This window comes from Pinus tabuliformis, chromosome 8, assembly GCF_031772625.1.
Source record: "Pinus tabuliformis cultivar Carrire ecotype Pingquan chromosome 8, CPIR1, whole genome shotgun sequence".
NCBI classification, from domain to species: domain Eukaryota; kingdom Viridiplantae; phylum Streptophyta; class Pinopsida; order Pinales; family Pinaceae; genus Pinus; species Pinus tabuliformis.
The window spans coordinates 1,333,245,652-1,333,389,830 of record NC_142294.1 but is presented as its reverse complement, the minus strand read 5'-3'; positions in this window follow the sequence as shown (position 1 = coordinate 1,333,389,830).

The window sequence follows — 144,179 nt, the reverse complement described above, 5'->3', positions numbered from 1 at the left end:
TGATGCGCGATTAGTGCTAAGCGCTAATCGCGCATCAGAAATGGCCTCCATTTCCCGATCCAAGCTTCCCAACTGCCAGTTTTGCCTCCTGCGTGGTCTCCATGGGCCTCGGTCAGCGCGCTTTAACCGAGGTCCTCATCGTTCCTTGCTAGCTGCAAACTGCCACTGTCCAGAGGTCTTCCTGATTGCTCTGTGTTCATAAATTTCTGAGGTCTATCCTGATTTGATACAGTCATGGCACTTTGATAATTTGTCATGGATCCAATTGATGAGCCCCAAAAATGGATAATTATATGGGCTCATTCAGCCTCCTAATTCGACTTAATCCACCATTCTCATTAGTTTATTGCATGTTTTTGATTATATTAATGCTAACAGTGTGAATTGGGTTAGCCATTATGCCAACAAGTCTAATGGGTGCTTTATGTAGTTTTTTTGGTCAATTTTGAGACAAAATCAAAGGTTTTAATGAGCACTTGGCAGCCAAATTCGTGGGAGAACAAGGGAGAGGATTTGTAGGAAGGTGTCCCCTTAATTTATGGGCCTTTACCTCGAATTCTCCACCATTAGCTCAGAGTTAAAGGGCCACCAAACCAATTACCACAAGGGCAGCCGAGAAAGTGCTAGTAAAAGTGCTATTAACTACAAGTTTTGGCAGTCGAGTTCCTAAAGTTTAGGAGGGTTGTTGGGGTCCTCAATTTGTATAAATAAGAGGGCTTAGGGCCTCATTTTAGTTAGTCACTTTGTAGGCAGAAGTTAGCTAGTTTGTAGTTCTATTTTAGTCATTCTTTTAGTCATTTTTTAGGTAGTAAGTTAGCTCTGCATTTCAGCACATTTTCAAGTTTTCCTTGTGGACAGTTTTTGAAATGAAACTATTCTTTTGATCAATAAATATGAATCCAGCTTTGTACTAGCTCTAAATCTCTCTCACGAGGCTATAGCTCTTGGGGTTGGGCCCATCTCAAGTGCCCAGTACCTCCTTTGTTTATCTTTATGTGTTTTTGCTGCATTCTTAGAATAAAATCTGCTATTTAGATTTAAATCTTGCTTTGTTATTTAGATTGCTTTTGATGATTAAAAAGGATTTTTATGTTCAGATTGAGTTGATAGGTTATTAACAGGGAAGAGCTTCATAAAAAGGCCATCAAGCACCTCTGATTTCACCTCTCCCTCAGTGGGATAAGGAGCTGGGATCAAGGTGACCTTGCTGCCAACAAAAACACAGTCTTTGCTTCGCCATGGAATCATTAGTGTTCGATTTTTAATTGCAGAAGTTGGTTACATGTTCAGATTATTGATTGCTATGTTTCATAAGTTATTTCACATGGTTTCATTGCAAATAAACTTTTGTTCATTCTCTTTAATGTTATCTAGGTTAGAATAGACTAACATAAGTAGGTCTTTGATTTTCCAAGAGCACCTATTATCCTTCTTTATCTATGCATTCTCCATCAATCCCACCTACTTCATCCTCTACTTAGAATCCTTGCCTTACATTTTTCATTTTCTCACTTTGCCCTAAATTCCCATATTGTTGTGCAACATTGCTCTACCTCTCCTTGAACAAATCCAACCATCCTCGCCACTTCTCAGCTCCATTCCCCAAGTCCTGGACCTCCTCACACCCTTATCTCACCTCCATACCCATTCCTTCATCCTTATTCCTCCATCCATCCTCCAAAATCCCATTTCTGAACATCCTAAGAAAAATTACAGACATCCTGTAGAAATTCTAGAACATCTTGTAGAACCCCTGCAGACTTCCTGTAGAAGCTCACGAATGAGGTTTCTTGATAGCCAAACTCTGTGAAACTCTCTAGAAGGGTGTTAGGGACCCCTTAGGCACTCTCTGAACCTTCCCGACCTCCTCCAAGCATTTCCTCTCGCCAATCCACCTCTGCACAGTCAAAACCAGTTAAAAGCACATGCATGATAATTCTAACAACTTATTCAAAAATACAAAAAGATGTTTTTTTAGATGTTACTATAGAAATAGCTTGGACACATGTATTTTACCTTCCTATAAGTCAATGGCATCTCTTTTAGTGGCTTTCATCCTCTTTCTTGCATCAATAGGGCTAGCAGGTAAAATTAGGGTTTGTTAGGGTTTACATTTCCTTTCAGCTTTCCAATTTCTTTCTGCAAGTAGATCAACGTTCTTTGAGTTAGATTTCATTTATCAGTTAAAAATATTCTTCTCAAAGCTCATAGAAGTTGGCTTAAGCTCTTAGTGGACTTGTGCCAGCTGACCAAGTGACAGTTGCGGCAAGAGCTAGTACTTGTGCATATAGCACCGTCGCTTCCAAGTTTGTTACGAACTACCGGGTTGATAAAAGTAAAGAAGGGAGTTCTAGGAGTTGCAGCATTATTGTTGCAATACTGGGGCTCACCACCAATTTGGATCAGCAGGGTCAAAAGAGAGTTACAGAGTTTAAAGAAGTCAGATGAAATATCAAAATGAAGAATACAACCTGCGTAGAGGATACAAACAACAAATCAACATAAGGGGAAAAATATCAAACAAAAAAGCCAACACAACCTAAATAAAGGGGACAGAAAGAAGCAATTCAAACAACTACCCCTATCTTCTTTCCATGAAGATCTTTCTTTTCCTAAAAATCTTAATCAGTTCTAGCGATATTTTTCTAGTTTCATTATCTTATAAATAACTCTCTTCTTGAGTTGTAAATGGTTCGAAGTTCATGGTTTATTGCTCACTACTTGTTAAGTCGTGACTGTTCATTCCATTTTGAACCTAATTGCACCTTTGAAGGAAGCTTTTGTAGACACTTGATGTATTCAGTCTTTCTGGGGCCTTAATACAAAATAGAGGATTCTGAATCTGGTTTTATACAGTTTTGTGTTATCCTGTAAGTTTTTCTAGTTTTCAATCATTATGTTTTTCTTCATATGCTTATGACTTATAGAGATATCTAAGTAGGAACAATTAGAGTTTCAATTGATTCCTATAAACTCCTGAACTGATCATATATTAAGAGACTGGATTATTGCAATTGTCTGTGTAGCTAATCCCCTCTAATCAATAACTCATCAGCGTCTTGTGTAAGCATTAAGTATATTGCTTGGAACCTTTGGAACATAATTTAGAAGGCTTTCCAACTTATGATTGTTCTGTTTTACAGTCTGGGAACTGTGATAATCATATTTTTTGTTGTCTTCTACTCACCACTATTTTTGATCTATATCACTGTTTAATGCTTTATAGCAGCCCTTTATTGAAGTATTAATATAACCCAAAGGATTAATTACTTCAATTCTACATTTGTCTTCATTCATTGGTCTTCCAAAATTAAAACCAAAAACCCCCAAAACAATTATTTTAGATGCTCTGGCATTTGTAGCCTGACCTACTACTATCTCAGAGGTACAACAGGAGGTAGAGCCAAAAATTGCAGTGTTAGGAGTGATTGAAGGTATGGAAATTGTACCTCCTCCTTGTACTGATAAAGGAGTTTGTACACTAGTAGCACTCATGGTCGAAACCATGCTCCCAACAATGGCCATCGAAGGAAAATAACGATATAGACCGGGGCTCGAAGGCCTGTGGGTCGGAGTCCCGACATATAATAAAACGTCCAGATAATTGGGAGGAAGAGGAAAAGAAGGATTCAAAGGAGACTCAAGGAGTTCTTCAAACTCTATAATGTCTTCCGATTGGAAGAGGACTCTAGAAAGGACATGAGTGTTCCTCTCCAAACCTTGATTTACACCAGGTCTATTCTTTGAATCAATATCTTGAACTGAAGGATCAATATCCATTGTGTCTACTTCCACTGATTGGAAATCACCGACAGAATTGCTTCTACACCTTTTAGAAGAAGGCTCAACACTCGTAGGTGATAGCCCACGAAGCCTCCTAGACCGACAAACTGGTCGATCAACCACTTTTAATTATTTTAAGAGAACTAATTAAAGACTCAAAAAAAATTATAACGCTAGGTCAACTAGGAGCAAAGAGAACTCTCTAGCAAAGTCCCTAAAAGATACAATCAATCAAGAAAATTCCAAGTTTTTCTGCTCCAGGTAATGAGGACCAGACACCAAAATACAAGAAAGTAAAATCAAGGACCTTTTAAAGATAGACTGGGATAATGATGGCCCAGTTCTACCAGCGAAGGTAACATAAATATTTATGCTGACCTCCAGACAAAAGCCTTTGTCGGTTCAAGCACCCAAGCTTCACAAGGGTACCCTCCAGAAGTATTAATGAATATGATGCAACATCTGCCTCAGGTGTTGCGGGATTCCCCTCTGCAGGCACCTATGTGATCCCTAGGAATAACAACTATGACCACCAGTTTGTATCAAAATTTGGGCGGAACAGTCTCTGGACGGGATCCAACAAGTATGAGAGGGGGTATCTCTCTTCCTTGTCTTTACTCTCCCTCGTGCTTGACTCCTAGTCATGGAGATTTCTCGGTCTTTCTAACGACACTGGATTTCACTCATTATTCAACATCTATGTTTAATAGTTTGAGTGGCCTTGGAGAGTTAACTCTCCACTCACCTATTCCAAGGCCCTAAAGAGCTAGACTTGTTGGTGTAATTAATGACAAATTAAAAATGTCCTAGTTATTTTTAATTAAGTGCTTGATTTTAAAAGGTTGTTCTTTAGGTCATGGGTACAATGAGAGTGAAACTTATGGTGTTTTGATGCAAAATAAATCAATATAAACTTAGCTATATGCAAATGCAGCTATTTTCTTCGATGAAAAGAGATTTCTACTTGGTTCTACGAAAAACTTATATAAGAAAAATATTTCTTTTTCTTTTTCAGAAACATGCTCCACACACTCAAAGTCTAACAAAAAGACTAAAAATCCTTACAGTTCAAACTAACCTAATGCAAACTATAATGATGATGCAAGATCCTATGAATGCTCATATAAGCATAAAATGAGTTTCTTTACAAGATCAATAGGCCAACTTGACTACAAATAGGGCATACATTCAATGAAAAGCTTCCCTTGAAACCAAGCAAAACCAACCGAAAAAAGTTCACAATTTCTCAAAAACAACGAAGAAACCAAAAAGAGGCCAAAGAAATTTTTGAGACCACAAAAGACTACTAAACTTCAAAGACCAAAAACAAGCATAAAGAGTCCCAAAATTCACAAGCTATGCACATCACCAATGTAATGAAACTTGAAACGATAAAGGACAACAAACTTCCATAGATTCATCTGAACAACAGTACAAAAAACTTCAACAAACCAAAAGAATGTCAAGAAAGACTTTCAAGATTGCCAAAGAGGCACTCAAAAACCATGAAAAACAAAATACGTCAACCAAAAAGGGAAATCAAAGTAAAGAAATTTGAAAATTGGGTTATAAACAAAACTACAATTAGTTTCTTGTTCCGTAAAGTCAAAACAACCAAGAGCTTCCACAAGAAGCCTTGAACCCAAAGCTCAAACTGAAACCTTACTAAAAAATAAAACCCTAGGCTAACTAGGTTTTTCAACAAGAGAAAGATTAGAAATTGAAAACTTGCAAGAAAGCAAAGCTTCATTGACACCGAATGATAAGAAAATAGCAAATAATACCAGGCAACAATCTTAAATGGGCCAAATATTTTGAAAAATTAATTCAAAATAAGGTATATGTGACTGTGTAAAAACATAAAAGCGTGTATACGCGACTAAAACAGAGGAAACTCGTGTATACGCGAGTCTATTTAAAGAAACTAGCATGTATATGCTAGTGTATCCTCTGATAAAAGCGTATATAAAGATCAATCAAGAAAAATAAAAAATCCAGGCCTAATCCAAAAGATCAAACTTGATTCCCAGGAAGCAAAAAGGTCACATACACTGTAAAAACAAGAAACCAATCAAACAGGCCCTGATCAAGGAGAAACAACCCAATCTAGGAAAAACAAGAATGTTTTCCCCAATGGAGTCACCAATTATGTTACAGGTAAATTCACCCTAGGGTTTTGGGTTAAGAACCCCAACAGAGCGGAGGGCTTACAACATAAAGAAGCATGCAAATAGGTAGTCTTAATACTTAAACTACTGAAGTAGGAAGAAGAGGTATTACCCAGAGGTCCTATGTTTGAGGTCGTTCCCATAGGGTCCAAACCCTCTGCTTCTTCCAATGCTTTAGAACCTACAAATCATTCAAGCAAAGCATATACAACAACAGTAATAAAAAGCATGTTCATGATATAGGTGTTAGGTCATATAAGCATGTAAGAAAATAAGCATTAACATAATATTTCATAAGCAAATCATAACATAGATTAATGCATTAAGACCTTAAATATCAGGAACAAAACAACACCTCTTTATTGATGTAAACTAAAGAAAGTACGGAAGAACTACAACCTGAGTCATACGTCAGCTCCAAGCGAAACCATCCTTTGGATCCATCCTGCCCGGGCCTCAACAATCCTCCTCCATAGGTATACATAAGGATGTCATAAAGGGATGAAGGACATCTCAAGAAGCAAACATAGGTTTCCTATGACTTGGGAGTGCATAAGGTACAGAGATTTCTTCAGAATTGATCAGGGATGTAATCAACTATAATATCAATATCTAATCTTTTCTCCTCCTTTAGGCCTTCCCATGGAGGTCTATTTATACTTCTCCAAATTAGTTTTTCAGTTGGGAAATAGTTGGGCCACGGGCTACAGTAGGTGAGTAACAGGTAAAACCTGTAAACTCCACCCGAATTTAAGGAGATTATATATATTTTTTTTAATTTTTTAACACATATACGTAGGTTAAGTATAGACTGACCCATGTGTACACGCTTTTTATACAGGGCAAAACAACGTATGGGATTTAAAGAAATGTTTTTTAGAATTTGGACCAAGTCTGGAAGGGAAGGGTTTCCTAGGCCATAACATAGAGCATCAAATCTACCAAGGGTGGTAAATGGTGCTATAACACTTCCGAAAGGTACACTAGAGCAAGTTGACACATTCAAAGGGTGTACTTTGGAAAAATACACCAAATCTTCCTTTCACGACAAAGATAGTCGAGCACATGCGATTGTGGATCGAGCCCAATCAGATGTGTGTGGACCATTCTTAAGAACATCCACGACCAAGCATAGGTATTATGTTATATTTTTTGATGAATTTTCTCATAAATGTTGGATCTTCTTCATGCAGAAGAAATATCAGACGTTTGCAAAGTTTTGTGAATTCAAAGCATTGGTTAAGAAATATACTAGCAGGAAGGTTAAAGCTCTCAGGAGTGATAACGATGGATAGTATGTGTCGAATGATTTTAAAAGCTTTTGTGCAGAAGAAGGCATTCGATGAGAGTTGACAACACCTCATAACCCACAACAGAATGGTGTAGCTTAAAGGAAGAATAGAAGCATAATAGTGGTAGCACGGGCGATGTTGCATGATCAGGCCCTACCACTACACTTGTGGGTGGAGGCATGCAACATAGATGTTTATTTCCAAAACAAAATCCCTCATAAAATTCTTGGGATGAGTACACTGGAAGAGGCTTTTTTAGGCAAGAGACCAGGTGCAGGTCACTTCAGTATTTTTGGTTCATCAATCTAATTCCATGTAATCTAAGATGTGCGGAAGAAGCTTGAGCCAACAATAGAGTTGGGAATATTTTTGGGATACACTGATGCACCTCACAACTATCGAGTCTACCTGCCAACCAACAGGATTGCTTCGCATGGACGTAAAATTCAATGAAGAGGAGGCCATGAGATGTTCCCTTGAGATGGATCTTCAACTACATGTGGTTGAGGATATTTTAGCTCCTAAGGAGGACCCTCAGATTGATGTGGAGCAACCACATGCAAAGGATCAGGGATAGCAGACACCCACTCTTGCAGAGTCTTCCAGAGATGGGAAAAAGTGAACCAAAGAGGTTGATAGGTTATCGCACGATGTGAGAGAGAATGTGGGAGCACCCACATCATAATGCAGGTAGAGGAGGTCACCAGAGAGGTATACTGGATACATGGCTCTTATGAGTGGATGTGTAGAGACCAAGTTTGCGTTGATTCCATGGTTGAGGATGACTCCATTGTCAAGAACAGTGTTTGGGATGTGGTCCCAAGACCAACAGAAAAGTCAGTGGTGAGTTCTAGATGGATTTACAAGGTAAAGCAAGTAGCGGATGGTAGTGTGGAGAAACATAAGGCTAGGTTTGTAGCCCGAGGATTTTCTCAGGTGGAAGGGATTAATTATGATGAGACTTTTTCTCTTGTTGCAAGGCACTCATCCATCAGATCCATTTTGGCATTGTCAGCGCAAATGGGATGGAAGATACATCAAATGGATGTAAAGACAACGTTCCTTAGTGGCATGATTGAGGAAGAGGTGTATATTGAGAAGCCTTAAGGTTTTGAGACCTTCAACTGAGAGTCGCATGTGTACACCAGGATCGATAGCTACTTCGCCAGGTTGGACTTCACCAAAGTTGAAGAGAATGTGAACCTTTACCGTATTGTGGTTGAAGGTAAATTGTTGATTATTGTTTTATATGTTGACGATTTGATTCTAACATATGATGATAAGTTTATCAAGCCTTGCAAAGAGTACCTTGCAAGAGATTTTGAAATGAAGGACTTGGGGCTCATGCACTACTTTCTAGGCATGGAAGTATGGAAAGGTGATGAGGAAATTTTTTTCTCTTAGGGAAAGTATGCCAACGAGATACTGAAAAGGTTCCACATGGAGAGTGATAAATGCATGGAGACTCCTCTAGCAAGTAACTGGAGGAAGGAGGATGCTACTTCTAGTGAAGTAGTGGAAGCTACTATTTATAGGCAGCTTGTGGCTTCACTCATGTATTTGGTGAACACATGACCGGACATGTGCTATGCATTTAACCAGCTTAGTCAAGTGATGGTTAAGCTCACCAAGTTGCATTTGGAAGGAAACCAAGCATGTGTTGGGATACCATAGAGACACTACTCAATATAGTTTATGGTACAGATGGATAGAGGGAGTGAAGCTTAAAGGCTTCACCGATGCAGATTGGGCAGGGGTTCCATCCGACGGGAAGAGCACATCAGGAGGGATCTTCAGTATTGGGTCAACAACTATTTCTTGGTACAATAGGAAACAGGGATTAGTTGCACTCTGTTCAGTAGAGGGAGAGTACATGGTTGCTTGCCAAGAAACTTGTGAGGCTATCTACATGAGGAAGATTCTGGTTGGTTTATTTGGTCAGCAGATGGATCCAACTATGATTTACTATGACAATCATAGTTGTATCAAACTCTCCGAAAATCTAGTTTTTCATGATCAGTCCAAGCATATTGATATCTGGTATCATCATCTTTGAGATTGTGTTCAGAGGAGAATTATGTTGTTGGAGTACATTCCCACAAAGAAGAAAGATGCAAATATTTTGACAAAGGCATTGTCAAGATGCAAATTCGAGTTTCACAAAGACATAATTAGGGTAGCTAATAATCCCTTTCTTGTAGTGATGGAGTGTTAAAAATAGCAACAAGAAATTCTAATTTAATTTTTTCTTGAATTAAATTGCGAATTAAATCGAAATTCTATTCTCGTAGCAACTTGTAATAGTTAATTAAGTTAAATTGACTTAATTGACTTAGGAAATTCAAGCTGGAAGTCTATCTAGAGTCATGTAGAGTGATCCCTAAATGTTAGCGGCCCAGGTTGAGTTCTTTGGAGTTGTAATTAGATAACTCAATCCAATTGAGTTATAGTCAGTTAAACTAGTTCTAACTATCGGAGGAACTAGTAGAAGTCTAGTAGTGGAGTACTGCACTAGTACATCACAAGTACCTCATCTGAAATGGAGCAGATTAGTAATGTTGTGATAATTCCCCATTCAGAATAAAACCCAAGATGCTTATCATTTTCTTATCAAGTGCTTAAGGATTCACCATTTTTTCTTAATTAGCTGATTCCCATGAGAGTTTCTTATGTAAATGTTATAAAAAAATTAACATAAAACATATGATGAAAAACAACAAAATAATAGCAAAGAACATCAAAATACAATACACAACACAAATATTTGGTGAGGAGTTCACCCCTCCTTGGTTACGTATCCTTGGTCCAACTTCCAATGCTTGGGCCTCTCTATTATGCTCCAAATTACAACAAAAGTGTGTTTACAATACTCAAATGCCTTTGAAACATGTCTCAATGAGTTCATAATAGCCAAAACTGCTAGAAGTGACTCTTTTTTGTAACCCATTTGGATAAGAACTGAAGAAGTTATGACCTCTCCCAATTCTCCTACTATTCGTACCACAAATTGCTACAAACCGACAGGAACCCATATTTTCGCTCCAAAATCCACTAACCGAGCAAAAATTTTTCCGCGTGGCGAGCCATAAACTATCGGCCAATATTATCGCAAATCGCAATCGGCACACGCTGCGAGCTTATGGTTTGTGAATAAAACATGTGATTTTCGATTGTGATATCGGTGGACCCGACGACACTATAAAATGGAAATGATAAATATATTCCATATGGGAACTTATCGCAATCGACGGAGAACTGACAGGTAGTCATAAAATGAGACTCTTTTTTTTGCGAAGTGCGATTGCGATCTGTGACCCATCGCATCGCAACCCGGGTACGGTGGGGGCCAATTTCCATAGTACTTCCCTTCATCGATTTGTGATTTGTGACTTATCGCATCGCAACCCTTCTCTGCTCGAGGCCCGGTTCTGTAACACCTTTTTGCATGTGACTGCGACTTGTGATATGTGGGGGCTAATGGAAGCTTGCCACTTGGCGCCTCCTCATTAGCTGAAGACCTTGCCACATCATCCAATCCTTCCATGTAGACAATTCAAACTTGAACTTTGACTTCCTCTGACTTCTGCATATGAGCTTGGATTTGAGTGTCGTTCGCACCATTGGATTCAGAATGACAAGCTCTTTGATTTAAATCTAAGTTTTACAAAATTATGACACTTTGATTTTTTAGCATAATTTTGAGCACCTGATCACTCTTCTCCACTAGAAGCTTTTGGACCCCAAAAGGATCACTTTCAATTGTTCAGCAGGAGAGGGTACAGTTCCCTCACCTTCCCCTCTTCAATCCATTTGGCCTTGATGGATTTGTACCTTTGGGACCCACTCGAAGGTAATCAACATTTCCCCTCTTTGATGACCTTGTTCTTCTGTTAAGTATGGTGTCTTGCTGAAGCTCATCAAGAAATTATGGAGAAAAATCTTCAATTGACGGAATCTGTACACTTTCTCCTTGATCTTCAATCAAAGGAGTCTCATACAATCTCAAATTTTCAATATTAACAACGGAATAAATTTGCATATATGAAGGCAAATCAAGCTTGAAATCATTATTACCAATCTTTTCCAGAATTTTAAATGGACCATAACAGATTGGTTTCACCTTTTTACCCTCACCTTGAAGCCTTTCCTTGCTAATGTAAAGCCAAACTTCATCACCTACTTGAAACTGATGACCCACACAATTCTTATCATTCCTTGCCTTATACTTGCCTTGACTCTTTTCTAGTAGTTCTTGAACTGTTTGGTGAATCCACTGAATTTGCTCAACGAATTTCTTTGCTCTGTCTATGTCGCTATATCCATCTACAACTACATCTTTCTCAAAGATGAAATCCAAATGTGATTTAGGAAAATAACCAATACATGTCTCAAAAGGCGAAGTTAGAGTAGAAGTGTGTTTTGCTCAGTTGAAAGCATGTTGAATATAATGCAACTGTTCATTCCACAACTAAGGATGTTTGATGCAATATCCTCTAAGAAAATGAATAATTGTCCTATTAACCACTTCAATTTAACCATTTGTTTTCAAATGGAAGGATGTACTTTTTGTCAACTTGGTGTCCATCAAGTTCCATAAATTTGACCAAAAATTCGCAACAAATTGGGAATCACGATCACTTACAATAGAAGTAGGTAATCCAAAATGAACACATGCATTTTGAAAGAAAAGTTGAGTTGTTTGTTGTTTCCAGGAAAACTAGTGTCTATTCAGATCTGCTAGTCCCACTAAGATGGGTAGCTATCTTAGAAACAAACAATTCAAAGTAACTTGTGTTTTCCTTTATGGGAGATAGATGAGAGAGAAGCAGAGAGCACCAACCTTAGTCTTTCGCTTGGCTCCTTGCTTGTTTCCTATCTCCTTTGATAGATCTTCACCACTCCTTTCTCACTTGTCCCGCTTCAAAGAACACCTATAGAGGCAAAGCAGCAAAATACCATCAAAGCATAGAGATCTACGATACCATAAACAATGTAGAATCAGATGTACATTAACCATACAAATGCATACACAAATACAAGATTCAGAAATAAGCAAGTATATGGAGGAAAACTCAAATAACTTTATTGATAGAAGTAGAAGAGAGGATTACAACCCAGCTGTCTGATCCAGCACCATCCTCCTAGAATGAAAGCCCTCTTCACCTCATGAAAAGCTATATCACCCAACAATACAATGTTTCACTGAGAAACCAACAACACTTCCTTACAAAATACAAAATTCCAGCCTCTGGATCTCTAGGATGAGGGATCCATATATAGATATTTGCAGGGGGTGAGTCAGCTTCTAGGTTTTTGATTAGTGTCATTTCACTGATAGTTCTTGGTTCCACTTAGAGATTTCATGATCTCTTACTCATCCCTGGGCGAATTCAGAGAGGCAAGTGTCATATGAGCAGTTTCTAGAAGATTCTCTGAGTTTCCACCTAGCAAACTGCCTCTGCCATTTGTCTGCTCTCACTCATCGCACCCTACAGAAGGGATTTTCAGTATGCATTGCACCCCTTGTGTGTAACAAGTGAGATGCATCGCACCCTCAACATGGAGCAGTCTGTATGGTCCAGTTTTGACCAGTTCTGAGTAGTTTTTCAGGGAGAACTTCTAGGAAATGATGTAATTAGTTGACCTTGATCCTTTAGGGTTTGAAACAACACTTTTAGGGGTTTGAGAGCCCTTGGTTTATCGACATATGTGATTGGGGTTGCAGTGCCCAAATATATCTATAACAGTTGCCCCTAAAGCATGAGGTCGTAAATCTTCTGATGTCGGGTGAAATGCTTTATCATGAGGATCCGAGGTTTTTCGAAATGGAAGGTGACCTGTATAAAATACAATACAATACATTATCTTCATATTACTTTCATGATCTAGCTGAGGCGGGAATTCGCATGCTCAACTTTATAAACTCATTTTCATGTACATAGGACAGACAACCATCTACTGTTGCAAACCGGTGATTCTGGTAGAGCCATCATCCCTAGCTTGGATGATCATCTGTGCAGCTATGGAGTACATTTGATGTCTTTATTTTCCTGACTATATCACAACCCGGATGGATGAAACTAGATCCAGGGTCTTCAAACTCGTTCAATCTTCGCCTGATGGACAATTTGATCCATGTGAAGAGATGTTCTGAAGTCGAACATGGAAAGACATCGCCTGATTACCAGCTAATGATGTAAGCTATTAACAGGCATGAGAGGAATCACCGATAATGATAATGACCCTCAAGGTACTGCAGTACAATTCATATGGTGTGAATACATGAGTCGATGTTGAACACCACACAAAATCTTTCGGTCGAAGGCCATTGATGTAAACTTGTCGCTGGAAGTGAGAAACTTGCCATTGAGGCATGCAAGCTTCAAAGTACTGAAAGGGTTGTTCCTAAGTCAACTTCTTGGATAATGAGATGATGTCAACAAGAAGTGACCCGTCGTAGGAGGGCCTTAATGAATCCCACATCTACGACACGAAATGGAGAAAATTATTTTGTGGAGGTGAAAACGATCTGATGATACAAGGTTTAGGGTGGCGGTCATGAAAAATGGAGCGTGAAGGTATTGCAGTGGATGAGGCGTTAGCTGGGTTGGTGAATTCTCTGAGCGACTTCTCTTGAACATATCGGCGACATTGAAATGGACTGGTAGTGTTAACCCCAAAAATGGATGGTATGGAGGACCAATGGTGATATGACTGGTGAATGGAATAACCCAACCCGACTCAATCATGGCAATGGAGTGAAAGTGTCATGTTCAAGAGCGACCTGCTACCAATGAAGTTCTTCAAGTTTTATTCCCTTTTTCCCCAGTCATTGCTGACCAGTACCTCTTTATTTTTGTCAAGCTTGAGGAGGATAACATATGCTTGTTCTATAATTTTCCCTTCGGGCAAACTTTTTGCTATGTTTTAGCAAGCCTAGTGACAGTGAAACTCGCTCTTGCCCGAATGGACAAGTTTGTCGCTATTGTTTTAACGAGTTTAATGACAAAGATATCTTGGTCCTTTTCATATTTAGAGAGTCTGAAAGGAGACGGAAAGGAAACTCCAGTAGTCCTTTTTCATGGTATAATCCCTTAAGTCTGAAAAAGTATAAAATAATACGAAAGGGATCACTTTTCGATAGTTTTAGTGAGACGAACAAGACAAGCGCTAGATATTTTTGTGTAATGATCCCTCAGATCCAAAAAGATTAAAATATAGAGGAGGGATGGCACTTCCCTTTACTTTAACGATATGGAAAGGCCAGTAGCTCGACGATTTTTTCATATTTTACGAGTCTAAAAAGAGCTTAAAAGAGACTCATTTTTTAGGAACAAGTGATGTTTTTAGGTAGCAACTGGTTCCAGGTAAGTTTGGAACTTCTCAAGCACGGCAGTGTAAAGAGGGTGGCTAACAAAATCACTCGTCACAGTTGTTCCTCAAAAGGGTAAACAATCAAGTGGAGGCGTATGATCGGCTAAAAGAGTGGAGGTGATGGTAAGAACATGACCAAGGCTCAAAAGGCTAACAGTAATGCAATCACAAAGGTTATTTACTGAAAGGCGGGTTTATTTTTTAATGAGCTTGAACCTTGTGCCAACATGTGCTCAGTGCTAGGTTTATTTTTTTAACGAGCTTGAACTTTGTAGAAACATTTCTCGTTCCAGTCGTCTTTAAGGATGTCTCTCATTAGTAGGTTCATTTTTTAATGAGCTTGCCCCATGCGAAACCTTGCTTAGGCGCCTTTTGTATGCAGGCTAGAAACGACCAACTACAAAACTAAGAGTTAATGAACTGCTGAGGTTAGGTAGGATAGTTTAGAAAAAACATTTCCTTTGCTTTACCGGTGCCGTCGATAAAGGTGAATGGTGGATCAGACCAATCACCTAACCTAAGCAGTTGAAGTTAGTAAAAACTACAGGGTTAGAGTTACGTTGGTCGCTTTTCACTTGCGTAAAAAGGTTTGCATGCCCCCAGGTATGAAGAAAAGTAGAGTTTCCAGGTCACCATATGGAAGTTCTTGCATTAAAGCAAGATTGTTTCATCTGCGGAGCAGACAAAACACTTCCTCAGCTCTGTCCATCGAAATAGACAAAGGTGAATGGTGTGAGCTTCCAATCACATAACCTTCGAGGAGAACCTATTTCCAACTGATCCCATATCCTACACGAATGGGTGTGTCAGACCAATCATATAACCTACGACGAGGAAATATTTTTCCAGACTAATCCCATATCCTAAATGGACGGGTGTGTCAGACTGGTCATATATCCTACGAGGAAATCTATCTTTTTATCTGGGTTCTCCTGCCGAAGCAGACCAGGGTGCATGCCCCCTGGGTTTCGTCACATTCACCAAATCACTCACAGTCATTAGGTGGATGGACTGGAGGTTGATGAGACATTCCTTGTGCAAAGAGACCATTCAGGGATGGCATTTGACTAGTAGTCGTGTTTAAACCAGGGAATGAAAGCTGGTCAACAAGTTGTACCATTCTGCCTTCATACGGGAAACACATCACCCGAAAGAGTGAGGAAACAATAGCTCCCATGCTGTAAATGTAGTCACGCACAGGGAGTAGATTGTAATCTAGTGGCCCTTGGACTACCATCACGTTCAAATGAACGGTTTTCCTTCTCAAAGTTATAAGCAAATTTGGAAGGATCCCTAATGGTCAACTGGTTCCTTTATTAAAGCCTGACAAATTTTGAATCTCAGGTAGAAGCAATGGCGAACCAAGCGCTTTCCAAGCAGTTGAGGAAAGGATACTCACAGAAGCCCCTTCATCTATGATAGTGCCAACCATGATCATTCTGTAAGCTTGTACTATGATTCGACATGGTACATTAGATGGAAGGCGAGGTCCTGCTAGTAGATTCCAATCAAAGGAAATGACTAGATTGCTTAGAGGAGGGACCGAATAAACGGTCAGATGAATCTCTTGAAATGGGTAACTTCCCTCCTGTGGTAGAGGAACGGGTAGATTGCCCCCATGTTCATCGGACTCTGTGGGAATCACGATCACTTACAATAGAAGTAGGTAATCCAAAATGAACACATACATTTTGAAAGAAAAGTTGAGTTGTTTGTTGTTTCCGGGAAAACTAGTGTCTATTCAAATCTGCTAGTCCCACTAAGATGGGTAGCTATCTTAGAAACAAACAATTCAAAGTAACTTGTGTTTTCCTTTATGGGAGATAGATGAGAGAGAAGTAGAGAGCACCAACCTTAGTCTTTCGCTTGGCTCCTTGCTTATTTCCTCTCTCCTTTGATAGAGCTTCGCCACTCCTTTCTCACTTGTCCTGCTTCAAAGAACACTTGTAGAGGCAAAGCAGCAAAATACCATCAAAGCATAGAGATCTACGATACCATAAACAATGTAGAATCAAATGTACATTAACCATACAAATGCATACACAAATACAAGATTCAAAAATAAGAAAGTATATGGAGGAAAACTCAAATAACTTTATTGATAGAAGTAGAAGAGAGGATTACAACCTAGCTGTCTAATCCAGCGCCATCCTCCCAGCATGAAAGCCCTCTTCACCTCATGAAAAGCTAGATCACCCAACAATACAATGTTTCACTAAGAAACCAACAACACTTCCTTACAAAATACAAAATTCGAGCCTCTGGATCTCTAGGATGAGGGATCCATATATAGATATTTGCAGGGGAGTGAGTCAGCTTCTGGGTTTTTGATTAATTCATTTCACTGATAGTTATTGGTTCCACTTCGAGATTTCATGATCTCTTACTCATCCCTGGGCGAATTCAGAGAGGCAAGTGTCATATGAGCAGTTTCTAGAAGATTCTCTGAGTTTCCACCTAGCAAACTGCCTCTGCCATTTGTCTGCTCTCACTCATCACACCCTACATAATGGATTTTCAGTATGCATCGCACTCCTTGTGTGTAACAGGTGAGATGCATCACACCCTTAGCATGGGGCAGTCTGTATGGTCCAGTTTTGACTAGTTCTGAGTAGTTTTTCAGGGAGAACTTATGGGAAATGATGTAATTAGTTGACCTTGATCCTTTAGGGTTTTAAACAACACTTTTAGGGGTTTGAGAGCCCTTGGTTTATTGACATATGTGATTGGGGTTGTAGTGCCCAAATATGTCTATAACATTTGTTCAACTATAATTTGTTTTTTACAACGCATTAATATGCACATATTTCTGAACCCATCCACAACTACGTACAAATAATAATGACCTTTTTTATAAAGGCATACCTCCTACAAAATCCATAGAAACACTCTCCCATGGACGTTGTTATCATTATGTGATTTCAAAGATTGGCAAGACAAAAGTCACAAAAGATACATCAAACCACTTATGAGTCTAGGACCTAGCCTTCTTGGACTCAGAGAGGGCTCTCTCTATGTAATTATGATTTAACTTTGTTTTTAGTGCTATAATGTTTTAGGCTAGACATTAAGAGTAAGATATTTTTTGTTTGTTTTTTCATTTGGTTGGAGAAAGATCATTTTTTAATATTTTCCATTGGGCTATGGAATCACAAGCCAGGTGGAAGCATCAACCTTACAGAGCATTTACAGGGAAAGCTAATTGTTCCTACTAGATCTTTAAAGCAGAGTGATAAATGGAATGACAGAAAAATGATATCAGTCAGGATTAAAAAGCATTTAAGTATTTTTTAATCATACTTCAGAGGAAAACATATAGATTGTAAACACAGATAGCTGTAAGGTGCTCCAACAGCATATCTTAAACTATAATTTCTACTTTACAATAAGAATTAAAGATGCATGAATGGATAAACATAAATACATTAAACATAGAAAGAAAAACATCACCAATTCAAAACAGATCAAGTATTGTTTGGTCAATTTAGTGTCCTAAATTGCTCTACATAAATTATCAATACGAGTATCGTAAACTGATGAAGTGTAGTGCACTATATGTGCTAGATGGCCCTTCCTACTTCAATGTTTTTGAGTTTTAAGTTGTTTTGTGGTTTTTAATCCTTTAATCCCTAATGATGCACAATGTATTTACTTCTACTAAAGAAATGAAATGAAGACTAAGAGTGCTTAAAGTCAGATTTGGAAGTAAAGCTTTTAATCAAGAAAAGAAAAACAGAGTTTCTATTCTTGCTATTTATTATTGATTCCAAATCATGAACTAAAAGGACTCAAGAGTGAAATTGCAACTACCAATTAGAAAACCAAAGCTTAAATGAGATATTAAAACTGAAAATGAGATTGCAGCTATCTATGATGAACCAAAAATGAAATACTGAAAATGGAATTACAACTACTGTCTAGTCTATTGTAGAATCAAAACTTAATGAAAAATTGAAAATGAAATTGCAACAGAACTAAATGAAAAACTATGACTGAAAGTGAAATTGCAACTAGTCTATTATAACAACTAAATGAAGTGCTTTGTCACTCTGCTACACAATTTTGGGAGAACAACCTCCTTGTGATAACATTTTGAGGAATTCAATACTTCATTGTTCTAAGAGAAACTAAAACTAGACTGAAAATGAAATTGCAACTAGTCTACTATAAAGAAACTAAATGAAGTGCTTTGTCACTCTACTACACAATTTTGGGAGAACAACCTCCTTGTGATAACATTTTTAGGAATTCAATACCTCATTGTTCTAAGAGAAACTAAAACTAAGACTGAAAATGAAATTGCAACTAGTCTACTATAAAGAAACTAAATGAAGTGCTTTGTCACTCTGCTACACAATTTTGGGAGAACAACCTCCTTGTGATAACATTTTGAGGGATTCCATACTTCATTGTTCTAAGAAAAAGTAAACATAAAAATGTAGAGAAAGACTCATTCATAAATGAAATATTTCACCACTTAGTTTTAAGATGAACCATCAACTGAAAGGGGTTTTAGAAACATTCACTTACAACATGAGTTACTAAACTAACAATAAAATGGCATTGATCAGTTTAATTCAAAATCTAAAGACTAATGAACAACAAATGAAATGAATTACTCTATGCTACTGAACTCAACTTTAAGCTACTGAGAAGAGACTAGAAATTAGTGAAACAAAAGAACTATTCTGAGTTAGTAAGAAGATGACAAAAATTGCATTATGAACAAAGTTAGAAAATGGTTATAAACATCATGGAAAAACACAGTGAATTTACAGTTTAACTATGAAAGTCAAAACAAAAATAAAATGTAACCTTAACCAGTGCAGGGGCCCTCTACAAAGGTCTCGGGTTATATGCACTTAATCAACACTCCAACAATGCTTTTAGGTATCCATGAAACACAGTCTTTATATTAAAAACAGAGAGTGAGTTATTCAAACTACAGAGTGGAAATCTGAACTTAGCACATGAGCAAAAATTGAACTTGTTTTGTGTTCTTCACGCAGGTATTTATAGAGAAATTATACAATTGTTTTAAGGAGAAAAATAAGCTACATCAAAACACGTAGGCAGGCAAGTATGCAAAATTCTTGTCCTTGGTTGCTTGGAAACATAAATCTATGGTAATGGCTGTTGGATTCAGTTTGCGTAGGTGGCAGATGAAGTCTGTGGCCTCAGGAAACTACTTCGGATCCCATCACTGAGAAACGTGTACAGAACAGAGTCCTGTTTGCCTTAGGTTTCTATGTTTTACTTCCCTTTGACTGGAGTCTTCCTTGTCGATCTAGGCCAAATGAATAGGATACAATCCATGCCCTGATGTTTTCCAAGCTACCCATGTAGTCCTTTTCCCCTCTTGACACTTGGAACCTGCAAAAGCGTGGAAGTAGCTGCGGAACAACCGATTAGTTGTAGAATGTGGCTGCGTTCCGTAGCTAAAAGACAAAAAACTTATTCAAATAGAAAACATAATAGTATAACATGTAAATCACTGAAATATACTCCTTGAGGCAATGTATAATGGTTTTTGATGATAAGGATGCATTTTTCATGGAAAAACAAAGAAGGAAGGATGAGAAAAGTTGCTAAGGGAAAGGCAGTTTTGGAGCTCAACAAGTATCCTATAAAATGTCCTTTTATTGATGCTCCAGCTCAAAAGTACAATGCTCCAAATAGACAATCATTCCAATGACTACGGTCCAACCCACAACCATACACTCTTATTTCAGTGTAGCTTTGATACAAGTACCAATCACCAGTTCTAGCTTGATCAGACAGTTGCATAATTCTTTTTATATCTTCGTTTATCCTTGGTTCTGCAGTCCCATTGAGGAGGCTCCTTGCTGGGTGGACAAACATTTCCACAAACATCTTGTAACTGAAGTCTTTTTGATCTTTTATTACCAATGTTGTCCAAAATATCACTGATTGAGGTTCACCTTCCTCATTCATTTTGCTTAATGAAAACTGGAACCTGTCTGCTTGAAAATACAAAAACATGTAAACCAACACTGAGGAGTAATGAAAAACTTCATCTGTGAAAAATTTGACAAGTTGTTCATGGATTGCATATGCTAGAAACTAGCTGAAGTTGAAAAGGATAGAAGGCTTAGATTCAATTGAGAGGATAGATGGGAAAGCTATAATAGCTTCATCAACCCATTGGTCAGAATAATAGCCAAGCAAATAGGAAAGAATTGTGGCAATATGTCTGGTTCTGTCAGGGAAAACAGAGGAGGAATAAGGAGGGTTTTTTCTTGGCAGAGGTGTGTTCTAAGCCATGAAAAGTTCTAATGTTTTAGATCTCTTGGAAAAATCAATATTTTGGTACATTTCAATCATAACTTCATGTGAAAAAGGAACAACTCCTTCAATAGCCAGGTCCTGCATCATCTGCATGATGGATTGAGCATCAATTGTGAATAAAATATGTCATGTTGAGGCTATCACTGCCTTTTGTTGTGGGTTGTAACATGAATGACATTTCCTAATCAATTATGGGAAACTATGTGTTTTAGGAAAAATATAAAAAGGCAGGTTGGTGTCCCAAAGGCCTATGTCATCCATTTCCTCCAAGAATTTGTCCTCCCACCAACAATATACATTAAACAGATCAAATTCAAAGAGAGTTTCATGGATCTTGAAATCCCTGTCGGCCAATGGTAAATGATCTAAATCCAGTGGTGGGTGAACCATTGGGTTGAATACTTCTGCTTCTTTCTTCTTTGGTGCCATTTCTTTTTCTCTAAAAATTGTCTTGTGCTAAATCTGTAACAGAAAGGGATAAAATAATTGGAATTTCAGTGAGGGAGAAAGAATAGGGATTTAAACAGAAATGGGATTCAAGAGTGGGAAATAATGATTGTTGTAAGAAAATGAGTAATCCTACACTGTATTACTATACTTTGGCTTCACTGTGCGTTCTTGATAATGGTGGAATGGAGTGGAAAGACGCTTGCAAGTGAACAATAATAGTTAAAATTTGAAATCAGCATGAATTGGTGGTTTTATGATTTGTAATTGTGTCATTGGATTGGCCTTATTTGGCGCGGGTCCGTTGGCTAACAGTCCAACCCATTTATTGTCCAATGGCAAGAATGGAAGTGATTGGGTGGATGGGATGGTTTGGCATAGTGAGGTGGCAGATGTCCAACGGTTGAATGGGTGAGTGGTTTGTGGCATCGAATATAGATTTTAGGGGGGCCTGGGGAGAGGTAGGTAGTATGAGAGGGGGGGAGGGGGTGGGGTGTGAACTCACAAGGGTGTGACACGTATGGGAGTGGAAACCGCCGGCTTCGGAACCCCCCCCCAGGGATTAACTTTCAGAGGGTGAGGGGGTCTGAAAAAGGAGGTGGGCCGTTAGATCGGGTGGAGTGAGCGAGGATGGAGTGATAGCTGGTGGGTGGATTAAACACGATACAACAAGTGAGTGCGTGGTGGGGTCAGGTGATAAATGAGGGACAGACTATAGGTACAAGGGAGTAAATATTTAAAGTTTAGGGGAATAATGATATCAAAGTAATATAATGGCTCTTCCTTGGTTTTTTTAATTTTTCTCTCCAACCTTAGGACAACATTAGCATATGTCCTTCTATTCTCAATCTACCTACCCTTGTTCTATAGCCTAACATTTTTTTTCTTTTCCATTTGCAGGGTGCACTTGGACTTGCAGACCCTTTCCTCTCTTTTTTTATCTCTTTTTCTTTGAAAACCTAACCTACTCTATCACTTATTTCTCCCCTTGGTCTAGATTAAACAGTTGAACCAATTTTATTTTCTGCCTAGCTACTGATTTGCCAAGATTAAATTGTTTGGCAAATCTTTATTTTCTAACCTATCAACATAAATTGAGATTTTTTCAATCATGCTTAGACTGTATGATTTGAACAAACTTTTGGGTTTTTCTTTTCTTTTTTTTTCTTTTGTTCTTTTTCATATACCCTCTTTTCATTTCTTTTATTTTATTTTCTTTTTGTGAAATCAATTGAATATTGAAATCTATGAACAATTTGAAACCTGCAAACTGTGAAATGCTTAATCACCTTGAGATCCTATAAATTATAGGACCCTAACAGTGGCTCCAGCTGGGGATGGCACTTCTCAGCTTGAAGTGTCAAGAACACATGACCAGTAGCCTTGAGTCCTTCAAATATGTTTTGTCTTCAGTCTGATTTCTTCTTGTTAAATGAACTAACCAACTAAAAATCTGAAAACTGTGATATTTACAATGGAGTGGAGAAATCTATGTGCTTATGAAAAATAATGTTTTCAGCATCCTACCATTTACAGGACCTCCTAACAATTCTGTTCCATCCAATTCTTTGAGAAAAAATGCATTATTCCCTCTAAAAGATGAAATGATATATGGGCCCTTCCAAAGATTCTCAAATTTGCCATGTTTTCCTTTGTCTTCTCTTCTTGAGTCCCACTTTAACACTTTGTCCCCCATTTTGAAATCATTAGCCTTGGTTCTTTTGTCAAAAAATGTCTTTATATTTTCTTGGACAACTTGAGTTCTGTTGTATACTTCTTCTCTGGATTGATGCAAGTGAATAGTCTGATATATCCTTCTTTGAATATCATTAGGCTCACTTTGTATCTCCTGGACAATCTTCATAATTGGTACTCCCATGGAAGAAGGAAAAATTGCATCTATACCATAAGCCAACTGAAATGGGGACATGTTAATTGATTTCTTTGTAGTCAATCTGTCAGCCCATAATGCATAAATCAATTTGTTGTGCCATGACTTCTTGTTGTCCTCCAATATCTTCTTAATAATGTTTACCATACTTTTATTGGAAGATTCATCCAACCCATTACCTTGAGGGTAATAAGCTGTTGAATGACCCAAAGAGATATGGTATTTGTGACAAAATTCCACCATATTTTTTTACTTGAAAGTTGAGGTGTTATCAGTGATTAGTTTCCTAGGACAACCAAATCTAGAAATGAATTTCACCAATGAAATCCAATCCCCACTATTGGAAAGGTCTTTCAATAGAGATGGGTTTCAAGGGAAAGGGTAGTAATTTTATCTTTCCTTCAAAGAGTTGGCACTTGTGGCAAGTAGTTACCATCTTATGGATGTATGGGAATAATGTAGGCCAATAATAACCAGCTCTAAGGATTTTATAAGCAGTTGTCTTCCAATAAAGATGGCCTCCACAGTCACCTTCATGGAATTCCTGCATAACTTTGTCAGCATCATTTTTTAACAAACATCTGAATAAAACACCTCTAGCATCTATCCAATACAATATACTATCAACAATACAAAATTTGATAGCTTTCAATTTGAGGAATCTAGATTTTGTTTTGGATAATCCAGGAGGAGCATTTAAATTGAAAAGAACATATAAAAGGTCTGCATACTAAGGAGAATTTAAATATGCCTCATCTATTGTGGGAGTCTCTAGTTCCTCAAGATCATCCAAAGAAAACACCATGTTGATGTCTAAAGCATTGAAATTTGATTCAGCCATCAATTTGGCTAATCCCTGTCCTTTGATAAACTTGGTGGGCTTGATTTCTATATCATATTCCAATATCACAACTATCCATTTGCCTTTCTTCCCATCTCGTCCATTTTGAGTAAGAATATCTTTGACCACTACATTGGGCACATAAGAAATGATATGAGAATGTAAAACATAAACCCTGAAATCTTTGATTGCTTTAAATAAAGCAAATGCTTGTTTTTCCATGATATTGTACTTCAAAGAAGCATCTCTCAGAGATTTTCTAAAGAATGCTATTGGTTGTTCATGTCCATCATTGTTTTTCTACAATAACACAGCAACAATAGTATGTTTAGATGCAAAAGAAAATATTATGAAATCCTTAGTGAAATCTGGGATGATTAAAACTAGAGCTTGTGTTAATGCATGTTTGACTAGGTCAAAAGATTACTTGGCTTCCACATTCCATTTGATTTCTATGTCATTTTTGAGCATTTTTGTTATATTCCTAAGTAGTTCAACCATATTTTGTATGAGTCTTCTAAAAAATTTGACTTTTCCAATAAAAGGCTAAAGTTCTTTCATGTTTCTTGGATGACTGATTTCAAGGATGCCTTCAATCCTACTGGGGTCAATCCTAATTTCATCTTTAGAAATGATATGGCCTAAAAGTTTTCCTTCTTCAAGACCAAACAATGATTTCTCATGATTGAGTGAAATACCAAACTTTCTACACTTTTAAAATACTTTTCTTAGATGTGCTAAGTGTTCTTCATCATTTTTTGAAAACACTGTCATTTCATCGAGATAAATCACAATGAAATATCCAATCTCTTCATAAAAAGCAATCTCCATTGCTCTCTGAAAAGTATCACCTGCATTCATTAATCCAAAATGCATTTTAACATACATGAAAGGTCCCCAAGGAGTAGTGAAAGCAGTTTTATCTTGATCACCGGGATGTACTAAAACTTGATTGTATCTTGAGAAACCATCTAACAAGGAGATCCTACTAGAACCTACTAACCTTTGCAATATGTGATCCATCTTCGGTAAAGGATAGTTGTCCTTAAGAGAAACCTTGTTTAAATTTCTAAAGTCAATGCATAGCCTTATTTCACCACTTTTCTTTCTTGTAGGCACAATGTTGGATACCCATTTAGAATATCTAATTGGGACTATGATCTTAGCCTCATACATCTTTTTGATTTCTTTTTCCACTTGAGGCATTAGGACAGGGTTTATCCTGCGTAATTTTTGTTTGAAGGGCTTTTGATCTTCTTTGATTGGAATCTTGTGTTGTATAATGCTAGTATCATAGGCTTTTAAATCTTCAATACTCCATGCAAATACATCTATGAATTCTTTGAATAGAGCTATATATTTTCTTTTAGCCATGAGAGGTAGTGATTTTGACAGTTTTATGATTTTTGGGTTTTGTTCACTACCTATGTTGCATTCCTCTATGTTTGTTCTTGTTGGTTCCATTTTTGGTTTTCTAGCGACATCATTAAAATCAAATAGTTCCTCTAAAGGAGCAAGTCCTCTAGGCAAAACATTATCTTTGAGTTGCAATACTTTGAATTCTTCTTTTTCTGGATCTTTATGTATGTAAGTTTTTTGTACAGTTTTATTTACAGGAAATTTCTTCTCATAAATAGCAGTTTGATTTAAATCATTAGCAGTCTGATCCAAATCACTATGTACAGCAGTGTGACTATCTATTTCACTTTCCAAATCTATGTTGTAGTCTTCAAATTCATCTTTTGATTGCAAAAAGCTTTCAATTTGTTTGTCATTCCCAAAAACTTTCCAGTATCTTATGTTATCAGGCACTGCAGGACGATGTTTTACCTCCACTGTGTATTGTTTGTTTGGATGAGGTAATTTCCAAGTTCTGGCTGAAAAATCTAGTCCATTGGCCAGAGCATTCTGGAGCCTAGGGATAATAGCAAGGTCATACTCTTCAAATGTTTTGAGGAAATCAATTACAACATTTCGATATACTCTCAATCTAGGGTGTTTAGCTGAGTATTGTCCTTTAATTTGTCTATTGATAAGCTCAGAGTCTCCCTAGACAGAAATCCTTTTAGCACCTATATTTTTAAGCAACTTCAAGCCTAATAATAATGCCTCATATTCTGCTATATTGTTTGTACACAGAAAATTTAGTTTATAAGAGTAACCTTGAGCCTGATTAATTGTTGGATTATATAACCAGATTCTTGCCCTTGATCCTGTTTTACCACATGAGCCATCAAAAGTCATATTCCAAAGAGGTTATGTTTCAGGGTTTTGCTACATAATGGGCACTTGAGTGTCATGTTTTTCATTGAATTCATTTTCTGCCTGTTTTACCTGCATATTTATGTCTCCATCATTGTCATTATACAGAATGAAGGAATCAAGATCAGTGTGAACTAAGTAGAGGGGATAATTGTCTGGCCTTTCTTGACTACTCACCATGTACTTCATTAAATTTTATCTATATAGTCTCCTTGATTGACCAAATATTGTTATTGTGGCATATGTCATATCCATTTGAAGTGTTCCTTGTAACTTAGCCCCCCAAGACCTTGATAATAACATACCATACTTAGGAGGAATATCTGCTACTACAATATCCATCACTAAACTTTTGGCTGGTATCTGGGCTAGTGTGACACAAAGGTCCTTAATTAGACCTAGACATCTAACCTTGCTAGAGTCAAAAGAATAGAGATCCTTGTATGGTCTAGTAATTTCCAGTCCAAGTTTTTCCATAACAATCTTTGGCATGAGATTATGTGATGCACCTTAATCCAACATGGCATTATGAAGGATCTTATCATGAATATTAAGACTGACATAAAATGGAGGCACACCCCCTTCTTGAGGCTTGCCATCCACTTCTGGTCCAAACAAGAGTTCAGGCTGGTCATCATTTAAATTCACTATATCTATGTTTTCTCCTACATTGAGTGCCTTTAGGACTTGAGACCTATAGATATTCTTGTTCACCAATTCAGTAAGCGGGATAGAGATCTTGAGTTTTGCAATTTCATTCTTAATACTGAAGGGTGCTTGACTTTTTAGCAAGTTTGAGAAATTTGTTTTGTCAGCTATGGTCTTTGTTACAAGTTCAACTTGTTTACTTGTAGTAGGTACTTCAGTTTGGACAAATTTTGTTGAGACATCAATTGTTTTCTTGATAACATTTTTTGTATTTCTCTTTTCTGAGTTGTTGTCATTTCTCTTTGAGCTTTCAGTTGTTTTCTTAGGATCAAATTCTAAAGTTTTCTTAGCAGAATTATTTAGATCTTTTCTGTTTGAGTCAACATTGTTTTTCTTGCTCCTGAGATTATATTGTCTGTGGACTTCTAGTATAGCATTTTCAAAACCATGTTTATAATCGTCAGATTCTTCAGAGTCCAGTTCTGTTTGAGTCAACAAAAACAATTCTTGTTCTTCTTGTGTAAGAAAAACATAATCATCTTCATTAGTTCCCATTAAATTTATCTGATTCTCCTCCACTTCTTGAACTACACCTCTATCATCATCATAATTTTCTTGAAATGGTGGCCTGATTTGTTGATCTAGGCCTCTTTGATCTCTTTGTCTAATTTGTGGAGTGTTTCTCCTAGGGTTTGGATTTCGGTTTTGTTGGGCATGTGTACTTTTCCTAGGAACATTCCTATCATTTATATTAATTCTCTCCATCATCCTTTCCAGAGTCCTTACTAAGGAATCAATTTTGGCTTTTGCTGCAAAAGTTGAAGCTTCTTCCTTAAAAGTCACTTGTCTTTCAGTTCTCATTCTGGCTCTTTTAGCTTGTAAATTAGCCTCTACACTCACAACGTCTCTTTGCATTGCTTCTAATGATGGAGAATTTCTTTCCCTAAGCTGGTACAACATATCTGCATCAAAACCATCTGGGAACTTTATCAAGGCTAAATCCTGGGGTGGTTTAATATTTACAGGTATTGCATTATAGGTATTGTTGAATCTATCACAATAATCCTATACACATTCACCTACCTCCCTTTTAATATTTTCATATTCTGATAGAATTTGTAAAGGGTTCTTCTTAACTTCCCATCTATTGAGGAAAGTTTGGTGAAATGGAGGGAGATCGGTTATACTATTTGCAGGAAAAGATTTGAACCACTTTCTGACTTCTCCTCCTAAACTTTGAGTGAACATTCTAAGCTTAATATTTTCATCATCTACCTCTTGTAGGTCAAAACAGTCATTCATTTTTTCCACATGTTGTTGGGCTGCTAAAGGACCCATCCCATCAAACAATACAATTTTGGATTGATAGTCTTGTGGCATATTAGCCAATGATGCAGGTAGCACCAAAGGAGCATATTTGGCAGCCATGATTTGTGGTGGTGGTGGAGGACCACTTGAAGGAAGTTGAACATTGGATGAAGTAAGTTGAACAATGGATGAAGTTGGACTAGTGCTAGGTGGGAATGAGAGTATGGGAATCTGAGCAACCTTATGTTGAAGGATGAAAGAAGGGGTGGGGATTATGGAGGCAGTAGGACTTGGTGATTGAATATATGTAGGTTGAGATGTGAAGGATGAAGCTGCGAGGTTTAAAGCACTTAATTCTACTGACTGTCGGAGGTAAGCATCATCAATTTCTAAGGTGAGATCTGTAACTAGATCTTACAGTGTATCAAAATGTTGTAAGAGTTGAAGATCTGATTCAGTCTGCGAGGAAAGTTCTCTTACTGAGATTTTAGGTAAGATTGATGGATCAAAGATGATATGATCTTTCCAATTCTCTGATTTAGTCCTGAATAAGCCTTGTTCAAAGTGTAAATCAAACTGGATATCTTGGAAGGTGACAAAGTCTTCAGGTAGTGAATTGGCTCTGTGAAGAAATCTACTGCTTATCTGACTCTCAGTTCTAGGAGTTTTCCTTAAGATCTTTTCAGGATTATCTACTATGGTAGGAGGATTGGGATCTGGATGGGATCTAGTAGAGATTCTTTTAGGATCCAGTGTTCAGATCTAACACACAGACAGATTGAATACTCAAAAACAAAAGATAAACCAATCTTAGGAGTTATAATATCATACAAAGCTATTTAATTGGGTATTTTGAATTCGAATGAAAGGATAAATTTTTTCAATGTTCCCCAGTATGGTCACCACTATGTTATCGTTCTGTGATTTCAAAGATTGGAAAGACAAAAGTCACAAAAGATACGTCAAACCACTTATGAGTCTAGGTCCTAGCCTTCCTGGACTCGGAGAGGGGCTCTCTCTATGTAATTATGATTTAACTTTGTTTTTAGTGCTATAATGTTTTAGGCTAGATATTAAGAGTAAAATATTGTTTGTTTGTTTGTTCATTTGGTTAGAGAAAGATCATTTTTTAATATTTTCCATTGGGCTATGGAGTCACAGGCCGGGTGGAAGCATCAATCTTATAGAGCATTTACAAGGCAAGCTAACTGTTCCTACTAGATCTTTAAAGCAGGGTGATAAATGGAATGAAAGAAAAATGATATCAGTCAGGATTAAAAAGCATTTAAGTATTTTTTAATCGTACTTCAGAGAAAAACATATAGATTGTAAACGCAGATAGCTATAAGGTGCTCCAACATCATATCTTAAACTATAATTTCTGCTTTACAATAAGAATTAAAGATGCATGGATGGATAAATAGAAATACATTAAACTCACCGGGTCAAAATAGATCAAGTATCCTGTAAAATGTCCTTTTATTGATGCTCCAGCTCAAAATTACAATGCTCCAAATAGAAAATCATTCCAATGACTAGGGTCCAACCCACAACCATACACTCTTATTTCAGTGTAGTTTTGATACAAGTACCAATAACCAGTTCTGGATTGATCAGACAGATGCATAATTCTTTTTATATCTTCGTTTATCCTTGGTTCTGCAGTCCCATTGAGGAGGCTCATTGCTAGGTGGACAAACATTTCCACAAAAATCTTGTATCTGAAGTCTTTTTTATCTTTCATTACCAATGTTGTCCAAAATATCATTGATTGAGGTTCACCTTCCTCATTCATTTTTCTTAATGAAAACTGGAACCTATCTACCTGAAAATACAAAAACATGTAAACCAACATTGAGGAGTAATGAAAAACTTCATCTGTGAAAAATTTGACAAGTTGTTCATGGATTGCATCTGCTAGAAACTGGCTGAAGTTGAAAAGGATAGAAGGCTTGGATTCAGTTGAGAGGATAGATAGGAAAGCTATAATAGCTTCATCAATCCATTGGTCAAAATAATAGCCAAGTAAATAGGAAAGAATTGTGGCAACATGTTTGGTTCTATCAGGGAAAACAAAGGAATAAGGAGGGTTTTTGCTTGGCAGAGGTGTGTTCTTAGCCATGAAAATTTCTAATGTTTTAGCTCTCTTGGAAAAATCAATCTTTTGGTACATTTCAATCAGAACTTCATGTGAAAAAGGAACATCTCCTTCAATAACCAGGGCCTGCATCATTTGCATGATGGATGGAGCATCAATTGTGAATCAAATATGTCTTGTTGGGGCCATCACTGCCCTTTGTTGTGGGTTGTAACATGAATGACACTTCCTGATCAATTCTGGGAAACTATGTGTTTTAGGGAAATATAAAAAGGCAGGTTGGTGTCCCAAAGGCCTATGTCATCCATTTCCTCCATGAATTTGTCCTCCCACCAGCAATATATATTAAACAGATCAAATTTTGAGAGGGTTTCATGGATCTTGAAATCCCTGTCGGCCAATGGTAAATGATCTAAATCTAGTGGTGGGTGCACCATTGGGTTGAATACTTCTGGTTCTTTCTTATTTGGTGCCATTGCTTTTTCTCTAAAACTTTCTTCTGAAAATTGTCATGTGCTAAATCTGTAACTGAAAGGGATAAAAGAAGTGGGATTTCAGTGAGGGATAAAGAATAGGGATTTAAACAGAAATGGGATTCAAGAGTGGGAAATAATGATTGCTGCAAGAAAATGAGTAATCCTGCATTGTATTACTTTACTTTGGCTTCATTGTGCATTCTTGATAATGGCGAAATGGAGTGGAAAGACGCCTGCAATTGAACAATAATAGTTAAAATTTGAAATCTACATGAATTGGTGGTTTTATGATTTGTAATTGTGTCATTGGATTGGCCTGATTTGGTGCGGGTCCGTTGGATAATGGCCCAACCCATTTATTGCCCAACGACGGGAATGGAAGTGATTGGGTGGATGGGACAGTTTGGCACAGTGAGGTGGTGGGTGTCCAACAGTCGAATGGGTGAGCGGTTTATGGTATCAAATACAGCTTTTCGAGGGGCCGGGGGAGCGGTAGGTGGTATGAGAGGGGGGGTGTGAACTCACGAGGGCATGACATGTCTGGGAGCAGAAACCGCTGGCTTCGAACCCCCCTGGGGATTAACTTTTGGAGGGTGAGGGGGGGCTGAAAAAGGACGTGGGTCGTTAGATCGGGCAGAGTGAGCAGGGATGGAGTGATAGCTGGTGGGTGGATTAAACACGATGCAATGGGTGAGTGCGTGGTGGGGTCAGGTGATAAATGAGGGGCAGACTATAGGTACAAGGGGGTAAATATTTAAATTTTAGGGGGATAATGATATCAAAGTAATATAATGCCCCTTCCTTGGTTTTTTTTTATTTTTCTCTCCGACCTTAGGACAACATTAGCATATGTCCTTCTATTCTCAATCTACCTACCCTTGTTCTATAGCCTAACATTTTTTATCTTTTCCATTTGCAGGGTGCACTTAGACTTGCAGACCCTTTCCTCTTTTTTTTATCTCTTTTTCTTTCAAAACCTAACCTACTCTATCACTTATTTCTTCCCTTGGTCCAAATTAAACAGTTAAACCAATTTTATTTTTCTGCCTAGCTACTTCTAATTATCTTGCTACAGGTAAAGTGCCTTGTCACTTGTCCTATAAGGAGCAAAGGAAGATCATTCACCAGAGTACCCAATATTCATGGACGGCAGGATATCTCTTCCATACAGGCGTTGACCAACAGATTCGGCGTTGTGTGGCAGGAGATGATATTTTTGAGATATTAAAAGTTGCACACAACGGACCCTGTGGAGGGAATTTTGCAGACAAAAGAACAGGTCATAAGGTGCTGCAAATGGGATATTACTGGCCCTCCATCTTTCGCGACGCTCGAGATTATGTTCGAAGGTGTGATAGCTGTCAACGGATGGGACAACCTGGGAAAGAAGATGAAATGCCTCCTCAGCCCCAGATAGTCCTTAAACCGTTTGAGAAATGGGCCATCGATTTTGTTGGGACCTTCAACCCACCTGCTCATCAGAAGGCTTACATCCTAGTCTATACCGACTACATAACTAAATGGGTGGAAGCTAGAGTAGTCATGAGAGCAACAGAGCAAGTCGTGGCAGACTTTCTTTTTGAAGAAATCTTTGCCCGGTACGGGACTCCAAGGGAAATCATATCAGAAAGTGGATCACAGTTTACATCTCATGTGATAGAAAAGTTGATGTAGAAACATGGGGTCAAACATAGAGTAACAACCCCCTATCACCCCCAGGCGAATGGACAAGTAGAAAGCACAAACAAGGTATTGGAAAATATCTTGACAAAGACAGTGGCAAGCCATCGCCGAGACTGGGCACAGAAACTTCCAGAAGCATTATGGGCATACAGAACAACATGGAGGAATACAACAGGGTTTTCTCCGTTTGAATTAGTCTATGGGAAATCCCCCTTGTTTCCTATATAATTTGAGATAAGTACACTCAGAACAACTCTAGAAGTAGGCCTCGATCTATCAGAAGCACAGAAACACTGACTGGAGCAGCCGAATGAGTTGGATGAGATTCGAGCAGTGGCTGTCCAGAGAACTACTACTGTTCAACAGCAGAGAATGAAATGGCACGAAAAATTTATCAAATCTAAGGTGTTTCATGTGGGAGACTGGGCGCTACTGTATGACTCCCGATTTAAGGATTTCAAAGGCAAGCTCTGCACTCACTAGATGGGTCCATATCAAGTAGACGCGGTGTTCGACAATGGAACGGTTAGACTAGTTACAATAGATGAGAACCGTACCTCGTTCCTGGTAAACGAACACCGTCTTAAGTTATACCACTGTCCAGCTTCTAAAGATGCTTTTGTTAAAAATCTTTCTACTACATCTGATTTAATGGTCTTTGGAAAAGAAGATACCCTCACTCTGCCTTAAAAAAAAAAGAAAAAAATAATTCAAAAAAAAATTAATATATCTATCTATATATATATATATATATATATATATATATATATATATATATATATATATATATATATAATATTGTTTCCTACTTACTTGTTTGTTTTTGCAGGAATAACAAAGAAATATGGAGAGGAGAAATGTAACACTCGGTGTTGTTACTCCACCAGTACCATCATTAATATGTGCTACATTCCACTGGTGTGTGTCACTAAGTGTTGTTACTCCACTAAGTGTTGTTACTCCGTAACTGTCGTTACTCTACTAAGTGTTGTGACTCCACTAAGTGTTGTTACTCTATAACTGCCATTACTCCGCAAATGTCGTTACTCTGTTGGTGCCGTTACACTGGAACTATTATTACTCTAGAACTTCCGTTACTCCACCAGTGCCGTCACTCTGGAACTGTCGTTACTCTGCAACTGCCGTTACTCTCCTGGTGTCATTACTCCGCAACTACCATTACTCTGGAACTGTCGTTACTCCGCAACTGTCATTACTTCGTCAGTGCCGTCACTCTGGAACTGTCATTACTCCGCAACTGCCGTTACTCCACCGGTGTCATTACTCCAGAACTACTGTTACTCACTGTTGTTGCTACTCATTGTTGTTGTTACTCACTGTTGTTGCTACTCACTGTTGCTACTACTCACTGTTGCTGCTACTCGTTGTGCTATCACTCCGCTAGATAGGTCCGCAGGTACATCTCTGTCATTTTATGGATTTAATTAAATATTCCAAAAAGGACAATTAAACGTGCCGAGGATGGTCATCATTAAGTTGGGGAGGGGAACCTTCATAATGAATGATGACGTACCTGGTAAAAAGCATTTATTACACATAAATCCCACCTAACCGAATCTAATGATTTCGGTACTCCGTAATCATACTTTTAAAGCGTTGGGATGCATATTCATATGCGCCAAGTCATATTAGTCATCCTCCCCACACGCCACATTTAATTTTCTGGAACATCCCATAGTACCACCTTAATGTGTCATCATTTCCATACATACCAGTACTGTTCATCCAATTGTTCCCGAATCAACCATGACGTTATTTCAATTTCCAACGGTTTCGAGACCTGTCACTCTCCCTTTCCCGCCAACTGCAGTCAACGTGTTGATTTCGCCTTTGCAACAATGGGTGGCCGATCTATTCAACATGAACTTCAGAATACAAGGAGAATTCAGAACAATCAGGAGGTGTGGCAGGTGTTCGAAAACGCACGCTGGCAGGAAAATTTTTAAGAACCCCCCCTAAATTTATATGTATAATAAATGGGTGAATCTCCATGGTATATAGGAAAAATGTAAGGCGATTTTGTCAATAATATAATATGTATATATAATTTTTTGGCGAATCTCTCACCAGGCATGGCGAATATTTTACTCAATTATAAAATCTTGTAAGATCTTGGTGGGTATTTCACTAAATAATAAAACTTTGTAAGGCCTAGTGAATCTTAGCATTGTGAACTCTTAGAGAATTTTTAGAAAAATTATAAAACCATATATGACAAGAGCCACATGGTGGCAATATCACTGTTTTTTTCACATTTCCAAGAAATGGAACTTGTTTATAAAATTATAAAAAAGCCAACCAAGTCCCTTATAATATGCAGGTAAGCTTATAACAGAGTCTGATACATCTACTATGCTTGTCTTCATTCAAGTGGCATAGCTGCTATACTTAACACTGTGAATCACAACTCTCTCAGAACTCAACTCTATAGTGTAAATAAAACCTTTGGAAATTGAATCTGACAACTCTATAAAAAGGATTAGTGAAATATAAGCTTTTGTGAATGAGCACACTAATTATCACTGCTAAACAATCAATCCAGACTATGAAGTCTTCCATCTTGATCACAATCGTGCTCACGATCAAGGGAGTGCGACCACCTAGATTGACATAATAGCCATCATAGCTTCCAATAGTCAACAACCACCTTGCAAGCACATCCTAGCTCATGTCTCATGAGTTTTATTCATCAATCTTAACTAATATAAATCTTATAAAGATAATATTAGAATCCTCTTCGGATTCATTGTTAATACAAGGGTAAAGGAAATTTTCTATCTCAAGGCACTAGCCAATACCAACTTTGGTATTTGTGACCCCTTTGTGGGGATGCACCTACCCTGCCCCGTTGGGTTTCTGCCTTGTAACATAGTTCAAGGATCACAAGACTTTCCAATCTTCCTACTCCATTAGACACACTTTATATGCTATACATAGTGAATGGAAAAGAAGCATTATAGAACACACAATTTCACAGAAGGAAGAAAAATCTTAGCCAGTTCAATATCAAAATCTTAACCACTGATTAATAAAGAATAACAAGTAGTGTAATGAATTGTTCTGAGTTATTTATTTACAAGTTGTAAAGAATGTAGTGGAATGGAAAATATTACTTAGGCAACCCTTCAATATTTTCTACTAATATGTCTATGCATGTACATATGAAATTAAGAGCATTGTTGAATACAAAGTTTCCTTTTATCTTGCCTCCATTTTGAAAAATTAGTGTGAAATCAGTGTCACTTTGAATCTCCTTTCCTATGTGGATGTTTTGACAAATCAATGTGAAATCAAAGTCACTTTGAATTTCCTTTCCTGCGAGGGATCACATCCATAGTTGATTAGTAAAATATAATCTACTATATATTATATTCAAGAAACTGACTGCAATCTATAGTGGAAACGAGACCTCAATTCTTATTCTGAATTTGAATATCTTAGGACAACATAACAGATAAAAATGCATATGGCCTTAGTACCTAGAAAACAATCACTCCATCATTACAAGACCACCTAGATTTCGGTAGTTAATCTAAATAATGGCACTAGTTGTAGTGCTTATTTGCATTAACACCATGGAAAAGCAACAACAATGTTTCAAAGTACACTTACTAGAAAAGTTGTAATGTTCTGGGAATATTTAATGATAGCATCTGAACCTCATAGCTATGGTGGGGAAACTAGGGAACACAAATATTAGAAGATATCTCAAACCAAATCTGAGAAAAAAATAAAAAAGGTAAAAAATCAAAATCTATAAATCAAGCAAAGAATTGTTTACAAATCAAATACAATTCCTTTAACTAATAGTTAAATTGTGGTGGTATATTTAAATATTTAGTAAGAGGGTAACTTCAAACCATGGAATATTACCTTTGTCATTACTGTCATCCCTCAGTGACTGATATTACAAATCAATACTTATGGAAAGATTGTAAGAAATTCTGTGAAATAGTAAAGTGTAACCTCTATTTTCAAGCAACAAAATCAAGACATTGTTACATCAAGAGCCATAATTGATACATAATCAATGAATCAAGTCCTTGTATGGCACAAGGTTGTTTCACAACCTCTATCTTCTCAATAACAAAATCAAGACATTGCATGTGGTTATTGCCAAAAGGAAATTGTGTTCTAATTTGGAAGAGGATCTTATCAAAAGACATGGATTTATTCAAAGCTACAAAGCCTAATGGGTTACTGAAAAATAAGTTGGAATATGGGATCATGATACTTAAATTGAAAAAATATGCTTTCCTTTTAGAAACATTACAGTTATACAATGTTTTTTAAAAGCATTAGAATTTTAAATTGGGCCTTTCTATCAAGACAAATTTTCATTAACAAAATGTACTTTCCTACCTGAAACGTTGTAGATATCCAAGAAAAACTTTAAAAGCATAAGAGAACTTAGCATAATGTACTTCCCTTCCTTCCTTAACACTCTTAAAGAGTTGAGGTTCCCCAAGTCATCAGGCAACTTTCGAAGGAAATGCTAGTTAGTAATAGTCCAATTCACAACTGAAGATGTGTCACAAATACGAGGGGGCATCTCCTCCAAATCACAAAAGTGCTCCAGGTTAAAATCTAGCATTATTGGAAGCTTAATGCTCGATTGGTTGTTATTGAACCCAGACATTTTTCCATTCTTCACTAAAAGCTTAAAGATAGCTTCTCTAAGTTCTACATGACTTTACTATGCTCTTGAAGTGAGGGCACATGCAGGCTCTCCAAGTGAATAGTCTTAAACTAAGTGAAGATAAGGTTGATAGATCATTCAGTGTGGATCTCGTTAACCCATAATTGAATACTATGTCTCTCTTGAACCCATAATTGAATACTATTAGGACTTTAAAAAATTTCATGGAACTCAAAAATGTTGGAAGAAAGTATTTGCTTCCAAAAAGAGTAAAACTAAAGCCTCTGCTTGAGGACAATTGATGTCACACCACTAACACTTCTCCATGGAATCTATATAGGTAAACCAAAAATGCAGAATTCCATTAGAATATTGTGTTTATTGAATACACAAATGAAATCATTGCATTTCTTTAAAATATCTTTTGAAATCAAAATTAATGAAATTACATATCGATAACCTAGTGGGTGTAGGATAAAATTCACCCGTGTCATTCACAGAAAGCATGAGAAAAAACCTAATACTATATATAAAACCAAGAAAAATTCAAATTCATCACTTCTAGGGACCTTGTAACCAACCTGCCAATACACAAGTATGTTCCTATTTGCAGTTAGAAAAATTACCCAAATTACAATCTGTTTACTCCAACATATGTTGGAAAGTTATAGAAGGATGACTAGTGCAATCAATCCATTCCTTTTAGCCCTAGATTTGTTTTAGTTTAAAACAGAAGTATACAAATATAATTGTCCAATGTCTATGCTTTAACCATTCACCTTAAGATGTTTTTACAATATAATTTCCTAAGTATATTTAATATCTTCATTATCATAAAAACCAACCTATATCCATCTTAACTCCACATATACCACTCTTAGGGGGATGAAATCTATTTATCCCTCTGAGCACTTGGTAGACCCAAAATTAAGATGGATCTAAGATGATAGAATTTCCCCTTTAAATATTCTATGCTCACATGAATACCATGGTATTACCATGGGTCAATACCATGGGTTATCATAAACCTGGAGCTTAAAAATTACTATTAGTAATTTATAAAAATTAATAAAATTAATAGTTGAATTTTATTTTATTTTTTATTTTAACCAAGCTAAAATGTTTAACCTACATTAAATTGCAGCATCCATTTTTACTCTTGATCCACCAAGCCCTGAGAGGGATCAAATATTTTTTTCACTCTATGCTAGTTTGCATATCACGATATTTGATACCTCTCGGGGGTTAGTAGATCCAGAGTAAATATGGATCTATGCTGGTTTAATTCCCCCATTTAAATAGGCTACATTCCAGGTGAATACCATGGGTCAATACCATGTACCATTTTGGTGAATACCATGGGTCAGTACCATGTGCCATTTTTATTTTTATTAATACTAATATTAGGGTTAATAATGTTTTTTTGCATGGTATTAATAACAATCTAGTCCATGGTATTTGTCCCATAGTATTTTGCCCATAGGTTTCACCTAAATATAACGCATTTTTTGAGTGTTCTTAAATATAAGGTGACTTATGGAGTAAATATAAAAAAATGTTTTATTTGTTTACCATACCTCTTGTTTATTTATATTTTTATTAATTTACCATACCTCTTTTACAAATATGGTATTTGGCCCATAAGATTCACTTAAATAAGGTGACTTATGGAGTAAATATAAAAAAATGTTTTATTTGTTTACCATACCTCTTGTTTATTTATATTTTTATTAATTTACCATACCTCTTTTACAAATATGGTATTTGGCCCATAGGATTCACTTAAATAAAACCTCTTTCTTGAGCCTTCATAAATAGAACAAGGGTTATGGACTAAATATAAAAAGAGGTTTTATTTATTTATCATACGTCTAGTTTATTTATATTTTTATTTATTTACCATACCTTTTGAGTGAGTATAGAAAGACATTTTATTTATTACATACCTCCACTTTACTTATATTTTTATTTGTTTACACCCTTGCATATATATAAGGTGACTTATGGAGTAAATATAAAAAATGTTCTATTTATTTACTATACCTCTCATTTATTTATATTTTATTAATTTACCATACCTCTTTTATAAATATGGTATTTGGCCCATAGGATTCACTTAAATAAAACCTATTCTTGAAAATGGATGAATGGATTCACTTAAATAAAACCTATTCTTGAAAATGTGCAAATGGAAGGTTGTAACTCCTAGTTTCAAGGGCTAAATTTACCTTTTTTACCCTCTCCCTTAAAATAAGGTGGGCTATTTGAGGTGATTTGTAAAAATGTGCTATGATACAAAATATTCACCCACTAAAAATTTAAAACCCCTTAATTTCGCCAAAGGGTGAACATTCGCCTCTAAAATTTTATATGCACGCTGGGATGTCCATTTCGACAGATTGAGGGGGTCCGATGAGGAAATGATGGTGGAATTTGCATTGAATTTGGGAGGAGGCTCTCAAGTCCATGGAATCGAGATCCCTGTAACAGAGGAAATCATTGCGGAAGTCAATGGGCTTCCTCAAGTCGGGCAACAATGGTTCTCGAGAAGGACTGCCCTTCTGGAATTCCCTAAGGCTTTTCTTCAAGCAGGAGAGAGTATAGCACAGAAAGTTTGGGGGTATGACAGAAATTCGCTACCACATCCTTAGGGAGGAGTAGCAAAATTCGTCATAAAATATATGACGTGCGAAGGAAGATACTCCACCATATTCAAGTACCATCTCCACATATTAGCTCACCTACGATTTCCACAGGTAGAAGCTTTCTCAATGAATGTGCCATATTTTCTACTAGGGAGCCTTCACTTAATGGCACATTCGTCTCAGAAGGCATGACAGGTGTTGGCACTCATCACTCATCATGGGTTGGTTCAGCTGCTAATAATGAATGCCATTAGACAAATCTCAATTCCATGGGAGATGTTTCGGGACTCCACAGAGGAACAAATGGCAGCTGTTATGGCCACTAGGGTAGAAGAACCTGAAGCTATGGAGGAGGATGTTGTAGAATATGATTATGTCGACCAGGAGGAGCCGGAAGAAATGGAGATGGAGACAGAGGAATTTGGAGATGAGGCAGCTCCCCAAGAGCAAGCCAAAACTATGGAGTCAATGGAAGATATGGGAGTTGATATAGAAAGGCCCACTGGTACCATGACTGAGGTTGTCCCACAAGAACCAGCTTCGCCCGTGGAACTAGTAGAGCAAGGTGATAATTTGGCAACCACAACGTCATACCCACAATAGGCTAGCATGGACAAAGCGGTCGATATGGTGACTGAGGGTACCCCACAAGGATCCCCTATCACCATGGAGCTAATGGACGAGGAAAAGAGACAAGGAGAACCCAGGGCAGAGGAAACCATGGGACCTGTAGAGGAACCAGCGGGAGAACTAGGGTGCAAGGTTGACGCTGACCCACAAGAACCAGCATCAACTTCGGGGCCAAACATTGAAGATGCACCCTAGTTCTCTTTCTTCTCCTCTATTCAAAGAGGAGCGAGGGTAACTCGTTCCCGTCGACAGAACAAAGAAAAATATTTCACCATTCTTGTGGCTCTGAATCTTTCACAAAGGCCACAAACATATAGGGTGGAAGCTACTCAGGTGGCGGATACCTCGGAGCAAGAAAGGAGAAAAGAGATAGAGGTCCCGAAGGCTAGAGAACCGGGAGGAATCCCAACAATCACATCAGTGGGAGAGCATCTCGCCAGGGCATCATCGGTCGTGGTGCGTGTGCATGAAGAGGAAATCACCATTGGAGAAGAGGAGGGACCAAGTGAAATGGTCCCGATGAATGAGCCAACGATACAGCCAGGTGAGGAGGCTGTGAAGCATGAAGTAATTGAAGAAGAGTAGGCAGTGAGGGAAAATCCAATAGTCGAGACAACAAAAGATGCTTCAAGGGATTTACCTCTGGCTACTGGAATGGAGGAAGTACTGGTTAAGCAAGAGTGGATAGAGTTGTGTGAACAGTGAAGGCTTCCAGTGAAGCAAAAGTATCAGCTTCAGTTCAGGGAGACAATGCGGCTCAAAATGGAGGTAAGGAAATTGAGAAAGAAGGTGCATAGAATGCAGAAACAAATAAAGAAGAACAAGCGGCAAGCCAAAAATGCCAAAAAATATCGGGGTTGAAGCGTAAACCCAAGTGGACTAGATAACCACGACCTCTGCTGCCACTCAGACAGACCCGGTTGAATGAATGTTTGAAGACCAGGAGTATGCCTTAATGGCTGAAATACAGTCCTGGAAATCTACTACGGCTCAATACAAAAATGAGATCAGGAGGACTGAAGAAAGAGCCTCCATAACCATCTTTGGATATGTGGATCGCATAGATGTTATGAGGTTAAGGTATGCAAAGCAGCAGCTCAAGATGGAGCAGTTGGAAAATCAAGTGGCAGAACTGAAGGTCGATAAGGTGCAGATGTTCAATCTGGTGCAAGAGGTTATGGAATTTCGTCCCCTTGCTTCTTGTTATTCTTTATTTTTGCATGAATGTTTCCTTTTATTTTGCATGGAAAGCATTAAGAACGAGATCAACTATGAGATAGAGGATGATGCACAATTCCTCCGAATTTTGAGGAGTCACGATGCGCCAACACAACATCTGATGTGTGAGTTTTACTTGCACATGTATCTACTGTGTCTGTACAGAGATTTTAACGTGGTTCGGTATGTAGGGAACATTCATTTAAGGGCCCTCACCTTTTATGCTTTCAATCAGATTCACTAGCAGAAGGCTTGTAACACTTTTAAATCCAATCAAGTTACAAAGCCATTTATAGTAAGAGGAGAACATGAGAGGTCAGACACAATGTTCAATAAGCACACCACCTTTATGGGGATTGGGGGAAACAAAGATAGAATGGTGAGGACACAAAGATGGTGTCTTGATCTTTGTGTCAAGCAACTCACCACATTTCAAAAACAGGCCCTTGATTGCTGTTAGAGAAGGTGGATGATGTCACCTACAGCTGTCTGGAGCAAGGAACCTTTTGGGGCACCAAATTTCACATGAGTACTTACTAGAGTGCCCAGGTATGTGGCATGTGTCTAGACATATGGGACCCGGTGGTTGGGAATCCGGTTTCAATTTCCTATTCTTTGGTTGCTGGTGGGCTCCAGTATTGTAGCAATAATGCTACAACTCCTGGAGCTTCCTATCTCTAATTTTATCAACCCGGTAGTTCGTACAAACTTGGAAGCGACGGTGCTGTATGCACAAGTACTAGCTCTTGTCGCAGTTGTCACTTGGTCAGCTGGCACAAGTCCGCTAGGGATCAAGCCAACTTCTATATGCTCACAGAAGAAGCTTTATGCATGATGGACGAAAGCTAACTCAACGGAGACTAGTCTATTTGCAAAAAGAAATTGAAAGCCAACAAAGCATGAAAACCCTAGTAAACCCTAATTTGACTAGCTAGACCCTAACTATGCAAAACTGTGAATGAAACTACTACCACTAATGCCATTACTTGTAGTGAACTGAAATACATGCATCTAAGCTACTTGCATCTGAAAAGACATGTTTTTGTATTTTTTCATTAAGTGGTTGGATTTATTGTGATGATGCTTTTGATTAGGGTTTGGTTGTGCGGGAGCGGTTGGAATGGAAGGAAAGCATGGGCAAGGTCAGGATGGATAAGGGGGGTCCTAGAGGGTCTCTAGCATCAGTCCACAGAAGTCTACCATGTTCGGATGCTCAGCAACCGAGTTTGCGGGCTTCTACAGGAAGTCTGCAGGGGATCCTACAGGAAACTCAGGGATTTCTACAGGAAGTCTGTGCAATTCTACAGGATGTTTGGCCGTGGAAGTTTTGGGAGATGGTGAAGTGTTGGAGTGGTGTGGAAGGATAGGTGAGATAGAGATGGAGCTGGTGATGGCTCAGGAGCAGAGGAATCAGATGGAGGAAGAGTGCATGCAGTGGGTTGATGGTTGGAAGGATGGGATCAACGAAAGTTTAAGTAGATGGAGCTAAGTGATTAATGGATGAGTTGGAGGGTAGATGAGTTGGACAGAGGCTGAGTAGGTGGATTGAGGAGAGATCAAGAAGAAGAAGAAGGAAGTGGAATGATAAGGAGCAGCGTAAATGAAACAAATGACTTATGCACCCAAAACGAGAAATTCATTAACCTATGATAAATGTGCCATGAAACCTATGAACATCAATGGAAAACCAAGAAATGAAACTTGTGCATGGAAGTGAAATGTAGAAGTATGGTTCAATGTCAAAAGTGCATGGATGGATCTTCAACGAAAATGTCTATGTTGCAGCTTGCATGGAAGTGAGAAGAACTGCGTTTCTTTTTGGTGGTTGGTTATGGACTGCACCCCAATCCCTAACAGAGATGGCAGTGAGCCTTAAAAACCTTTTTGCTGGAGCTCCAATAATTTATAACTATCCTCCTATCGAATCTAAGCAACTGAAACAAATTCACCATAAACTAATCCTATCTAAGCTCATGAAAAAAGACTAAATTAACAAACTGTAAATTCGAATTGCATGTGAAAGTAAAAACTCAAAGTGCTGGAACGAAATGCAAACAACATTACAACACCGAGGAGATATATTGCTCTCAGGTTGGGCCCTAACCTGAGAGATATAGCTCCCTTAGAAACTCAGAATGAGATCAAAATCTGCCTGCCTTTATTCATAAACGAAAGTCTGATGTCATGCCAAAACTGGCTTACAAAAGGAACAAACACCGAGCTGTAGCTCGTACTTCCCAATTACAAGAGTAATACAAAAGTTCAAAAAGCTCCTATCCAAGGCTACGGCCTCAGTATTTATGCAAAATGATCATCCAACAGGTGTCCTTGATTTGTGGAGCTCGGCTGTCGAACTGAAGTTTAAACTGCTGATCCTGTAGGACAGTCATAACTGTTGTTCCTGTAGAACAGTTATAATTGTTGTTCCTGTAGAATAGTTGGCTACCTCTAAGCTCGGTGGGGAGATGGATTGGAGCTCGGAGCTATGGTCGGAATCACGAGGAAGGTCCCCAAGACTGTGGACATCCTCTCCTAAAAACCAGCAGTGCCACCTCATTGTCTCCTTGTCTCCTTTTTCGTGATCTTTGCTCCCTTTTAATGCCAAAACCTGAAATCATCATGAATTAGTCACGTGGATAGAATGCCTACCCTTCTTCCTACAAACAACACGAATAAACCAAGAAATGAATGCATAAGCAATAAAAAATGAATGGTTTGAGCAGAGCAAGTAGGCCAAATGAGCCCAAATTGTACCAAAAATTGGGGCTCATCATCACCCCCCAGCTAAACTATTTGCTCGTCCTTCAGCAACTTTGCCCTTGCTCCTCATCTTTGGCCGAGAACTAGAGCCCGGAGCATGCTTTTCCTTTCCTGTTTTTGGTGGCCTTGCCTTTTCTACCGAGGGTGGCGCTTCTTCCTTTCTCGTTTTTGGTGGCCCTGCCTTCGCTGCCCCTGGTGGTGACGAAGGTGATGCTTCTTCCCCCTTTTCTATTTCCTTGAGCCAGGATTCAGAAGGCGATTGGCCTATCTTTCGTTTCCAGGAATTTATTTTTGGGCTCCCCTTCTCGGGGGTGGCTGATGTTTTAGAGGGGGTTCTTGCACTAGGTGAAGTAGGGACATCCCCTAAAGTGGTTTGGCTGCCGGGTGGAGGCTGTGGCTTGCCCGTGGTTATTCGCTTGCTTCTCCTGGCCTCAGATGGTAGAGGGGTCTCCCTCTCTCTCTTCTCCTTCGGCTTTGGAGGTGTACTGAGGGCGGCCAGCGCCGCTGCTGCCTCCTTTTCGAGAATACCAGCCTTCTCTTTCTTGTGTTTTGCTCTCTCAGAGCTCCTTGTAGAGGGCCCCTCCTTTTCAGATTTCGGGCTTCCTGTAGAAGACCCTGCTTTGCCCACTTCCGGGCCTCCTGTAGAAGATTCTTTCTTTCCCGCTTTCGGGCTTCCTGTAGAAGGCCCGGCTTTAGCCACTCCCGGTCTTCCTATAGAAGGCCCTCTCTCTGTCTTCAGGCTTCCTGTAGGAGGTTGTTTCTCGATGACTTTCGGGCTTCTTGTAGAAGCCCCTTTTTCCAATTTCGGGCTTCCTGTAGAAGCCCTTGTCTCTATCTTCGGGCTTCCTGTACAAGCCTGTTTTTGCAATTCTGGGCTTCCTGTAGAAGCCTTTGTCTCCGTTTTTGGGCTCCCTATAGAAGCCTGTTTCCCAACGATTTTCGGGCTTCCTGTAGAAGCCTTGGTCTTTGCTTTTGGGCTTCCTGTAGAAGCCTGCTTCTCAATGATCTTCGGGCTTCCTGTAGAAGCCTTTTTTTTTGTTTTTGGGCTTCCTATAGAAGCCTGTTTTTTCTTTCCTGTAGACATAGGTGTCTCCACCTCTGCTTGCTTGCCTGCCTGGGTTTTGCTTTTTGCTTTGGTTGCAGGTGCTGTTGAGGTACTTGGGCTGAGGTGGACCACCTCAGCTTTGTCCATTCTGCTCTTCATCCTCTTTTCCCTTGCTGACAGGATAGGTGTGCCACCTTTTTCTTTGTCCTCCTTTTCCTCATGCTTCTTCCTTTGTTCTTTCTTCTGTACTGTTGTCGGGGTCTCTTGGCCTTCTTCTCTCTGTCCCTCGGCCACTGCTTCTTGTTCCTCACTGCTGGAGGAACCCGTTTCTTCGACCAACATCTTAATGTCCCCATATTTTGTCAAATTCCAGAAGGATTCCCATGAGAGGGGGACCTTATATGAGTGCAATGCATCTTCCACAAGAAGCTTGATCAACCCATGGTGGGCTATATGATCTGGTATACCCTCTTTCAGCTTTGTGGCACACTCCATTAGAGACTGCAGTAGGTAATAAGGGATGCTCAGTTTTTGTTCTACAGGAAGGTCAGTTCGGTGCCTCAACTCAGTGAGCAGCCGAAAGTGATATGCATACACGATGCTGAAATAGCCTTCAAAAGTAATATATTTCATGATTTGCAAACTGACTTCATTCCATGGTGGCAACAGGCTCGTTCTTCGCACCCCATTTTTGTCCTCCGAGAATTCTTCCTCAGGTGGAAAGAATTCTTTCTTTGCCTGCTGGCTCAGCTTCCTTTCTTCCTTATCCCACGGCAAACCCACAGGAAGTTCTGTGATCCGACTGATATGTTCTGGGGTGAGCTTGAGGCTTAGACCTCTGAAGTTTACTGTGGCCAGTGTCTGGGATTTAAGCTTCAGAGCCTGCAAGAATTCTTCGGCCACTTCATCATCGTAACCCTGCAGCTTATCACAAAAAGGCATCCATTGTGCTCTGGTGAAGAGCTCTACCACTACCGGGTTTTCCCTTAGTTTGGTTGAATCAGTGGGTTCCCATCTTATAAACCCACCCGGCATGATGAACACGGTTGTTTTAATTAAAGGTGGCAAATGCAAAAGAGATTTGGTCTATTAAGGTAGAGCATGCATATAATCCACAAAATTCAACACAGTCTACCTAAACTGACATCCTGTAGAACGACAGCATAGGCACAGCAAACAACAATTCCACCAATACCTTTATGACCCGACTGTGGACGATGGTCTTTCCACTTCTACTAACCAGTTGCATGAAGAGTTCAGGGTTACCTCTTTAATTGGCCACCTTTTTCGTGAGGCACCCGCTTCCCTGTAGAAGACTGCGTTCCTGTAGACTGCGTTCCTGTAGAACTGCGTTCCTGTACAACTGCGTTTCTGTAGAAGCAGTGCGCAATTCTCGGGGAGGACTGTAGTTGGCCTGCGCTCGAGGTGTGCTTTACCGGCGTTCTGGTAGCCAACAGCTCGGCGTATCAAAGTGCAGAGGAGATCAGAATAGCCACCTGAGTTTGAAGTGTTGGATGATAAATGCATGCGCATGATCTAGCCAATTAGATTTTGAATCGGCGCAATCCGTGGTGCGGGGGATGAGCTGTCCCCACCGGACCATTGGGCGACATCATCCATCATCCGCCTGCGCATTCACTTGCTGCCGCATCCATTCCCACAGATTTGCCACCGCCTTTTCCTGTTTAACTCATGCTTCTAACGAGAGTGTTCTCACGTGCGTGCCGTTCATTCTCTTTGTCGTGGCCGCCACCCAAACATCCAATTACACTTTAACTAGCCGACGTGGCCAGTCGACTGGCCATACGGCCACTCAACCATTCAATTTTACGCTATGCAAACAATTTCGAAGTAAAATTCATGCGATTTGATGGAAGGAAGGGTTGAGACACTTACTTGCGTGGTTGCACACGATTTTTCCAGTTCTTGGATGATGGTGAGTGGATCTACCTGCTGCATGTGACTTACACAGACCCGGAGGCTCGTGGTTACAGGCTGCCAACGATGGAGTGGATGTTTTGCTTGCATGTGCCCGTGTTTTATTTCAGATGGCGGTGCTGTGAATGATATCCACTCGAGCAGGTTGAACTGTTACAGGATTCCCGCGAGGTGTCTCGTAACAGTCCTTTCTCCTTGGGTGCATGCTGCACGATGGAGGCTCTGGCTTTTCAATCACGTTCCTGGAGCTCTTGATGCCCGCGGTATGAGATCCCAGCATTTGTTTAACTTTGAAAATGGCTTTTCCCGCAAGAACTCATCGATCTTCTTTGTTGGTGCAGGGAACTTGGTCGCATGGCGACAAGGATGGTGGAGCAAGGTGACAGCAATGTGCAAGGGTGCCAACAGAGGCTTGCATGCATCCAAACCAATCCATAGTCGCTAAATCTCCTTTTAAGATGAATTCTGGCCGTCCAAAACTCCTACAGGAGGTTTCCTGTAGAACACAGAGCTTCCTGTAGAAAGTTCGGCCTTCCTGTAGAAAGTCTGTACCTTCCTGTAGAAAAGCCGCGCCTTCCTGTAGAAAGACTGCATCTTCCTGTAGAAAGACAACATCTTCGTGTAGAAGATTCAAACCATGATAAAATTGCACATACCTTGAAAAAAAAAAAACATGGGTACTCTTGGAGGAGGTGCTGGTGAGGTTCCTTGATAGCATGGTAAGGACCCTTGGCTTTGAGTTGAAGGGATTCCTCTCCTCCATGGAACATCTGCAACCTGCATGCAATTTGACCATATTTTGCTTATTGTTTTTTTTCTCTTTTTTTTTTTTTGAAAGATAGCAGGGGCGCCTCAAAGAGGTTTTCACCCGTGCCATCTGCCCTGAGCGCCTCAGAGAGGTTTTCACTCAAGGATATTTTTCACCTTTTCTCTTTTTTTTTTTTTTTTTTGAAAGACAATAGGGGCGCCTCAATGAGGTTTTCACCCCTACTACCTGCCTTGGGCGCCTCAGAGAGGTTTTCACCCAAGGATCTTTATTTTTTTTTCTTTTTCTTTTTTTCTCGTTTTTTTTTTATTTTTTTTTTTTTTTTATCCTTTAGGGTATGCCAGAGGCAGAGGCAGACCCCTTCTCTATGACCAATACAGATTTCTCTATAGTTTTGATGAACTCTTGTCTTGAGAGAGGTCTCCTGTAGATCTTCAAACGATGCCCATTGACAAGCATGGGAATGGCTTCCTCATCAATGGTTCGAATGAGGACAGATCCATTGTCATGGCATTTCTCCACTGCATATGGTCCTAGCCATCTGGTTCTCAACTTCCCCTTGAAATCTTTGTATCTGGAGTCATACAACAAAGCCCAATCTCCCCGCTGAAATTGCTTGTCATGGAGATGTTGGTCATGCCACACCTTTCTCTGAAGTTGAACCACTTCTGAGTGAAGGAGGGCCTGCATTCGGTGCTCATCCAGGCCATTCAGCTGCAGTAGCCTTTCTTGTTGTGCATGGCTGAGATCTAGGTCTAGCTGAGCTGCCATCCTCAAAGTGTTGTATTCAAACTCAATGGAAAACAAAGCTCTCTTCCCATAGACCAGCTCATACGGTGTGAAGCCGGTGGTGGTCTTCCAAGTGGTGTTGTAAGCCCATGTGGCTTCAACCAGGCGATCTGCCCAGTCCTTTCTGCTACTGCTCACCACTTTAGTCAAGATCCCTTCTAATGCTCTATTGGTGACTTCCACCTGCCCATTTGCTTGAGGGTGATAAGGGGTGGAAGTCCTATGCTTGATCTTGTGATGAGCCAGGAGATCTTCAACCAGGTTGGAGGTGAACTGGCTCCCTTGATCGGTGACCAGCTCTCTTGGATAGCCAAACTTGTAGAAGATGTTTTCTCTTAGGAACTCGACCACCTTTTCTTCTGTTGCTGCTCTGATTGCTTTGGTCTCTGCCCACTTTGTCAAATAGTCAGTACACACAATGATGTAAGTCCTTTGCCTCGAAGAGGGGTTGATTGGGCCCACAAAGTCCATGCCCCACTTCTCAAATGGCTCAAGAGTCACTTGAGGTTGGAGAGGCATCTCATCCCTTTGGGTCGGTTTCCCCATTCTTTGGCATTGGTCACACTGATTGACATATCTTCTGACATCTTGATGAAGTGTGGGCCAATAGTAGCCTCCCTGCAGGATTTTGAAGGCAGTTCTCTTTTCTGCAAAATGTCCTCCACAAGGCCCATCATGACAAGTGACGAGGATATCAAAGACTTCCTCCTTCCTTACACAAAGCCTTAAGATCTGATCGGGGCCAAGCTTGAACAGATTTCCCCCGATCCAAGTAAATGAGGCACTTTTTCTGATGATTCTGCTCTTCTCTCTGGAAGATAGGTGTGGGGGGAACTATGCTGAAACAAGATAGTTTTCTATATCAGCAAACCATGGAGAGAGTACTGAAATAGAAAACAGATGTTCATCGGGCATCTGGTCATCCACTGTTCCATCCTCATCTGCAGACAAATCCAATCTAGATAAAAAGTCAGCAACAACATTTTCTCTACCTGGTTTGTCAACAATGGTCAAATCAAACTGCTGCAATAAAAGTAACCATCTAATAATACGAGCATTCACATCTGGTTTATTCATTAAATATCTAATAGCAGCATGGTCAGTATGTACAAAGGTCTGGTAACCAGTAATATAATGTCGGAACTTGTTCAGTGCATGGACCACAGCCAAGAATTCTTTCTCGGTTACAGTGTAATTCAACTCAGCTTTGGACAAGTTTTTGCTAACAAAGTAAATGGCATATGGCAGTTTCTGCTCAAATTTTCCTAAAGCTGCACCTATGGCTTTGTTCGAGGCATCAGTGTGGATGTGGAAAGGTAGGGCCCAGTTTGGACCTCTCAGGATTGGGGCTAACACCAACTTGTCCTTTAATTCATTTAAAGCCCTCTGACAATCGTCAGTCCAATTAAACTCCACATCTTTTGCCAACAGGCCAAACAATGGCGAGGCTAGCTTGCTGAAATCTTTAATGAATCTCCGGTAGTATCCTGCTAATCCCAAGAAACTCCGGACATCCCTGACCTTTTGAGGAGGTGGAACCCTCTTGATGAGAGCAATTTTATTAGGATCCACTTGCAATCCTTGGCAAGAAATGGTATGGCCTAGCACGGTCCCTTCAGTCATTAGGAATTCACATTTTTCAGGGCTAAGGGACAAGTTCATCTCGGTGCATTTGGTTAGGACTTTTCCCAGGTTGGTCAATTCTTCCTGGAAGTTGGCCCCATAAGGAGTAAAGTCATCCATATAGATTTCTACTGCATCATGGACCAGCTCTGAGAAGATGCTCAAGACAACTCTCTGAAAGGTAGCAGGAGCATGGCATAGCCCAAAGGGAAGGACTCGATAGGCAAAGGTACCCCAAGGACAAATGAAGGTGGTCTTATCTTGGTCTTCCGGGCTGATTTGTATTTGGTTGTACCCGCTAAACCCATCCAGGAAAGAGAAGAACTTCTTTCCTGCCAGTCCATCCAACACTTGATCTATGAAAGGTAGAGGGAAATGGTCCTTCTTGGTAGCTTTGTTCAGTTCTCGGTAGTCCACACAGATTCTCCATTTCCCATTTTTCTTGGGAACCAACACTAGAGGGGACACCCATTCACTATTTGAGATGGGGTAGATGAATCTGGCATCCAACAGTTTTTGCAATTCTTCCTTGACAATGTCCTTAAGAGCTGGATTCATTCTCCTCTGAGGTTGCCTAACCAGTTTACAATCCTCTTTGATGTATATATGATGGGTACAGACCGAAGGATGGACTCCTTTCATTTCCTTATAGCTCCAAGCAAAAGCATCTAGGTGATTGGCCAACAGACTACATAACTCCTCTTCCTGGGAAGGAGATAGGGAGGAGCTGATCTTCAATGCTTTCTCAAGGCTGAACTCCACATTTTTGACTCTGGGAGTAACAGGGTTGGTTGTACAAAGATCCACTAGGGTGCTAGCTTGGGCATCCTCCACCAATTTCTCTAAGGGTAGTGCGCTGGAAGGTGGATTCTGGATCAAGGTCTCGATCAAGTCATCCTCGGTTGGGGGGTCTCTTCTAGTGGTATCTAAGGTGCACAGATGTGCTGAGTACACCTCGTCTTCCTCTCCTTCTTCCAACCAGAGTGGTCAGTCATGCTCCAAGGAGGGTTGGGCAGGAGGGTATAGGACTAGCTGCTTGGACATGGGACCATTTTTTATGGTCATGTTTCCTGCACGACAACTTATGTAAGCATCTGCAGTAGCTAACCAAGGCCTTCCCAAAATGAGAGGATATCCAGTAAGTTTGGCCTTTGGTTGCAGAACCAGGAAGTCTGCAGGGTATTCCCAAGAGTCAATAGAGACAAAGACATCCTCCACAATCCCTTCGAGAGTCACGGTGGAGCGATTTGCTAATTGCAGTACTGTCGAGGTCTTCCTCAAGGAACCCTGAAGATTAAGCTTAAGCATGGTATCCTTGGTCATCACATTAATGGCAGCCCCCAGATCAATCAAGGTGTGAGGTATAATGGTGCCATTGATGTGAACATCTACTACAGGACTTCCAGGATCTAGGTACTTTGGGCAGATGACTTGACCTAACATAAGGTCAGAAAGTTGTCCTATGACATTGATAGTTGAGGCATCTTTCCTCCGTCTGCCTGGGTGTTTGAAACACTTCTCCTTAACCAGCTTGTTGTATATTGGCACATCCTTGATGGCTTGGAGAAGTGGTATTTTTACACACAACTGCTTGAGCTCACCCAGAAGCTCATCCTCCTCTGGGTTGGGTTGTGTGGTGGCTATTAGTATCTCAGGAAAGGGTGGAATAGCCTTTGGTTCACTTTCCTGCTTATCTTCCTCATCCTCTGGGGGAGGAGGTTGGCGATCTGGTAGAGTCTTTCCAGATCGAAGATTGATCTCCTGGATCTCCACAGCATAGGTAGGGCATGAGGTTTCCCCAGTGTATACCTGTTGTGCCTGTCTACTGTTGGGGTTCGGGTTCGGTTGAGCAGGCATTTGAGGTTGCCTTGGAGGAGCAGGAGGTAATGGCTGAGGTTGAACTGGTGGTGGAGGCAAGATGGCAGGAGGAGTGTTGTATTGGGGCCTCCACCCCAACTGAGGTGCATTCCATTGAGGCTGTGGCTGGGCATGTGAGTGATATGAATGAGAAGTAGGTTGAGTGGGATACTGAGGTGGATAAGACCATGGAGGAGGCATGGACCATGAAGGATGAGCAGGGGGACCCCAGGAAGGCATAGGAGTCGATTGGTTGGGGCTGTAATAAGCTTGAGATGCCCCTTGCATCCCTTGCTGATAAGGTCTAGATCCCTGTGGCCTCCTTTGGTTGAGGTAATAGAGAGGCTCTGTGGGAGCTTCTGTCCCTTGGTACATGGCTTTAAACACAGGTAAGGTTGGACACTGATTTGTGGGATGGTCCTCCTCACAAACGAAACACACTTCAACCGAATGCAATGGGCATTCGTTCTTAGGGTGCCTCCTTGTGCACCTAGGGCAGAAGACAGCCAAGGCTCTCTCAGCCTCTTCTTTCTTTTGCTGAATCCTGAATGTTTCAAGCTGCATGGCAATGGTTTGTCTCACCTCACTCTTAAGATCTTCTAATTGATTTGCAAGCTCATGTTTGGAGAAAGGGACACTAGTTGAGAGGTGGTTTCCTCTACCTCGTTTCCGAGCTGCCCTGGAGTGGTTTCTAAACACAGTCTTGATGTCCGCATAAGGCAGCTAGTAAATGTCCCCCCCAGCTAACATGTGAAGGGTATCTAAGAGGTCTTCAGGGACTCCTCGGAGCAGGACCAACTTGAGGGATTCAGGGTCAAGTGTGCACCTGGCTCGCTTATAGCTTAGTTGGAACCTCTCCTCATAATCCTCTAAGGACTCATCATTTCCCATGGAAATCAGAAAGATTTCCCCCTTTGTTTCCTTGGACCTATAGTAATCCCGGTACTTGGTGTTGAAAGCTTGTTGCATCTAAGCCCAAGTGGTGATACTATTCCCAGGTAAGCCCATGAACCAGCGTAGTGCTGCATCCTTAAGAGTGGAAGGGAAAAGTTTCAACTTTTGCTCATCTTCAGTATAGTCATAGGTTCTACAAAGGACAGCAAACTCAAACAGGAAGGTATCCGGATCTTCAGTGGTCAGCCCATGGAAGTGAGGTAAGGCGGAGGGGCTAATGTTCTTCATTTTCATCTCTCCATTGGTCTCTCGGATGGGAAAGGCACCTTCTATTCTCTCATCTTATCTTCTATTGTCAGCCATAGCTTCAGATGGAGTGGTCTCTAACTCTTCTTCTACTATAGGGTCTTTGGATATCTCAAGATGTTCTCCTATAGGTTCTTCTGGGTCACTGTCACCAAAGAAGAGAGAAGGGTGACTCAATGATGTGGTGGGGGTGTTTGGTAGGAATTTGCCTGATCTATCTCGGTTCCTACGAGGCATGAAATGGAAAAGACTTTCTTTTTCTTTTGATTGCTTTTGCTTTGCTTTTCTTTTGGTACCTGCAAAACTGAGACAGATTTATCTACAACTAACTATGAAAGATGCGAAATTAAACTGAAAGCAGGAAAGAACTAATCTACTTTGCTCAAAGGAAATTGCAAGAATGGAAATGCTAGTCTACGCTTGCAGAAAGGAAATGCTAATCTAGGAAAGTAGGAAATGCTAATCTATGAAAGCAGGAAATGCTAATCTATGCAAACAGGAAATGCTATGCTACTTTTGCAGAATGGAAATGAAGTAAACTACTTAGCAGAAGGCAAGAGTAAGGAGGTAGAAGAAAAGCAACAATTACTAATACTCTGACGCTTCCCCGGCAACGGCGCCAAAAAGATGGTGGGCTCCAGTATTGTAGCAATAATGCTACAACTCCTGGAGCTTCCTATCTCTAATTTTATCAACCCGGTAGTTCGTACAAACTTGGAAGCGACGATGTTGTATGCACAAGTACTAGCTCTTGTCGCAGCTGTCACTTGGTCAGCTGGCACAAGTCCGCTAGGGATCAAGCCAACTTCTATATGCTCACAGAAGAAGCTTTATGCATGATGGACGAAAGCTAACTCAAAGGAGACTAGTCTATTTGCAAAAAGAAACTGAAAGCCAACAAAGCATGAAAACCCTAGTAAACCCTAATTTGACTAGCTAGACCCTAACTATGCAAAACTGTGAATGAAACTACTACCACTAATGCCATTACTTGCAGTGAACTGAAATACATGCATCTAAGCTACTTGCATCTGAAAAGACATGTTTTTGTATTTTTTTCATTAAGTGGTTGGATTTATTGTGATGATGCTTTTGATTAGGGTTTGGTTGTGCAGGAGCGGTTGGAATGGAAGGAAAGCATGGGCAAGGTTAGGATGGCTAAGGGAGGTCCCAGAGGGTCTCTAGCATCATTCCACAGAAGTCTACCACGTTCGGATGCTCAACAACCAAGTTTATAGGCTTCTACAGGAAGTCTGCAGGGGATCCTACAGGAAACTCAGGGATTTCTACAGGAAGTCTGTGCAATTCTACAGGATGTTTGGCCGTGGAAGTTTTGGGAGATGGTGAAGTGTTGGAGTGGTGTGGAAGGATAGGTGAGATGGAGATGGAGCTGGTGATGGCTCAGGAGCAGAGGAATCAGATGGAGGAAGAGTGCATGCAGTGCGTTGATGGTTGGAAGGATGGGATCAACGAAAGTTTAAGTAGATAGAGCTAAGTGATTAATGGATGAGTTGGAGGGTAGATGAGATGGACAGAGGCTGAGTAGGTGGATTGAGGAGAGATCAAGAAGAAGAAGAAGGAAGTGGAATGATAAGGAGCAGCGTAAATGAAACAAATGACTTATGCACCCAAAACGAGAAATTCATTAACCTATGATAATTGTGCCATGAAACCTATGAAATGCAATGGAAAACCAAGAAATGAAACTCGTGCATGGAAGTGAAATGTAGAAGTATGGTTCAATGTCAAAAGTGCATGGATGGATCTTCAACGAAAATGTCTATGTTGCAGCTTGCATGGAAGTGAGAAGAACTGCGTTTCTTTTTGGTGGTTGGTTATGGACTGCACCCCAATCCCTAACAGAGATGGCAGTGAGCCTTAACAACCTTTTTGCTGGAGCTCCAATAATTTATAACTATCCTCCTATCGAATCTAAGCAACTGAAACAAATTCACCATAAACTAATCCTATCTAAGCTCATGAAAAAGACTAAATTAACAAACTGTAAATTCGAATTGCATGTGAAAGTAAAAACTCAAAGTGCTGGAACGAAATGCAAACAACATTACAACACCGAGGAGATCTATTGCTCTCAGGTTGGGCCCTAACCTGAGAGCTATAGCTCCCTTAGAAACTCAGAATGAGATCAAAATCTGCCTGCCTTTATTCATAAACGAAAGTCTGATGTCATGCCAAAACTGGCTTACAAAAGGAAAAAACACCGAGCTGTAGCTCGTACTTCCCAATTACAAGAGTAATACAAAAGTTCAAAAAGCTCCTATCCAAGGCTACGGCCTCAGTATTTATGCAAAATGATCATCCAACAGGTGTCCTTGATTTGTGGAGCTCGGCTGTCCAACTGAAGTTTAAACTGCGGATCCTGTAGGACAGTCATAACTGCTGTTCCTGTAGAACAATTGGCTGCCTCTAAGCTCGGTGGGGAGATGGATTGGAGCTCGGAGCTATGGTGGGAATCACGAGGAAGGTCCCCAAGACTGTGGACATCCTCTCCTAAAAACCAGAAGTGCCACCTCATTGTCTCCTTGTCTCCTTTTTCGTGATCTTTGCTCCCTTTTAATGCCAAAACCTGAAATCATCATGAATTAGTCACGTGGATAGAATGCCTACCCTTCTTCCTACAAACAACACGAATAAACCAAGAAATGAATGCATAAGCAATAAAAAATGAATGGTTTGAGCAGAGCAAGTAGGCCAAATGAGCCCAAATTGTACCAAAAATTGGGGCTCATCAGTTGCCTACCGAAATTTATACTCCATCTTATGATGTTCCGAAGGATTGGTGGAAGGAAGTTCTCCTTTCGGATGGGTTTAAAGTTCTAGGGACAGATATGGCTGCGGAAAATGATCTTACTAAGCTTCATGAAACCTACAGTCTATGGAACCTAGATTTATGAAGGTGGCGGACTGCATGAGGACATGCAGAAGGCTAGTTGGGGGGAGATGTTGGGTACCAAATCAGGCCATCTTTCTGTCCATTTCTATTATCCTTTTTGACGTTTTTGTACTCATTTACCCATGCTGTTATGCTAAATTTACAAGGTAAATACCCCTGACTTGTCCAATTGGAATATTTTAATCAATGAAGTAAAACTCATGGAGTCTATCTATTTGCGATACTAAAATATGTGTTTGACCATAGCATGAAGAACAAGAACCCTCACCTCAGCATCTCACAACAGATCTAGTAACGGCCAGCCATAAGGAGGTCACACAACTCGGGGCACAGGTTCCCTGAAACTATTTTTGGGATTTGTTGTTATCTCGAACATCTGGTGTTGGTGTCGTTCCAACTTATGTATATATTTGTATCTGCAGTTACCATGTTTCGGGGAGATCTGTTATTCTCCTGCACTATGTATAAAATGCAGGTTGTTCCTGTCAATGGGGGGTTCTCCCATCAGCATTATAATCAATTGTTACGGATTAATAGAATATCACTTGTTTTGTTGTTTCAATATTTTCCGTGACCAACATAGCCCTGATCAGAGAGTTGGGCCCGCTCTTCTGATTAGGTGTTGCATCTTTGTATGTGTATCGTTTATCAGTTTATGTTTTTTTTTTCCAATCCTTTACTGTTTATAATTATTTCTAAAGTTTTGTAATTAGTTTAATCTTACATCCTTGTTCTGAACTTAAGTGACAAACCCTTGGTCGGAATGGATTACGCATTTGCCCCTGCATATACCTTACGCAATGCCTTGAAAGGATACACACCCTGATTAATAAACTAATGTCGAGATAGGGTGAATAAATCATTCATCCCTGGACCCCAACAATTGGTTCATGGGATTACCTGGAAATAGCATCACAACTTGGGCTCAGATGCAGCAAGCCTTTGACAACAAGTATCGAGACTATTGTAAGTCAAAAGATACTAAAGAAGAAATTTTCCAAATGACCATAGGAAGTGATGAGTCCCTGGAAGACTATGAAGAGAGGTTCCAGCTCAATTACAAAAGTGTTGGATGTACACTTGACCCTGAGTCTTTGAAGCTGGTCTTGCTTAGGGGAATTTGGGAAGATATTTTAGATACACTCCGTCGACTGGCCAGGGGAGTCATCTACCAACTATCCTATGAGGACATAAAGACTATTTTTAGAAACCATTCTAGAGCAACCAAGAAGAAAGGTAGGGGGAGCCAATCCATAGCCAGTACCTCTTCCTCTAACTCATCCATTAAAGGAGAAATTGGAAACATGCTGGAAGACTTCAAGAGTGAGATGCTGCAGACTCTTGCCATGCAAATGGATACCTTACATATCAAAAGGAAAAAAGAAGAAGCAAAGAGGGCTTTGGCCATTTTTTTCCCTAGATGCACCAGGAGGCACCCTAGGAATGAATGCCCATTGAACTCTATAGAGGTTTGTTCAGTCTATGAAGAAAATCATTGTATAGATAAGTGCCCTTCCTTACCCGGACTTAAAGCTGTATATCAAGGGGCTGAGGGAGTCACTCAACAGCTCTATTACATAAACCAAAGGAGGCCGCATGGACCTAGACCATACCAGCAGGGGACATAGGGGACATCTCAGGCATACTACAACCCCAACCAAGTCACTTCCATACCTTCTTGGGCCCCCCTGCTCATCCTTCCTGGTCCACGCCTCCTCCTTGGTCCTTCACATCTCAATATCATGCCAAAATAGCCACCCATTCATTTCAATCCTATGCTCAGCCACAACCTCAGTGGAATGCATCTCATTAGGAGTGGAGGCCCCAATACAACTCTCTTCCCGCTCTTTTGCCTCCACCACCTGCCCAACCATAACCATTAACTCCTGCTCCACCAAAGCAACCCCAAATTCCTGCCCAGCAAAATACGAACCCAAACAACAGACAATCTCAGCAAGTGTATAGTGGGGAACCATCATGCCCAACTTATCCTGTGGAGATTCAGAAAATTAACTTGCGATCTAGGAAAGTTCTCCCAAATAGCCAACCTATACCCAGGGAGGTTGAGGAAGATAAAGAGGAAAGTGAACCTAAAGCAATTGCACCCTTTCCTGAGAGATTATCCATGACAGTCTAGCCTACCCCAGAAGAAACTGAACTCCCGGGAGAATTCAAACATTTATGTATGAAGATACCACTTCTCCAAGCCATAAAATGTGTGCCTATCTAAATAGGTTGATCAAAGAGAAGTGCTTTAGGCATCCAGGAAGGTGTAAGAGAGATGCCCCAACCATCAATGTCATAGGACAACTGTCCAACCTGATGTTAGCAGGTAATCTGTCCAAAATATCTGGACCCTGGAAGCCCAGTAGTTGATGTCCACATCAAAGGCACCATGATCCCACATACCTTGATTGATCTGGGAGCTACCATTAATGTGATGACAAAGGACACAATGCTCAAACTTAACCTCCAAGTCTCCTTGAGGAAGACCACGACCGTGCTACAGCTAACAGACCGCTCCACCTTGATGCCTGAGGGGATTGTGGAAGATGTGATGGTCTCAATTGATTCTTGGGAGTACCCTGTTGATTTCTTAGTTCTCCAGCCAAAGGAAAAGCTCACTGGGTATCCTCTCATTCTGGGAAGACTTTGGTTGGCCACCATCGATGCCTACATTAGCTGTCGAGCTGAGAAAATGACCATAAAGAATGGGCACATGTCCAAGCAGTAAATCCTATATCCTCCTGCCCAACCCTTGCTAGAACATGATCTACCTCTCTGGTTGGAGGAGGAAGATGAGGATGAAGTCTATTCTGCACCACTTTGTGCATTAGAAATCGCCATGGGGGGGGGGGGCGAGAAGTAAGATGAGGATGATATGATTGAAAATCTAATTCAGAATCCACCTCCCAATGTATCGCCATTAGAGGACATAGTAAGAGAAACCCAAAACAATCCCTCAACTGATCTCTGTGCAGCCAACTCCACTTCTCTCCGTGTTAAGAATATAGAGTTCAACCCAGAAAGAACCTTGAAAATCAATCCATCCCTATCCACTTCCCAGGAGAAGGAACTGTGTAGCCTGATGAGAAAACACCTAGATGCCTTCGCCTGGAGTTATAAGGAGATGAAGGGAGTGCACCCTTCCGTATGTATTCATCATATATACATCAACGAGGATTGCAAGCTAGTCAGGCAGCCTCAAAGGAGGATGAATCCAGCACTTAAAGATATTGTTAAGGAAGAACTACAGAAATTGCTTGATGCAGGATTCATCTATCCCATCTCTGACAGTGAATGGGTCTCTCCTTTGGTGCTAGTGCCAAAGAAAAATGGTAAGTGGAGAATCTATGTCGACTATCGGGAATTGAATAAGGCCATGAAAAGGGACCATTTTCCTTTACCTTTCATAGATCAAGTGTTAGATGGTTTGGCAGGAAAAAAGTTTTTCTATTTCCTAGATGGGTTTAGCGAGTACAGTTAGATTCAAATCAGCCCCGAAGACCAAGATAAGACCACTTTCACTTGTCCTTGGGGTACTTTTTCATACTGAGTCCTTCCTTTTGGTTTGTGTAACACTCCAGTCACTTTCCAAAGAGTGGTACTGAGTATATTTTCTGAATTAGTTCATGATGCAGTAGAGATATACATCGATGAATTTAATCCTTATGGCTTTGACTTTCAGGGAGCTTTATCTAACCTAGGAAAAGTTATAGACAAGTGTATTGAGATGAACCTATCCCTCAGTCCGAAAAAATGTGAATTTTTTATGACTGAAGGAACAGTGTTAGGTCATGCAATATCTCAGCAGGGATAGCAGGTAGACCCCAACAAAATTTCCATTATCCAAAGGGTCCCACCTCCTCAAAAGGTGAGAGATGTCAAAAATTTCCTAGGCTTAGCTAGGTATTACAGGAGATTCATTAAAGATTTCAGCAAGCTAACCTCTCCTTTGTTTAGCCTCTTAGGAAAAGATGTTGAGTTCGTATGGTTAGAAAACTGTCAAGAAGCCCTAGATACCTTGAAGAGAAAGTTAGTGACTACCCCAATTCTGAGAGGCCCAAACTGGGCCCTACCTTTCCACATTCACACAGATGCCTCGAACAAAGCAATAGGAGCAACCTTAGGAAAAATTGATGAAAAGTTACCTTATGCCATATACTTTATAAGAAAAAACTTGTCAAAGGCAGAGTTAAACTATACAGTGACCGAGAAGGAACTCATAGTTGTTGTGCATTCCTTAAACAAATTTAGACATTATATCACAGGCTATCAAACCTTTGTGCACACTGATCATGCTCCAATTAGATATTTAATGAACAAACCAGATGTAAATGCTCGCATTATTAGATGGATGTTTTTACTGCAGCAGATTGATTTGACCATTATTGATAAGCCTGGTAAAGAAAATGTTGTTGTTGACTTTTTGTCTAGAGTAAATTTGCCTGCAGGTGAAGAAGAAATGGTGGATGACCAAATGCCATATGAACATCTATTTGCTATCTCAGTACTCTCTCCATGGTTTTCTGATATCGCAAACTACTTGGTTTCAGCACAGTTCCCACCTCACATGTCCTCAAATGAGAAGAGAAAGATAGTAAGGAAAAGCGCCCCTTTAACCTGGATTGGGGGAAATCTCTTCAAACTTGGCCCAGATTAGATCTTGAGAAGATGTGTCAGGGAGGAGGAAGTATTTGACATCCTCCTAAGTTGTCATGACGAGCCTTGTGGAGGTCATTTTGCAACAAAAAGAACTACCTTCAAGATATTGCAAGCAGGCTACTATTGGCCCACTCTTCGTCAGGATGTGAGGAGATATACGATCCAGTGTGATCAATGTCAGAGGATGGGGAAACCTACTCCAAAGGATGAGATGCCCATGCAACCTCAAGTGACCTTTGAGCCATTTTAGAAGTGGGGCATGGACTTTGTGGGTCTTATCAGCCCTCCTTCAAAGTAGAAACAATACATCATTGTGTGCACCGATTACCTAACAAAGTGGGCAAAGACAAAGGCAATTAGAGCAATGATAGAGGAAAAAGTAGTTGATTTTTTGAGAAAAAACATATTCTACAAGTTCGGGTATCCAAGAGAGTTGCTAACAGATCAAGGCATTCAGTTCACTTCCAATTTGATTGAAGAACTGCTCACACACCATAGAATCAATCACAGGACTTCTACCCCTTACCATCCACAAGCCAATGAGCAGGTGGAGGTCACTAATAGAGCATTGGAAGGGATCTTGACCAAGGTAGTGAGTAGCAGCAGAAAAGACTAGGCAGACAGATTAGTTGAGGCCACTTGCACGACAGCAGAACATGGAAGACCACCACAAGGTTCACACCCTATGAACTGGTCTATGGGAAGAAGGCTTTATTGTCAATAGAATTTGAATTCAATACCCTAAGGATGGTAGCTCAACTAGACCTAGACCTCAGCCATGCATAGAAAGAAAGATTAATTTAGCTCAATGGATTGGATGAACACAGACTGTAGGCCCTTCTCCATACAGAGGTAGTTCAGCTTTAGAGAAAAATATGGCATGACAAAAATATCAAGGAGAAGCAATTCCAAGAGGGAGATTGGGCACTACTCTATGATTCAAGATACAAATATTTCAAAGGCAAGATGAGGAAAAGATGGCTAGGACCCTACACTGTGGAGAAATGCAATGATAATAGTCCAGTTTGATCAGAACCATTGATGATGAAGCCATCCCCATGATTGTTAATGGACATCGGTTGAAAGTCTACAAGAAGCCCCTCTCCAAGTGAGAGTTCATTGAATATTTGAATAAGACAGTGATGGTAGTGGAGCATGTCTTAGCCTCCACTTCACCCACTCACTGAAGAAAAGGAAAAAGAAAAAAAAAATAAGGACTCAAGTGAAAACCTCCAGAAAGCGCTTGAGTCCAATCATTGGATTGAAAACCTCTTCTGAGGTGGCCCAGTGATGTCAAAAAAAAAAAAGAGAGAAAAAAGAATAAGATTGCTGGGTGAAAACCTCCCTTGGAGGCACCTGGGGCATGCAATTAAGGTGAAAACCTCCTTGAGGCGCCCTAGTTGTTTTCAAAAAAAAAGGGGGGAAAAAGAAAAATGAATTTTCATTTGCATTGCAGGTTTGTAGGAGGACTACAGGAAGCAGAAGAAGGTGCCATGGGAAACCTAACATCCACACCAACACCTATCCTACCTTCCCCACACTTTTCTCCATCATTTTTGGCATTTCTTTCACCCTACTGTGCTTCTTTTTCAAAAACTGTGTTTTCTACAGGAGGCTCCTTTAGGAATTACAGAGAGCCAGAAATGGATATAAAAGGCAGCTTGAGGGACGGGGAAGCTTCATGAAGAACCTATAAACCCTCCTACAATATTCAAGCCTCCTTTCCATCATTTCCAAGCCTGCATCACACCCCAAGAATCCTTCGTCTTCTTGTCCAAGAAAAACACAGAAAAAAATAGTTTTTCAGGAAAAGGGAAAAAATAAAAAATAAGAGAGGAAGCAGCACCATCCACCTCACCTGAAGCCTACTTACTACCTCTCCATCCCTATCTACACCTCTGGCATCATCCTCAAAGCTCCAAGCACAGAAAGAAGCTAAAGTTTCGATGGGAGAAACAGCTACAGGAGCTCCTGTAGGAATTCCTGTAGCAGTTGATCTCATCAAAACCCAGCACCGGCAGTAGGAGAATACACACATGAAGGTTGAGAAGGCACCTAAAGATCAGACCCAGCCAGAGAAGAACCTGCACAAGACACAGCCAAACATCAGCAAGCAGACAGCGCGCATTGAAAGAAATAAAGGCATGCAGCAGAGCGAGAGCCACAACACCTCACAACAAATACATTCGGATCATAGGTAAGTAAATAACCCACTCCTCTATTTGCGTTTGTGTAATTAGAAGTCATGAAAAAGCAACGAGACGGTTGAGGTTGAATGAGGGAAAGGTGGCCAGTTAACTTGGCCACCTTCATCTAGTTGACTCCACTCATCTGAGATGTCACCCACACGTGCGCACAGTCAACTCAAGAAAGATGTCAAGAACAGGTAGTGGAGGAAGTGTGAACTCCGATGCAATAATTAGGGATGATTACAAGGAGGGGCCACGATGACAAGGTAGGTGGGGAACAACGGTCTGAATACGGCCAACATATACTTTTCCAGCTCACCCCCCATCACTGGAAATATCCATAAAGGGTAATAAGTACTCCTCCTTGAGCATTCTCACCACCTTTTCCTTCATTCTCTCCTCATAACTCAGCTACAATAGTTTCCTTGTGCCCCCACAGCCTCGTAACTTGTTGAGGATGGAGAATGATTATTTAGAGGTCTTTGTGTCAACCGGATGTATACCCCAGGAAGTTTGTACACCACTCCACCGGGGCGGTACAGGGGGGACTTTTCCCCCCCTGTGGGGGTTCGGGTGGGTTGATCCCCCCCGGCTGGGGGATCCAGGGGCCAGCGGTCCCCCGACAGGGGTTTCAGGGGCAACACCCCTGAAGCTAAAAACAGATGTAAAATTGCCTTGTAAAAGTATAGTAATTTCTAGTCAATCTGGGCCGTTCATTAGGCGGATGATCTAACGGTAGAACTTATGTTTAGTTTAGGGTTTTTTTCCTTAGAAGGCAACCCCTCTCTTTGTATGAGAGCATTGTATTTGAGGCTGTGTAATAGATGTGTATTCTCTGAGTGAGAAACAGAGAGGTGAGACTGTGAGAGAAAACAGAGGATATTACAGTGGATTTGTTGTAGGTTGTGTCTCTTCATTTTTCTAGATAATAGAAAGGAAGGACTGGCTGTTCGGGGTGGATGTAGCCCAAACTGGGTGAACCACATATATCTATGTCTCTCTGGTTTTATGCTTTTTTTGTGTTTATATTTCTGCAATATTCTATGTGTTCCATTGCTCTGTAATATATAATTTTCTAACAACTAGTATCAGAGCTGAAGGTCTATTTGGCTGATAAACTCGCAAGAAAGAAGGGTTCCTCATTCGAGTGGGAGCAATGGTGAAAGATGGTAAGTTTAGGGTCGAGAAATTTAATGGCAAAAACTTCTTGCTGTGGAAGATGCAGATGGAAGATTATATGTATCAGAAATATCTATACCTACCATTGGGCGGAAAAACAAAGACGCTGACGGGTATGATAGATGAAGAATGGAACCTTCTCGATAGAAAGGAACTCGAAACAGTACAGTTGTGCCTCACAGCATCAGTCGCCTTCAACATTTCGAAGGAAACAACGAGACAGGTTTGATTAAGGCGTTGGAGAAACTATATGAAAAACCCTCGGCCTCAAACAAGGTATTTCTTATGAAACTGTTATTTAATATGAAGATGTCGGAAGGTGGATCTGTTGCAAACCATTTAAATGATTTTAATACTATTACAAGTCAGTTATGTTCTGTAGGGGTAAGCTTTGATGATGAAGTTAGAGATCTGTTATTCTTGTGCTCATTACCAGAAAGTTGGAATGGTTTAGTAATGGCCATTAGTAACTCTGTTTCTAGATCTAGTACTTTAAAGTTTGATGATGTTGTCGGTGCTATCCTTAGCGAGGAAATGCGATGGAAAAGTTCCGGTGAGACATCGGGTAATGCTTTGAGTGCAAAGTCTAGGGGAAGAAAAATGGAAAGAGGAAAGAGCTTAGGATATCGCAGTAAATCAAGGAAAGGCAGATCCAAGTCCAGATCGGGAATAGTGTGCTGGAAATGTGGAAAGAAAGGACACCTACATAAAGACTGTAGATCTTGGAAGGGAAAAAGAAGGAGATGCACAACAAGAAAACAAAAATGAAGCAAATGTGATAGGTGAGGTGTTACAAGATGCTTTGATTCTTTCTTTAGAAAATATTACTGATTCCTGGGTGGTAGATTTAGGGGCCTCATTCCATGCCACACCTGATAAGAAATGCTTTCATGACTATGTTCAAGGAGATTTTGGACAAGTTCATTTGGGTGATGATAAACCCTGTAAAATTGTTGGAATGGGTAAGGTTCTTGTAAAACAGCAGAATGGAAACCAATGGCTGCTAAAGGAGGTAAGGCATGTTCTAGATCTGAAGAAAAATCTAATTTCAACAGGGCAGTTAGGCGGTGAAGGTTGTGTGACAAATTTCACAGATAAAGCTTGGAAGGTCACCAAAGGAGCCCTGGTAATAACAAAAGGCGAAAAGGTTGGTACATTGTATTTATGCAATGGTATTTCTAACTTTGTTAATTCTTTAACTTCCAAAGGAGTAGATGCAGCATTATGGCATCACAAGCTCAGACACATGAGTGAAAAAGGGATGAAGATTCTTCACTCAAGGAATTTGTTGCCGGGTTTGAAGAATGTTGATTTGGACTTCTGTGAGAATTGCATTTATGGAAAACAGAAGAGAGTAAGATTTCTCAGAGTTGGGAAAGAAAAGAAGAGCGAAAAATTAAAGCTTGTGCATATAGATGTATGGGGACCTTCTCAGGTATCATCTCTTAGTGGCTCTCGTTATTATGTTACTTTTATTGATAATGTAACTAGAAAAGCTTGGATTTATTGTATTAAGAATAAATCTGATGTATTTGATACTTTCAAGAAATGGAAAGCTTTGGTTGAGATTGAGACAGGAAAGAAATTGCAGTGTCTTAGATCAAACAATGGAGGTGAATATTGCAGCAAAGAGTTTGATAGGTACTGTTCAGAGCATGGAATTCATAGAGAGAAGACAGTTCCAAGAACACCACAATAAAATGGTGTGTCGGAAAGGATGAACAAAACAATCATGGAGTGTGCAAGGTGCATGAGATTGCATGCAGGATTGCCTTTACAGTTTTGGGAAGACGCTGTAGATACAGTTGTTTATCTAATAAACAGAGGGCCTTCAAGTTCCTTGGATGGTGGTGTTCCAGAGGAAGCATGGACAGGTAAAAAGGTAAACTACTCTTTTTTAAAGCCTTTTGGTTGTGAGGCCTTTGTCCATATTGATAAAGAAAATAGAACAAATCTTGAGGCAAAGTCAAAGAAATGTACCTTTATTGGATATGGTGTTAATGATTTTGGTTATCGCTTATATGATTACGAAAATCATAAAATCATTAGGAGAAAAGATGTAATATTCAATGAAAAGGTCTTGTATAAGAATCAGTTGCAGGAAAATAAACAAGAAAAAGAAAACAAGGAATACGCAATTCTTGATGAAATCACTGAAAAAGTAAAGGTTCCTGAAAATAATAATAATCAACAACCACAACAATAGCAACCGCCACAACAACAACAGGCACCCAAAACACCTGAAAGTGGTGTTAGCAGATCTACCAGGATAAGTAGACCCCCTGAACAATACTCTCCTTCATTATATTATTTGTTGTTGACTAATTCTGGTGAACCCAAATGTTATGAAGAAGCAATGCCGGTTGAAAGCAGGAAGAAGTGGGAGGTAGCTATGGAATAAGAGATGGACTCCTTAATGCATAACCAGACTTGGGACTTAGTCAGGTTGCCTGTAGGAAAAAATAAATTGAAGAATAAATGGGTTTACAGGCTGAAGGAAGAAGATGGAGGAAAACAGAGGTACAAAGCTAGACTTGTGGTGAAGCGGTTTGCACGGAAGAAAGGTATCGATTTTGATGAAATATTTTCTCCTGTTGTTAAAATGACTTCAATCAGAACTATTTTAAGTATAGTAGCAATTGAAGATTTCCATCTTGAGTAATTAGATGTAAAGACAACCTTTCTCCATGGGGATTTGGAGGAAGAGATATATATGCAGCAGCCACAAGGATATGAGGTAAAAGGGAAGAAGAAACTAGTGTGCGGGTTGAAGAAGAGCTTGTATGGCTTAAAACAGGCTCCAAGGTAGTGGTATCTAAAATTTGACCAGTTTATGTCTGAACAAGGTTATACTAGATGTCACTCTGATCATTGTGTTTATCTGAAAAAGAAAATGATGGCAGCTATATTATATTGTTATTGTATGTAGATGCTTGTTGCAGGGTCTTACATGCAGGAAATAAATGTGCTCAAAAGGAAATTGGCAAATTCATTTGCAATGAAGGATTTGGGAGCTGCAAAACAAATCCTTGGTATGAGAATAACTAGAGACAGGAAAAATCATAAATTAACATTGTCTCAGAATGAGTACATACAAAAGGTGTTAAAAAGATTTAATATGCACAATGCAAAACTAGTTAGTACACATTTTGCTAGCCATTTCAAACTTACTAAGGAAATGTGCCCAAAGACGCAAGAAGACATGGACTATATGTTTAAAGTTCCATATGCATCAGCAGTTGGAAGCTTAATGTATGCAATGGTCTGCACAAGGCCTGATATTGCACATGTAGTGGGAGTTGTAAGCAAGTACATGAACATTGGATGGCAGTGAAATGGATTCTTAGATATTTGAAAGGTACCACAAATCAAGCATTATGATTTGGTGGTTCAAACATTTCTCTACAGGGATATGTTGATGCAGATATGGCAGGTGACAGAGATAATAGGAGGAGAACTACAGGATATATATTTACTGTTGGTGGAACAATTGTCAGTTGGGTTTCAAAAATCCAAAGTGTTGTTGCACTTTCAACAACAGAAGCAGAGTATGTTGCTGCTACAGAGGCTAGTAAAGAAATGATTTGGTTACAAAGGTTTATGGGTGAATTGGGTAAGGAGCATGATATGGGCACGTTATACAGTGATAGCCAAAGTTCCATTCATCTTGCAAAGAACTCAGCATTTCATTCCAGGACTAAACACATATAGCTCAAGTACCATTTCATACGATCAGTGTTGGAAGATGGAGAGTTGAAGCTGGAAAAGATACACACTGGCCGGAATCCTGCAGATATGCTAACAAAAGTTGTAACCAAGGAGAACTGAGAATATGATTAGTTTCAATTGGTCTTCAAGGATGACAATGAAGATGAGAAACAGCCAGGTCCAAAGAGGAGTCATTGTCCAGCAAATGAAGCAGCAGTGGAGTTGCTACAATCATTCTCCAAGTGGGAGATTGTTGAGTATGGAGCATGATTGTTTAGAGGTCTTTGTTTCAGCCGAATGTATACCCCAGGAAGTTTGTACACCCCTCCACGCAGCGGGGTTGGGGGGGACTTGTCCCCCCGGGGGTTTGAGGGGGCCGATCCCCCTCTACTGGGGGGTCTGAGGTCCAGCTGTCCCCTGGCAAGGGTTTCGAGGGTAGCACCCCTGAAGCTAAAAAGAGATTTAAATTTGCCTTGTAAAAGTATAGTAATTTCTAGTCAATCTAGACCGTTCATTAGGCGGATGATCTGATGGTAGAACTTATGTTTAGTTTAGGGTTTTTTTCCCTAGAAGACAACCCCTCTCTTTGTATGAGGGCATTGTATTTGAGGCTGTGTAATAGATGTGTATTCTCTGAGCGAGAAACAGAGAGGTGAGACTGTGAGAGAAAATAGAGGATATTACAATGGATCTACTGTAGGTTGTGTCTCTTTATTTTGCTGGATAATAGAAAGGAAGGACTGGCTGTTTGGGGTGGACGTAGCCCAAACTAGGTGAACCATGCACATTTGTGTCTCTCTAGTTTTATGCATTTTTTGTGTTTATATTTCTGCACTATTCTATGTGTTCCATTGCTCTGTAATATATAATTTTCTAACATAACCATCATCCTCCATCGATCTCACCCATATTCCTTCTCTCGTCTTTTTCTACAGGAGCACCTACAGGTTCTATAGAAGCACCTACAAGAATTCTACAGGAGGGACAACAGGCTTCTACAGGAGGGGCAATGAGTTATTTTGAAGGGAGAAAACACGAGTTTTAGCATGATTTTCGGTCTGAGGAGGTAGGTTCCATGCATGCCCCTATTGAATATCAACATATGCAAGAAGTGGTTTCAATTTTAGGAGGAAATAAAGTCTTTAGGAGAGGAGAAAATACATAAAAAAATTATGCTTATTTAAAAAAAAACAAAGTCTCCTATGTTTCTCTGTTTTTCTAAAAAATTGTTGTCTCCATCTCCACATTTGGTTTCCCAAAAGAGTATAAACAAAATGACATGAGATTTTATGAGAAAGGAGCCCACTAACTCCGCTAGGCTCCATGCACATCCACAAGTGGTGGACATCTTCACAAGGGCAAATTGGATGAATTTCTTTGAGAAATTCTTAGGGTTTGATGAAGAGATTGCCCAAGAGTTTGCTCTCTCTCTAGTACCCCCACACAAGAATTCATGCCAATGTCACCTTTAGAGGTCTTTCCATGGAGATAACCCCTGAATTTATCAATAGGGTCACTGCCCTTCCTCCTGGGCTACCTTGGAGTAAGGATGAGAGACCAATTGCCAGGCTGCCAACAAAAACTTTTTCCAAAACAATGAAACCCCTGTAGAGGATAAAAATGGCAGTAGAAGGGCTAGCATACCATATCCTTGGGATGAGGTTAGCTATCAAATAATCAAATAAATTTCCTGTGAGGGGAGGTACAACATTGTCTATGGTTATCACTTTAGAATCCTCCGTGAATTAAGGTATGGCATGGGCACTCTAGCACCTCAGAAGCTCAACATCCCCTACTTCGTCCTGCAGTCCCTCATTGACTCCAGCACTAAGGTTTAATCAGGGAATTCAGAGCAGCTAGCTCACCATGGGTTAATAAAAATCCTAGTGGAAGAAGCCCTCCATACATTTACACTCCCTATAGCATGGGAAGTCTTTTGAAACATGACAGCTGAGGATGACATAAAGGCCCTAACCTGTGATGTCAGTGCTACTGGTAGTGAGGAGGAAGAGTAGCAAGGGGGAGAAGGTGAAGCCACTGGTGACTTAGCAGAACAAGGAAGGAAGGAGGAAGGAACTGAAATAAAGGAGGAGAAAGCTAAATAAACAACAGAGCAAAAAGAGACAGAAGGAGGAGAAAAAGAGGCAGAAAAGGTAGAACAAGGAGAAGGGTCCCCTGAGACTCTAGAAAGGGAGGCAACAACTGCCCTCACTACCATTAGTACACCAATCAAGCCAAAGAAAAATAGGAAAAGACAGGCCTCCATGTATTTCAGGGCTAGGAAGAGCACAAGAATCAAAACATGCAAACCTCAGCCCTCTTCAAAAATGCCAATTACAATTGAAGATTCACCCTCTGCCAAAGGGAAAGAATCCCCTTCAAAGACACCTATCACATATGAAAGTGGGACTCCTAGATCTTCCACATGGAAAGAAAAGGTAGAACTACAGGACCCAAAAACAATCCTACAGGAGGCTCAGACAGTTCTACAGGAGACACTGTCAAAACTACAAGAGACCCAAAAGCTTGAGAAAATGATGGAAGGATAGCCACAGGTAAAGGAGGAAGCAACAGAGCTACAAGAACCTGATCCCCAACCTAGTCTTGCCTCCTATTACAATCTACTCGAGGGAGAAAGGATAATCCAACAAAAATTTGCAATTCCACTATTCTTTGAATTAGAGAAAGAAAGAATAAGAATACATAGGTGGATGCAAATAGCCAAATCCAAAGGAGTTGAGGATATCAGCCATATGGAGAACAAAATCAGAGAAATGGGCAGAGAGTTGAGTTCTCTCAGAGATAGGGAAGCAATTACAAGAAGCCACCTTGAAACTAAAAATGAATTGTTAAGGAGGCAACTGCAAGAGAAAGAGACTCAGCTGGCATGCATGGCCATCTTATCCATGGAGGCATTGCAATGTAGAACACCAGCCAAATCCTATGGCCTCTATCTCAAGGACCAATGGTTACAATTCTAGATAAAGACTTTGGGACAAAGAGGCACAATGCCTTTCCAAGATTACAAACAGTTTATGGATCTGTGTGACCAAAGCACATCATAGGATAAGGCAAGGATGTCAGAATTCTATGTACATAACATGGCCCTCACATACATGAATGTGTGGGACCCCAATGCCAGGATAGGTTACCTACAACTAATGGGCATGGCCTCATGGATGAACCATGAGGAGTTGAGAGCAGCAAAAATAAAAAGATTGATGATAAAAGAGAAAAATGAACCATTAATGATAAGAGTTGAGCCATCAGATTCCATAGCACTTATCAGCACACACAACCTACTTGCAAATAATCCTCAGATTGCCCCTAGATATCTAAATGATCAGGCACAAGCCATTGCACACTTTGAGGATATGCAAAGGCTACTTGGGGATGACTGTGTGCATGCATGCATGAGGAGATGGAACACCTTACCACACAATCTGCAGATCAGGGAATATCATTCCCCCATGAGGCTGAAGGAGGCATTAAGAAGAGTGCCAATGTACAAGCGCTCCATGCAGAGGCTGAAGGTCAACTGTGTTGGCCTCAAACTGAGTCCCCCACTGTTGTTAGGCATGCTGGAAGGTAGAAGAGAAGAAGAAGAGGAGCAGTGGGAAGAGATAGAAAGGAAGGCAAGATTCTATGACAAAGAAGAGCAGACCACATCAGAAGCTTGTGATGCTAGGGAGGCCACCAAGGCCATAAAAGATGAGGAGATGGACTAAGTTGCTCAGAGGATGAGCAACACCTTCAGTAGGGGGTGATGATGAGCCTCATAAATGGGTAATTATATGGGCTCATTTTACCTCCTAACATAGTCAAATCAACCATTCTCTTAGCTTATTGTATGATTTTCTGATTATATTTATGCTTGTGGAGTGAGTTGAGTTAGTTATGATGCCATGTGGTCTAACATGTGTTGAATGCAGATTATTGATTACTTTTGAGGTCAAAGTCAAGGATCCACTGGAAAAATGGTAGCAATAACTCAAAGTGGAAAAAGGAGAGGACTTATAGGAGGGAATCCCCCTCATATATTACCCCTCACATCGAATTCCCCTTCATTCAGCTCAAAGTACAAGCAACCGAATCATGCACTAGGAGGTATCCGAGCAAGTGGAGAGTGACTAATGATTATCTCAAGTTTTGGGAGCCAAGCCTCCCTGACTTTAAAGAAGTTGTTGGTAGCTTCATTTGTGTAAGTAGAGAGGCCTAGGGCATCACTAGGGTCAGATTTTTGTTGAATTTTTGCTTATGTAAACTCTGCTCAGCTTCGACCTTATTATTTTTTGATAGTTTCATGTAATCTTGTTATTGTTTTGATAATAAATATGGAATCCTTTTTGAGCTAGCACTGAGTTACCTCAGAGGGCTGAAGCTCTTGGGTTAGGGCCCAATCTAAGAAGCCAAGCTCCTCTTTACTTGTATTTGTATGTTTTATTTCAATTTGTAGATTAGGTTGTTGTTAGATGTATTTCTTTATGGTTAAGAATAGGTTGCTTTTGATAATTCAGTAGTTTTCTTCAATTTGTGCTTAAGCAGTGATAAATAGAAGATTCAAAAGGCTAGCAATAGTGCCTTGGTCTCTCTTCCTCCCTTTGGGACCATGATTTGAGGCAAAGACCCTCTTGCTGCGCCAAAAACACAGATTTTCCTCATTCATAGGACTTCTAGTGTTTGCAGCTTTTTAGTAGGTTAATAGTCTAGTTCTGCTTTGCTTCAGATCTTCTTCATCATGCTCACTTCTTTATTTGCAATATTATTCTTTCATTCTTTCCTTTCTTGCAACATTTCTCAGCATTTCCTTTCATAGATCATAAGTTAGATTATTTTGATGCAAAACTCTATTTTGCTAGATGCACTCATTCCATTGCTTGCTTGATCTTATTGGTTGACTGTCAATTCCTTTGCAGCAGATCTCTTCTTGTAGTAGGCCAGCTTATCATCCATCACATCCTCCATCTGATCCATGCCCTACAGGTCGCCCAAACCTCACCTCAATTCTGCCTTAGTTTCCTGCATTTTCCATAGAACTTCTTCCTCTCTCCTTGAGCAAACCCAGTCATCTTCCTCTCTCCCAGCGATTCATGGTAGACCTTAGGCACCCTAACACCTCATTCCAACCTTCACCCACCATTTCCACCCACTCTCACACCCTCAAAACAATGAAAACTACTCTCGGCCTCCTCCTGTAGGCCTCCTGTAGTTGCGTTGTTTTCCTCCTATAGATTTCATGTGTCCTCCTGTAGATTTTCCTGTAGGCTTTCTTTTGAAGGCCGAGTGTGGGAAAAGCCTCCAGAAGGCCACCTGAGACCTCCTTGGAACCATCCACACCATCCTACACCCTCTCAAGTCCCGAAACCACCCTCCAATGCCACCTATTCGCTGCCACATTCACACACAATAAATTACATGCATGTCAAATTCACATAAAAATCCAAAAACATGTTTTTTGCTTGTTTACTTCCAGAAGTAGCATAGCTAGATGTTGTTTACTTCCTTGAGTAGGTAATGGCATTCCTTTCATGGTTTTCATAGTGCTTTCTGCAAAAGTAGAATTAGATGGTTAATTAGGGTTTACTAGGTTTGCTTTACATTTCAGTCTTTCTCCTTCCTGTAGTTAGAATAGCATCAGTAGAGTAATATTTCTTTCCTTTCATCACATATAGAGCTTCTTCTAGAATCCATAGAAGTTGGCTTGAGCTCCTAGTGATCTTGCACCGGCTAACCAAGTGACAACCTGCAGTAAGAACTAGTACTTGTGAATACAACACCAACGCTTCCAAGTTTGTTATGAACTACTGGGTTGATAAGAGTAAAGTAGGCAGCCCAGGAGTTGCAGCGTTATTGTTGCAATACTGGTGCTCACCAGTTATTCACAATCTTATCGATCCATTTCACTATGTAATATAGGCAAATTCATGCACATGAGTCTGTAATACCTTAATAATTGTCTAAGATCTCATTTATAGATCAACCAAATAAACTGAACCACACCCCCCATATCCAATTCTCATGGAAGTCATGGTTTCTTGTTTCAATACTTGGTAGGAGAAAATGGGTAGCATCCCTATCTTACCTTGTGTATCTTCTTCCATATCTTTATCCTCATTATTTATAAAACCGCTAACAACAGAACTCTAACGAAAATCAACACTCTGCCTTCTGAACACAGTGATAACCACTAATAAAGAAGAAATGGCACTTAGAATCAATCCTTCATATTGTGAAATTGAGGCTATCAATGGTGATTGTAGGACTTGAGTTTTTCACATAGTCTATTTGAAAGCGAGGGAGACCACATCCATAGTTTCCAACACTGAAAGGATACGTGATATTCATAATCCCACATGTAGTACCGTTATTTTGAAAAAAAACTCATATTGTTTGTCCCAGGTGCATACTGTGCAAGGGAGTAGAGAGGCACAACATACAATAACGATAAGGAAGAAGAAGAGGTAAGTAGCCATGGAGGGAAAGCGAGGAACACATAATTCCATTTGGAGAAAGTGGGATGAAAATCAGGTATAGGCATCACAAAATTCATCTCCTACCATTAACAGGAGTGGTCATGTCAATCATAAATGACAACTAATGGGGGGTGATCAAGTCAATCATAAAAGAAAAGAGAATGTTTGATTACTTTGAATTATAATAGAATGTTTGAATACTTTGAATTATAAGATCATGAATTATAATATCGAAGAAGGCATTATAGCTAGTGCTCCCTGCTACTTAGTTTGAATACTTAGAATTATAAGATCAAACAAAGTTGTATAGCTAGATCTAATTATAAGATCAAACAAGGCCCTATAGCTAGTGTTCCCTGCTGCTTAGTTTGAATACTTAGAATTATAAGATCAAATAAAGTAGTATAACTAGTGTTCCCTATTGCTTAGTTTAATTATTGAATTTTGAAAGGTATGAACCAACTATTTTACTACCCATAGTCCATATATTGGCCCATTATAATAAAGCTAAAAGATTAGGATCTTCTCATAAATACATCTCAAGATATCAAGAACTATCAAATTACCAATTTCCTCAGATCTTTTGAAATATATATATATATATATATATATATATATATATATATATATATATATATATATATATATATATATATATATATATATATATATATATATATATATATATATATATATATATATATATATATATATATATATATATATATAATATAATATAATCCATTTTAAAAATATTTTTTTTTAAAAGTATATATAATACAATTATTATATCATATAATTAATATAGGCTAGGAGTCATAATTGTCTCAATCCAAACATCAAGCTCACCCAAGTATTATCAAGTTATCAAAATTTTTAGATCTTTTAAAAAATAAAAATGAAAAAAATATCATTAAAATTTTGTAATATGATTTATGTTACAGTTTTTTTAAATACATTTCATGTATATATAACACAATTATTACGTTAATTATAACATAGGTTAAGAGTAATACTAAAGATACTTGGACACCTCACCACTTGATCCAAAGCTAAAATCCATTTTCAGGCGTATTCATTTTGAGCAGGATTTCATTTCATATGCCAGCTTTTATAACATTTTCAAGGAAAACAGCTATTTGGTAGACTCTCTTGCCTACCATGGAATAGGGAAACCATTTGGAACGTTGTGGACCAACTTGAGGGCACTATTCGTGTCAATTTCTAAATCTTTTCTCATGCCATGAAGAATAAGCATGACATGACAATGTCCCATCAATATTTGGGTCGACGTGCGCTTGAATGCAAGGAACTATGAGGGTCATCATGGAAACAACAAGTTTATACATCTCTCGTGGTGTGAAGAGCATTACTTAGTACATTAATGATGTGGAACAATTATGGAACATCTCAAGTGGTGTGAGGAGTATTACTTGGTACACTAATGATGTGTCGTGTGTTTGTCACATGTAGGTTGCTATCACTTTGGCTCTTATGTAATTTTGTAATTTTTTATATTCATTGCAACAAATTTTTGCCGCCACCCTGCTAGATGTTTAGATCTATGGAATGGCACATTATCAGCACATGATCTCCAAGAAAGAAATTATTGATCCATTAAAATAGAGCCATTGACATCTTAATTGGCCTCTATAATGGAGATATTGATCGTTAATGAGATCGAGCTATAGCATAGAAAGATGCATTAGGCAGCTTGAGGTTTCGATAAGAAGGTTTACAACTCAACAAACAAGGGTCACCATTAGCCCCTGGGGAAATAGTATGCTCAATGACTATAATTGTCTCTACCCACTTTTTTCACCTCGAATAATTCCCCTTCTGGACCTGAATCTAGAATCTTAACTGTGTTTTACAAAGTATATACATATTCACACCCCTAATTTGTTGTAATCCAATATAGCCATAATTTAAATAATTTTGGTTTAGCTCAAGACAAAGCCTTAATTGAGACTTTTAAAATTTGTAGATTGTCGATTCACAATACCGAACTTTAGCAGAATACAAAACTTTTTATTTTCTGAATGCAGATGGAAAAGGAAAAGAGCATTCAACGATCACAATGACATGAAGTTGGGGAAATGGCCACGAGGATGAGGCTTTTACTTGTTGTCTATGTGGTTTTTCATATTCGTACACTAATATGGTTTTGTATCATTGTGGGAATAACAGTGAATATAGAAATGGTAGCTCATTCCAACATAATCTAAACAAGGTTAAGGAAAGACTGGTGAATTCTTATTACAATGCATAAAATACTTTCAGTTTTGGTGATGAGGAATCCAATAGTATTGTTTATGGTCTTTTCCCATGAGTGTCAATGGTGTGCATCTATAATGAAGACCAAGCTTGTTCAGATATGAAACGATTGTTGCTTACGTTACAACAATCGTGAATTCCATTCCTTTGGAGCTAAAGCTCGATGATCATTGATTATCAATGTCAATAATTATTTGACATCAATAATAACTTGTCCTAAGTTAATTTATTTGGGCCCATTGTAGTTGGAGGGACTTTGGCAACATAACATTCGGTTGTCTACATGTGGCTTTGTTTCACTAGGATCAATGTTACTACATTGAAGGTAGTTTACCTATGACTATATGATTACCATGTATTACAGACATTATTGGATAAATTGCCTTGCAATAACAACATTAGAGTATGGAAGAAGAAATCTAAGTCACTGTTTTTTCCAAACTTTAAACATCAAATTTAAAATTCAACATATTTAATCAGTAGCCACACAAATTCGATGAGGTTCGACCAATTAAGTTCACCTCTCCATTGACTTGTGGTTTAGTAATCTCCAGTGTCGTTACTCTGCAACTACCATTACTCTGGAAGTGTCGTTACTCTACAACTGCAGTTACTCTGCAACTGTCATTACTCCACCTGTGTTGTCACTCTGGAACTGTCATTACTCCACAACTACCATTACTCCACCGGTGTCGTTACTCTGGAACTACTGTTACTCACTATTGCTGCTACTCATTGTTGTTGTTACTCACTGATGCTACTACTCACTATTGCTGCTACTCGTTGTGCTATCACTCCGCCAATTAGGTCCATAGGTACGTCTCTGTCATTTTATGGATTTAATTAAATATTCCAAAAAGGACAATTAAATGTGCCGAGGATGGCCGTCATTAAGTTGGGGGGGGGGGGGGGGCGAGAACCGTCATAATGAATGACGGCGTACCTGGTAAAAAGAATTTATTACACATAAATCCCACCTAACCAAATCTAATGATTTTGGTACTCCGTAATCATACTCTTAAAGCGTTGGGGTGCGTATTCATACGTGCCAAGTCATATTAGTCATCCTCCCCACACTTCGCACTTAATTTTCTGGAACATCCCATAGTACCACCTTAATTTGTCATCATTTCCATACGTACCAATGTTGTTCATCCAATTGTTCCCGAATCAACGATGAAGTTATTTCAATTTCCAACGGTTTGGAGACCTGTCATTCTCCCTTGCTAGCCAACTGTAGATGACATGTTGATTTTTCCTTTGCAACAATGGGTGGCCGATCTATTCGACATTAACTTGAGAATACAAGGAGAATTCGGAACAATCAGGAGGTGTGGCAGGTGTTCGAAAACGCAGGCTGGGATGTCCATTTCGACAAATTGAGGGGGTCCGATGAGGAAATGATGGTGGAATTTGCATTGAATTTGGGAGAAGGAGGCTCTCAGGTCCATGGAATCAAGATCCCTGTAACAGAGAAAATCATCACGGAAGTTAGTGGGCTTCCTCAAGTTGGGCAACAATGGTTCTCAAAAAGGACTTCCCTTCCGGAATTCCCTGAGGCTTTTCTTCAAGCAGGAGAGAGTATAGCATAGAAAGGTCAGGGGTATGACAGAAATTCGCTACCACATCCTTGGGGAGGAGTAGTAGAATTCGTCATAAAATATATGACGTGCGAAGGAAGATACTCCACCATCTTCAAGTACCATCTCTGCATATTAGCTCACCTATGATTTCCATAGGCAGAAGCTTTCTCAATGAATGTGCCCTATTTTCTACTAAGGAGCCTTCACTTAATGGCACATTTGGTTTAGGGGGTGTGACAGGTGTTGGCAGTCATCACTCATCATGGGTTGGTTCAGCTGCTAATAATGAACGCCATCAGACAAATCTCGATTCTGTGGGAGCTGTTTTGAGACTCCATAGAGGAACAAATAGCAGTTGTTATGGCTACTAGGGAAAAAGAACCTAAAGCTATGGAGGAGGATGTTGTAGAAGATGATTATGTTGAGCAGGAGGAGCCGGAAGAAATGGAGATGGAGACAGAGGAACTTGGATATGAGGTGGCTCCCCAAGAGCAAGCCGAAACGGTGGAGTCAATGGCAGATATGGGAGTTGATATAGAAAGGTCCACTAGTACCACGACTGAGGCTGTCCCACAAGAACTAGGTTCGCCTGTGGAACTAGTAGAGGAAGGTAACAATTTGGCAACCACGGCGTCATACCCACAATAGGCCAACATGGACGAAGTGATCGATATGGTGACTGAGGGTACCCCACAAGGATCCCCTGTCACCATGGAGCTAATGGAGGAGGAACAGAGACAAGGAGGGCCCAGGGCAAAGGAAACCATGGGACCTGTGGAGGAAGCAGCGGGAGAACTAGGGTGCGAGGTTGACACTAACCCACAAGAACCAACGTCGACTTCAGGGCCAAATGTTGAAGATGCACCCCTGTTCTCTTTCTTATCCTCTATTCAAAGAGGAGTGAGGGTAACTCGTTCCCATCGATAGAACAAATAAAAAGTTTTCACCATTCCCATGGCTTTGAATCTTTCACAAAGGCCACAAACATACAGGGTGGAAGCTGCTCAGATGGTGGACACTGTTAACACTCATGTTGTTCCCTTTGACTCCCAAGGGAATACAGCTGAGGTAACCACTAACCAATCTTTTGGTCACAGGTTCTATCCCACCTGTGACTAGAGAGGGCTCTCTCTTTGTGTTTTAACTTTGTTTGAATAATATTTTAGGATAGTTATGATCCTCAAGATTTTGTTTTAGAATTTTCTGGATGATGACTTCAATCAAGATATATATGTGCTTACCAGGGTGTTCTAGGCCATTGGGCATGGAGTCAGTGATGCTAAATTAGTTTGATATGTCTGTGTTGTTACAATAGTGATGCTGCAGAGCCAGATAAGTGTCTGAGAAACAATTCTTTGAATCTGTGATTTAAGTGTGATGTAACCAGGGTATGAAAGGCAATTAAGGATCTTTCAACAAACTGGTATGGAGAAACAGTGAGAATATTATTTAGAAGCAGTGAAGAATTTCTACATAACATTCATATTTATAGAATTAATGAAAACATGAGCAATTAAGAATTCATGTTCATGATCAATTCTGAAGAAAACATTTTCAGCAATAGAGATTGAGCACAAGGTGTAACCAAACATTTCCTGTACTATTCCTTTTCTCTACTGCTAGATTAGTGAAACATGTATATGATTTAAATAAACATAAGAAGACAAAACATAGATTGAGAAAACTTATTGTTCCATCAGACAACACAGGAATTTTGCAATAGCAAGCATAGCATCACCAAGACATCAAACATTCAGGAAATCACTGAGCTTTTCTAGCCCTTTGCATTAGATAATCTGAAAATATACAATACATCTGCCTCAGAATGAAAATCACCAACCCCTTATACGTTGCCAGGGGAGGTATATATACATAAATCACATAAGAAAATATCTAGCTGATGAGTAAATGTTCCATTAATATCGGGCCAACTCCTGGAGCATTGTAGCTGAGAAAGTAAATGCTGTAGTAACTCTTCAGTGCCTTAGCTGTCCAAAATGGTCAGAAAATGTTGACTTTGTGGCTGTTGGAGTTGGCTGAGGATATGCTGTCCAAAAATTGCGTATTTGTTATCTCTTGGCTTGTTGTCATTGTCTATATGCCGAGTCACCTTTCGGCTGCCTTAAATGCTGTCTTTATTCTGCTGTTTGACTTTTGCTGAGTTGGAGCTGGCAATGACCGAGCAACTGAGGCTATTGTGGCAAAATTTGAAGCATTGCCTGCCACCAATCCTCTTTGGGCATTTGATGTCTTTGAATCTTCACTAAAGTTTCATCTGCCTCTGTATATCTATAAAAATTTGGAGGAATCTCAAAAAGGTGATTTACCTCATTTTCAATGAAAAATAGACCTTCAAGTTTATTATATAGGCTCTGCCCTATTGGAGGCCATGTTTCCTCAGAAGTACTGCCAGATGTAGTGATTTGATTTTCAATAAAATTCGACATTCTGGTGGCATATTGCTCACGGGGGAGCAGTCTTCCTGTGTTGTTTAGTAGACTAGGCATTCCCTTTTGTTGCAGTGCTCCCATTTTGAGTTTGTACTCATCCACCTCAGCCTGTATTTCATAGCATTTCCTCTCCACGGTTTGTACAAAATTCCTGAGAGTTAACACCTTTTTAGCTGTAAGAACAGCCTTTGTTCTGTTGACAATGTTGATGGCTGCCAGTTCCTCCTTAGTCTGGTTGTTCAAAAAATCTATCATTCTATTGGCCTGCTCAGGCCTGTTTCCCAGCACTATTTTAGCCTTCTGAATCTCTATCTGTGCTTGGCCAATTAAATCCATTTGTTCATGCACAGTCTTAATTGACTTCCATTGTCTGGTGATGGATTGGTCAATTCTGACCCACAAAATTCTTTTTATTTCAGCCATAGCACTTTCTATCTTAAGCTCTTTCTCCAAGCCTTTTATCTTTTCTTTGAGGGCATTTATTTCTCTACCTTGCTCTGCCATAGTCATCTTTGATTTATCATATTTGGCCTCTAGATCTGCCAACTTTTCCTTGGCTTGCTTTATCTCAGTGGCCTGGAGCTCCATTTCTTTAATAGCCTTAGTCGACTCTTCCATGCTTTTACTGGAGTCTGGAGTTGTTGTTGTTGCTGCTACTTCTGTTGTTGCCGTTATTGTCACAGGGGCTACTGCTGCCTTTGTTTTTGTTGCAGTGGTTGAAGTAGTTGGAGGAGCTTGGGATGTGGATTCTCCCTGCTTATCTTGTAGTACCCCTTCAAGCTCCTTTTCCAAATCAAGGACCTTCTGGTTGAGCTACATTATCAGATCCAGTTGCTCATCGGCCTCCTTTTCCTTCTGTAATTCTGTTGTTTGAGGGTGCTCGGTGGGCAGCAGCTTTAACATTTTCTTCAATGCATTAAGGTCATCTTCTTTTTTCTTCAGGAGGGCCCTTACGCCCTTTGGATCCTTAGGATCATGTCATAGGTCGATGATGATGTCCTCCAGTGATTTAATTCTGTTGTCCTTGGCCATGGAGGACATTCTCTCAAAATCCAACTGAATGTTGGTATTTTTCATTGATTCCTTTAATTCATGGGCCATGGTTGCCCTGTCCACCAAGGTGGCATAGACCATTTCTCCAGTTTGCTTGTGGAGTTCTATTTGGTCCATGGGGTGAATTTCCTTTTCCATGACATCCACCCTTGTCCTTACAAAATCTGCAGTTGATTTAGGCTGTGGCACCTTAGGTTTGAAGTGACTGAGGATCATTTTCTCCTCTTGAAGGTCATATACAGACATCAGCCTCTCTTGCTTGGCTGGTGTTGCCTTTTGAAACTGTTTATACACTTCTACTCTCAGCAAGTCATTTTGTTCCTTTATTTGTTTGAAAGAAACCTTAGTGCTTGTAGGCTTCTTGCTCTGCTGAGTGGAGGATGACACCTCCAAGCCAAGTTGTGATCCCTGCTCCCGCTGAAAGGAGCTTGTACCTATTTGATGGCTGCCTTCCCCATCTTTCCTTGGGCTGTCAAGGATTTCTTCATTGATTTCTTCTATCTCTGGGGAGTCAACCCTTTGCCTTTTGGCGTCAGGTTGTTGGGAGGATCCACTTGCAGGAGTGGACTCTTCTCTGCCTCTTTTCTTACCCCTCTCCTCATGTGCTAGAGTCTGCAAGATTGGCGCTGCTGGTGGCTCAGTTTGTGGTGGAGGGGTCTGCTCTTGTTGCTGCCCAATTGAGGGGGCAGGCTGTTCTTTTAGTGTTTCCTCTTCAGCACCCATTATTCCTTTACCTTTATCTGTACCTGGTGCTGCTGTAGAAGGTGCCTGTGTGGTTGGTGCAGTTGTTGTGGCCGAGGTCCCTTCTCCTACTGGGTGTGGTCGCTTGAAGAATACCTGCTGCACAGAATCTAAGTCAAGAGTCTTTTCCAAATCCTTGACATTCTTTTGCATTATCTCTTCTTCAGTCAATTTTTCAATTAATGTATCCGGTTTCCATTCTTGCTGATTGGCATACTGTTCAATGTGTGGATATTTGCAATGCTCATAGCCTAGCAGCCTGTACTTGACTCTTCTAGCAGTGATGAAGCCTTCAGGGTCATAGGGGATCCACCATAAGCTTTTTGAGAGCTTGTACTTGTCTTTGAGGATTAGTTCAACATCTTGCCATCCCTCTTTCTTATTCATAATGAAGGGGCCGAGGTGGTGCTTGAACTTGAGATGGGCTTTCTTTTTGGAGTTGTGAAAGTGAGTGAGGTCAGAGTGAATGAGCTGCCTATAATACTCCAAGGCAAACAGTCTCATGGGCACATATTTTGGGAGCCTGTATGGACAGAGCTCATAGCCATAGATTCTGATGACTGTATGATCCTGGTAAAGGTACCAATCACCTATTTTATAATTCTTGGAGAGCTGTAGGATTTTCTGTATTTCAAGTGACACTCTGGGAGGAGGGGACCTCAGCAACAAACAAGAGACTGGGTAAACAAATTGATCAATGAATTCACAATATGAATATGGTGAATTTTGCACTTGGTGGAAGACAGATGTCCAGAAGATAACAGATCTTCTTTCTCCTTTAGAATCCAGCTTTTTAATGTGGCATGGAAAAGCCTCGGACTGGTAGTACATGAACAGGTGGTAGATATAAGATGAATACTTGAAGATGCCCTCCCTGTCTACTTTAAAAAGCTGCTCATGTATCCTGTTGGCTATGAACTTGGCAAAATTGTATTTGTAGGCAGGAGGTTGGCCTGGGCTATAGGCAGCTAGTAACACCAGCACTGTCTCATCAACAAATTCGTTGGTTTTAGACCCCAACACATAAGCAATCATGTCCAACAGGAGCTTGCCTACCTCAGTAAAGTGAACATACAAATAGGGAGGTGGCCCTGTGGGCTGGCGGTCAGGCCTCATAAATGTCTGGGTGATTTTCTGAATGTCAACAGTGGACATCTTGGCACCTGTATCCAGCAGATAGTTCATGGAGAAAGGGAACAACAGCTGAGTTTGTTTGAAGTTGAGCATTTTGTTGATGGACTCGGCATTAATGTAAAAGAGGATGCTCCCAGATGGAGACTTGACAGCTCTGTGACTGGCATCATAATTCTCAGCACAAAGGCGGATAATCTCTGGAAAAATATTGACAGATGGGAGGAAGTAGTAAGGGAGATTGGATTCCCATATCCCATATGTATCATTGTTGTTTAAGTAGTCATCTCTCAATTCCCTGAAAGTCTGCAAGTGGTTCCTATCACCTACAAAGTCTTGGATGAGGAAATCTCTGTCAGCAAGAGGTAAGGACTCCAGGTCTTTATTTGGTGCATTTATGGGGGCAACACTGAGAGTTGTGGGTGCAGGAGCAGCCATTATGTAGTTTGTGAATGGAACAAGGTAAGTGCAATGGTTTGCAAGGTTCCTCACAGCTCAAGTGACAGACTGAATGTCGATAATGCTAGAAATTTTCTTCAAAGTGGAATAGGCAGGCTAGGCAGGCTTGCCTCTGTTCTGTTGGAAATAATACTGAGAGGGGGGGTGAATCAATATTATATAATTCTTTTAATAAATCTTCTTTATTTGTTCTTTGAATTATTTTTGCATGTCAGTACCATAAAATAATGAGCATGAACAAAAGAAAACAGATAGTCACACCAAAGAACACAAGATGTAAGGTGGAAACCCAATGTGGGTGAAAACCACCTGCTGCAATATGTCTCTATCTTCTTTCAACTTAGAAACTCCTTTTACAATGGTTTTGTACTGGTGCAGTCCTTTACCAGTATGCAAGCTGCAACCTGCAGAGAGCTACAACTCTCTCTCATTTTCCAGTCTCTCCTGGAAGGGAGCTACAACCCCCTACTTCTTTTCTTACAAGGACGACTTTTCATAAATTTTCAAACTGGATCCATAAGCATCAATTGATCATCAAGTATAAGAGAATCACCCAATCAACTGTAGTAACCAGATCAACAATGATAGGACCAAACCCAGAACACAACAATGATAAACAAAGATTTTAAGTGAAGTAAGCACCCTGCTCAACTGCTTGCCTGCTTACGTAAGCACCCTGCTCAACTGCTGGCCTGCTTACTGTACTCACCCTGCTCAACTGCTAGTCTGCGTACCTCGGTCTGAGTCTATTGAACTGCCTGCGTATGTACGCACCTGCAACCCTTCTGTGCCTGCGTATCGGCGCACCTGCAGTTCTTCTGTGCCTGCGTACCGGCGCACCTGAACCCTTCTACGCCTGCGTACCGGCGCACCTGAAACGCTTCGTTTCTGCGTATGTACGCACTTTTCTCTTACTGCACCTGCGTACCTCCGGGCATAGATGATTTCAAGACTTAAGAAGTAACCCAGACAGCCAGATCTACAGATCTGAACATGCGCCGAAGAGATCTCGGTCCATCAGTAGATTCGCCTTGTTTAGATCTAGACCAGATCTAGCCCTCATAAGATATTCAACCCAAAACATGCTCAAGCCAAATGATCTCCTTTGCTTTATATAGGAAAGCTCTTCCTTAAATCATGGATCAATACCACGAGCCGACACCATAATAACACAATACCGTCGGCTAAATACCAAGAGTAAAACATAAGAAAACCCCACATGTGAATTTCTTTGCCTTGAAATGTGTGCACTGGGGGTACGCACCTCCTGAACGGCTGGCCTGCGTATCTGGACACGGTCCCTGCATGGTGTACCTGCGAGTACGCACCTTCTGAACTGATTGCCTGCGTACTTCTTAATTTTCAACAAATTGAGAGCCTTGCCACGGGAGTTGCCATCAAGTACAACATCAAGTACAACATTTGTAACATATAGCCATACCAGAAACATAATGCCAACAATCTCCCCCTTTGGACTTGATGGCAACCTCACAAACTTCTTCATTCTCCCCCTTTGACATCAAGGGCAAAGGGGTATGCTCCCCCTAAAATCATGCTCCCCCTGAAAATGAACCAGATCTGCAACAAAGAACCATAGTCCACCATGAAAGAGATAGAGACATATTGCAGCTACTTCCAAGATCTCCTTCTGCACATCCTCCATAATGCCAACAATGCATTATATGCTCCCCCTGAACATGTACCATCAATCAGAAGAGGTTCAGCAATAAGATGATGCATCAACAACCCCCAGCTTTTGCCTGAGGTATTCAAAAGTGTCCCTGGGCAATGGTTTGGTGAGAATATTAGCAACTTGTTCCTTAGAAGGAACATACTCCAACTTGACCTTCTGTTCAAGCACTTGTTCCCAGAGAAAATGATACTTGATTGGTATGTGCTTGGTTTTTGAATGCATAACAGGATTCTTTGAGATGCTGATTGCACTTGTGTTATCACATAAGATGGGGATTGGTGGTGTACAAGTGATTTGAAAATCCTGCAAAGTCTACATCATCCAAAGGAGTTGGGTGCAACAAGATGCAGCAGCAACATATTCCGCTTCAGCTGTAGACAAGGCAATCGAACTTTGTTTCTTGCTGAACCAAGATACCAGTCTGGAACCCATAAAGAACGCACCACCACTTGTGCTTTTCCTGTCATCCACGCTTCCGGCCCAATCTGCATCTGTATAAGCATGAAGTGTAAGATCTGTATCTCTAGGATACCATAAGCCATAATTTTGAGTCCCTTGAAGATATTTGAAAATTCTCTTCACTGCCTGAAGATGAGTCTCCTTCGGATTTGCCTGAAATCTTCCAACTATTCCAACTGCATGCATGATGTCTGGTCGGGTACCTGTCAAATAAAGTAAACTTCCAATCATAGATCTGTAGGTTGGTTGATGTACTGCTGCAGATTCATCATTTGCACTGAGGCTACATCCTGTGACCATGGGTGTACATACTGGTTTTGCATCTTCCATACCATATTTCTTCAAAATCTGTTTGAGATACTTGGTTTGAGATAAAAAGATTCCTCCTTCTTTTTGTTGGATTTGCAAACCAAGGAAATATGTCAGTTCTCCTAGCAAGGACATTTCAAATTCTTTCTGCATGACCGAGGCAAAGCTTTGACTCATAGCTTCTTCATTGCTCCCAAAAATAATGTCATCTACATACACAACAAGTATTAGCAATTTGTCATTTTCAACTTTTATATAAAGATTGCTATCTGCCGATCCTTTTGAAAAGCCTTGTTGATGAAGATATTTGTCCAAACGGTAGTACCAAGCCCTTGGAGCTTGTTTGAGACCATAGAGAGCCTTTTTCAATCTGCATACAAGATTTGGATCATTTCCAAGAATGAACCCATCTGGTTGTTCAATGTACACTTCTTCTTCCAAGTCTCCATTCAGAAAGGTTGATTTCACGTCCATTTGAAATACTTTGAAGTTTTGAAAACTTGAGAGAGCAAGGAACATTCGGATGGCCTCAAGTCTTGCAACAGGAGCAAAGGTTTCTTCAAAGTCTATTCCTTCTTGCTGCGCATACCCTTTACAAACAAGTCTGGCTTTGTTTCTAATTACTTCTCCATTTTCATTCAATTTATTTTTGAAGACCCATTTTGTTCCGATAACATTCTTATCTTTTGGTCTAGGAACCAGCTCCCAAGTGTTGTTCTTTTCGATCTGCTCAAGTTCTTCATCCATTGCTTTCACCCAACATTCATCTTTGCATGCCTCTTTCACATTTTGTGGTTCAGTAGAGGAGAGTAATGCCAAATAGCTTGAAGCTTCTGCAACTGTTCTTCTTGTTTGTACACCTGCTTCTTTCTGCCCCATAATCTGAGATTCTGGATGATTCTTCTGAACATATCTGGATGGAGTCTTTTCTTCTATTCTTGTTTGCTCCTCTGGTTCTTCTTCTTGAGGTTCTTCTTGAGGTTCTTCTTCATCATTCTGTCGTTGGGGGTAGCCTTCATCTTCTTCGATGTCTTCATGATGTACTTGCCTAGGAATGTATCCCTTTTCATCAACCACTACATCAATGCTGTCAACAATTCTGCCAAGTCTTTTATTGTAGCATTTGTATGCTTTGCTATGTGGAGAGTAACCAAGAAGAATGCCTTCATCTGCTCTAGGTTCAAGTTTTCCAAGCTGCTCATCAGTATTCTTGATATAGCATTTGCTCCCAAAGATTTTGAAGTGCTTTACCGAAGGAGTCCTACCACTCCAGAGCTCATGAGGAGTTTGAGTGTTGTTCACCCGAACATTTGTTTTGTTGAGAATAACAACCGCAGCATGTGCAGCTTCACCCCAAAAGGTTGCGGGAGTTCCTGACTCATCAAGCATAGCACGAGCCATTTGTTGGATTGTTCTGTTCATCCTTTCCACAACTCCATTTTGCTGAGGAGTTCTTGCTGTAGAGAATTCTCTTCTTATCCCATGTTCTTCACAGAAATCGAAAAATTCATTTGAAGTAAATTCCCCACCTCTATCAGATCTGAGGCACTTAATTTTGTGACCTGATTCATTTTCAACCAAGGCTTTGAAAGATTTGAATTTTTCGAATGCTTCATCTTTGTGCTTCATAAGTCCTAACCAGACAAACCTGGAGAAATCGTCAATGAATAATATCAAGTATTCTTCTCCTCGAGGTGTTCTTTTCCTGAAAGGACCGCATGTATCTGTATGTACTAGCTCAAGAGGCATGCTAGCTGATCCTTCTTTCTCTGGAAAGTTAGTTCTGGTTTGTTTTCCAAACTGACATGATTTGCATATGGTGTTGTCAGGAATTTTGATATCTGGAAGATCACGAACTGCCTGATATTTGCATGCTTTCCTTATTTGTGAAAAGCTTAGATGTCCCAACCTCTGATGCCATAACCAGTGCTCATCATCCTTGCTCAGATAGCATTGTTGTTGTCCTTCTTCAAATATGTACAGATTATTTGGAGTTCTTTTGCCTTTGATCACTGTTTTACCTGTATCAAGATCACGAACAAGACATCCATTTGATCTGAATATAACCTCGGTTCTTTGATCACACATCTGGCTGACACTTAGAAGATTATGCTTCAATCCATCAACATACAAAACATTTCCAGCCTTGACCTTTTCTTTTAACTGAGCAATTCCTTTTCCTTTTATAGTTGCAGGAGTATCATTTCCAAAAGAGACTTTCTTTCCCTTTTCTAGAGTAGAATAAGACTCAAGTTTTTCTTTATCACCTGTCATATGCTTCAAACATCCACTGTCAATGTACCATAGATTTTCCTGTCCCTCTGCATAAAATGCTATCCCACATCTTTCTGTTTGAGGTTCCTTTATTCTCCATGTTTTGGTGCTTGAGGCTTGTTCCTTTTTCTGCTGAAACCTGCTCCTGCATTCAGAGTCTTCATGACCAAAGTTATTGCAAATAGAACATTCAACTTCATTTTCAAGAATCGAAAAGTTGTTATAGGTCCTTTTTGTAATCCCCGTCATACTTCTTTGTTTTTGAGCTTCCCTAGTCATGATCGTTTTATATGCAACACATTGAGCTGCTTTGTGACCAAAGTTATGGCAAGAAAAGCATTGTCCATTGAAGAAACTTCTGCGGTTATCGAATCTACCAGCCAATTGATTGTAATTTCTATTGTCATCTATTCTTGAACCAAATTGAGATGCTTTACCTGTGGCTGGTTGTAGCTTTTGTTCACCCTTAAGATGGATTGCCCCTGATAGTTTCTATTTGTAATTTGTCCCTGCTTTACCTGATGATCTTCATTGTGCTTTTGCTCATTTCTTCTTGCTGCATCAAGATAACTTTTTGAGGTGGATGCTTGAGAGGTTTCTCCATTATAGCCCAGACCTGTCTTGTTTAGAGGAGACCGCTGTACATTGATAATCTCATCCAAAGTTTCAGATCCTTTGACAAACTTGAGATTAATAGCTTTTGTTTTCTCAATCTCTTTTCTAAGACCAACAATTTCTCCTTCTAATTTTTCAAGATCTTTTTCCTTTTCATCAATTTGAAATTGTAGAGTATCAATGATCATGTTCTTTTCTTCTATACATCTCTTGAGTCTAGTAATTTCATCATAAAGGTTATCCACATCTATAGCATCCATATAATCATCATCTTCAAATGCCATCAACAACTTATATTCATTACCTTGTTCATCTTCATCACTGTTTGATAGACCATCACTATCTTCATGAGTGTAGTAGCTTTTCTTATTTGCATTCTGTTTCTTGTTCCATCTAGCAGGTTCCTTTCCTTTATCCTTATAAGGACATTTTGCAGCATAATGACCTACTCTTCCACAAGCAAAGCATTTAAAAGGTAACTTACCTCTGAACCTTCCAGAACCCCTTTGAAGATTTCTGACAAAATTTGATTCTTCTTCCTCTTCTTCTAGGACGTGGCTCGCTTCATAATAATCTCCTTTGCCTGATGCCTTGAAAGCAGCTTCTCTTCTGTCTGATGGACCTCCCTTTCTCATTTCATAAGCAGTTAGAATTCCATGCAGCTGAGACATAGTAAGAATTCGTAGATTTTCCTTTTCTTCTATTGCAGATACTTTAGATTCAAACTTGGGGGACAATGATCTTAGAACCTTTTCAACCACAACAGCCTCTTTTATTTCTTCACCCAAATTTTTCATACAGTTAACAACCTCATCTACCCGAAGAAAATAGTTAGCTACACTTTCATCATTATACATTTTGATAGTCTCATACTGAATTCTGAGAGTTTGAAGTTTAGCACGTTTTACCTGTTCATCTCCTTCATAGCTCGTGACAATTTTGTCCCATATCTCTTTTGCGGATTTATACTGCATTACCTTCATGAATTATGATTGAGATATACATCCTAATAGAGTACTGACTGCTTTCGCATTTGTTTCATACTTCTTTTTCTCGGCTGCATCTATAGGAGTAGCTGAAGGAAAAGCGTAGCCTGTCTCTACGATGTCCCAAACTTCTGTACCAAGAGATTGAAGATAGGAAGTAACTCTTACCTTCCAATAATTGAAGTTTGTCCCATCAAAAACCGGTGGCCTGATTGATGCTTCTCTCTCGTAGTTGCTCATGATGAACGATCTACCTTCAAGCGATCAAGCTTCTCTGAAGGACCTGCTCTGATACCAATTGTTGGAAATAATACTGAGAGGGGGGGTGAATCAGTATTATATAATTCTTTTAATAAATCTTCTTTATTTGTTCTTTGAATTATTTTTGCATGTCAGTACCATAAAATAATGAGCATGAACAAAAGAAAACAGATAGTCACACCAAAGAACACAAGATGTAAGGTGGAAACCCAATGTGGGTGAAAACCACCTGCTGCAATATGTCTCTATCTTCTTTCAAATTAGAAACTCCTTTTACAATGGTTTTGTACTGGTGCAGTCCTTTACTAGTATGCAGGCTACAACCTGCAGAGAGCTACAACTCTCTCTCGTTTTCCAGTCTCTCCTGGAAGGGAGCTACAACCCCCTACTTCTTTTCTTACAAGGACCACTTTTCATAAATTTTCAAACTGGATCCATAAGCATCAATTGATCATCAAGTATAAGAGAATCACCCAATAAACTGTAGTAACCAGATCAACAATGATAGGACCAAACCCAGAACACAAAAATGATAAACAAAGATTTTAAGAGAAGTAAGCACCCTGTTCAACTGCTTGCCTGCTTACGTAAGCACCCTGCTCAACTGCTGGCCTGCTTACTGTACTCACCCTGCTCAACTGCTAGCCTGCGTACCTCGCTCTGAGTCTATTGAACTGCCTGCGTATGTACGCACCTGCAACCCTTCTGTGCCTGCGTATCGGTGCACCTGTAGTTCTTCTGTGCCTGCGTACCGACGCACCTGAACCCTTCTGCGCCTGCGTACCGGCGCACCTGAAACGCTTCGTTTCTGCGTATGTACGCACTTTTCTCTTACTGCACCTGCGTACCTCTGGGCATAGATGATTTCAAGACTTCAGAAGTAACCCAGACAGTCAGATCTACAGATCTGAACATGCGCCGAAGAGATCTCGGTCCATCAGTAGATTCGCCTTGTTTAGATCTAGACCAGATCTAGCCCTCATAAGATATTCAACCCAAAACATGCTCAAGCCAAATGATCTCCTTTGCTTTATATAGGAAAGCTCTTCCTTAAATCATGGATCAATACCACGAGCCGACACCATAATAACACAATACCGTCGACTAAATACCAAGAGTAAAACATAAGAAAACCCCACATGTGAATTTCTTTGCCTTGAAATGTGTGCACTGGGGGTACGCACCTCCTGAACGGCTGGCCTGCATATCTGGACGCGGTCCCTGCATGGTGTACCTGCGGGTACGCACCTTCTGAACTGATTGCCTGCGTACTTCTTAATTTTCAACAAATTGAGAGCCTTGCCACGGGAGTTGCCATCAAGTGCAACATCAAGTACAACATTTGTAACATATAGCCATACCAGAAACATAATGCCAACATGTTCTGCTTGGGTAAATTCACAGTGATTGTGACCAACTAGAATAAAATGCAGAGGGAGGGCAGGGCTAAATTGGTGAAATGCAGCCCTTCAAGCCTGCACTCGGCAAAAGGGAACAATGCCGGGCAGCTTGAAGGTGAATTCGCAAGTTACGACCTTGAATTATTGTTTTAACATCAACTTTTCAGAGCAGGGGGCAATGTAGGTTGCTTTAGTTCAAAATTAACTAGGAGACAATCTTGAATTTGGGATTTAACAGGTGTTTTATGGATGATTTGCAGAGAAATGGTACAAACACGGGTGAAACAGGTGAATTATGGGCAAATACCTGGATAGACGATGTCGAGAGCCTCTGGGTTGACAGTGGATGAATAATGCAGGTGAATTGGTGACTGGCGGTGTCTGCAGCTTTGAATTTGGCGGCTTGGAGGCAAATTTCGGTGCAAACAGCTCACAATGGCTCTGGCGACTCTTTTCAAACAAAAATGACATATAAACGACCAAAACGCGTGTTTTAACGATAAATTTGGCAAAAAATGGGTCATTGGCGCTTTTCCACCGATGATGTCAGCATGTCGTCATGGCGGGCCTGGGGTACGGAGGGTGACGTGGGCGCTGAGCTGGAGGCCAGCGTGGCGGGACACGGTGGCGGGTGGTGCGGGGTGGCAAGGTGACCTGGAGGGCCATGAGGCGCGAGGGCGGGTGCAGGTGGCATGACGTCATGGTGACGTGGGTTGACGCGATGGGGAAGGCGGTAAGCGAGAGGGCGGTAAGCGGTCTCCCCGGACCGCTTTTGGGCGAAGGCGGTATCGGGGAGGGGGGCTCCAAACACCTCCGCCGGCTGCCATGCGTCCAGTGTACGGGGGCCAAAACCGCCCTCTCCCCGGACGTTAAAGGGAGGCACGTTCAGATTTCAAAACGCCCGCCCACCGTTGGATGAAGGGGGGCGGGAGATGGACAGCTGGTGGGCGCCCCGACCCGTCGTGCATGTTGGGGGGCCCCGCCGGTCGATTAAAATATTCATTTTAATATTTCGGGTATTTAGACTTTGGTTAAGGGGTTTTGTGGGTTTTGGATATGCGGGTTAGACTGTTAGGCTTAGAAAAGCATATGAACGTTAGGTTTGAGAGGGGGAGAGGGGTTTTGCATGGGTATTTTTTGGAAAATGGGGTATATATGAGGGTTAAGGGTGGGCTATTAGTCTAACCAGGGGTTAGAGTAATTCCCAAAAACAGGGTTGACTATAGTCCCTGGTGGACTAATGTCTCCCTTAGAAATATTATTTAGCTATAATGCTAAAAAGGGGGGATATCTATACATTGTTTAGGGGTTTATACACCATGGTGTTATAATAATAGGGAAAGGGGAACATAGGGGATTTAGTGTAGATAGAGTTAGTAGTCAGTATTTGGAGGGGAATGTGAATGGGAAGTGATAGTTACTAAGCTTTTTAGGAATCAAACTTAGTTAGGGAGTAGATCAAAATGAAAAGAATTTTTACACAAGAAATGTGGCTTCTTTTCAAAGAGAGAAGTCATTTATGACATGAAATTTTCACAAATGAGGAGTATAAGGAGGACTGATCAGGCAGATCCTGCAGTGCTCATGGGGAGGTTAGTAAGAATCTTTTGAAGGGGGTGAGGGAAGTTAGTGCTGGTTTAGTAGTTTGCCAAATAGGCCATTGCTCTTGCCTTTCTCCTGCTGATGACCACTTTGTGATTTATTCCAAGTGATATGCTTGGATCTTGCTTTCTGCAACCTTCAACTGCCTACCCTGCCTATTATGCCTAACATTTTTTCTTCCTTTGTATGGGTGCACTTAGCCTTGCAAACCCTGATAATTCTCTTTTCTTTTTGCTGCCCTCCTATCTAAGTCTACCCTTATGACTTCCAAGGGCCCAGATTAAGCAGTTGGGCTCCTTTCTTTCTCTATCCACCTAGTCATCTGTCAAGCTTGAACTGTTTGAACAGGTACTTCCTCTCTAGTCTACAACATGAAATTTAAAACATGGTGAGGCCCAGCTTGAGCTGTTGGGCCACCCATCAAAGTAGTAGTGGCAATTTGGACTAGCCACTTTCATGGTCTTTGTTTGGGGTTCATTTCTTTTATTTTCTCTTTGACCAATTCATTTTCTTGCCCTTTGATTTTTCTTTTAAGGCATACCCTCTTTACATTTTTTAACTGTCTGCTTTCTTCACAAAAATGGAACCTTAGTGGCATGGAAGGTGAGCATTTTTGGCACTTCCACTGTCAATCATGAGAGATGAAAACCTATTGGTATAGGAGGCTAACAGTGGCTCCACTTGGGGATGGCTTTTCCAGGTGAAAAGCCAAGAACAGCAGGTCAGATTGCCTGAGTTTCTGCTCCCCTGCTGCTGGCTGAATTTCTGTGTTGTTGGAGACCAATGGTTAGGACCCTAAATAGTTGCAGGCAGCACCCAGTAAGCTGATTTGCTGTGAATTTGCAGATCTGTTTTTTACCTGTTTCTCAAACTTTCTCTTCATGATTTGATAGTTACCCTGTGTTTTCCTTGCTGCCCAAATGCCAGGATCAACATTTTCCAAAAAAGAACATAGTGTATTATCCTGGTCTTCTCAAAATATGATGCACTCGCTGCTTTATTTATCTGCTGTAATTGAAAATACTGGAAATACAAATATTTATGTACAATATATGCATGTTCAGTGTTTGATCAAAGGGAGTCAAAATAATGCTTGAGCATTCTCCCATTAACTGGGCCTTCCTCGGTGTTTGAGCCATCCAAACTTCTTAGAAAATAGGTGTTGTTTCCTTGTATAGCGTAGATAACATAGGGTCCCTTCCATAAAAAATCAAACTTACCATGTTTGCCTTTGTCCTCTCTTCTAGAATCCCATCTTAACACTTTATTTCCTATAAAGAAATCTTCAGCTTTGGTTCTTTTGTCAAATATTCTTTTAAGCTTTTCTTGTCCCCTGATTTAGTGTGGAATTGATTGTCATTGTAAACCTCTTGGTCTTCTTGTGTCAAAAGGACTTGATTTTCACTGTCCAACCCCATTAGATTGATGTGAGGGTCCTCACTAGGTTCACTAGATGTTGAAGCCTCAGCATAGTTCTCTTGAAAAGGAGGTCTGACATGCTGGTCAGGATCAGTCCTACCAGCATTAGGATTTTGATTCTTTCTGAAGTTTGGGTTTCTAATATTGCTCGTTTGGCCTTCCCATGATGATTTTCTTTCTATGGTTTCTACCCTGTCTCCAAGTCTATCCATCCCTTTGATGATTGCATCTAGCTTTTGCTCAAATGATGAAGGTTCTTCTTTGAAAGTAGTTCTCTTTTCAGTTCTGGCCCGGTTTCTTTTGGCAATTAGATTTGCCTCTACACTAACAGCTATGTTTTGCATGTCTTCCAGAATTGCAGGGGCTCCTTCTCTTAGTTGATATGCCATGTCAGCATCAAATCCATCAGGGAATTTAATCAATGCTAAATCAGGTGGAGGTCTAAGGTTTTGAGGAATAGCATTATAAATAGTGTTGAATCTAGTGCAATAGTCCAGGACAGTTTCTTGTGGGCCTCTTCTTATGGTGTCATATTCAGATAGAATGTGTAGAGGGTCCTTTTTCTTTTCCCATCGGTTTAAGAAGGACTGGTAAAGGGCACCCGAATCAGCTATAGAATTTGGGGCCAGTGCCCTGAACCAGGTTCTTACTTCATCTGTCAAACTTTGGACAAAAAATTTCATCCTTACATCATCATCATCTATCTCATAGCTTTCAAAGTAATCTTGCATTTTCTTAGTATGCTGTAAGGTAGTGTATGTACTGGTTCCATCAAAATAAGTAACCTTGCTTTGGTAGTCCTGAGGCATAACCCCAGGATTGTCGGGTAACTGAAGTGGTGCATAACGGTTAGCCATATTTGGGGGAATAAGTGGGACAACTGGTAGAAGTGGAACAACTGGGACAATAGGGATAACAACAGCAGTCTGTGTGTTGGGTGTGGACAATATGTTTTGAGAAGTGGATGATGAAGAGGGGGAAGAATGACTTGTATGAAGGTGAACAGATGGCTTAGCAGGGGTTGGAATAAAACTCTGCTGACCTGCCTCAGGGCTAGCTTCAGGAGATTGTTCTGGTTCCTTCTAGTTCCTAAGAGTTTTAGGGATCAGATTTGGATTATCGAAAACAGGTGGGGGATTTGGGTCAGGGTTTGACCTGGTGTGCCTAGTTCTCTTCTTAGGAGCCAGCTTTTGAACTTGTTTTTGGTATTTTTTGAGGATATTTTTAGAACTATTTTAAGGGACTGCTTAAGCTTTTGGAACCACTGTCTAAAAACAGACAGCAGCTGAGAAATATGCTCTGCTCCCCAGTGGAGTCGCCAATTATGTTAACACTCAGGTTGTTCCCTTTGACTCCCAAGGGAATACGGCCGAGGTAACCACTAACCAATCTTTTGGTCACAGGTTCTAGCCCACCTGTGACTAGAGAGGGCTCTCTCTTTGTGTTTTAACTTTGTTTGAATAATATTTTAGGCTAGTTATGATGCTCAAGATTTTGTTTTGGAATTTGCTGGATGATGACTTCAATCAAGATATATATGTGCTTACCAGGGTGTTCTAGGCCATTGGGCATGGAGTCAGTGATGCTAAATCAGTTTGATATGTCTGTGTTGTTACAATAGTGATGCTGCAGAGCCAGATAAGTGTCTGAGAAACAATTCTTTGAATCTGTGATTTAAGTGTGATGTAACCAGGGTATGAAAGGCAATTAAGGATCTTTCAACAAATTGGTATGGAGAAACAATGAGAATATTATTTAGAAGCAGTGAAGAATTTCTACATAACATTCATATTTATAGAATTAATGAAAACATGAGCAATTAAGAATTCATGTTCATGATCAATTCTGAAGAAAACATTTTCAGCAATAGAGATTGAGCACAAGGTGTAACCAAACATTTCCTGTACTATTCCTTTTCTCTACTGCTAGATTAGTGAAACATGTATATGATTTAAATAAACATAAGAAGACAAAACATAGATTGAGAAAACTTATTGTTCCATCAGACAGCACAGGAATTCTACAACAGCACGCATAGCATCACCAAGACATCAAACATTCAAGAAATCACTGAGCTTTTCCAGCCCTTTGCATTAGATAATCTGAAAATATACAATACATCTGCCTCAGAATGAAAATCACCAACCCCTTATACGTTGCCAGGGGAGGTATATATACATAAATCACATAAGAAAATATATAGCTGATGAGTAAATGTTCCATTAATATCGGGCCAACTCCTGGAGCATTGTAGCTGAGAAAGTAAATGGTGTAGTAACTCTTCAGTGCCTTAGCTGTCCAAAATGGTCAGAGAATGTTGACTTTGTGGCTGTTGGAGTCGGCTGAGGATATGTTGTCCAAAAATTGTGTATTTGTTATCTCTTGGCTTGTTGTCGTTGTCTATATGCCGAGTCACCTTTCGGCTGCCTTAAATGCTGTCTTTATTCTGCTGTTTGACTTTTGCTGAGTTGGAGCTGGCAATGACCAAGCGACTTGAGGCTATTGTGGCAAAATTTGAAGCATTGCTTGCCACCAATCCTCTTTGGGCATTTGATGTCTTCGAATCTTCACTAAAGTTTCATCTGCCTCTGTATATCTATCAAAATTTGGAGGAATCTCAAAAAGGTGATTTACCTCATTTTAAATGAAAAATAGACCTTCAAGTTTATTATATAGGCTCTGCCCTGTTGGAGGCCCTGTTTCCTCAGAAGTACTGCCAGATGCAGTGATTTGATTTTCAATAAAATTTGACATTCTGGTGGCATATTGCTCACGGGGGAGCAGTCTTCCTGTGCTGTTTAGTAGACTGGGCAGTCCCTTTTGTTGCAGTGCTCCCATTTTGAGTTTGTACTCATCCACCTCAGCCTGTATTTCATAGCATTTCCTCTCCGCGGTTTGTAAAAAATTCCTAAGAGTTAACACCTTTTTAGCTGTAAGAACAGCCTCTGTTCTGTTGACAATGTTGATGGCTGCTAGTTCCTCCTTAGTCTGGTTGTTCAAAAAATCTATCATTCTATTGGCCTGCTCAAGCTTGTTTTCCAGCACTGTTTTAGCCTTCTGAATCTCTATCTGTGCTTGGCCAATTAAATCCATTTGTTCATGCACAGTCTTAATTGAAATCCATTGTCTGGTGATGGATTGGTCAATTCTAGCCCACAGAATTCTTTTTATTTCAGCCATAGCACTTTATAGCTTAAGCTCTTTCTCCAAGGCTTTTATCTTTTCTTTGAGGGCATTTATTGCTCTACCTTCCTCTGCCAGAGTCATCTTTGATTTATCATATTTGGCCTCTAGCTCTGCCAAGTTTTATTGGCCTTCTTTATCTCAGTGGCCTGGAGCTCCATTTCTTTAATAGCCTTAGTCGACTCTTCCATGCTTGTACTGGAGTCTGGAGCTGTTGTTGTTGCTGCTACTTCTATTGTTGCTGTTGTTGTCACAGGGGCTACTGCTGCCTCTGTTGTTGTTGCAGTGGTTGAAGTAGTTGGAGGAGCTTGGGATGTGGATTCTCCCTGCTTACCTTGTAGTGCCCCTTCAAGCTCCTTTTCCAAATCACGGACCTTCTGGTTGAGCTGCATTATCAGATCCAGTTGCTCATCGGCCTCCTTTTCCTTCTGTAATTCTGTTGTTTGAGGGTGCTCGGTGGGCAGCAGCTTTAACCTTTTCTTCAATGCATTAAGGTCATCTTATTTTTTCTTCAGGAGGGCCCTTACGCCCTTTGGATCCTTAGGATCATGTCCTAGGTCGATGATGATGTCCTCCAGTGATTTAATTCTGTTGTCCTTGGCCATGGAGGACATTCTCTCAAAATCCAACTGAATGTTGGTATTTTTCAGTGATTCCTTTAACTCATGGGCCATGGTTGCCCTATCCACCAAGGTGGCATAGACCATTTCTCCAGTTTGCTTGTGGAGTTCTATTTGGTCCATGGGGTGAATTTCCTTTGCCATGACCTCCACCCTTGTCCTTACAAAATCTGCAGCTGATTTAGGCTGCGGCACCTTAGGTTTGAAGTGACTGAGGATCATTTTCTCCTCTTGAAGGTCATATACAGACATCAACCTTTCTTGCTTGGCTGGTGTTGCCTTTAGAAACTGTTTATACACTTCTACTCTCAGCAAGTCATTTTGTGCCTTTATTTGTTTGAAAGAAGCCTTAGTGCTTGTAGGCTTCTTGCTCTGCTGAGTGGAGGATGACACCTCCAAGCCAAGTTGTGATCCCTGCTCCTGCTGAAAGGAGCTTGTACCTGTTTGCTGGCTACCTTCCCCATCTTTCCTTGGGCTGTCAAGGATTTCTTCACTGATTTCTTCTATCTCTGGGGAGTCAACCCTTTGCCTCTTGGCCTCAGGTTGCTGGGAGGATCCACTTGCAGGAGTGGACTCTTCTCTGTCTCTTTTCTTACCCCTCTCCTCATGTGCTGGAGTCTGCAAGATTGGCGCTGCTGGTGGCTCAGTTTGTGGTGGAGGGGTCTGCTCTTGTTGCTGCCCAATTGAGGGGGCAGGCTGTTCTTTTAGTGTTTCCTCTTCAGCACCCATTATTCCTTTACCTTTATCTGTACCTGGTGCTGCTGTAGAAGGTGCCTGTGTGGTTGGTGCAGTTGTTGTGGCCGAGGTCCCTTGAAGAATACCTGCTACACAGAATCTAAGTCAAGAGTCTTTTCCAAATCCTTGACATTCTTTTGCATTATCTCTTCTTCAGTCAATTTTTCAATTAATGTATCCGGTTTCCATTCTTGCTGATTGGCATACTGTTCAATGTGTGGATATTTGCAATGCTCATAGCCTAGCAGCCTGTACTTGACTCTTCTAGCAGTGATGAAGCCTTCAGGGTCATAGGGGACCCACCGAAAGCTTTTTGAGAGCTTGTACTTGTCTTTGAGGATTAGTTCAGCATCTTGCCATCCCTCTTTCTTATTCATAATGAAGGGGCCCAGGTGGTGCTTGAACTTGAGATGGGCTTTCTTTTTGGAGCTGTGAAAGTGAGTGAGGTCAGAGTGAATGAGCTGCCTATAATACTCCAAGGCAAACAGTCTCATGGGCACATATTTTGGGAGCCTGTATGGACAGAGCTCATAGCCATAGATTCTGATCACTGTATGATCCTGGTATAGGTACCAATCACCTATTTTATAATTCTTGGAGAGCTGCAGGATTTCCTGTATTTCAAGTGACACTCTGGGAGGAGGGGACCTCATAAACAAACAAGAGACTGGGTAAACAAATTGATCAATGAATTCACAATATGAATATGGTGAATTTTGCACTTGGTGGAAGACAGATGTCCAGAAGATAACAGATCTTCTTTCTCCTTTAGAATCCAGCTTTTTAATGTGGCATGGAAAAGCCTCAGACTGGTAGTACATGAACAGGTGGTAGATATAAGATGAATACTTGAAGATGCCCTCCCTGTCTACTTTAAAAAGCTGCTCATGTATCCTGTTGGCTATGAACTTGGCAAAATTGTATTTGTAGGCAGGAGGTTGGCTTGGGCTATAGGCAGCTAGTAACACCAGCACTATCTCATCAACAAATTCGTTGGTTTTAGACCCCAACACATAAGCAATCATGTCCAACAAGAGCTTGCCTACCTCAGTAAAGTGAACATAGAAATAGGGAGGTGGCCCTGTGGGCTGGCGGTCAGGCCTCATAAATGTCTGGGTGATTTTCTGAATGTCAGCAGTGGACATCTTGGCACCTGTATCCAGCAGATAGTTCATGGAGAAAGGGAACAGCAGTTGAGTTTGTTTGAAGTTGAGCATTTGGTTGATGGACTCAGCATTAATGTAAAAGAGGATGCTCCCAGATGGAGACTTGACAGCTCTGTGACTGGAATCATAATTCTTAGCACAAAGGCGTATAATCTCTGGAAAAATATTGACAGATGGGAGGAAGTAGTAAGGGAGATTGGATTCCCATATGTATCATTGTTGTTTAAGTAGTCATCTCTCAATTCCATGAAAGTCTGCAAGTGGTTCCTATCACCTACAAGGTCTTGGATGAGGAAATCTCTGTCAGCAAGAGGTAAGGACTCCAGGTCTTTATTTGGTGCTTTTATGGGGGCAACACTGAGAGCTGTGGGTGCAGGAGCAGCCATTATGTAGTTTGTGAATGGAACAAGGTAAGTGCAATGGTTTGCAAGGTTCCTCAAAGCTCTAGTGACAGACTGAATGTCGATAATGCTAGAAATTTTCTTCAATGTGGAATAGGCAGGCTAGGCAGGCTTGCCTCTGTTCTGCTTGGGTAAATTCACAGTGATTGTGACCAACTAGAATAAAATGCAGAGGGAGGGCAGGGCTAAATTGGTTAAATGCAGCCCTTCAAGCCTGCACTCGGCAAAAGGGAACAATGTCGGGCAGCTTGAAGGTGAATTCGCAATTTACGACCTTGAATTATTGTTTTTAACTTCAACTTTTCAGAGCAGGGGGCAATGTAGGTTGCTTTAGTTCAAAATTAACGAGGAGACAATCTTGAATTTGGGATTTAACAGGTGTTTTATCGATGATTTGCAGAGAAATGGTACAAACACGGATGAAACAAGTGAATTGTGGGCAAATACCTGGATAGACGATGTCGAGAGCCTCCGGGTTGACAGTAGATGAATAATGCAGGTGAATTGGTGATTGGCAGCGTCTGTAGCTTTGAATTTGGCGGCTTGGAGGCGAATTTCGATGCAAACAGCTCACAATGGCTCTGGCGACTCTTTTCAAACGAAAATGACATATAAATGGCCAAAATGCGCGTTTTAACAATAAATTTGGCAAAAAATGGGTCATTGGTGCTTTTCCGCCGATGACGTTAGCATGACGTCATGGTGGGCCTGGGGTACGGAGGGTGACGTGGGTGCTTTAACGTCTTAAATTGCTCTACATAAATTATCAATCCGGGTATCGTAAACTGATGAAGTGTGGTGCACTATATGTGCTTAGTTAACCTTTCTCTTACTTCGTCGTTTTATAGTTTATGTGCAATAATAAAATAATGAGAGAATGACTATGAGACCCAGTATCCTTGCTGCTTCAGCAAAAGGACAAGATGATTCTATCACGTCATTAGTTCATTAAAAGGATATGTGCATCACTAATCTACAATCAACTTGAAAGCAATTTATGTACAACTAATATACATGAGAAAAAGAAAATAAAATGCAGTAATTCAAACTGTACATTAATATACATGAAAATCAGAAAAAGAAATACAAGAAATTAAAGTGACAACTATACAAGGCAGGGGCCCCCTACCACCTATGAAATCAAATGCTTAAAGGAAAATAAGACATCAAATAAAGGACTAATGACATCGGCCCAGTATCTCTGCTGCTGATTTAAAATGAAAATGAAATGTGAAATCTAAGTGACACTACATAAAGGAGACAAATCACACTACTTTAACCTTTTCTTAACCTTTTTGCCTTTCAGCTAAATTTATCATGTGATAATAGTTATGAACAAGTCAGCAATGTGAGTCTTAAAGCAAACTAAACCAAGCTGTACTAAGTGATATTTTGGCTCCAATAAAGTTATTTGATTATGGAAAAAGAACCATCAATAGATGAACAACTTGATATCTAATTAAAGAAATGATACTAATGAAAATCAAACTACAGAAAAATAAAGGTCAGCAACATAGACAAGATGATCACATATGCCATTAGTCATGAAATCAAAGCAAAATTAAACACACTTACATGAATTAAAATTGCATGAATGAAAAATCTAATCTACCTTACATTCTACAAAGCAATATTTACAAAATGAAATCTACTCTACTTACATCCTAATATGCTCCATGACATCTACTTCACATCTCCTTCCATGTTGAGAACATCAAAGCTTTATTCAACTTCTTCAAAAGTACAAAGTACAATAAAGTTCTCCAAAGCTTTCAAAAGCCATGGGACTAACAATCTAAAAGGACTAAGAAAAGACTAAAAGGGAAGACTAGCAAATGAAGGAGAGAGATCTCCTATTTATACAAAAAGATGAGAGCCATCTCATTAATGAGAATCCATGAATCTCTCCCTCTACCTCTAGAGTCCTAATCAAAATAGGAACTGATAAGACACATGTCTTCTTAGAGTTACAATACAATTAGGAGATGTGACACATATCCTCATGATCCCATGATTCTTTCCAACCAAATTCGAATTTGGCCTTGAGGTGCCACATAAGGGTCTTCTAGAAGCCTCCTTTCAACCTACACATGTCAACAACCTCAACCCATTTGTTAGGTATAAGCATATGCACATTATTTTCTAATGTTTAACCACAAATTCACTTAAAAGGCTTAGAAATAATAAAGATTGGAAAAACATAAAGGTGGCCCAATGATAATGAAAGTGGGATGAATGTGGTGACATAGTAGTGAAATGGAGATGAAATGGAGGTGATATAATGGACATAATAGTGAAATTATAATGCAAATGAATGACATTTTCAAGACTCAACAGGCGCTGAGCTAGAGGCCAGCGTGGCGGGACACGGTGGCGGGTGGTGCGGGGTGGCAAGGTGACCTGGAGGGCCATGAGGCATGAGGGCGGGTGCAGGTGGCATGACGTCATGGTGACATGGGTTGACGCGATGGGGAAGGCGGTAAGCGGGAGGGCGGTAAGCGGTCTCCCCGCACCGCTTTTGGGCGAAGGCGGTATCGGGGAGGGGGGATCCAAACACCTCCGCCGGCTGCCATGCGTCCAGTGTACGGGGGCCAAAACCGCCCTCTCCCCGGACGTTAAAGGGAGGCACGTTCAGATTTCAAAACGCCCGCCCACCGTTGGATGAAGGGGGGCGGGAGATGGACGGCTGGCGGGCGCCCCGACCCGTCGTGCATGTTGGGGGGACCCGCCGGTCGATTAAAATATTCATTTTAATATTTCGGGTATTTAAACTTTGGTTAAGGGGTTTTGTGGGTTTTGGATATGCGGGTTAGACTGTTAGGCTTAGAAAAGCATATGAACGTTAGGTTTGAGAGGGGAGAGGGGTTTTGCATGGGTATTTTTTGGAAAATGGGGTATATATGAGGGTTAAGGGTGGGCTATTAGTCTAACCAGGGGTTAGAGTAATTCCCAAAAACAGGGTTGACTATAGTCCCTGGTGGACTAATGTCTCCCTTAGAAATATTATTTAGCTATAATGCTAAAAAGGGGGGATATCTATACATTGTTTAGGGGTTTATACACCATGGTGTTATAATAATAGGGAAAGGGGAACATAGGGGATTTAGTGTAGATAGAGTTAGTAGTCCATATTTGGAGGGGAATGTGAATGGGGAGTGATAGTTACTAAGCTTTTTAGGAATCAAACTTAGTTAGGGAGTAGATCAAAATGAAAAGAATTTTTACACAAGAAATGTGGCTTCTTTTCAAAGAGAGAAGTCATTTATGACATGAAATTTTCACAAATGAGGAGTATAAGGAGGACTGATCAGGCAGATCCTGCAGTGCTCATGGGGAGGTTAGTAAGAATCTTTTGAAGGGGGTGAGGGAAATTAGTGCTGGTTTAGTAGTTTGCCAAATAGGCCATTGCTCTTGCCTTTCTCTTGCTGATGACCACTTTGTGATTTATTCCAAGTGATGTGCTTGGATCTTGCTTTCTGCAACCTTCGACTGCCTACCCTGCCTATTATGCCTAACATTTTTTCTTCCTTTGTATGGGTGCACTTAGCCTTGCAAGCCCTGATAATTCTCTTTTCCTTTTGCTGCTCTGCTATCTAAGTCTACCCTTATGACTTCCAAGGGCCCAGATTAAGCAGTTGGGCTCCTTTCTTTCTCTATCCACCTAGTCATTTGTCAAGCTTAAACTGTTTGAACAGGTACTTCCTCTCTAGTCTACAACATGCAATTTAAAACATGGTGAGGCCCAGCTTGAGCTGTTGGGCCACCCATCAAAGTAGTAGTGGCAATTTGGACTAGCCACTTTCATGGTCTTTGTTTGGGGTTCATTTCTTTTATTTTCCCTTTGACCAATTCATTTTCTTGCCCTTTGATTTTTCTTTTAAGGCATACCCTCTTTACATTTTTTAACTGTCTGCTTTCTTCACAAAAATGGAACCTTAGTGGTATGGAAGGTGAGCATTTTTGACACTTCCACTGTCAATCATGAGAGATGAAAACCTATTGGTATAGGAGGCTAACAGACACCTCGGAGAAAGAAAGGAGAAAAGAGAAAGAGGTCTCGAAGGCTGGAGAACTGGGAGGAATCCCAACAAGCACATCAGCAGGAAAGCATCTCGCCAGTGCATCGTCGGTCGCGGTGCGTGTGCATGAAGATGAAATTACCATTGGAGAAGAGGAGGGACCAAGTGAAACGGTCCCGACGAATGAGCCAATGATACAGCCATGCGAGGAGGTTGTGAAGCACAAAGTAATTGAAGAAGAGCGGGCAGTGAGGGAAAATCCAACAGTCGAGATAGCAAAAGATGCTTCAAGGGATTTACCTCTGGCTGCTGGAATGGAGGAAGTATTGGTTAAGCAAGAGTGGATAGAGTTGTGTGAACAATGAAGTCTTCCAGTGAAGCAAAAGTATTAGCTTCAGTTCAGGGAGACAATGCGGCTCAAAATGGAGGTAAGGAAATTGAGAAAGAACATGAACAAAATGCAGAAACAAATAAAGAAGTACAAGTGGCAAGCCAAAAAGACCAAAACTATTAGGGTTGAAGCAGAAATCCATGTGGACTAGATAACCATGACCTCTGCTGCCACTCAGACAGACCCAGTTGAACGAATGTTTAAAGACCGGGAGTATGCCTTAACGACTGAAATACAATCCTAGAAATCTACTGCGGCTCAATACAAAAATGAGATCAGGAGGACTGAAGAAAGAGGCTCCATAACCATCTTTGGATATGTGGATCGCATAGATGTTATGAGGTTAAGGCATGCAAAGAATCAGCTGAAGATGGAGCAATTGGAAAAGCAAGTGGTAGAACTGAAGGCTGATAACATGCAGATGTTCAATCTGGTGCAAGAGGTTATGGCATGTCATCCCCCTGCTTCTTGTTATTCTTTATTTTTGCATGAACGTTTCCTTTTATTTTGCATAGAAAGCATTAATAATGATATCAGATATGAGATAGAGGATGGTGTACAATTCCTCCAAATTTTGAGGAGTCACTATGTCCCAACGCAACATCTGATGTGTGAGTTTTACTTGCACAGGTATCTACTCCGTCTGGACAGAGATTTTAACCTGGTTCCGTATGTGGGGGACATTCATTTAAGGGCCCTCACCTCTTATGCTTTCAATCAGATTCACTAGAAGAAGGATTGTAACACTCTTAAATCCAATCAAGTTACAAAGCCATTTATAGTAAGAGGAGAACATGAGAGGTCAGACACAATGTTCAATAAGCACACCACCTTTCTGGGGATTGGGGGAAACAAAGATAGAATGGTGAGGACACAAAGATGGTGTCTTGATCTTTGTGTCAAGCAACTCACCACATTTCAAAAAGAGGCCCTTGATTGCTGTCAGAGAAGGTGGATGATGTCACCTATAGCTGTCCGGAGCAGGGAACCTTTTGGGGCACCAAATTTCACACGAGTACTTACTAGAGTGCCCAGGTATGTGGCATGTGTCCAGACATGTGGGACCCGGTGGATGGGAATCCGATTTCAGTTTCTTGTTCTTTGGTTGCCTGCCGAAATTTATACTCTAGCTTATGATGTTCCCGAAGGATTAGTGGAAGGAAGTTCTCCTTTCGGATGGGTTTAAAGTTCCAGGGACAGAGATGGCTGTGGAATATGATCTTGCCCAGCTTCATGAAACCTACAGTCTATGGAACCTAGATTTATGAAGGTGGCAGACTGCATGAGGACATGCAGAAGGCTAGTTGGGGGGAGATGTTGGGTACCAAATCGGGCCATCTTTCTGTCCATTTCTATTATCCTTTTTGACCTTTTTGTACTCATTTACCTATGCTATTATGTTAAATTTACAAGGTAAATACCCCTGACTTGTCAAATTGGAATATTTTAATTAATGAAGTAAAAGTCACAGAGTCTATCTATTTGCAGTACTAAAATATGTGTTTGACCATAGCATGATGAACAGGAACCCTCACCTCAGCATCTCACAACAGATCTAGTAATGGCCAGCCATAAGGAGGTTGCGCAACTCAAGGCATAGGTTCCCTAAAACTGTTCTTGGGATTTTTTGTTATCTCGGACATTTGGTGTTGGTGTCGTTCCAATTGATGTATATCTTTGTATCTATAGTTACCATGTTTCAGGGAGATCTATTATTCTCCTGCACTATGTATAAAATGCAGGTTGTTCCTGTGAATGGGGGGTTCTCCCATCAACATTGTAATCAATTGTTACGGATTAATAGAATATCACTTGTTTTGTTGTTTCAATCTTTTCCGTGACCAACGCAGCCCTGATCAGAGAGCTGGGCCCGCTCTTCTGATCAGTTGTTGCGTCTTTGTATGTGTATCATTTATCAGTTTATGTTTGTTGTTCCAGTCCTTTACTGTTTATAATTATTTCTGAAGTTTTGTAATTAGTTTAATCTTACATCCATGTTCTGAACTTAAGCGACGAACCCTTGGTCGGAACGAATTACACGTTTGCCCCTGCATATACCTTGTGCATTGCCTTGAAAGGATATGCACCCGAATTGATAAACTAATGTCGGGATAGGGTGAATAAATCATTCATCCCTAGACGCAAACAGTTGGTTCATGGGATTACCTGGCAATAGCATCACAACTTGGGCTCAGATGCAGCAAGCCTTTAACAACAAGTATCAAGATTATTGTAGGTCAAAATATATTAAAGAATAAATTTTCTGAATGACCATAGGAATTTATGAGTCCCTGGAAGACTATGAAGAGAGGTTCCAGCTCAATTACAAAAGGGTCAGATGTACACTTGACCTTGAGTCTCTGAAGCTGGTCTTGCTCAGGGGAATTTGGGAAGATCTTTTAGACACCCTCCATCGACTAGCCGGGGGAGACATCTACCAACTATCCTATGAGGACATAAAAACTATTTTTAGAAACCATTCTAGAGCAGCCAGGAAGAAAGGTAGGGGGAGCCAACCCATAGCTAGTACCTCTTCCTCTAACTAATCCATTAATGGAGAAATTAGAAACATGCTGGAAGACTTCAAGAGTGAGATGCTACAAAGTCTTGCCATGCAAATGGATACCTTACATATCAAAAGGAAACAAGAGGAAGCAGAGAGGGCTTTGGCCATTTTTTTCCCTAGATGCACTAGGAGGCACCCTAGGAATGAATGCCCATTGAACTCTATAAAGGTTTGTTCAGTTTATGAAGAAAATCATTCTATAGATAAGTGCCCTTCCTTACCTGGACTTAAAGTTGTATATCAAGGGGCTAAGGGAGTCACTGAATAGCTCTATTGCATAAAACAAAGGAGGCCGCATGGACCTAGACCATACTAGCAGGGGACGCAGGGGACATCTCAGGCATACTACAAACCCAACCAAGCCACTTCCATACCTTCTTGGGGCCCCCCTGCTCATCCTTCCTGGTACACACCTCCTCCTTCGTCCTTCACATCTCAATATCATGCCCAACCAGCCACCCATTCATTTCAATCCTATGCGCAACCAAAACCTCAGTGGAATGCATCTCATCAGGGGTGGAGGCCCCAATACAACTCTTTTCCTTCTCTTTTTCCTCCACCACTTGCCCAACCATAACAGTTACCTCCTGCTCCACCAAATCAACCCCAAATTCCTACCCATCCAAATCTGAACACGAACAACAGACAGGCTCAGCGAGTGTATAGTGGGTAACCATCATGCCCAACTTATCCTGTGGAGATTTAGGAAATTAACTTGTGATCTAGGAAAGTTCTCCCAGATAGCCAGCCTCCACCTAGGGAGGTTGAGGAAGATAAAGAGGAAAGTGAACCTAAATTAATTCCACCCTTTCCTGAGAGACTATCCATGACAGTCCAACCTAACCCAGAAGAAACTAAACTCTTGGGAGAATTGAAACATTTATGTATGAAGATACCACTTCTCCAAGCAATAAAATGTGTGCATATCTACAATAGGTTGATCAAAGAGAAGTGCTTTAGGCATCCAAGAAGGAGTAAGAGAGATGCCCCAACCATCAATGTCATAGGACAACTGTCCGACCTGATGTTAGTGCAGGTAATCTGTCCAAAATATCTGGACCCTGGAAGCCCACTAGTTGATGTCCACACTAATGGCACCATGATCCCACATACCTTGATTGATATAGGAGCTACCATTAATGTGATGAAAAAGGACACAATGCTCAAACTTAACCTCCAGGGCTCCTTGAGGAATACCACAACCATGCTATAGCTAGCAGACCGCTCCACCATGACCCCTGAGGGGATTGTCGAAGATGCGATGGTCTCCATTGATTGTTGGGAGTACCCTATTGATTTCTTAGTTATCCAACCAAAGGCAAAGCTCACTGGGTATCCTCTCATTCTGGGAAGACCTTGGTTGGCTACCACCGATGCCTACATCAGCTGTTGAGCTAGGAACATGACCATAAAGAATGGGCACATGCCCAAGCAGTTAATCCTATATCCTCCTGCACAACCCCTGCTAGAACATGATCCACCTCTCTCTTTGAAGGAGGAAGATGAGGATGAATTTTATTCTGCACCACTTTGTGCATTAGAAATCACCAGTGGGGGGAAAAAGCAAGATGAGGATGATATGATTGAAAATATGATTCAGAATCCACCTCCCGATGTATCGTCATTAGAGAACATAGTAAGAGAAACCCAAAACAATCCCTCAACTGATCTCTATGTAGTTGACTCCACGCCTCTCCATGTTAAGAATATAGAGTTTGGCCCAGAAAGAACCTTGAAAATCAATCCATCCCTATCCACTTCCCAGGAGAAGGAACTGTGTAGCCTGCTGAGAAAACACCTAGATGCCTTCGCCTGGAGTTATAAGGAGATGAAGGGAGTGCACCCTTTAGTATGTATTCATCATATATACATCAAGGAGGATTGTAAGCTATTCAGGCAGCCTCAAAGGAGGATGAATCCAACACTTAAAGATATTGTTAAGGAAGAACTACAGAAATTGCTTGATGCAGGATTCATCTATCCCATCCCTGATAGTGAATGGGTCTCTCCTTTGGTGCTAGTGCCAAAGAAAAATGGTAAATGGATAATTTGTGTCGACTATCGGGAATTGAACAAAGCCATGAAAAAGGACCATTTTCCTTTACCTTTCATAGATCAAGTGTTATACGGTCTGGTAGGAAAAAAGATTTTCTCTTTCCTAGATGGGTTTAGCGGGTACAATCAGATTCAGATCAGCCCGGAAGATTAAGATAAGGCCACTTTCACTTGTCCTTGGGGTACTTTTTCATACCGGGTCCTTCCTTTTGGTTTGTGTAATGCTCTAGCCACTTTCCAAAGAGAGGTACTGAGTATATTTTCTGAATTAGTTCATGATGCAGTAGAGATATACATGGATGACTTTACTCCTTATGGCTTTGAGTTTCAAGAAGCTTTATTTAACCTAGGAAAAGTTCCAGACAACAGTATTGAGATGAACCTATCCCTCAGTCTGGAAAACTGTGAATTTTTTATGACTGAAGGAACAGTGTTAGGTCATGCAATATCTCAGCAGGGACTGCAGGTGGACCCCAACAAAATTGCCATCATCCAAAGGGTCCCACCTCCTCAAAAGGTGAGAGATGTCAGAAGTTTCCTAGGATTAGCTAGGTATTACAGGAGATTCATTAAAGATTTCAGCAAGCTAGCCTCTACTTTGTTTGGCCTCTAAGGCAAAGATGTTGAGTTCGTATGGTCAGAAAACTGTCAAGAAGCCCTAGATACCTTAAAGAGCAAGTTAGTGACTACCCCAATTCTGAGAGGCCCAAACTGGGCCCTACCTTTCCACATTCACATAGATGCCTCGAAAAAAGAAATAGGAGGAGCCTTAGGACAAATTGATGAAAATTTACCTTATGCCATATACTTTATAAGCAAAAACTTGTCAAAGGCAGAGTTAAACTATACAATGATTGAGAAGGAACTCCTAGTTGTCGTGCATTCCTTAAACAAATTCAGACATTATATCATAGGCTATCAAACCTTTTTGCACACTGATCATGCTCCAATTAGATATTTAATGAACAAACCAGATGTAAATGCTCGTATTATTAGATGGTTGCTTTTACTGCAGCAGTTTGATTTGACCATTATTGATAAGCCTAGTAAAGAAAATGTTGTTATCGACTTTTTGTCTAGAGTAAATTTGCCTATAGGTGAAGAAGGAATGGTGGATGACCAAATGCCAGATGAACATCTATTTTCTATCTCAGTACTCTCTCCATGGTTTTCTGATATAGAAAACTACTTGGTTTCAGCACAGTTCCCACCTCACATGTCCTCAAAAGAGAAGAGCAAGATAGTAAGGAAAAGCGCCCCTTTAACCTGGATTGGGGGCAATCTCTTAAAACTTGGTCGAGATCATATCTTGAGAAGATGTGTCAGGGAGGAGGAAGTCTTTGACATCCTCTTAAGTTGTCATGATGGGCCTTGTGGAGGTCATTTTGCAGCAAAAAGAACTGCCTTCAAGATATTGCAAGCAGGCTACTATTGGCCCACTCTTCATCAGGATGTGAGGAGATATACCAGCCAGTGTGATCAGTGTCAAAGGATGGGGAAACCTACTCCAAAGGATGAGATTCCAATGCAACCTCAAGTGACCTTTGAGCCATTTTAGAAGTGGGGCATGGACTTTGTGGGTCCTATCAGCCCTCCTTCAAAGCAGAAACAATACATCATTGTGTGCACTGATTACCTAACAAAGTGGGCAGAGACAAAGGAAATCAGAGCAGTGACAGAGGAAAAAGTAGTTGTTTTTTTGAGAGAAAACATATTCTACAAGTTCAGGTATCCAAGAGAGTTGCTAACAGATCAAGGCAGTCAGTTCACTTCCAATTTGATTAAAGACCTACTCACACACCATAGAATCAATCACAGGACTTCTACCCCTTACCATCCACAAGCCAATGGGCAGGTGGAGGTCACTAGTAGAGCATTAGAAGGGATCTTGACCAAGGTAGTGAGCTCTAGCAGAAAAGACTAGGCGGACAGATTAGTTGAGGCCACTTGCACCTACAAGACAACATGAAAGACCACCATAGGGTTCACACCCTATGAACTAGTCTATGGGAAGAAGGCTTTGTTGTCAATAGAATTTGAATTCAATACCCTAAGGATGGCAGCTCAGCTGGACCTAGACCTCAGCCATGCATAGAAAGAAAGATTACTTCAGCTCAATGGATTGGATGAACACATATTGCAGGCCCTTCTCCATACAGAGGTAGTTCAGCTTCAGAGAAAAATATGGCATGACAAAAATATCAAGGAGAAGCAATTCCAAGAGGGAGATTGGGCACTACTCTGTGATTCAAGATATAGAGATTTCAAAGGCAAGATGAGGAAAATATGGCTGGGACCCTACACTATGGAGAAATGCAATGACGATGGTTCAGTTCTGATCAGAACCATTGATGATGAAGCCATCCCCATGACTGTCAATGGATATCGATTGAAATTCTACAAGAAGCCACTCTCCAAGCAAGAGTTCATTGAAGATTTGAATAAGACAGTGATGGTATTAGAGCATGTCTTAGCCTCCACTTCACCCACTCACTGAAGAAAAAGAAAAAAGAAATAAAAAAATAAGGACTCAAGTGAAAACCTCCATGAGGTGCTTAAGTCCCATCATTGGGTTGAGAACCTCTTTTGAGGCAGCCCAGTGATGTCAAAAAAAAAAGAGAGAATAAAGAATAAGATCCATGGGTGAAAACCTCCCTTGGAGGTGCCCGGGGTGGACAATTAGGGTGAAAACCTCCCTGAGGTGCCCTAGTTGTTTTGAAAAAAAGGAGGGGGGGAAGAAAAATGAATTTTCATTTGCATTGTAGGTTTGCGGGAGGACTACAGGAAGTAGAAGAAGGTGCCATGGGAACCCTGACATCCACACCAGCACCTATCCTACCTTCCCCACACTTTTCTCCATCATTTTTGGCATTTATTTCACCCCACTGTGCTTCTTTTTCAAAAACTGTGTTTTCTACAGGAGGCTCCTTTAGGAATTACAGAGAGCCAGAAATGGATATAAAAGGCAGCTTGAGGGACAGGGAAGCTTCATGAAGAACCTATAAACCCTCCTATAGTCTTCAAACCTCCTTTCCATCATTTCCAAGCCTGCATCACACCCCAAGCATCATTCGTCTTCTTGTCCAAGAAAAACACAGAAAAAAAAAAAAAAAATTAGGAAAAGAAAAAAAACAAAAGATAAAAGAGGAAGTAGCACCATCCACCTCACCTGAAGCCTACTTACTACCTCTCCATCTCTATCTACACCTCTGGCATCATCCTCAAAGCTCCAAGCATAGAAATAAGCTGAAGTTTCAATGGGAGAAACAGCTGCAGGAGCTGATGTAGGAATTCCTGTAGCAGATGATCCCATCAAAACCCAACACTAGCAGCAATAGAATGCACACATGAAGGTTGAGAAGGCACCTAAAGCTCAGACCTAGCCAGAGAAGAACCTGCACAAGACATAGCCACATCAACAAGCAGACAGCATGCATCGGAATAAATAAAGGCATGCAGCAGAGAGAGAGCCACAGCACCTCACAGCAAATACATTTGGATCACAGGTAAGTAACTAACCCGCTCCTCTGTTTGTGTTTGTGTAATTAGAAGTCATGAAAAATCAACAAGATGGTTGAGGTTGAATGAGGGAAAGGTGGCCAGTTAGCTTGGCCACCTTCATCTAGTTGACTCCACTCATCTGAGATGTCACACACACATGCGCACAGTCAACTCAAGAAAGATGTCAAGGACAGGTAGTGAAGGAAGTGTGAACTCCGATGCAATAATGAGGGATGATTACGAGGAGGGGCCATGATGACAAGGTAGGTGGGGAACAACGGTCCAAATATGGCCAACGTATACTTTTCCAGCTCACCTCCCATCACCAGAAATATCCATAAAGGGTAATAAGTACTCCTCCCCGAGCATTCTCACCACCTTTTCCTTCATTCTCTCCTCGTAACTTAGCTACAACAGTCTCCTTGTGCCCCCATAGCCTCATAACCATTGTCCTCCATCGATCTCACCCATATTCCTTCTCTCGTCATTTTCTACAGGAGCACCTACAGGTTCTATAGGAGCACCTATAGGAATTCTACAGGAGGGACAACAGGCTTCTACAGGAGGGGCAGTGAGTTATTTTGAAGGGAGAAAACACGAGTTTTAGCATGATTTTTGGTCTGATGAGGTAGGTTCCATGCATGCCCCTATTGAATATCAATATATGCAAGAAGTGGTTTCAATTTTAGGAGGAAAAAATACATTATAAAATTTACTTATTTAAAAAAAAAAACAGAGTCTCCTCTATTTCTCTATTTTTCCCAAAAATTGTTATCTCCATCTCCACATTTGGTTTCCCAATAGAGTATAAACAAAATGATAGTATGGTTTATGAGAAAGGAGCCCACTAACTCTGCTAGGCTCCATGCACATCCACAAGTGGTGGACATCTTCACAAGGGAAAATTGGATGCATCTCTTTGAGAAATTCTGAGGGTTTGATGAAGAGATTGCCCAAAAGTTTGCTCTCTCTCTGGTACCCCCACACATGAACTCATGCCACTGTCACCTTTGAAGGTCTTTCCATGGAGATAACCCCTGAATTTATCAGTAGGGTCACTACCCTTCCTCTTGGGCTACCTTGGAGTAAGGATGAGAGACCAATTGGCCAGGCTGCCAAGAAAAACTTTTTCCAAAACATTGAGACCCCTGTAGAGGATAAAAATGGCATTAGAAGGGCTAGCATACCATATCCTTGGGATAAGTTTAGCTACCAAATAATCAAATACATTCCATGTGAGAGGAGGTACAACATTGTCTATGGTTATCACTTTAGAATCCTCCATGAATTAAGGTATGGCATGGGCACTCGAAGACCTCAGAAGCTCAACATCCCATACTTCATCCTGCAGTTCCTCATTGACTCTAGCACTAAGGTTCAAGCAGGGAATTCAGAGCAGCTACCTCACCATGGCTTAATCAAAATCCTAGTGGAAGAAGCCCTCCATACATTTACACTCCCTATAGCATGGGAAGTCTTCTGAAACATGACAGTTGAGGATGACATAAAGGCCCTAACCTATGATTTCAGTCCTACTGGCAATGAGGAGGAAGAGTAGCAAGGGGGAGAAGGTGAAGCCACTAGTGACTTAGCAAAACAAGGAAGGAAGGAGGAAGGAACTAAAATAGAGGAGGAGAAAGTTGAAGAAATAACAAAGCAAAAAGAGACAGAAAAAGAGACAGAAGGAGGAGAAAAAGAGGCAGAAAAGGCAATACAAGGAGAAGGGTCCCTTGAGACTCTGGAAAGGGGGGCAGAAACTACCCTCACTGCCATCAGTACACCAATCAAGCCAAAGAAAAGGAGGAAAATATAGGCCTCCATTTATTTCAGGGCTAGGAAGAGCACAAGAATCAAAACATGCAAACCTCAGCCCTCTTCAAAAATGCCAATTACAATTGAAGATTCACCCTTTGCCAAAGGGAAAGAATACCCTTCAAAGACACCTATCACATATGAAAGGGGGACTCCTAGATCTTCCACATGGAAAGAAAAGGTAGAACTACAGGACCCAAAAATAGTCCTACAGGAGGCTCAGACAGTTATACAAGAGACACTGTCAAAACTACAAGAGACCCAAAATCTTGAGAAAATTATGGAAGGATAGCTACAAGTAGAGGAGGAAGCAACAAAGCTACAAGAACCTAATCCCCAACCTAGTCTCGCCTCCTATTACAATCTACTGGAGGGAGGAAGGATAATCCCACAAAAATTTGTAATTCCACTATTCTTTGAATTAGAGAAAGAAAGAATAAGAACACATAGGTGGATGCAAATAGCCAAATCCAAAGGAGTTGAGGATATCAGCCATATGGAGAACAAAATCAGAGAAATGGGCAGAGAGTCGAGTGCTCTCAGAGACATGAAAGCAATTACAAGAAGCCACCTTGAAACTGAAAATGAATTGTTAAGGAGGCAGCTGCAAAAGAAAGAGACTCGGCTAGCATGCATGGCCAGCTTATCCATGGAGGCATTGCAATGTAGAACACCAGCCAAATCCCATGGCCTCTATCTCAAGGACCAATGGTTACAATACTAGATAAAGACTTTGGGACAAAGAGGCACAATGCCTTTCCAAGATTACAGGAAGTTTATGGATCTATGTGACCAAAGCACATTAGAGGATAAGGCAAATATGGCAGAATTCTACGTACATAACATGGCCCTCACATACACGAATGTGTGGGACCCCAACGCTAGGCTAGGGGACCTGCAACTAATGGCCATGGCCTCATGGATGAACCATGAGGAGTTGAGAGCAACATAAATAAAAAGATTGATGATAAAAGAGAAAAATGAGCCATTAATGATAAGAGTTGAGTCATCAAATCCCATGGAACTTATCAGCACACACAACCTACTTGCAAATAATCCTCAAATTGCCCCTAGATATCTAAATTATCAGGCACAAGCCATTACACACTTTGAGGATATGCAAAGGCTACTTGGGGATCACTGTGTGTGTGCATGCATGAGAAGATGGAGCACCTTACCACACGGTCTGCAGATCAGGGAATATCATTCCCCCATGAGGCTGAAGGAGGCATTAAGAAGAGTGCCAATGTACAATCGCTCCATGCAGAGGCTGAAGGTCAACTAGATTGGCCTCAAACTGAGTCCCCCACTATTGTTAGGCATGTTGGAAGGCAGAAGAGAAGAAGAAGAGGAGCAATGGGAAGAGATAGAAAGGAAGGCAGGATTCTATGACAAAGAAGAGTAGACCACATTAGAAGCTTGGGATGCTAGGGAGGCCACGAGGGCCATAAAATATGAGGAGATGGACTAAGTTGCTCAGAGGATGAGCAACACCTTCAGTAGGGGGGTGATGATAAGCCTCATAAATGGGTAATTATATGGGCTCATTTTACCTCCTAACCTAGTCAAATCAACCATTCTCTTAGCTTATTATATGTTTTTATGATTATATTTATGCTTATGGAGTGAGTTGAGTTAGTTATGATGCCATGTGGTCTAACATGTGTTTAATGCAGATTATTGATGAATTTTGAGGTCAAAGTCAAGGTTCCACTGGAATAATGGCAGAAATAACTTGAAGTGGAAAAAGGAGAGGACTTATAGGAGGGAATCCCCCTCATTTATTACTCCTCACTTCGAATTCCCCTTCATTCAGCTCAGAGTACAAATAGCTGAATCATGAACTAGGAGGCAACCAAGCAAGTGGAGAATGACTGATGATTATCTCGAGTTTTGGGAGCCAAGCCTCCCCGATTTTAAGGAAGTTGTTGGTAGCTTCATTTGTATAAGTAGAGAGGCCTAGGGCCTCACTAGGGTCATATTTTTGTTGAATTTTTGCTTATGTAAGCTCTGCTCAACTTCGAGCTTACTATTTTTTGATAGTTTCATGTAATCTTGTTATTGTTTTGATAATAAAAATGGAATCCTTTTGGAGCTAGCATTGAGTTACCTCAGAGGGTTGTAGCTCTTGGGTTAGGGCCCAATCCAAGTAGTCAAGCTCATCTTTACTTGTATTTGCATGTTTTATTTCAGTTTGTAGATTAGGTTGCTGTTAGTTGTTTTCTTTATGGTTAAGAATAGGTTGCTTTTGATGATTTAGTAGTTTTCTTCCATTTGTGCTTAAGCAGTGATAAAGAGAAGATTCAAAACACTAGCAACAGTGTCTTTGCCTCTCTTCCTCCCTTTGGGACCATGATTTGAGGCAAAGACCCTCTTGATGTGCCAAAAACACAGATTTTCCTCATTCATAGGACTTCTAGTGTTTGCAGCTTTTTAGTAGGTTAATAGTCTAGTTCTGCTTTGCTTCGGATCTTCTTCATCATGCTCACTTCTTTATTTGCAATAGTCTTCTTTCATGCTTTCCTTTCTTGCAGCATTTCTCAGCATTTCCTTTCGTAGATCATAGGTTAGATTATTTTGATGCAAAACTCTATTTTGCTAGATGCACTCATTTCATTGCTTTCTTGATCTTATTGGTTGACTGTCAGCTCCTTTGGAGTAGATCTCTTCTTGCAGTAGGCTAGCTTATCATCCATCACATCCTCCATTTGTTCCATGTCCTACAGGTCACCCAAACCTCACCTCAATTCTGCCTTAGTTTCCTGCATTTTCCATAGAACTTCTTCCTCTCTCCTTGAGAAAACCCAATCATCTTCCTCTCTCCCAGTGATTCATGGTAGACCTTAGGCACCCTAACACCTCATTCCAACCTTCATCCACCGTTTCCACCCACTCTCACACCCTCAAAACAATGAAAACTGCTCTCGGCCTCCTCCTATAGGCATCCTGTAGTTGCCTTGTTTTCCTCCTATAGGTTTCCTGTGTCCTCCTGTAGATTTTCCTGTAAGCTTTCTTTTGAAGGGCGAGTGTGGGAAAAGCCTCGAGAAGGCCACCTGAGACCTCCTAGGAACCATCCACACCATCCTACACCCTCTCAAGTCCCAAAACCACCCTCCAATGCCACCTATTCACTACCACATTCACACATAATAAATTACATGCATGTCAAATTCACATAAAAATCCAAAAACATGTTTTTTGCTTATTTACTTCCAGAAATAGCATAGCTAGATTTTGTTTACTTCCTTGAGAAGGTAATGGCATTCCTTTCATGGTTTTCATAGTGCTTTCTACAAAAGTAGAATTAGATGGTTAATTAGGGTTTACTAGGTTTGCTTTACATTTCAGTCTTTCTCCTTTCTGCAGTTAGAATAGCATCAGTAGAGTAATATTTCTTTCCTTTCATCACATATAGAGCTTCTTCTGGAATCCATAGAAGTTGGCTTGAGCTCCTAGTGATCTTGCGTCGGCTAACCAAGTGACAACCTGCAGTAAGAACTAGTACTTGTGCATACAGCACTGACGCTTCCAAGTTTGTTACGAACTACCGGGTTGATAAGAGTAAAGTAGGCAGCCCAGGAGTTGCAGCATTATTGTTGCAATACTGGTGCTCACTAGTTATTCGCAATCTTATCGATCCATTGCACTAAGTAATATAGGCAAATCGATGCACATGAGTCTGTAATACCTTAATAATTGTCTAAGATCTCATTTACAGATCAACCAAATAAACCGAACCATACCCCCCATATCCAACTTCATTCTTCTCGTGGAAGTCATCGATTTCTTGTTTCAATACTTGGTAGGAGAAAACGGGTAGTGTCCCTATCTTACCTTGTGTATCTACTTCCATATCTTTATCCTCATTATTTGTAAAACCGCTAACAATAGAACTCTCGCGAAAATCAACACTCTACCTTCTGAACACAGTTATAACCACTAATAAAGAAGAAGTGGCACTCAGAATCAATCCTTAATACTGTGAAATTGAGGCCATCAATGGTGATTCTAGGACTTGAGTTTTGCACACAGTCGATTTCAAAGCGAGGGAGACCACATCCACAGTTTCCAACACTGAAAGGATACGTGATATTCCTAATCCCACATGTAGTACCATTATTTTGGAAAAAACTCATATTGTTTGTCCCAGGTGCATACTGAGCAAGGGAGTAGAGAGGCACAACATATAATAATGATAAGGAAGAAGAAGAGGTGTGTAGTGGGATGAAACGCAGGTATAGGCGTCACAAAATTCATCTCCTACCATTAACAGGAGTGGTGAGGTTAATCATAAATGACCACTAATGGGGGGTGGTCAGGTCAATCAAAAAAGAAAAGAGAATGTTTGATTACTTTGAATTATAATAGAATGTTTGAATACTTTGAATTATAAGATCACGAATTATAATATCGAAGAAGGCATTATAGCTAGTGCTCCCTACTGGTTAGTTTGAATACTTAGAATTATAAGATCAAACAAGGCCCTATAGCTATTGTTCCCTACTGCTTAGTTTGAATACTTAGAATTATAAGATCAAATAAAGTCGTATAGCTAGTGTTCCCTACTGCTTAGTTTAATTATTGAATTATTGAATTTTGAAAGGTGTGAACCAACTAGTTTACTACCCATAGTCCATATATTGGCCCATTATAATAAAGCTAAAAAATTAGGATCTTTTGATAAATACATCTCAAGATATCAAGAACTGTCAAATTACCAATTTCCTCAGATCTTTTGAAAAAAAAAATTATTATAATATAATCCATTTTAAAAATATTTAAAAAAAATGTATATATAATACAATTATTATATCATATAATTAATATAGGCTAGGAGTCATAGTTGACTCAATCCAAACATCAACATCACCCAAGTATTATCAAGTTATCAATTTTTTTAGATCTTTTAAAAAATAAAAATTTAAAAAATATCATTAAAATTTTGTAATATGATTTATGTTACATTTTTTTAAATACATTTCATGTATATATAACACAATTATTATGTTAATTATAACATAGGTTAAGAGTAATACTAAAGATACTTAGACACCTCACCGCTTGATCCAAAGTTAAAATCCATTTTCAGGCGTATTCATTTTGAGCAGGATTTCATTTCATATGCTAGCTTTTATAACATTTTCAAGGAAAACAACTATTTGGTAGACTCTCTTGCCTACCATGGGATAGGGAAACCATTTGGAACGTTGTGGACCAACTTGAGGGCATTGTTCATGTCAATTTCTAAATCTTTTCTCATGCCATGAAGAATAAGCATGACATGACAATGTCCCATCAATATTTGGATCGATGTGCGCTTGAATGCAAGGAACTATGAGGGTCATCATGGAAACAACAAGTTTATACATCTCTCGTGGTGTGAAGAGCATTACTTGGTACATTAATGATGTGGAACAATTATGGAACATCTCGAGTGGTGTGAGGAGTATTACTTGGTACACTAATGATGTGTCGTGTGTTTGTCACATGCAGGTTGCTATCACTTTGGCTCTTATTTAATTTTGTAATTTTGTAATTTTTTATATTCATTGCAAAAAAAAATTGCCGCCACCCTGCTAGATGTTTAGATCTATGGAATGGCACATTATCAACACATGATCTCCAAGAGAGAAATTACTGATCCATTAAAATAGAGCCATTGACATCTTAATTGGCCTCTATAATGGAGATATTGATCGTTAACGAGATCGAGCTATAGCATAAAGAAGATGCATTGGGCAGCTTGAGGTTTCGATAAGAAGGTTTACAACTCAGCAAACAAGGGTCACCATTAGCCCTTGGGGAATTAGTATGCTCAATGACTATACTTGTCTCTACCCACTTTTTTCACCTCGAATGCTTCCCCTTTTGGACCCGAATCTAGAATCTTAAGGGTGTTTTACAAAGTATATACATATTCACACCCCTAATATGTTGTAATCCAATATAGCCATAATTTAAATAATTTTGGTTTAGCTCAAGACAAAGCCTTAATTGAGTCTTTTAAAATTTGTAGATTGTTGATTCCCTAATATTCTCACAATACTGAACTTTAGTAGAATACAAAACTTTTTATTTTCCGAATGCAGATGGAAAAGGAAAAGAGCGTTCAACGATCACAATGATATGAAGTTGGGGAAATGGCCACAAAGATGAGGCTTTTACTTGTTGTCTGTGTGGTTTTGCATATGCCTCTCTCAGTGGCTGATTCGTACACTAATATGGTTTTGTATCATTGTGGGAATCACAACAAATATAGAAACGGTAGCACATTCCAACGTATTCTAAACAAGGTTAAGGAAAGACTGGTGAAGAATGCTTATTACAACGCATAAAATACTTCCAGTTTTGGTGATGAGGAATCCAATGTACCATGAGTGTCAATGGTGTGCATCTACAACGAAGACCAGGCTTGTTCAGATATGAAATGATTGCCGCTTACATTACAACGATCATGAATTCCATTCCTTTGGAGCTAAAGCCCCATGATCATTGATTATCGATGTCAATAATTATTTGACATCAATAATAACTTGTCCTAAGTTAATTTATTTGGGCCCATTGTAGTTGGAGGGACTTTGGCAACATAACATTTGGTTGTCTACATGTGGCTTTGTTTCACTAGGATCAATGTTACTACATTGAAGGTAGTTTACCTATGACTATATGATTACCATGTATTACAGACATTATTGGATAAATTGCCTTTCAATAACAGCATTAGAATATGGAAGAAGAAATCTAAGTCACTATTTTTTCCAAACTTTAAACATCAAATTTGAAATTCGACATATTTAATCAGTAGCCACACAAATTCGATGAGGTTCGGCCAATTAAGTCCACCTCTCCATTGACTTGTGGTTTAGTAATCAATGTTTAAGAGCCTTAAGGTGCTCTATACTGCCGGTGGGTTTGTGTAGCCTACACTCCAAATGATTACTGCCACTAGTATGCTTCTAGGTGATAGTTAATATGTTTGTAAGAAATAAGTAATACAAGAATGTCTATTTTGAAATAGGTTTTCATAATTTTAATTTAATTATTAATAAATATTAAGTGGATGATATGGATTTAACCTCTACATAATATTTTATAATATTATTAGTAATACACAAATAAAAGGTTCAGATTTATTTCCAAAGTAATTGAGCCTCTTTTTCCCTTCTAATTAAATGAATTAATTCAAAAAAATATCATATGATGTAAATAATTATGACATTTTTGGCATGTGGTATTGATAAGCTATGGTATTAGACTATCATATTGTAAGAAAGCCTATTTACACATTAAGAATTTATGTGGTAAAGTGGGAGTAAATCCCTACAATTAATAATCTTGGTCCATGTCTTTTTAAATGTACACATGTTTAACCTTCTTTTTTAAACAAAAAACTTATCATAACTCAGCTGTCAAATTAGAAATGAGGATAGATATCATTAGAATGAGGATAGACAATAGTGGCTTCTATCTACGTTCACTTTATTAACCAAGACAATGTAATTACTCTATTGGTTGTGTCTAAGGGGACATTATTTCATTCTTGCAACATGCACATATATTTAACTCGTATATTAATTATTTTTATAATTAATAATAGTAATATTTTAAAATAAAGTTACAATTTAGGTTTTTTTATACTTTTTTTAATTTCAATAATGTAAATGTATCATGAAGTAAGTGTTTTGATGTTTATTATGGATTGATACCTCTTGGTGTTTATAACCATTCAATTTATATGTTATTTGTAAGAGATAAATTGATATTAATATGTTTTAAATGAATTTTCATATAAAATTAAATTTTGACCCATTGGGGATTTGAACCTTGAATCTCATACATTACACAATACTTCATAACATGGCAACTCGCAATCAAGTTGTCTCCCACAAATAATATTTATATATATTTTAATACAAAATTATATATTAATTTAATAAATAATATATTTATTGTTTAATAAATATTATATATTAAATATGTAAATTATATAACTAATGATAATTTTTTATGTTATATAAGTAAAAATTATCTATCTATCTATCTATCTATCTATATATATATATATATATATATATATATATATAGATGAATCATTCCACTCTTTAACATGTAGGCAAGGATAAAATATTTTATAGGGTTTAAGGATATATAACAATAAAACTCAAAGTCATGAGTTCAACATGTCAACGTGGAGAGGATAACAATCATTTCTCCCAATCACTCTAGAAACACACACACATATTCATATCTAATGATGAACTATTATGAATTATGATGAATTTTGTGGAATTTAATTGTTACTGAATTCAAACACGAACAAGGAGAGTTAGAGATTTAGAACTTATCTAGAAAATTTAGATGAATCTAATTATGCATATTACTTGCAAATTGGACTTTGTGGCTATGGGGGTTATGGGTTTAACCATCCTCCAAATAAGAAGCATGTTCATAAGGGGGATCTAGGCCCTGCTTTGTATGCCAACATGAATACACAAGGCCCCCTTATGTATGCATGTTGGGATACACAATAGGATAATGGTCTATTGTGTATGCAAAATTGCATACATGGCAGGGTATGGAGCCTACTATGTATTCCAATAGTCTTACATAGTAAACATTATGTTACACATCAGGCTAGTGGGCATGTTATGTATGTCAATAGGCATGCACAGGAGGCTCCTCCTATTTTCGTATGCAACAGAAAAATATGGACCTTGTTGTGTATGACTATTAGCATGCACAAAATGATGAGAAATATGTTGAGAAGAGCATTGTGGAGGACTTTTCTATGACCACCCCTCCCAAACTTACCCAATTTCACTAGCCTATCAGGGTAAACATGATACAAGAGTTACTATGACATGACCCAACATCCTAGATCCAGTTAAGGAAGTGGAGCCTACAACTGACCACCAACTGACAACTCACAACATTCCTCAAGGCTACAGGGACACTTAAGGGCTAAAGAATCACCCTAGGTGACTAAATCTTGATTTGGGGCTCCTTTTCACACAGCTTAACCTCAAATAGCATGCACAATCCTACAAGGATGCGGTTAGAGGCCTCTAGTCACACACACAACACTGCCTGAGTGCAGTTGTGACTCAAAATGTCCAGTTTAGAGGGTATGATCCCAATATCTTAGCCATGATTCCAAGTCAACCTCCAGACCACTAACCAGAACTACCTAATACTTCTCATAATCATTAATGACATGACAACAAAGCTAATATATAAAATTTAAGGCGAAACTCAACCTAAATTGCCTAGAACATTTAAAGAATTTATCAAACACATGGAAAACATGTAAGCTACAAGTCATGAATGCATATCTGATCATAAAAGTCTAAGATTCAGCTGAGAATCACCAAGAAGGCCCTATGCCCTCTCCACATAGCATCAAAAACACTTATTAGTCCACACATCCATCAACCAATAAATATTTAACCAATTCATGGCAAGAGCCATAGATGATACACTTCATTTAAACATCATATAACCAGAAAATAACCATCATATGAACCATGGGAACCCAACCATAATAACACCAATAAAATCACTACAAATATATATGTATCAAAGTAGAGAAATAACTCTTATTAACATATGAAAATACCAACCAAGTCACACACTTCCACGTACCACCCGACCATAGATTGGGAGTGCTATGTAGCCTTGTGGTTGTTGGCTGGTTAAAGTGAATGTTTATTGACAGAATCTAGATAACTAGAGACCGTTTCTTGACATATCCAAAAGTTTGGAGGTCTCGACATTATTTAAACTATGATTTTTATGAAAATCCCATATTTGGATGCCAATATTGTAGAACACGTGGAGACACACGGAGTCATGTAATACAAAGTATGACATGACATGATCATGTGTAATGCTAACATGACATGAAGGATATATTAGGATGACATGGCATGTTGATGTGGCATGCTAGAGAGTCTTCTTGTTGTGGTAAGAAGATGATGTGGTGCCTACTTCATGGGGACATGGAATTAATAAGGTGGGACCCAAAATTCAAAAATATGAATTTTTGGGAAAATGGCACTTTGAGATTTTTGTGGATCTGTATGTGTTTAACAAAATCCATATTGGATGGATAAGATTTTGATAGTTTCATCACCATTATTAACTTTTTTTTTTCTTTTAATGAATATATTAAATAAAAAAATCCCAACTTTTTGAAAAGGTGGCATCATAGGCCTCTCAATTAATTTCTAATTACTTAGTGTATAATTGAGAAGCTATTCATTTAATTATTCTAGTGTTCATATAGAACTTGTAAACTATCATGCACCATATATGCTAATACAATCTATAAATGCTAATGAGGTTGTGGTATTATTTAAAGATGACAGAGCAATGTTAATATTCTTTCAAAAGTTACCAAGGTGCACTATGCAAAAATTTAAAGGCTAGCATTGGTTGGAATTGAAATGTCACACTAACAGGAATTGCAAATGTCACACTCACATTTGCAGAACTTAAAATATCACTTTCATAAATGGAAATACTAGCTACAACACTTACAGAAATGGAAACCAATTTTGCAAGAAAGTAATCACACTAACAAAATAAATCACACTTTTCTTGAAAGTAATCACCGAGGAAGGATATAAATCACATTGCTAGAATATAAACACATAAATGAGAAATAAAGGGGTGACTTGAACATGCTAATTGATCATTCAAAAACTCTGCAGTTGAAACATTCCTAAATAGATAAAATAATGTAATGCGGGAGATTTGTTCAATGAGATGAATCAAGAATTTGGTAAACAAAATGAACCTTTTCTTCAATCAATCAACACAACATTAGGAGATAAGGGCAACAATGCAATAAGTTTTAGCAGAGTTGTTAATCGAAAAATAGAGTAAATGCTAGTGAGTTACAACAAAACGAAATAATTACTAGTTGTGTTCCAGTGGTATAAATTAATTAGGAAATAGGTAAATAATAAAACCAACTAATCTACAATTGAAATTACCACCTAGCCTAGCTAAGATTATAAATAGTACCTGACTAAGGAGGGGGGCCTACCTCCTTAGGTGAGGCATTGTTTATACTTGTAACATGCTTATATTATCAACACATTACACAAAAAGGAGACAATAAGAGATGAGGATAATGAAATTTTTTATTAACATGAATTAAAGTACAATTTTAAGAATATCCTCTCCTCTCTGCTACTATTCAGCTTAAGTAGAGCAAGGGTATTTATACAATGTCTTAGTTTCTCTATTTAAATAAGGAATCAAGGGACAACCATGAGAATCTTAGATCCTCACAATGTTCCATCACAACCAAAATTTCAAAAGATGGAATTGTTGATTCATTCAAGCAACACGACAAACAAGGAATTGAGTCAAAAACTTGTTGGAAGTACCAACTTCTTTGACTTTTCCTTCATTAGTAGCAAGTGGTTGATTCTCTCACTAGGCCACCGTTGATTGATAATGGTGCAATTGGTGGTTGAATGTACTAAATTGCTATAGTTTCTCATGGAGTTACAACGATCACTTCCGATAGTCGATATATTGAAGCATTAAGATTCCGAACATGTTTCAATGTAATGTATTGTAGCATCATTTCTTCCATCATGTTGCAACATATGTGCTCCAATCATGTTGCAACATTGGTGATGGCATTGTAACAACACGAAGGTGTTTCAAGAACATAAGGTTGTTGTAGCACCAATATGTTGGAGGTGAATTGATTGTGTGATAACAATGCAAAGGTGTTGCAGAAACATGTAGGTGTTCAAGCAACATAAAGGAGTTGCAACCTTGACTCTTTGATCCTTCACCAACGCCTTCAGGGGTGCCTGTTATGAACCTTTTTGTAGAATTTCTCATGCTTACTTGGTTAGTTAGCATAAAATGGTGCAATATTTTCTAAACGAAAAAGAATCAACATTGAAAGTGACATAACAAGTGAAATATTGTACCTTGGTCAAAAAAGCATTATAGTAGAAAAAATGGATTGTAACATGGTATCTAGATGCGTAAAGGTATCAAAAAGGTGGTGAAAAAATGTCAAAAATATGTTAGTTTTGGAGCCTATCATCTTCCCCCAACCGAAATTGTTGCATGTCTATATGCAACCAGATAGTTAGACTGAATCAGAGGGAGTGACTTCCATCGAGATTGTTGATGCTACAGTCAACCTCACCTACTTCATGTGAATGAAAATAACATTTTCTCTTCTCAATATCTGTGACGTAGGAAAGTGTTCCCTCTGTGGACAGAAGCAACCCCTCTAGCCCTAGAGTGGGTCTAGTCACAGCAAAAACAAAAGAACAATTGATTCCCTTAAATATTCATCGTTGGAGGCCTACCTCAAATCGGTGTTTGGTGAAGATTCTGTTGCGCTGCTTCAACTTTCATTTCCTTTTCTTTATATGCACGATCAACCTAAAACACCACAAGAAAACAACAAAGCATGTAACTGAGAACAATAATGATCTATTTACTCATAAAGTCAAGGAGTCATAAGCTATCAAGTAAATTATACAAGATATGGGAAATTGTTACTACTTGTATTAAAAATAAATCAAGAGCAAATCTTACAACCAAGACTTGACGTCGCAAGCCTTCTCGAAGGGTCTAGTCAGTATGTTCCGTCAAGCATTCACTCTCAAGAATGGGTATCCCAAATGGATAATATATCTCTCTCTCACTAACTGTTATAGACATTTTTGTGCCTCGCAGCATGGAGCATGAAATGTCAATAATTACAGGGATCCTCAGTCCCTAAACATGTTGTTCTTACCCCTAGAAGAACAAGGTCAGCAAACCACAGCACTTCCCATCAGTTCTCCACCTGAAAAACACTCAAAACAGGCTATTTTTGGATCATGTCAGCTGCTCCACTGAGCAACTGCGCTGAATGTCAACTGCTCCTCCTTGTACCTGCGCTAAAAGTCAAAACCAATGAAGGCTACCTGCGCTGGGCGAGATTGGCCAAGTGGCACAGTCATTCTGCAAGGTGTCAACTGCCCAGGAAGCTTCCAAACTGACACTTGGTTCATGAGATTCGCCCTGTGATGAGTAAGAGGTACTTGATCACCATGTGTAAGCAAGGATCTCCAAGTGGACTTAAGAACTGAAGATTAACTGAAGAGGGAGAGGATACTAGTCAGCTCTATGCCAGCCTCAAGCTGACTCATCCTCTCTTCTTCTCTCCTATATATAGAGCTCTTCTATGAGGTCTAAGGAGGCTGGAATTTTGTGTAAAGCAAGGAGGTGATGTTGGTTTACAGTTAGAGGTATTGGGTGATTGTTTTACTAGAGGTGAAGAGGAGAGTTCTTGCTGTTGGGGAGGTGCTGCTGGATTGGAGCCATTATTGGTTGTAACCTTCTCAGAACCCTGTTACTTCTATCAATAAAGTTTTGCATGTTCTCCTATATACTTGTATTGCATTGATGTATTGTATTTACATGTATATTTGATTCATCCTAATCCATGCTTCAGTTATGAGTACATGTATCTTGTAGTTTGCTCTCTTGTTTGTGCAGGATCTGTGTGTGGCTGGACCGGCAAAGAGAGAAAGGAGCTGGGAACAAGAGACAAAGAGAGAGGACAAGGATCGACTAAGCGAAAGACACCAGGTTGGTTAATCTTTCTCCATTCTCTATGTACTTTCATAAAGGAAATCATCAAAACTTTACTTTCAGTTGTTGCTAAAGACTGTCACCTTTAGAGTAGGGATAGGGTCATCCGCATCGGATACTTTTCCCCACAAAAAACTGGCGACTCCGCTGGGGAACCTAGTATCTTGTTGGTGTTTGTAGTATTTTGCTATTCATTTCTTGAAGAAAAGAGTACCAAATTGAAAAGCTTTTGACTATATCAAAAGCGAAGTAGAGGGACTGCTACTCTTGCTCATTTGTTGAGCAAATTCAAGATTTGAAGAGCCTATCTACAAACGACTCTTTACTCTTTGTGATAGATCTTCATCCTCTTGATCATCCCTTAGCCTGTACTTGACCTATAGCTTTTTATTTCAGCAAAAACAGTGCATTTTTGAGCTTTTTATGACCCGGAATTCTTTGTAGACGAAACTCTCGTGAGTTAGTGCAGGCTGTCCATAGGCAGTCTGCATTACAGCGCAGGTACTCCCTTCGGGAACTGCGCTGAGAGTCAAACTGGCAGACTAGAACCTGCGCTGGTCCAGTTAGCCATTGTCTTGCTCAGCTTTCCCTTTGTGTCTTGGCCCTGTTTTCACTGAGTTTTAGCTGATTGCTTGCTGGTCATTGTACTTGCTGTAGACCGCTTCTCCTTGACATTATTCCGCCTCAGTTGTGTGATGAAACTGTGAATGTTCTTTCAGTATTTCTTGTTTCAGTTACAGTTTCCATTGTGAAAAGCGAACCAGTATAGCTGTGACCTCTTAGATCTTGAACTGTAAAAGTGTCGTCGTGATCTTAAGAGCTAGTTTTATTACTGTTCATGGCTGTTTGAGTTTGTTTGTTTTTCATTTTATGGTTTGAATTCATACATTTTTAGTGTCGAAACAAGTACCTGTAAGGCGTCTTTTGATTTTAGACAAAACTTGTTTGTTTACGCTTCAAATTGAATTCGAAAATTATACGACAGTTTCCTTTTGTCTACATCAACATTAAGCGAAAAGAAAAGAAATACATGCATCTTGCATTTGCATTTTTTGATAAGTTTGCATGATTGATCTAGGGGAAAGTGCATTAGTTCGTGCTTTGTGCTCTGTGTGGAAAGATAATGTTTTTCTCTCCCCTCAGTAGTTAGGATTTTCAAAGCTAAAAAGATTGTAAAGCTTGCTTATCATTTTAGCTGCATTTAGGAATTTGTACCAATACATCTCGTGGTGATCCTGAAAGACAAACTACTAAACAAGATCAACTTAAAATATATTGAATGAATCTAAAAACGCTTTGTAACATAACGCTCACAATAGAGGTCTAGGTAGAGACGTGTTCCGGCGTCGTTAAACGTAGTGACTGTCGATCTCTACGAAGGTGGGTGATTCCTCCTGAGGGACGATAGCACTAATACGGACTTGTGCTCCCGCGTACCGTCGCGTATATTGGGAGACCCCTATAGGCATTTATCCTTTATCCTTAGGAAGCCGTGTTGGCCGCCCTACTGATCGCGATGTAGTGAACACAGCATTCACGAAGATCGACCACCCGTACCATAAAACGTATTCTGTGGTTTCGCGAAAAGTTTGGCACACCCTCTGCCTAGAACTCCAGAGTAGTTTCTTTTGGCCTTTTTCAAACTCTATAACTGAAAAAGTCCATCCGAGCATTTGTCACTTCGGGCTCGTTAAAACATCGAAGGAGACTAGAGTCATCTTTAGCTTTTTCTCGACTCTTTAAAACTGAAAAAGCAAGTTGTGTCTAAAGCGTCGTTATAAAATTTATTTTAAGCGGAATAATCATCACCCTTCCCTCGTTGATCTTCGAAGTTAGTCTACCACAAGTGTAAGTTCTTGTAGAATCGCTAGAAAATCTCTTGGATAGACTAGATATGTCTGAACAACCGTCGACATCCAGGACTGTGTCATCCGACACAGCAGCGGCAGAGCCTCCTGCTGCTATCCCAACAATGTTCGATGGTATACCATCTGTCCCGGCAAGTTATCAACAACAAGCCGGAGTCCCATCAGGGACGATGACATGGTTAGTTCCTATTTCTTCATCCGGATTATCATCTGGTATTTCTTATGTTGAAACTCAACAAATCAATCCAACATGTCTTCAAAGGCCAATCTGCCCTTTAAGTACTGGATTGCCACCATATGGAGGACAGTATGCCTTTTCATTGTTCCCCCCTGGAGAACAACCATATGGGAGTTTACAACAAAATTCAGGTCAAACTGGAAATACATCCAGCGGATGGGTACCAATACTGCCTCAACAACCAAGAGTTGCATATTCAATGCAACCAGTCCACCCTGTGTCGAATGTTGCCACTATACCTGGTATGGTGATTGCGTCGCAAGTACAAGCGCTGCCTACTGTATGTCAACCCCAAGTTTCTCAGGTTGCCATACAACAGCCTCTTGTCTCGACATCTCAATCGCAACCTCAGGGCAGTGCCTCCTTATCTGGAGCGACTCAGGATCAAACAAGTACTGTGACTCCTCATCTTGGTCAATCATCTAGTATTGGGCATCAGCAAATGGTCCAACAACCAGAGCTGGTTCGAACTCAACAACCGCAATTCCAGCAATCATATCAAGGACCTGAGCAACAAGTCTTTGTAAGTAATGGGCAACCATACTTTAATGGTTATGCCCATCAACCTTGTCAAAGTTGCCAACATTATGCTGGTATGCAAAGACCCACTGCTCAAGCGATTCCATCTTATCCTGGATATGCTTCACCTAACCTGAATCAACAGTTGCCCTTTGTAGCAACTCTAGAATTACCAGATCTAAACCGACTGACGAATGATCCAATTGCTTATGCCCCTTGGTGGCCAGCGATTCCACATAAACTTCCATCAGACATTCCTAAATTTAATGGAAATCCAGGTGAAGACCCGTCGAATCACGTGATGACATTCCATCTATGGTGTTCATCAAACACCCTGAATGATGATTCGATAAGACTTTGCCTTTTTCAGAGGACGTTAACGGGTCCAGCGGCAAAATGGTATATTGAATTGCCTAGAGCTTCGTTCGACAACTTCAGTGCCTTAGCTACAACCTTTTTAACCCATTTTCAATTACCGATAAGGTATGAAACGGGAACAGAACTCCTTACCAACTTCAAACAGACAACGGCCACTCATATATCTGATCATATACATGAATGGCGACGTCGTCGTAGGATGGTAAAAACATATGTTCCCGATCAGCTATTAGCTGAATGGTTTATAAAGTCATTACTTCTGGCCATAACGGAAGATGTGGCCAAGGGGGGAGTCGTAACAAAAGAGCAAGTTATAGCTCGTGCGCAATATCTAGACTTGGTTTATACTCAGTCTGGCACGCTCTACGACAAAATACCTGACGCCCCTAGACCGGAATTCTCAATTCCTCCTCCTCCTAAATCAAACAATGACTCTCACGTCGGCGATGACGTGATTGGCAAGCACAAAATTTACAGTCAAAATGCAAATGAAAAACTTCTTGCCTCAGAAGTAAATGCCATGTCGACCGACAAGGGCAAACAACTGAAGCAACCAGGGGGCAAGAAGAAAAAGACAGGAAGAAAAAGGAAACCCCCGGCAGGGTGTCATATATGCGATGAGGATCATTGGACGAAATATTGTCCACATATAGCTGAAGTTAAGAAACTCTTCAAGAGTTCAAAAACCCCAGCAGTATTGACTGATCCGTTTCCTAATCTAAGTCAAAATTTGGTTGCTAATCAAAATGCTTCTGGATCCCAAGTGCTTATGTTGTCTACCTCGAAGCAACAGAATAATGCTTTGACAAGGAGTAAAGATTACGGGAATCCAAAGTTGTCAAACAACAAGGTTAATGAACGACCTAGTAGTTCAACAACAACTTTGACCGAAGTTGTGCCACCCATCGTTCCTGAGCCGATGATAAAGTCGCCAAAGGGAGTAGTACACAAATCGACGTTTAATCCTCGTGCCAAAGAAGCACAAAATTATAATATAGTAAAGGACCTGGCCCAATCGCCGTCCACTATGTCGACACTTGAAGTACCACAAAATTTCCCCTCCCAAGAGCAAGCGTTATTATCAGCAATAGGTGGGATTGGCCCAATAGATTCCAATCTTGTGGCCTTTGATCATAAAGGATATGACCCTCAGTTACCAGCTCAACTAGCTTTCCTTATTCAAGTGAAAGCCCTCAACAAAACTGTTCATCAAACAATTATTGATGAGGGGGCATCTACATGTCTTATGTCGATGAGTTGCTGGAAAGATTTAGGCTCACCACCCTTGTCGAAATCGTCAACGACGTTAAAAGCATTTGATGGACGATCATACACTCCATACGGGATTTTAAGTAACTTGCAAGTTGAACTGGGGGGCAAAACAGTAAGAATTGATGTTGAAGTAATTGATGGAAACCTCGATTACAACATCCTACTAGGAAGGCCCTGGATCTATGCCATGGCCGCGGTTGTGTCGACCTACTTCAGGAAGATTGCATTTCCCTTCCAAAAAGGAATTACAATCGTCGACCAACAAACTTTTCTCCCCAACAGTTCACAAGTTACAGGAAGCATTCCAATGATCCATGGAAGGAATCATTGGCTTCAAAATATCGGAGTAGGTCTCCTAAAAGACCCTGCCTTAATGGGTACTTTCGCCCTACCGCCTCCAAGTAATCTGGCGGAAGTGACCACGGTGGAAACCTACAAAATGAAATCTAATCCAATCTTCTGGTTGGATTCGGAAGATTCCTAAATATTTTGTCGACATGGATCATTACCGAGGACGGTTCTTATCTTGTGTCAACCTCGTTAAAAAATGAAAACAAGGACTTGAGGACGGTTCTTATCTTGTGTCAACCTCGTTAAAAAATGAAAACAAGGACCCGAGGACGGTTCTTATCTTGTGTCAACCTCGTTAAAAAATGAAAACAAGGACCCGAGGACGGTTCTTATCTTGTGTCAACCTCGTTAAAAAATGAAACAATCCCCTCTTCAAATCTCAAAAGTGAACCTTCATTCCAATCACCAAGTTGAATGCAATGAAGCTTGGGGGGCATGCACCTCGATTTGAAGACATTATGCTGGGGGCATGCAAACTTAATCGAGCAGTTTTAGCACATGGTTCATGCTTGTTAAAAAATAAACACAAGATCCGAGCAGTTTTAACGCGGTCTTCATGCTCGTTAAAAAATAAATAAAAGCAGTGAGCAATGTTCCCTCCAGAGTTTAAGCTCATTTTTATCTAAAAAAAAAAAAGAACCTATCCCGGTAAATAACCTTTTGAGATCGTAAATCCATCAGCCATAAAAGCCTTGGTCATGTTTGTGCACCATCACCTCCACTTTTCATTTGGCCGATCATTCACCTCCATTTGTGTGTTTACCTCTTTTGAGAAACAGCTGCGAAGAGTGATTTCACCTAGCCATCCTTGTGACACTGCCGTGATTGGAGAATTCCAACCTGTACCTGGAATCTGCTGCTATCCCTGTTTATCACTCATTCCTCAAAAGACGAGTCTTCTTTGAGCTCTTTTCATCTGACTCGTAAAATATGAAAAGTTTGCCGAGTTTTGGCCTTCCAGCTCGTTAAAGCGACCGGAAGAGCTATCCCTCCTCTAGATTTTAATCTTTTTGGACCTGAGGGATTATTGCACAAAAAGATCGAGCGCTTGTTTTGTTCGGCTCGTTAAAGCAATCGAAAATTCATCCCTTCTGTATTGTTTTATACTTTTTCGGACTTAAGGGATTAGATGACGAAAAAGGAATTATGGAGTTAACTTTCTGTACCTTTTCAGACTCTCTAAAAATGAAAAGGACCGAGTTTTCCTTGTCGTTAGACTCGTTAAATTAATTAAATAGCGACAAACTTGTCTTTAGACGAGAACGAGTTTCCCTATCGCTAAGCTCGTTAAATCATAGCGATGGGCTTGCCCGAAGGGCAGGTTATAGAACAAGCATATGTTATCCTCCTCAAGCTTGACAAAAATAAAGAGGTACTGGTCAGAAATGACTGGGGAAAAATTGGGAGAACATCAAAGCTTAATGGTAGTAAGTCGCTCTTGAACATGACACTTTTCTTCCGTACCACATCGGGTTGGGTTGTTTCATTCACCGGTCTCATCACCATGGTCTTCACAAAACCATCCACATTTTGGGGTAATGCTACCGATCCATCGCATCAGTGTCGTTATATGTTCAAGAGAGGTCATTCTGAAAGTGTCAACCGTGTCCCATCCACTGCCATACATTATCCTTCATCCATTCATGATCGCCACCCTGAATCATATGTCACAGTTTGTTTTCACCTCCACTAAAATCATTAAGCTCCGTTCCGTGTCATTGATGTGGGATTCATTAAGGCCCTCCTTTGACGGATCGCTTCTTGTCGACTTCAGCTCATTATCCAAGAAGTTGATCTAGGAACAACCCCATCAGTACTTTGAAGCTTGCATGCCTCAATGGCAAGTTTCTCACTTCCGGCGACAGGTATACATCAATGACCTTCGACCAGAAGATTTTGCGTGGCGTTCGACGCCAAGTCCTTTATTCACGCCACGTGAATTGTACTGCAGTACCTTGAGGGTCATTATCATTATCGGTGATTCCTCTCGCGCTTGTTAATGGTTTTCATCATTGACCGGTAATCAAGCGATGTCTTTCCATGTTCGACTTCAACGAAATTCTCACATGGATCGACTTGTACTTAGAGTGAAGATCGAACGAGTTTGAAGACCCCAGATCTAGTTTCATCCATCCGGGCTGCGATACATATTCAGGAAATATAAAAGCATTTGTCATGTACATCATTGCAGCAGATGATCATCCTACTCAAAGGATGATAATTTCAGCAGAGAATTATCAGTCTACCATCAGACGATCGTCTGTTCTATGTACCAAAATGTATTTATAAAGCTGAGCATGGGAATGCCCGCCTCAGCTAGATCATGAAAACAGAATGAAAAATAATGTATTGTATTGTATTGTATTACAGGGCGCCTCCTTAGCACTGGAATGAACTTCGGACCCTCTAGATAAAGCATTTCACCCGATAAACGGCCTCATACTTTAGGGGGCAACTGTTATAGACATTTTTGTGCCTCGCAGCATGGAGCATGAAATGTCAATAATTACAGGGATCCTCAGTCCCTAAACATGTTGTTCTTACCCCTAGAAGAACAAGGTCAGCAAACCACAGCACTTCCCATCAGTTCTCCACCTGAAAAACACTCAAAATAGGCTATTTTTGGATCATGTCAGCTGCTCCACTGAGCAACTGCGCTGAATGTCAACTGCTCCTCCTTGTACCTGCGCTGAAAGTCAAAACCAATGAAGGCTACCTGTGCTGGGCGAGATTGGCCAAGTGGCACAGTCATTCTGCAAGGTGTCAACTGCCCAGGAAGCTTCCAAACTGACACTTGGTTCATGAGATTCGCCCTGTGATGAGTAAGAGGTACTTGATCACCATGTGTAAGCAAGGATCTCCAAGTGGACTTAAGAACTGAAGATTAACTGAAGAGGGAGAGGACACTAGTCAGCTCTATGCCAGCCTCAAGCTGACTCATCCTCTCTTCTTCTCTCCTATATATAGAGCTCTTCTATGAGGTCTAAGGAGGCTGGAATTTTGTGTAAAGCAAGGAGGTGTTGTTGGTTTACAGTTAGAGGTATTGGGTGATTGTTTTACTAGAGGTGAAGAGGAGAGTTCTTGCTGCTGGGGAGGTGCTGCTGGATTGGAGCCATTATTGGTTGTAACCTTCTCAGAACCCTGTTACTTCTATCAATAAAGTTTTGCATGTTCTCCTATATACTTGTATTGCATTGATGTATTGTATTTACATGTATATTTGATTCATCCTAATCCATGCTTCAGTTATGAGTACATGTATCTTGTAGTTTGCTCTCTTGTTTGTGCAAGATCTGTGTGTGGTTGGACCGGCAAAGAGAGCAAGGAGCTGGGAACAAGAGACAAAGAGAGAGGACAAGGATCGACTAAGCGAAAGACACCAGGTTGGTTAATCTTTCTCCATTCTCTCTGTACTTTCATAAAGGAAATCATCAAAACTTTACTTTCAGTTGTTGCTAAAGACTGTCACCTTTAGAGTAGGGATAGGGTCATCCGCATCGGATACTTTTCCCCACAACACTAACAATCTCTCATGCAAGGCTAAGGCACTCCACAACCTCTCACCAAATTATCAGCAATTCCACACTTGTTTAACTCACACCAAAACAATCTAATGTAATTTAATCCAAACCAAAAAACTAGCAGATCAGAGCAATAGTGAGTGGTTTTATAGGAGGAGGAGCCTCCATGAAATAAGGGAGAGGGAGCTTATCCTCAAGGGATGTTTCACAAAAGGCAGAACTACCATCTCAGAGGAGGAAAAGCGACCCAAACTGACCCAACAACTAGTTCTAGAATCACCCAGAAGGCCGAATGTTTGAACTAATTCACCAAATCTAGATCGTCGCAGGTCACAAACCAAGGATCAGCGATGACATTGCAAGGAAGCAATGCATTTAGACCAATCGTCGCAATAAACAGTTGAAATCCTTGCACCGAGTCCTTAAATTCGATCGTCGCAGGAAACACATGTACACCTACGACAGTGTCACAACGATACTGTTCATGACAAGGGATCGTCGCAAATTTTAATGGTTTACTCACGACGATGCAGAAACTTAGGCAAAAAGGGTCAATCTTCAGCATTAGAGAGAAATTGTTTAATCTTCTTGGATGAGTGGGAAGATATAGACCTGTTTATCTGATGCATGACATAGCAGAGGGACTGAGATGAGGTCAGTGACAAATTACTATGTAACAGATGCCCCCTAAAGCATGAAGCTCGAGAGAGTGGGAGGGGTGAAATGCTTTATGAAAACATAACCAAACCAGAACACCACCACGAAGACCCTGCAGGTGCAAGTACAATTGATATCTCAGATAGTGAAATGCATGTAGTCTAGGCATGGGCATAGCCATCCAAAAGAAATATGAGACTTGGTCTATGGTATGGACGCAACCACCCAGTCGATAAGACCATTTTAATGATAAAGGTATGGCCGCAGCCATCAATAAAGACTCAGGTATGGTCACAACCATCCAATCAAAGAGTCATGCATATAATCACGAACCAATCCATGCAGCCTGAACATATGTAATCCTTGTCTGGGGTCTTGAAACCTTAACCAATCATAGTACAGTTTCTAGCATGTGAACAGATGTGCTGAAGTCTAGCATGATAGAAAATTGCTTGAGTACTATTCAATGATGAAAACCGTTAACAAGCGCGAGAGAGGCCACCAATAATTCCAATGGTTCTCAAGGTACTGCTAGTACAATCCACTAAGTGTGAAAAATGAGTTGAATTCGAACACTTGTGGAATCACCTAATCGAATTCCAATGATAAAAGTATGTCGTCAGGCATGAAGAACTTTCCATTGAGGCATGCAAGCTCCAAGGTACCAAAAGGGATCTCTAGACCAACCTCCTAGATAATGAGCTGGTGTCGACAGGAGGAGATCTGTCACAGGAGGGCCATAATATTTCCCCCATCAACGACATGAGACAAGGAATAAGTGATAGATGGTGAAGCAAAGAATCAAAGGAGGAGGTAAGGGGGAGAACTACAGAAATATTATACTCTTGAACATATGGCAACATGACTCTAGAAGGTGGCAACATTTTGGTACCAAGGGATCGGAGGTTTGATGGAAACATCATGGATCATATGGAATGAGGCAAAATGGCAACCCAAAACCCTGGAAGGCCAATGACGATGGGGATATCCCAACCCGACGAGAAGCAAAGTGTCGATGTTCAAGAGTGACTAGCTGTCGTAGGTAACCAATAAAGAATTCCAAATTTCCCCCACCATTGCTGGCGAGCACCCCAATTATTTTTTTTGAAAAACAAGCTTGAAGGGGATAGCATATGCTTGTGATATAAGTTCAACCTTCAGAACAATCCAACCTAGTAATAGTTTAACGAGCCCTAGGAGGGAGAAGCTCGAGTCTCGTCATGGCGACAAGTCCAATGTCTTCAGGGTTTAACGAGTCTGACATAGGTAAAACTCAGAGTCTTTTTCATGTTTAGAGAGTTTGAAAAAGACACGGAAAAGAAAACTCCAGGGTGGTCCTTTTTCGTAAATTTGTGTCCCTCGAGCCCAAAAAAGTATAAAACAACACCCGAGAGAACTACTTGACCATTACAACCAAGGAGTACTTTTCGTAATTAGTGTTCCTGATCCAAAAAAGTAGAAAAGTGATCAGAGACATGACGTTTCATAAGAAAAATCGAACTTGAAACAACAAGAGTTCGGCCATCTTTTCATGTTTATACGGTCAGAAAAGAGCTTAAAGTGTACCACCTTTTTATTCCATCTAACGAGTTAAAAAGGGAAACTCAGAAATCTTTTCGTCTTTTATAAGTTGGAAAAGAGCTTAAAGAAGACCTTGTAAAAAAACTCACAATGTGTACCAAGCATGGATTAATCATTTAAATGTCTCGATTGCCCCTGTTTTCTGCATAGAAAAGCAAAGTATAAGATCCATTCACAAAAATGCACTATAAATTTGAAAAATTAGGTCAAAAACCCTAAAACCATAGCTAAAACCCCAAAACATATCACAAAACCCTAAGCCCTATAGTTGAAAACCCTAAAATTTCAAAAAAATGCCTATATAAAGGCCTATGGTAAATCATTTTTACATTCTGTTTTGAGTTTTTCACCCTTGGTAACTTTTCAACTTCATACCTGTGCAATTTTTAGAGCTCAATTCCGGTACCTGCAGTCGACCATTTCGTGCGAGACTTTCACGAAGTAAGTATATCACTTCATTTTCTGTATTTTCATTCTCAGGTGGATCATGAACACATACTCTATTTTTTGACATACACATTATTTTTTGCCCGCCTCAATGTGCCACACGATATATATATATGGTTTAATATTGTGTCTAAATGCTTGCATGCAATGTTTGATTATAAATTGTGTAAATTCCTGTCTAATATATGATTTGCCTATAGGTTTTAACCCCGTACAGAAATTAACTGCATACGAATTCTGAAACATAGAAAATAAACAATGCAAGAGCATAACACATAAAACACATATACACAGATTTTTTCCCCTGGATCCCAAAATCGGGACTACCAGCTTAATTTTTCATTATGTTCCTTTCAATGTTATAATACATATTTATGCATGCCGAAGCATCCAATACCATGGACCAAAAACCATCGCGTCCAAAAACATGTGCGAAAATCATGCACAAAACCATAGGTGGGTCTGCCCATCCTAACATAGGGTCCAAAACCAAAATTTTATGGGGCACTGCCCTAGACCCCATAAATTGGGGTTACGGGTATGCCTCAAACCCCCTGTGACCCCCCCCGCTACACAATCAGCGCAACGAAGGGCGGCTCCGCCCCTCCTCTAACCCCCTGGTTAACTACGTGGGTTAGTCATGGAAAGGATATAACACAACCCAACATTCTCCCACTTGTTGTTTTCTTTCCACAGGGGGCCACAAGAGAGATTAGTCATTTATCCAGCCTTGCAATGCCCATTGTTTCTCTACACCAAGAGAACTTCTCAGAGCTCACAGATTTTGTCAATGCATCTGCAATATTCTTGAAAGTGTCAACCTTTACTAACAACACCTTTTTGTCTTCTATCATATCCCTCACAAAGTGATACTAAACATCAATGTGCTTTGTCTTTGAATGATATGCAGGGTTCTTTGCCAAGAAAATTGCAATTTGGCTGTCACAGTCTATCCTTATAGCTTTCTGTACTAACCCCATACTTGAACACAATCTCTGCAACCAAACTGCTTCATTGCTTGCATGAGTGGCTACCATGTATTCTGCCTCTGTAGTTGATAGTGCCACTATAGATTGTTTCTTACTCATCCAACTGACTGCACCTCCAAATAGTTTAAACACATACCCACTTGTAGATCTTCTCTGACCTAGATCTCCAGCCCAGTCTACATCAACAAAGCCACGGATATCCAACACTTTTTTCAATCCTAGTCTTCCTTGGTAACACAAACCATAATCACTAGTGCCACACAAATACCTGAAAACCCGCTTCACTGTTGTCCAAAGCTCCTTCCCTAGTTTTGACATAAACCTGCTCAATACTCCCACTACATGTGCAATGTTTGGTCTAATACAGACCATTGCATACATCAGACTACTGACTGCACTTACATATGGAACATGGGACATGTCATCTTCCTCTTCTTTTGTCTTAGGATACTGTTCAACAGATAACCTCACACCTATAGAAACAGGAACCTTCACTGGTTTACTATCCTGCATATTAAACCTCTACAGTATTGTCTTGACATACTTCCTCTGGTTTAACCAGAGCTTCCTCTTTGTCCGATCTCTTTTAATTTCCATGCCCAAAATATAGTTTGCAGCACCAAGATCTTTCATGTCGAATTTGGAGGAAAATTGGGTCTTCAAATCCTGGATAATTTCTTTGTCATTTCCAACCAGCAACATATCATCCACATACAAGACTAGATAAATAACACGGTCACCAATTAATTTAAAAAACACACAGTGATCTGCTTTACTTCTGGTGAAGTGAGGTCCTCGTATAAATGTATCAAATTTATGATACCACATCCTTGGTGATTGTTTTAACCCATACAGAGACTTATTTAACTTGCATAACCAGCGTAGGCATGTTGCCAACAGATTTATAGTCCGTCCTCATTAACCACTCGGGCATTAACCCAAGAACAAGACAGTAATTGAAAATTATTTAGGATACCTAACGAATGGATCATGGTACCCCCAGGGGAAGTTGAATCTTCATTGCCTCCTTGAAAGAGAGATGTCCCCTAGTTCTTTCTTACCCTTCAGCGTAAAGCCTTTAGGTTGCTTCATGTATATTTCTTCTTCCAGTTCCTCGTGAAGAAATATTGTCTTCACATCCATCTGTTCTACCTCAAAATCAAAAGCAGCAGCAACAGATAAAAGTAATCTAATAGAAGTTACCTTGGCAACAAGAGAAAAAATATCACCAAAATCAATTCTTGGCACCTAGGAATAACCTTTTGCTACCAACCGAGCTTTGTATTTCTCCACCTTTCCTTCTGCATTTGTCTTCTTCTTGAACACCCATTTTCTGCCAATTGGTTTCCTTCTAGCTGGCAACTCCACCAGATCCCAAGCCTCATTTTTGTGCAAAGATGCCATTTCATCAACCATGGCCTCTTTCCAGAGTTTGCCATCCTCTGAATATACTGCTTCCTTCACAGTTTTGGGCTCATGGTCAGTAATAGATAAAGAAAAATTTGAATAGAAAGCATATGGACTATACCTTTCTAGTTGCCTTATTTCTCGAACTGAGCTTCTCACACTCGGAGTTTGTGGCTCTTCATCTTTTAATTCCTCCTCTGCTATAGATTTTGATTCTTCCTCCTTAAGCTCAAACTCTATCTTCTTAGGTTCCTTTGGTTGGACTTCATGTTTAATAACATCTTTTACCTCTCTAAACACCACATCTCAGTTGTACACAACCTTCCGTGTGACTGGGTTCCAAAGCTTATAACTTTAAACCATCCTTCTGCCCAATAAAGATGCATGTTTCAGATTTACTATCCAACTTGGTTTGTTTCTCCTTTGGAACATGTACATATGAATCACATCCAAATACCCTCAGATGTGAAAGAGAGGGTTTCTTACCAATCCAGACCTTTTGTGGAGTCTTATCCTCCAATGCTGATGAAGGTGACCTAATAACCAGGTAACATGCAGTATCCACCACCTCTGCCCAGAATTCCTGTCCTAACCCAGCACCACTGAGCATGCTTCTTTCCCTTTCCATCAACGTCTTATTCATTCTTTCTGCACCTCCATTTTGCTGAGGTGTATATGGAGTAGTCTTTTGTCGTGCTATACCACATTTCTTACAGAATTCTTCAAATTCCTTGCTGCAAAACTCTCCACCATTTTTAGTCCTCATCACCTTTATCTTCTTCTCTGTCTAATTTTCCATGAGAGCCTTAAATTCTTTAAACCTATCAAAGACTTCAGATTTCTTCTTAAGGAAATATATCCATGTATTCCTTGAGAAGTCATCTATAAATGATATATAGATGTATCACAGACTTACCCAGTGATGGAAGCTTCATAGGTCCAAACACATCACTGTGCACAAGCTCTAATATATGTTTCGCCCTCTTACTACCAGAGGGGAACTCACCCCATTATGCTTCCCATATACATAATTTTCACATAAATCAAAATCTAGAGAGCTATTACTCATACATTCTACCATACCTTTACCATGAATTATTCGAAGGCCCTTCTCTCCAATATGTCCAAGCCTTTGATGCCACAACATGGTCTTCTCTCCAGAGACCACTAGATTTTCTGCTCCACTTTCAGGAACCACAGAACTGTTGCACCCATCAACAACCGTGCTACCTTGCAGCTTGTACAGAGTTCCAATCCAAACTCCCTGCATCAATACCAGTGCTCCTTGAACCATCTTGCAGGTATCCTTCTCGAACACTGTTTTTACA